General features: G+C 39.6%; 1 protein-coding gene across 7 annotated transcripts; it reads right to left on the bottom strand.

The window, feature by feature from the left end:
• Positions 1–44138: 44138 nt before the first annotated feature.
• Positions 44139–102812, bottom strand: HACE1 (HECT domain and ankyrin repeat containing E3 ubiquitin protein ligase 1). 7 transcript variants are annotated; one of them, XM_087774858.1, is made up of 24 exons: positions 102614–102812; positions 98030–98084; positions 96736–96825; positions 94805–94909; positions 93351–93426; positions 92929–93060; positions 91669–91751; positions 89146–89242; positions 86558–86659; positions 83978–84084; positions 79936–80182; positions 73537–73874; positions 70507–70575; positions 69747–69834; positions 67737–67848; positions 67545–67642; positions 67262–67349; positions 66019–66168; positions 60979–61175; positions 51798–51929; positions 50989–51087; positions 50625–50695; positions 45466–45579; positions 44140–45019 (listed from the first exon to the last, which is right to left on the bottom strand). In XM_087774858.1, the coding sequence occupies exons 1-24, from the start codon at positions 102687–102689 to the stop codon at positions 44917–44919; spliced, it is 2829 nt and encodes a 942-aa protein (XP_087630984.1). In that variant the 5' UTR covers positions 102690–102812; the 3' UTR covers positions 44140–44916. The 7 variants fall into 7 exon arrangements, with proteins under 7 accessions (XP_087630988.1, XP_087630992.1, XP_087630984.1 ...); XM_087774860.1 differs by having other exon boundaries at positions 80032–80182; XM_087774861.1 differs by lacking the exon at positions 102614–102812 and adding an exon at positions 102003–102215.
• Positions 102813–144179: the final 41367 nt, after the last annotated feature.

The following is a 144179-nucleotide window of genomic DNA, read 5'->3' as shown; positions in this document are numbered from 1 at the left end:
AAAACAGACCAGAGGTACCTAAAATAGTTTCATAGACCTCAAATCTCCCTGACATAAATTAAAATATTCCATGGATTAAGTTCAATGAAGTTTTCAAAGTTCATTAGCACCAAGAATTGGATTTAATTCTGTATATCTAGAATAAAAGAAGTTCCGGTAACAAAAGCAATTGAAATTTTTTACATTCTGACTTAAATTGTCAAGAAACATGACCTGCTTCACCAAATTGTAATTGAGGCAATAGATGGAAAATTGTCAAACACTATGATATGGTATAGATTTAGAGGGTCTTCTTACATAAAGGTTGATGTGTATCTGAAAGTTAATTACTAGTATTTTGTGCAAACTGTCATGTAATTTTCACAGCCAGGACCAGTCATGAATATATTGCTGATATTTAATTGCAGAACTGAGAGAAGAGGAAATGTGTCAACACAACCAAATGACAGTTACAAATCCTGAAGTTGGTAATTTATGGGTTTTTTCTACACTTGATATCACTTTTTAGTGGACTTTATGCTTTCTGTAAGAATGTTTTTCTGTTTAACTTGTTTTTTCCAAACACTTGTTTACCCTTGTTATAGTGATTTGATGCAGAAAGGATGAACCTTTTCTTTTGGAAATCTTAGCTGCAGAAATAGCATGGATATTTTGGGGCTGCATTACTGGAGTAGAAGAAATAATGCACACTTTCCTCTCTTCATCCCGCTCTACTTGAGAAGACCTCAGGATGAATCCATCAGTCTTCAAAGGCCTCTCTCCCATCCTGCTCATAAAACATGATGAAATTACCTCTTTTCAACTCCTTCCTCTATTCTGCCCTGTTGACAAACCTGCTGGGAAGCAAGAATTTTAAATACCAGCCTTTCGCAGCATCAGAGAATGTCTAGTGGGTCTCCAACCGGGACACCAGATGAGGACAAGGCAGAAGGGCCCAAGCCTTGCCAGCAGCCAAGGAGAGCAGGCACAGGTCTAGGGCAGCAGCACAAGCATGTCTGGAGGATGAAAAAAGGATGTGGGATAACCCTGGTACAAAAGGTTTTCTGCTATGGCTCAGACTAGATGTTAAGGAGAAAAGTGCAAAAAATGAAATGCTAGCCTTCCCCAGAAGCCTTTCCCAAAGACTTGACAGTTAATTTATATCTTCATGAAGACCTGTATGTGTGTAGACACATTCATCAATAGCTTAAGGCAACCATGAATACACAACTATAACTGGAATAATAATGAAGTAAACAGAATTATAACATTAAGAAGGTTGTGAACATCTTCAGTAAAAGAATAAAAGGACTGTGCAAAATGTTAAATAAACTAAATACACTCACAGACACTGAAATGTTGTACAATAGATTAACCTCCATGACAAATTACATGTAGTGGAATAGCTTAATAAGCAGGTTTAGTACAATGGAGGAAAAAAAAAAAAAAAAACGAAACACAAAAAGAAAAGGTGTTGGCAAAAAAAATTCATAAGAATTACCATTAACATTATAATTATATAGGAATTTTTCTTTTTCATTATGCCAATAATTCTTATTATCCAGACTGCATTAAGTGAAAAAATGAAAGCAGACTTGGTTAGCCTAGTCTTCCAACCCAAACAAATTAGTAAAGATTTGTTTGATACCAGAATTAAGGGGTGACATCTTTTTTTTCCAAGCCCAATTCCCTGAAATGTTAGCAAATCATTTAACAGCTGTTTAAGTCCTAAACAGTTAACAGATGGTCTTCTTAATGCACCACAAGTCATAGAACACTGCTAACAAACAACTCATACCACAAAAAAAGAAGAGGGGGAGGGGAAAAAAAAACGTAAGCCATAAACCACAAGGTACGAAAGCAAGCAAAGAGTGCAGGCATCACCAGTTTTTTAGGTCCCCATAATAGCAGGATATTCATTAAGAGGTAAAAACCTATTCACCCTGGAAAATAAGCAAACAACAAGGAAGTGTTCACACTGGAAGAGAAAGTTCAAAAGAACTGATGTTAGGAAACTATTTACGTATAACATTACAGTAGCTTTTTTAATTCTTTTAGTTGACAGAGTTTAAATTTGGTCTCTATGACTCACTGACAGTATGCTTTAACATACATAAACATATACTTGTTCCTTGCCTATCCGGAGATAAAGGTTCAAAAGAGCTGATATTAAAGAAACAATTCACAGTTTGAGAAAGCAGCTTTCAAAATGTTTGCAATGGAAATTACAGCACTGTTTCCAGAATTTGTATCTAATTGCTCTTCCAAAACCAAAACTCTTATACTTTCCACATCTATCTTCTGGACAGACTATAATTTTCTTTTACAATTAAAAACAAAGGGGGAAAGACTATGAGAGTTTTAATTTCTTGGAGGGGGGGAGCGGCCATACCTTCTGTGTGAGCCACAAGAAACAGATGTTATAGCTAACAGCAAAGAAAATAGTATTTTATGGTTTCCTGTGTTTTCAGAGCTTTGTATGGGGACATCAGGGACAGTAGGCTGCTTCATTTGTTTTTAAGTTTCCACAGACTGCAGAATATTTTTGTACTTTCCCACCACTATAACACTCTGCCTTAAATAGTTACCGTGGGAAAATACCTTCAAGCTTTAAAATATTGAAGAAACTTGAAGAACAAATTGAGATTGCTCAATGCTATGTCCTTGAGACTGCTGTAGCCTTGTAGTGCCAACAGAAATGATCTTTTGACTTTTCTGGACTTTTGATCAGACCGCAAAAGTATAGTTTCAGTTCTGACTAATTGGCTCAGATAAAAGAAAATAATGATAACTGTTACCTGAAGTAGTGGACCCATATGCACTTCCATGAGGTCTAGATATTATTTCAGAAACCCTGTACCCCCTGTGGCTCTGGCCTCTGACACCACTTTTTAGGAAGACTCTCACTTTCAACAGCACTGGCAAGCTCTAAACAATAAGGGATTTCTGATGGGAATGACGAGGAGAGAGACTGAAGTTATGGCTACAGGCAAGTGCTATTTTATTACTCAATAAATACCTGAATTTTGGAGCCTCAATCTGGAGCCAATCCCCTCACAGAGAGTCTGTCCTTACTTGTCCTTCACAGCTTGTAGGTGACTGCTGCTGTATTTACACTGATGTGCACTGCAGCCCTACCATGTCCCACGACCATCCTGGGACCTGCAGCTTCTTAGTTCTGCTCTATTTGGGAACAACACATCTGCTAAAATGTGAGAAAAGGCCAACAATGACAAAAAAAGAGAAGTTCTGCTAATAAGCATTATAGTCTCCATTTCACACAAGGGGAAACTAGGGCAGAGAGATCTGTTTGCCTGAAATCACGGAAGAAGTCTGTGCCAGAACCAAAAACTGGAACCAGGGTCTGTGCTTTGACTGTAACCAACCTGTCCTTGGGTAGATATTACCCACATCCTGCAGGGTGCCTTCAGTCACTAACCAAATTACCTCTGATACCAGAGAAAACATAAGGAGCAGTGATGGCATCACGTGAAAATCCTCAATCCAGCACTGTCAGGGTGGTTTTCACCTTCTCCAGAATCATAGAATCATAGAATTGTTAAGGTTGGAAAAGACCCTTAGCATCATCAAGTCCAACCGTTAATCTAGCACTGCCAAGTCCACCACTAAACCATGTCCTCAAGCACCGTGTCTACCCGTCTTTTAATACCTCCAGGGATGGAGACTCAACCACTTCCCTGGGCAGCCTGTTCCAGGGCCTGACTGCCCTTTCAGTGAAGAAGTTTTTCCTAATATCCAACCTAAACCTCCCCTGGTGCAGCTTGAGGCTGTTTCCTCTTGTCCTATCACTTGTTACTTGGGAGAAGATACATATCGCCCTGCGGCAGTGTTGGAGTGTGGACGCTAAGACAGCACGCTCATCCCAGCATGGGGGGACCTGCACGGAACAACAAGGCGGGTGCTTTCAGGGAGATGAGCAAGTGTGTCAGTAGGAACAAGAGGCAGCCCTGCCCTGCCAAGGGTCCCCCTGGAGAGCCACGTCCTCCAGACAGGGAGGAAAGGAGGAGTGAGAGGCGGGAACCAGCTAGAGCTACAAGGAGATTCATGGAAGAAGTGCAATTGGAAAAGGAAACCTCTCAGCTAGAAAGAATTTGGTAGTTGGGAACTGGGAACGGATCCACACTCAACAGTTTATGCAAAGAATTTTGACCACCTTTTGGAACAAACATTTCGAGTTTGCATTTAAAGTTAAATTGGGAGAGACAGCAAATAATAAGAAACAACGCAGACAGATAAAGAAGGTCTTAGAGTAGATAGTTTAAATACCAACACAGCTAATAAATGCAAATGAAGTTCAGTGCAGATAAGCACAGAATTATGAGACTGAAAGCAAAGAATAAAAAGGAGGAACTATCTGCTTAGTGGCAATCAGCTGCACTGTAATGACCAAGAATGAGATCTGGGAAATTATTGGGAAAGAAATCCCTAAAGCTTTCAGCCCAGTGAGGAAATGATTGAAATAAACAAGACGATAGGCTTTATTAAACCACTAGAGTATAATGTTCAGCTTCCACACCCTGCAAAGGGTAGGAGTGAAATGCACCAAAGCAAAAGGATTAAAATCAAAAAACCAGCACTAACCTCATAGAGTAAGATGGATTTTTGCCCTTGGCTTTTGTCTGGAGTCTGAATCTTCTCGATTGCTCTGCTCCTTTGTTACTATAATGTCCTCTTTTATTATTTCTCTTCCTTTTATTATTTTTTAATCTGTCATATAAAACTTTATGAGAACTTAGCCAAGAAAGGACAACATCTCCTTCACAATCACAGTTATCTATTGTTCAGGTCAGGCAGATTTTTAAAACATAAATCCAAGTTCTACATTGGACGCCTGCCTGGATCACCAGATGACCTCAGAATTATGTGCAGGAACAAAATTAAAGGCAGTATTACTGCAGTATAGCAACGTTCAGAGGGGTTGTCAGCAGAGCCTAGGATGTGGCAAGGAGGAAGCAGGTTGGACAGAAGGAGACAAGGACTTGCACTGACGAAGGTCTGGTGTGGAGACAGATAATACAAAAGCTATATGCAGAGGAAACCTATCACTCCAGCAAGCTAGTTTGCACAGCCATCTCTCACCACAGGCCCTCCAGTACTGACTGGGCAGCTCCTGGCAGCCATTGACATCTTCTGGTACAATCTGATGCCCTTCATCCCCCTCCCTTATCCTCACTGCTGACTCTAAGAACATGGCAGAACAGAAGAATGGACATCGTGTGGCAGCCTGAAAGTTCATTTAGCTCAGACCTGCTAAAGGGTTAAGCACAGAGCAAACATGCAGCAATATTTTCCCAAGACTTTTGCAAGCCCCTAAATAAAATGCTGTTGTTCAAACAGGACACTTTGTTTCCATTTAGTTTGTCAGGTTATCTTTTAAACTTGTGTAAACTTTTAGCACCCACACAATCTCATGGCAAGAAATTTCATGGGTCCACCCAAAATAAGACCCTTATTCTAGCTGAGGCCTTTCTAGTGATGAGCAGAACAGAGGATAAAGTTTTCTTTCTTTCTGCTTTTTTTTTATGGTTCCATATCCTGCCTCAAGAACATTCAGCGTGTGTTCCACAAGAGCCTTAGATTTTTTTCCACAGAATTGGTTCCCAGCCAGTTGTTCTTAATCCTGGTTTTGGCAGTAGTAACCAACTGCACGGAGCGTAGAGTCCTGTCTCTGTCATAATTTTTTTTTCTCTTTAGACTGTTTCTGCATGTTGCCAACACCATTTAACCTGTCCTTCACATGGTTGCTCTCCCCTCCTCATTTTGTTTCAACTTTAAATTTAATAGGATATTTCCTGTGCCTCAAGTAGGACATTAAAGACAGCATTGACTTGTACCTGAACAAGAACAGACCCCTGCAGATACACTTCCATTCTGTCAGTGAAATATTGTCTGAGTACTTTTCTAATGTGTTTTGCATCTACCTTGCAGTAATTTCATCCAGTCGATAATTCTCAGTGTGCTCCCAAGAATGCTGTAAAGACAGACTCAGAAGACTCACAAACTTCAAGAGGTTTCTTTATTTTGTTTTGGTTTTTTTTCCAGTAGGTACTTGTATGTAGTTCATCTACTCCTGTATATTCCCACAGTTGAATTCAAGTTGACTGGCCTTCAGCAGCTCTTCCACCTATTTTATCCTTCATGAAAAGAGACACTACCTGACCTTCTCCCAGAATCTCACCCATACTACCTGAGCTTTCAGAGATAACTTCCTATGGCTCCAGGATCATTTCAGGCTCTAAATATCCTAGTGCTAAACTTCTTACTGCCCAGCAGAAGCAGCGAATTCAAAAGTTGAACTTCAGATAACTATTCTCCACCTTCCCAAACTTAATTAGGATATACCTGAACCTGCAATGAAAATGAAAAAGAAAAAGGCTTTAGGCACTCTGTTTCAATGACATTTTTGGTCTACAGCTTTCCTGCTCTGTTGAGCAACAAACCAACCCTTTCCTTGGGCATCATCTCCTTCAGCAAGTATGGCTGAAGAATGATTTCTTGCTGCTCCTTATGTTTCCTGCTAGACAAGTTGATTATTTTCATACAGAAGAGTAACGAGCAACTAAAATGACAGTGACACGGCGCTGATGTGATCAGGGTTCAAACTGCTGAGCTACAGGTGCAGCTCCCCCCTTGCCTGGTGATGTATTAAAATTGCCTCCTCTGGTCTATCCCTGCAGACAGCTGTTTTCAGATGGATTCCTGCATAACTGCACTTTCCACAGCATATTGCTTCTCATTCTGTTCTAATCCTTCTATTTCGGTCAGGCCAGTGTACAAAAGCGTAAATCGAACGTTTTCAGGCTGTCACAAAGGTTAAAAAACCTATTTACCACAAAATTAGACTCTCACTTGCAGGAGATGCCAAGCTCCTCCAGACTCAGCAGGGCTCCAGTCTTTATTAGGACCTCTGAAAACAGCCATGCTCCTAATCAGGCGCTCTCAAGGCTGGGTCTTTTTGTCTCAGCAAGGCTACTTTGTGCTCCTCGGCTGGCACAATGGAGCCCAAACCCTGGGGTAAGTGCTGCCTGGGCATTTCTAGAGGGCACAAAGCCTCCATAAACAACTCTAGCACTTTGGCGAGATGTTCCCAACACAGTAGTACTGAGCTGCTTTCTTTATCCTTTTGAGTCCTTGTGTGTTTCGAGGGAGCTCCTAAAGGGCAGAGAAATGCCACAGTAAATTTTGCATCACCACCAAACCACCCAAATATCTGCAAAATGTGCCTGGCTCAGGATCAGCTCTGGCTCAGCAGCCCCAAGGGGAGCTGGCACATGTCAGCGCAAACCCAGAGGTGGGGGCTGGCAGGATGAGTGTTGGAGGGGGCTAATATCCCATCTTTAGCACCTCTCAAGCACAGCTCTGCCTTTGGATCATTGACTTTCTGACTTTCTTCACACTGAAAAAAAAAAATGAAAGAAGGACATGGTGAAACATAAGCATTTGAAAAGTACACCTTTAATAGCCTCTCCTGGGCAGAATCAGCTGAACTCAGATGCAAAACTGCTTTTTGCCAAGCTGCGTCAAAACATCATAAGATCTCATTTTTATCTCTGTTCTCTACATTTATCGTAGTGGTACCCTCTCATACTTCCACTCCAAAAAGCATTCCCATTATAAACCTCCTCCCTTTTTCAAAGATTTTAACTCATTTCCGTATGTGCATGATGCTGTAGTTTGGCATACAAAGTCCTTAGTCTATATGTGATAGTTTTTTTAAAGAGGCTAAAATGAGTTCTGCAGTTTTTGATTTACAGACACATAAAAACTATAAGATTTACACTTTAAAGAGCCAGGAAGGATATCTGAAAACAGAAATGATTGAAGCCAGGGAAAAAATGAACTATCCCTGATTTTAATCCTGGAATCATCTATTTGAAGGGCAAAATATCTTTTTCTCAGACCTCATCTTCTGGACATCTAACCTTTTTAAATATAGCAAAGGCTAAACTGATTCCACCTGCAATAAAGGTGCTGGGGGGTAATATAGTAGGAACAGAGAATTTTGCCTGCGACACATGATATGAGGAAACAATTTTGGTATTTGTAGTTATGACTCAAGGAGTTACAAGGCATGACCAAAGGAACCAATATCATGTCACCAGACACAGATGACAATAAAATGGGATGCTGGAAAAGCTGGCACTACATACAAAAGGTAACAACTTCTGAGAAATAAAGAACATGGTGGCTGATCCCTCAGAAATACAGCTGCTAACAAGCTGTCCACAGACCCACATAGGGCAGTTTTCTGTGGGTGGTCTGAGCCCAGTGTAGTGTTCCAGGTCACCCCAATAAAGCCAACTCTATTTTGTTGAGAAATAAAATCTGCTACGCACCAGTACTCAAGACACTCCAAAGGGGGCTGTAGGTGCCACAAAGCAAAGAAGGGTTCACTTCTGCTTTCCTGCATTATTGCCTGAGTCCACCCCTAACTGTTTAAGCAAACAGGCATAAAAGTCTTAAAGAGTTAGTTTACAGCAAAACGGCACAAGACACAGCTCGTAAAGGACCTACAAAGCAGTGTTCCTACATTAGCTGTTGAAAATATCTTGCATAATTTTATAAACCACATGATGCTTTACGTATTCAGCAAATGAAACCACCAGTGGCAGCATCTTTTGTACCATCCTGCTGATAAGTTAGAGTGGATGGGTAACACAGGAGACCTGCTGATCAGAGGTTCATGACCAGAACAGGTCACTGGTCTCATTTACCATCTCCCTCTTAAACAGCTAAGCATACAATGCTGCACTCTGTATCTCATGCCTCAGCTTGGCAGAAGCTAGCAGAGCCTAAACTCTCCAGTGGACTGAGTACGTATTTTGTTTGCTAGCCAGTGCCATCGCACCTCTGCTGCTGCAATCCAGTCTTGCTGCTGCTCTCCCTGCTCAATAACCCATGTACTCCTTGGTCCAAGCAGACATGCTGTTAGGAGACTGAGACAAGAGTTCAAAAAGTTACATTGGGTCCTTGGCAGATACATCACTGGTCTTTCCAAGTAGGAAACTTAATCAACTAGGTTTTCTGATGCCTCACAACGGAGAGAGCCCCTTTGCATGTATTTAGCCTCCATGTACTTTGAAAGACATCCCAAGCGCTGAGATACAAGGGGAAACAGAGGCTGGCTCACACCCAGTGTCACATCCTCTGAATCCCCTTGACTTTGCTCTTTTCCTCTCTCTTTCACCATAACACATGCATTGAAACCGTCTTTCAGCTATTTCAAGAACCATGCCAAAATTTCGGTATTTCACTAAAGCTATGTGCTGTAATATTACTACCATAGACTTTGCCTCATGCTTGGAAGTGATCCAAAGAAGAGAAAGTAGGAACTTCACACTTAAATTAGACAAGTTCAAAGTCAGATCACTGAAGGTATATTTCAGCAGCAAACCAAACTGGGTCCAGACACTGTTTCTGGCCTTATTAATTGTTTCTTGTAAATTGAGTAATAGAAGAGATAAAATAATGACTGCTTCATTGTGTTCCTTTTGGATACATTGCCTGAAAGACCTGACATATTTTAAAAGGACATTGTAATTGAACATTTTAGATTTCCCCTGGCATTATTTTACTATATATTCTAGAAAATATTTAGCTTATTGAGACATAAAAGAAGTGCACAAGGAGCTGGAAAAATGGAAGTGACCTCACAATTTTCTTTTTAAGGTGGTTCATAAACCAACAGCTTGGTAACTGCTGACTGAGATATTTCCGTAGGAACTTCAGAGTATTCAGTAGGAAACTTCCCCAATCTCTTCTGCAATGAGCAGGATATTAACAAAGGTGCAGCTTCCTGATAAACCATGAAACCAATAACTTCCACTGCATTTAAAAAATGAACTGCATTTGTTCTTATGTTCTGGTTACATTTTCTCTTTAAAATTACATGGAAGTGCCTTTTAGGTGCGGTATTCTCACTACCTATCTCCTGCAGCTGTGAAGGTTTTGTTTTTCTCACTTGATAGTGAGTAAAATGATCCCCCAATATATGCCTCACTGGTAGGACATGAGATTTAAGTGGGTTATGTCTAAGACAATTCTAGAAAAGAAAGTGTCATGATATTGCAGTTCAAAACAGGAGCCTTTATTTTGCAGCTTCACTTTTCCAAAAATAAAAATCAAACCACCTGAAAACAGAATCATTTAAAACTAAGCTAGGGAGCTCAGTATTTTCTGCTGTGCTTGTTCCACTGAGCAAGCTCAGTTGTGAGCAGGGGCATTTCCTCCAGAGCAATGAATCGTACAATAACATACAAGTGTAGAGCATTTATTTTCCCTCATAAATTGTCATACTTGAAAACATCCAAAAAAGTGTTTCTATATTCTCTTAATCAAAACCAGTTCTATAAAAGCAGAATACAGGTTTAAAGAAGGCTTCAAATAATACATTACCATGACACTATAAAGCACAGTGTATAAGGTATGCTACACTGACATTGCTACTGAGCTGGAGAGACCTGCAATGCAGTAAATGTTTGATAGGAAATGAAAGGCTAGGAAGGTTTTCATTTCCCTTACATGTACTCAAAGCATTTCATATTTCAACATACTTATATAAACATGCCCTTGTTTCAGGCTTTTAGAAAAAAAAACAAGTGCAGTTTACTACTAAATGACTACTATCTGCAAGTGGCAATTCCAGCTAGCAGCCTGTAATTTGTCAGGGACAGATAACAGAATGCTGTTATACTGCATCTGGTTAATCCTAGCCCAGTTTATCTTGCGTGTATGTCTGCACAGCCCAGAGGTGTAAGCAGTAACAAATCTCATGGCATATACGCACATGCCGTTGCCTTGTTCATCAGATTTTATTGTATTTTTTTAAGCCCCATATAAAATGTTCTTCCAGGGTTTGCTAACTATAGAATGTACCTTTGAACTCTGGGACAACTGAAACTTAATAGGAACCTCAACTCTTATTCAGCTGTTTTGAGAGGGTAATGAGAGAAGGAGAGAGATTTTTCTAAACAAATGAGTTTTCATATTGGAAATAGTCTACTTTATGTTTTAATGCGTCATGGCGGAACATTAAAGTGTGCTGTGCAGGCTTTTAAAAGAGAGAATATTACCGTTTGTGGTTAGTCACCATCCACAGCCCATTATTTGAAGGAAAATATTATCCACTAATGGCAGCACGCAGGAAATTGCTCCCTTGATAGAAATGGTTTACAGCAAGTAGGAAACAACTTTGGAATGGAGATTTGCTAATAGCTTTACCTTGTCTTTGCAACTTTTTATACTCTTCTTTGCCTCTACTGCAAAGTTGGCTCCTTAATAGGATAGAGCCTTTATCGGAGAATATTAGTTATTCATGTAGCTTCTGTGAGCAACAGAAATAAATCATTGCCAGTTGAAAATGTTTCTCAAAGACCATAAAAAGCAACCCTTTTAAATTGCTCCATTAGGTACAATTATTTTATTTATTTCCAGCTTTATATTTCTCAGTTAGTATCTTGTTCACTTGTCCTAGGGACAAGTTGCAATTTGTCTTATCAAAATCACCCAGCCCAGTCTAAGGTTAATTTTAATTGGAAAAGCAACTGCTAATGATATAGTTCATCTTTAGTAAATATAAGTGCAGTGTGCCCCGACTTTTACATTAGCAGCCAAATACTACACAGAATAGCATGGATCCAACATTAAATCTGGATGCTGCAGCTTCCTTTCCACCAGCAGACATTGCAAAACATAGAGGTTTCAGTAAAGCTGAAAAGAGTAAGATTTAACTGTGTAACCTCTTACACACTACAGAACGTGCATTAATACTTTTTTTCCATGTTGTCTTTCATCTGACAACCTCAAGTGGCTTTTGAGGTGTTAAGGTATTAACCAAAAACATGCTACCAAACGAGATTTCTTTCTCTACTCTTGATCCATTTCAGTTTCTGTTCCCTGTATGGCCAGAATCCAAAAGTGGCGCTTTTTTCCAAGCCAGCCATAGAAGTCTGTTCAAAAGGGTGTTCCCCCAACTCATTTTGAACTGCTAACACACATAATGACCTTCATGATATGTTGATATTTGCAGAGAGTGAAGCCCTTTCTGATTTCCACCCCTAATCCTTTTCCTCAGGATTTTGGAGGGGCTGGAGAACAACTCATAGGCAAAAGTACCTGGTAGTTGGTGATATTGCGAGCCTCTGTCTTCTGTCTGTCAGAGAGCAAGTAGTCAACATAGGAAGTGGAAGTCAAGGGAGATGCTTGCTTACCCATAAAATTCACGGGAGCTGATGTGGGAATCTGAGCAAGTAGCAAGCTTTTTGTCTCTCTGGATGCCCCAAGAAAAACAGAAATCTTGCTTTTCACCCAGTAAGATTAACAATATGCTTAATTCACACTCAGTTCATGATCATTTAGATCAGAACATCCAATAGTTTGGGCAGATACCTATTGTCCTCAAGAGCCTGAGTTGCCGGTTTACATTCCAGCTGAGTACCCTCCTGAGTATTCAGAAGAAACATTTGCAGGTTCAAGCCTTACAAATATCAGACCATGACAGTTTTCATGCTTATATAAATTGACACATATTCTGCCAACTCTCTGTACAGCTACTTTGTATGTTAGCCAACAGCACAAACAATAGCAGAGCTTGTCTCTTTTAGCTTGTGATAATGAAAAAACAAGCTAACTCACTTGAGCATCCCTCCTGCTCAGGAGCACATGCAGGCACAACCCTCCTCTCGCATCGCAAGCCCATTTCTCCAGAATGCGGTAGTTATAGTCAGCTCAAGGCTGAACCCAAACGGATCAGCTCCACAGGGGGAGGAACAAGCTAATAACCCACCAGTGACAGGAGGAGCAAGATACGGAGCCCTTTCAATAAATTCTCCCCACCTAGTAGGAACAGGCTGTTAGCTGTCTGCATAAGTTATCCCCACAGTCAGTAAAATAAGGGGATTCTACCTGCCCAGCCTTCCCTACCTGAATATATTGTAACAGTAGGACATAACTCAGCTGCTGCAGATTAAAACTGTAATTCAGATGCCCAAGTACTTTATAGGTGAATTAAACCTGTGTTTGAATTTTGTCTATTAAGCATTTCAGCTGAAAGGGAATGAGAAAGTTGCATAATTTATTATTTGATGTTTTCAATAGACCTCACTATCATACTCAAAAGCAAATAGTTTGTGTGAGATGCGTATGTAGACAGGAGCTATAAAAAGGCTATGCCAAAAGGTTTTATAGTGATGCAGATGCAATAAGAAGATTGCTATATAAACGTGCTTTCTCTGCAATAGCTCATTTAAAGACTGGAGAATTCTTTGTTCATTATCACAAATGCATACAAGACAAGTTCAGGTTTTTTTAATGACTGTGGAGAGCATGCCTCACTCAGGCTTCCAGATTTTGGTCCTACTCTTTCCTCACCTCTCCTCACAATCTGACATTTGCCTATTTCCTAAGTAAAGGTTAATTTCTTTAACATCCCTCACAAAAGATGAACCACAACAACACAGTCTTTTATGCTTTTCTTTGGAACACCATCATTGCAAGTTACCTGTCCCATCAGTTCTCATCTTCTATTAGCCCCTCCCACCAGGGGCTGTGCCACATAATAAAACCTCCTCAGTTTTACTTTTGAGATGATGTTTCAAAATACTAAAATCACGGGACCCAGCTACTGTCACTACCCAAAACATGAGCAACCAAGTCAACCATTAAATGTCAGGTATTAAACTCCAGTGTTGCAACCCGGTAGCATTTCCACCTACTTTTTGCAGTGGCACAGGCATCATTCCCTGCTCAAGATGTGATTACTGTCTCTCATACTGCCAAGCCCTTTAAAGAGACAGAACCATTAAAGATGCCAGCTCAATGCACCGTGCTAACAGAAAATCAAGCACACATTTGGCTTCACAATGCCATGCAACCATAAAAGCAATTTTTTCTGTTATTTGACCCAGACATTCTTAAGTACAAAACACTCCAATCTGTAACCCAAGACCCTGAGAAGGTCTCCTGTTTCAGGGACAAAAGGCAGAAGCTGATATCATCACAGCTGAATTAGTGCGTTGCTTCAACACTTTCTCTGTCATCAGGCACGTGAATTTACACATCAGATGTTGCCAGCAGGCTTGTAGGAGGCCAGCTTGCTCAATGTCTAGAGACAACAGCAATGACGTACCAGCTGTTTGAGAGAGAAAGTAAACCAACAATCCTAACCTCAAGGGCCCAGTTCTGTATAAGGGCATTGGATGACTGGGGAATCACAGGGAACCAGACACAAAATTCTGGAGACTCATGTTCAGTCAAGGGACCCTGTGGGGTACCAGCGGTTTGCGACAGAAGTGATTCTCAGATGGGATGGGGAAAATGCACAGATAATTGATTGAAGCAACAGTTATGCCCAGCTAACCCTCCAATTCTCAACTAATACTTATAGGAGATGTCAAAGGAGTAATAGAACTACCAATAACGATTATATCACTTTTCATCCCATAAGATCTTTGGATGCTTGTCAGACTGCAGGATTGCTCATCCACTGCCAAATTACAGCTGGCTACAACAGCCATTTTGCAGCACTATACAATAGCTATTGTGAAGGAAATGAAGAATAAACTTCTTCTATTGATCCAGCAATGGGAATCTTCAATAGACAGAAAGTAATTGCCTGAGCAAGGTTGCAAAATGGCAGTAACTATGAGTATTAACAAAGCACAAACAGTTAGCAAAGTTAGCTTTGAAATAGCCAAGAAATCTCTGAAAAGTTACAGAGGACACAGGGGCAATCAACAGCAAGCTTTAACATCACATTAGGGAGCAAGGAAAAAGGGAATCTCAGCTCTGCCCAACTATCCCACCCTCCTTCCTCTACAAATATATCATCCTTTCCAGCCAGCCAAAACCACTGCTTCCTATGGTCTTGTCACAGGAGTAAACAGTGACTATATATGTAAATATAATTAAATTGGTCTGAAAAAACAGAGTGAGAAAGGAAGATAAGGAAGGCATCTTTCCAAAACAGTCTCCCTCACACTGCCTGTGGGGAATTACACTACTTACGGCCTTTTTGGGTGGCAGTCCTCCCTTGTTCTCTGGCTCCAACAGAAGCCCTGGCTTTGCTTGCAGAACAGCAGTGCATCCTGGGAACACTCAGGACTGGCATTGCACAGTGTGTGCTTTGTTCCAAAACAAAGGATCCAAAAGTAGCTCCTAGAGACTCTCACTCTACAGCTTGAGGGCCCACAAAAGAACAAGTGTGATACACTGGTATTTTTGGCTCACATTCTGCAGTACACCTTTGTTGCCTCTAGTTATTACTCCTGAAGAGAACAGTTGTTTTTTTCTGGAACAAGATTTTCATGTTTTCCCACAAAACATGGCTGCTTTACAGCCTTAAGGAAAAGGGAATCAGCAAATCTCACCATCCACAAAAACAACATCTTTTTCTGAATTTGCATGTTACCATGCAAAACTACTCTTTTCTGTGTCAAAGACTGACTGAAACAGCAGAAGAGAGGAGCAAGGGTGGATCTAAAATCTGCCTATAAAATTAGTGAGCTCAAGACTGTCTTTTTTTTTTTTTCCCTAGATCACCTCAGGTCTTCCTGTCCTCACTGATGTCTTCAAATTATCCTTAGGATTGTTTTTCCAGAAATGTGTTGAATTTTTGCATTAATTCAGAACTTAAACACAAAGGATGTGGGACTTGAAGGAGTTGATTGGTTTTGTTTTCATTTACTTTTAAGATTATCCAAAACATCTTTAGTTTCATACGAGTAAGGAATATACCTTTTTACCCAACAGTCATATATCTGCAGGAGAAACTAAGGCCACACAATACCACCTCCTGGTAGTTAAGACCACACTTTGATTTGAGCCTTAGACGTCTGAAGGCAGCTTATTCATTTGAATTGCAAAGTCTTGAGAAATGTGCAAAGAAATATAAAAAGTCATTACAAATGACAAAACTCAGAAAAGGCATAAAAATCACTCCTTGACAAGGTGCAACAATTTACTGACCATTCAGAAATGGACAATAGTATGAATAGGAAGGTGTAGACCATCTTCCACTAGTATGGAGGAGAGGGGGATGTTAGTCACTAGAGTCCTTTACAGCTTCCATCTATCATTTATCTAACAAAATCCATCAACCTTCAAAGAAAAAAAATTCATATAGTAAAGTCCATTTTGAAGAGACTTGTTGGACTGCCTGCTGTAATGAATATTACTGCTTGGAAGTTGGCATTTTCTACAGCTTGCAGCAAGTCAGATCAGCAGAGTCAATCTGGAAAAAAAACAAAACAAAACAAAACAAAACAAAACAAAACTTTCATCTCCTGTTTGTCAGGAAACTGGCTGTGTCTCCGGTACATTTAATCCATATTTTATAGACTTTGTAATATTCTGCAAACATTCCGCTAAACGTTAGTTGTCGTGCTGCAGCATGATGCATTTAAACAACCTGATGACTTCGTTGATTTAAATGGTCTTTGGATAAGACCCAGGCTTGCATCCTTGACTAGTCTTATATTTGCCAAAACCCAATTTAAAAGCCATTAAATCCTGTGAGGAGGGGATTATCATTAAGATATTATTTTATTTCAATCCCATTTAAACTTAAAGTAATAGCTAATAACAGCAGTCAATGTTTAAAAGAATGTTTATAGTACTTTGAAAATAGAAAGTGTTCTTTAGTATTTATACTGAAAAAGAGAGCTGATTTTGAGCAAACAGTATCTCTTTTTAGGGGATGGAGAAGGAATAAAGCAAATACTATGTGTCAGTCTGTAAATAAATAGCTTTTGTGCTACTGGAAAAGGCTCAGACAGCTAATAAGATTGACATCTGAACCAGAAGATTTCAAGTGTTTTGGTGCTATTAGGTACTAATCTATTTCTTTAAATGCTTTCATAAAAATGGCCATCTTCATCAGACAAGTAAAATGGTAAAAATCAGGTCTCATCAAGACAGCTTTTCAAGAGCTTGCCAAATTACAAAAAAGGACACACAATTAATTATGCCTTTGATTTAATTAACTTGGGTAAGCTACAAACTAGCTGTTCTAGTTTCATTTTTTCCTCATGATTACACTCAGAGTTACTCTGCTTCAGTGATCAGAGGTGGATGAATCTCAGAGGTGAACAGTTCTCCCATGCAACAGTTAAAGTCGTAAATGTGTTGATTCATTTCCACCCTAGAGACTGGAGGTTGCTGGGAGCTCAGAAGGCTAGAGGCAAACCAGCCTGAGTTATATCACCAGTGTGAAGCTGCAGCACCTAAAATAAATGTTATTCCAGCACATTTTAACAAGGGTTTAATTTGTAAGATAGGAAGTAGGTTTTTCAAGAAAGCTGAGACCGCTGCATTAATGAAGCAAATGTCCAGGACCCTTATTTCAGTGCTCTGCCTTCAACACTGAGAGCAAGATTGAGCAGCAAGCAGTTCTACTGTGGACCTGTTACCTTTGTGTGGTCTCTAATTGAGTGTCAAATCTGTGATCAGCCCCAGTTTGACCTACGGTTGTCAAGTGTCATTGCAAAGTCATCTTCTCTGAGGCCCTTCTTTTGACGTTGTTATGTGGCAACGAATGCAGAGCTGCCTCCCTGTCCGGGTGACAGGGCAAGGATGACTCTTGACTCAGTGTGTGAAATGCTCCACGGCAGCTCATATCCTGAGTTGTTCTTTAGCACCACTACTATGTTAAAAAACACAGACCGAAGTTAGTTCTAGTTAACCTCAAATAGTTATCTTCTTCCAGGCTCAGCTATGCCAGAAAAAAGGGCAACCATCATAGCTGCTGATCACCCTTCTCCCTTGTTGGAGGCTGCTGTCCCTGCCAGTCTGTGAGTGGAGAAATCTGTCCAAGCACTCTCATCTTATTTCAAGCCAAGCCATGTGAATTAGCTCACAAAACACCACAGGTGTTTTTTTCCTGAAGGAAATAAGAGCAAAAGCTTGCAGAAAAGCCTCCATAGTCTGACCAAGATGGGAAGTAACCTCTTCTACCAGCTCAGCTAAAAGGTATCTATTCAGAGCCTACACTGCTGGTTTCTTACATTACCAACTTCTTGTTTCAATGGACAGATCCTCCAGGTCTCAACCACATGATGCAGTTTGTACAAATAAGTTACCTGTCTCCAGATAACCTGGCCAGTTCTCTTCAAGATTCACTGTGTTTCAGGAGTGCAGTAGAAAGGGTCAGCTAAAGAAGTGGAAAAAGAGTAGCATCAACAAGATGACACCTCTCTGTCAGAGTCTTCCTGAAGCCAGCATGAATAGGCCAAGACAGAGGGACCTCAGGACATCAACAAATAGCCTCAGAAGTCAGATGTTGTTACAAAGCTCTCAGTTCTACTGAGAAGCGTCTCTTGGGAGAAGTGTTTTCTTCTTGGGACGCAAAGAAAGGAAGAAGGTCCCCTTCGGGAACTGGGAAGGAAGGAGATCCCGTGGTTTGGGCACTATCATGGATCACGTGAATCTGCTACAGATTCTGCTCTTCACTCCATGGGCCCCTGGCTGCCTATGCTAAATGCTGTCTGAAGGCACGTTTGCTTTCAGGTGTGTGTTTGTTCAGGGTGACTTTCAGCAGATAAGTGCTATGAAAAATCCTCTTACATGTGCTAATAGCAAATGCCTTTCTGGATCATGAAATGAAATCAGGATGAGTAAAATGACATTGAAATTGCACAGAAAATGATAGTAATGAATCAGCAGGAAGACAAACAGTACTTCTGCAATTACATGTGCTACACAGAAAGCTCTCTGTCAACAACAACTGACCTCTTCAAGTTGTCATGCATAATACTGATTGTACGGTTCACCATCTATAGCACTGAAAGAAGAGAGTTGTCAAGCATCATTTCTTTATTATCATCATTTTCCATAGATTCAAATGCTCTTTGAAGTGATCAGAGATTAATAAATAGAAACAATTGGTCTGTTCCATCACTCTGCAAAAAGATTAACACAATCATGTCCTTGGCAAAACCTTGCCATACAAAGCTAACCTAACATGAATGCGGCAGTAAGGAAGATGCTCAAAGGACTCTTCCAGACCTTGGAGCAATCTACAGCTGCATCCTCTGGGTGTCAAAACAGGAGTATAAGATGAGGCCTTGTCCCATAAAAGTTGAGTCTGGTTTAATATATCTCAGGAAAGGATATGAAATCAACTGAAATTGGCAATGTATTTAACAAAAATTGAAAGAAAAAAAAAAAAAAAACAACAGTAGAACAGGCTCTGATTTTTCTTTTGATACCTTCTTCTTGCTGTTATCACTGATCACCTACCTCATAGGCCATACCCACAACACTTCTATGAGCTGGAAAGTAAGGCTAAATAACATGCCCAAGCTTCTTTAGGAAGTCTGCTGAAGAGAAAAACAAAATTTTTTTTAAAAAGTCAACTTGACCATCCAAATCCCAGGCACTAGCCTCCCAAGGACTGGAGCATCTTTCCTCTGCCAAGTATTTATCAGACCCCTTCACGATTCATTGCCTTTCCAAATAGCTTTTCACTGAAGAACAGGGAGTTGCAAAAGGCTTTGTAGATTGAGCTAGAAAGGTCTTCAGAAGGTGAGCCAGCAATGATTTCAGATACAGAAAGCAAAATGCTGTCTTGAAAGAGGTCAGAGAAACAGGACTACATCACTTCAGTGATGCTGCAAAACTGATATGCTGAACATTTAGCCTCAAACATGAACTGAGGAGCCTCCATCCCCCCCTCTCTGCCCCTGCAGCCTATTCCTTAAGTGCCATTTGAGAATTTTTCAGCTCTTTCATCTCTTACAACAGCTTCTCAGAGCTCCTCTACAACCCCAGGGCAGACTGTTATAAAAATAGAAGTATGCCTGTTATGGATGTGACTTTTGATAAATTATCAGCATAACCCTTTATGTAGACACCAACTGCATCATGATAGTATCATTTATGAACATTATTTCTCTTCCTCCCTATCCAATTAGACAACCAGCCTTACTGACCCTGTGAGCAGCATACAAAGCTCCTATAAAAAGAGCCATGTCAGAAAGCTAAGGGGAAAGGAGGGGGCAGGTGACAAGAAAGGCTAGGGCATAACAGCTGCTCTGACCCTAGGGCTCCATTGCAGGATGGTATTCGGCAAGATATCTGGCCGGATCCAAGGGTGCCCCAGCAACATTCAGCCAAACATCATCTAGTGACAGGATCCTGTAGTGACATGCTGCATGTGGCTCAGGAGTCACAGGCTGGCCGTGTGGGAGTCATTGGTACCACTTCATAGTGCTATTCATGGGTCTGTTCTGGATGAGAGGAGGGAAGTTTGTGCCCCTACCATTATCCTGACACAGTTAGAGCAGAACAACTTTCACACTCAGGCAAGATTTCATTTCACTTATCTGACAAAAAAAAAAAAAAAAACAAACACTCCAGAGCAAAACCTTCTTAAGTGGATTTTGACAAAAAAAACTACTTGCAGCTCAGCCACTAAGGACAACCGTGCTCTTTCTGTCTGAAACTCTCAGCGGTCCCCTGCTTGGCAGAACATCAACTCCAGCGCCACGGGGTTTGGGGGCTGCAGGGAGGAAGAAGGTAGATTTTAAACAAGTCCCATCAATAATGTCTTACTGGGTAAAGTGCAGGAGGTTATTAGACCTGGGACGTTTCAACAAGACTTTCAGTTTTCTTCATCTGAAATCCTGCAAACTGAGTTTTCAGATTCACTGAATATTTTCCTCAGTCTGATCATATAAAATATGACTGAGGGATAAACAGGCCTGGACATTTCACCTGAATACCTGTTTTCAAACAGCATATCCAGTGGTGTTCAGAAGGCAATGCCACATGAAGTGTTCCTTCATATTTTGCTTCAAGCTCTCTATAGCCTACCAGCATTTTTCAAAAACAAAACAGCACGTCTGTAAAAAAACAGGAACTAAAAAGAGCTGCCAGTTTAGGGTCTTGAAGTCTAGTTACTGCTGTGCTAGAGGAAGAAGACTGCAAGCAAGGGGTCTAGTACCTGAAGAAAAAAAGGAGGAATGGTGTTTTTTTCATCCAGTGATGAAAAAGTGCTTTTTTCATCCAGTGTGCTCACCTCAACTTGCTTTGGGGAGGGAGGGAAGGTGCCTGGCACAGGAGATGAACAATTGTTTGGTTATTCTGAAAAGAAACTGCACAGAAATAAAGTTTGAAGTTCTCCTAGTTTTGGAGAACTGTTACTGACCTCTTTCACTGAGTTGATAAGGGTTTGGGGTATGGGTTGTTTCTTTTTCTTTTAAACTCTGAGATGTCACTTCTCAGACTAAACTCAAGTCTCTGCCAGAAATCAGCTGCTGCTTCTTTCTTGACTCATTGTCATCATTAGAAGCAGTTTGATTTTAAAAAACAATTGAGAGAAAACTGCTTTTATTTACAATTCCAAAATATTTTAATCTAGCTGTTTCTTTAAGGTGATCAGTTTTGAGCTCTTAAAAACGAGGGAATGAAACTTAATATAATGAAGCATTTGGTTTCTAACTACTGTCAGCACAACACTTACCTCAATTGTGGTTTGGTTTTTTGAGATAGCTTAACTATCTTGAAAGCACACGAGGGTTAGAGAGGCATCAGACATACCCTGTGACTGTTGTGGAATTGGCTGAGAGGTGAAACCAGTGGAAACTGGGCTGCCAGCAAACTGGGGGGGTGTCATTGTCACCCCCAGAAACAGGTCCTCTGCCGTATCCCCCCCCACCGGCACACACATGTTGAGAGCAGAGCTTCAGCTTTCTCCCAAGGGCATGGGTTGATTTTACACAACTGACAGAAAAACATATAAGCATCTGTGAAAATAACAAGTGTAGAGAAGATTTTTACTGTGAGTATGCCTGGATATCAAATATTGAAATGTTATATGCTGTTATAAAATATTAAAAAACCAAACCAAAACAAACAAAAACAAAAAAAACAGAGAGATAAAAGACATCAACTTCTAAGTAGAACGCCTCTTAAAACAATCTATTAGCAGCTGGGGAGGTATTCATAGTTCATTTCTTGATAAGAATATCTATCTGGAAACTCTCAGCCACTATTAAGAGACATCACAGTTTGATGCTGTTTTCTTCTAAGCAGTGTTTTTAGAGAGAGTTTTAGAGTTTGTGAATTTACTTGCACCCTAATCCAGAGATCTTCCTCATATTTCTTCGCTTCTCTATCTCATGATTGGTTTTAGCAATTTATTCTGACAAAAAACAAATACATTCATGTTAAGAGATTAAATACACGTGCACTCTCCCAAGGAATTTCAATCTTGTTTATCACAAATACATCTTTCATTTCTGCTTTTTTCTATTCCACAGCAGTAACCAGATGAGCTTTTGCTTGTTCATTTGCATCCAATCCCATCTCGCTTTCAAAAAGCTCAAAAATATACTGCCAGCTAGGTGCACTGTATTTAATTATTACCTGACAGTTCATACAGGTCCCTTTCACATTTGGGGCTACACGGATAACGCTTTTGCTTTACACCATTAGCAAGCAGTAAGGTTGGCCAGCTCTTTCTTCTGACACCTGCCCACCTATTCCATCTGGGTATCTAAGCACTTCCATAGCACAAGGTATCATTATTTGCAATAATCATCTGCAATTTATATGCATAGACAGTACATCTTAATGCACAGCCTCAAAGCAGCATTGCATTTCGTTGAGATCAGCAGTGCATTAAGTTCAGTGTCAAAAGACAGTGGAAGATTTCCCATATAAAGCATTAAGGTGGTGTGTGTTAAACCAAAATGAAGAGTGGGGGGAAAAAAAAAAAAACCACAAGCCTACTGCAGTTTTTCCATTCAGTTGCATGGTCTGTTTTGTCATACATATGCCTTTCAGTTTGTAAAAATGATGTCAAATTTGGAGTTAAACTCTAAAAACTGTAAAGAGGAGTCCCACGTGATGCCAAGCAGGCATTTGTCCATGCATTTGCTCTGCCTAAAACTAGGGTCTAGGAAAAAGCTCTGTGGACAGGAAGGCATTTCAGTTAAAATAAAAAAGCCAGGAGAGCTGCATTTCCAAATTAAGCATTTTTTACTTTCCTCTGTTCAAAATGGATATATATCTCATGTCATTACCCCAACTTGTAAGAAAAGCAATTGCTGAAAGCAATCCCAAGCATCCCAAGCTCCTTCTCGTCAGACAGAAGGGTTAGACTTTTCCTGGAGCACTTCCATACATTTTAAGACTTTGCTGGATGTCTTATTAAACCCTCCATATGTTAGAACTGCATAAGGAATGTACCAGCTTCTGCAGGCCCATTCAATAATGGCATGGTCTGCTGGCCTATTGACAACAACCTTCCAATAAGGTCTTGCCATGGCAGAGCTGATAGCTAGGGTTGGCTTGTTTAACAGCATCTTAACATTAAAAAATATCTCTTTGAATCTTACAGAAACACTACAACAGCCTGCCACAAGCTCAGTGAACTGTGACACTGTCTGAGTTTCCTTGAATTGCTCTGAGAAAAAATAAGCTTTATTAAATATGATTTCAGAACAGAATTAAAAACAAAATTAAGTAGCTTTAGGCAGGAAGCTGCTATATGTTCTTTATCAGAAACCACCTGTGATTAGCAGTCCACTGGGCAAATGTTAAAATCAGGGTGCCCAGGAAGAACTGAAAGTGTGTCACTTTCATTTCCAGTCCATGAAGTATATTTTAACCTGTATTTTCCCCTTTATTCTAGAATTTGTTTAATCACAAATTACAACATGTTAAAACATGTTTTCTAATTTGCTGAGTTGTAGGGGGTCATTCCTAGAGGTCCGTTTTTGCATCTAAAGTGCCATAAATAACGTGCTTCATTTACAGCCTTAGTAACTCTCAATTTTGCTGGGTGCCCCTGTGTCTGAGTTGGAGTAACAATACTCACAAGTACTGAACCACATTTATTAGAGAAACATTCCCTGCCTTATTGACTTATATTCTAACATTGTTCTCCTCTACATTTTCCTTGCAAATTTTAGAACTAATCATTTTACAGGTGGTTTCAAAACAGAGCAGTATAGCTTCTCACATACTTTTCTTTCATCTTGGAAACATGCACATGCATTAGTGAGTTACACTGATGTTTTACTACTCATAGATTGAATTACATCTATCACTCTGCAAGCAGAAACATCATGACTGCCCTTCTACATGTGAAACATGCAATTCATCGATTTCTGGAGCTGTAACCACAGCTTTGCATTTATCATATGTCAGTTCTGGTTTACTGCAGTCCCCTGTGCGGGACAATGTAGTTTAAAACATTGCTATTAAAGAGAAAAAAAAAAGAAACATTTCACATACAATGGTAACATTCATCAACTGTTTGTTGCAGAGCAATGTAGCACTATTTATCAGCTACCAGTTTCCAATCTCTCTAGCAATAACTTTCTTACTCTTATAGATGGCTCAGAGATCTAAGTACAAAATGACAAAAAGAATAGTTCAAACATGACCCATATAAACCTGCTACTTGTGCTGAACTACAGCCCTTTTTTACAATAGGAAGAAGCAATTTTTGATCCCTGAACTTTTTGTCTGAAGGTTCAGATCAGTTTCGTGGTCCTTAAGGAAATTACTTTGCCCCCAAAATTAAGAGCTTCACTCACAGTTTTGAATACCCCCATTTGAGTGAACAGCTCCATATTGGTGCATCCTGTTTCAGAAACCTCTGAATCCTTCAAGCACTCAGCTTCATGTAGGCAGCCCCTGTTCAAGGGGACAGCCTGCTGACCTCATGGATGTATTACAAACCCAAACCAACCTTGGGTCCTGTCATTTTGTTTTCAGATTAAATAAAAGTGAGGGTAAGTGACAAAAACCTCATCTCTATCTCAGCTGTTTAAGTTAATATTTGAAAATATGTAACACCTCTAGCTAGTTCTGAAGCTCTTCCATTCACTTGTCCATTTTTTTAATTTGTGGCTGCAATCAGCACGAAGGCTCTGACAACTGGTTGGGTGTGCAGGGCCAGTGTCTCTGGTTCCTGGTCAAGCAAGTCTATTCTGTTGTCGAGGAAGTCAGGACAAGGTTTTCTTCCCTTCTCTTCTGGAGGTGTTGCATGTCCCTTCCAAATCCCAGGCGGACAGTTGGAGAAAGGCTGCAGAAACACACATAGGATCATCTGCAAAATATTCGGCAAGCAAAATTTCAACAACCTGGAGCTTGTCACATCTCTCTAGACTTTAAGGAACAAGGTGTATTTCAGCAGGAGGAACAACAATGTGATGGTTTTGCCTGCTGGCAGACCTGGAGGCACAGCAGCTGCCTGCCTGATACTGTGACAGCAATGCAGTCACCCACTCACTCCTGCTCAAGGATCTTCTCTTAGTCCTTTGCACAAGAAAAGACAGCTCTTGCCAAAAGAATAGCTTGTCTTGAGGTAGGAAGAACATGGTGGGAAGAGAGTGGCAACCATTACGGCACCTTGTTCCTCCAACTGAAATACATTTTCAGCTGGCTGAGGGGAAAAGCAGAATTTGTTCTGTCAGATGACCACAGGGACACATCAGCACGACTGCAGGAAACAGCAGATTTAGATCTCTTATTGAAAATATATTCTCTGAGGCAAATGAAAACAGAATGGCTTAAACAAAATTATGTCTTCTTATGACACTTAACCTTGAAGATTTTTTCTTTCTATCAGAGCTACTTTCATGCAGTTTACGACATGAATAGCAAAATCATAGACTCCTTAATCACAAAGCAAGTCCTATTTGTTTGCTGTTCTCTGTGTGTGAAAATTGCTTTCAAAGATGTCTGAAATGAAAGGCTATAAAAGAAAATCTACCAAAAAAGCATTGGCTTCCACTATTGTGCAAAAGTATGTTAGCAAAGTATAAATTATATAAAGATTTTATCTGTTTTTATCTGTTTTATCTATTCAGGAGTAAATTATTTTTAGATTAAACAGGGCATAGGAAAAGATAACCCCTAAAAACTCATATTTCTGCCTCCTGCAAAACTTGCTAGTATGAAAACAAAGCAAGGTCTTTCCAATGTTTCCTATTAAGAAAATGTCACCATTTCCACCCATCAATTAGGACAGTCACTTGAAAAGTGGGAGATCCACACTTGAGTTCTTACTGTCAGTTAGGTAAAGCAGAGACTTCAGTTCGTGCTTCTCAAATCCCAGGTCTGGAAAGGACTTCAAAAGGTCAAGTGATCTGACCTCCTTTTCAAAGCAGATCCACTAGATCAGGTTGCTTATGGTCATGTCCAGTCTAGTTCTGAATGCCTCCAAGAACAGAGACACCACAACCTCTCTGGATAGCCTGTTACAGTGTTTGACCAGCCTCATAGTGGAAAGAAATTCCTAAATTGGAATTCCTACTTGGAATTCCTAAATTGGAATTCCTACTTGGAATTTCCCTTGTTGCAGCTAGTCTCTGTTGCCTTTCATTCTTTCCCTGTGCACCTCGGAAAACTTCATTAAAGTGTAAACATCACCCACTGCCCTCCCTTCATTTGCTCACCACAGAAGGTGGTCAGGCTGATCAGGCACAATCTGCCCATGGTACATCCATGCTGGCTGTTCCCAGTCACCTTCCTGTCCTTCATGTGCTTGGACATGGCTTCCAGGAAGAGAGGCTCCATTCTCTTCTTGGGGACAGAGGTTAGGCCAATAGGTCCCTGGATCCTCCTCCTTGCCCTTCATTAAAATGGCCAAGACATTGGCCTTTTTTCACTCCCCTGACTGCCATGACCTTACCAAGATGATAGAGAGGGGTCTTGCAGTTGCATCAGCCAACTCTCAGCACCCTTGGATGCAGCCCAGGTCGTTCCACAGTCTTGTTCGTGTTTGCCCTGCTGACTTAAGTGCTCACTAACACAGTCTGCCTTTCCTGTAAGTCAAGTATCACCCTCCCAGTCTCTACCACCAGACTCAGAGACCTGGGAGGCCTCAGGACAAACCTTACCAGTAAAAACTGAAGCAAAAAGGGTACTGAGTATCTCAGCCTTTTCCATGTCCTTTGTCCTTCGGTCCCGTGCCCTGCTGACCCACGGCCTCATGGTTTCCCTGGTCTTCCTTTTGTTGCCAGTGTATTTGTAGAAGCCCTTCTTATTGCCCTTCACTAGATCCAGGTCCACTCCAGTCATACAAGCTACCCCAGCACATTTCTGTAATCCCAATGATATCGTAAGTCTGCAACTGCACACAGACTTCAAATTCCTTCTGTTTGTTTCCCATGCCGCATACGTACCTGCACAAATGATTGATCACCTGCCTTTATAGAAAATAAGCAAGCAAGCTCTCCTCCTTTAATACTTCGCATAAGAAGTTCTGTTTATCTGTATACATATCAATGTTATCACAGTTCTTGGATAGCTAAAAACTGGAATAGTAAGTTAAAAGCTCTCTTTTTGCCTATGTATGGGTCTCATAAGGTCAATAGTCAAACACTAGCTATAACTCCCATGTCCATAGTCTGAAAATAAAACACACAAAAAAGCAGATAAACTGGGAGAGTGAAATGGGGTCTGACGGGAGTGTTAGAGGACAAACGGGAAGAGAGAAGGGATGTACAATTGGGTATTCTTGGGTGTTGATACTATTCCCCAGTAGTGACGAGTATTTCCCAATACTGAGCACAGAGTTCAGATTATTTCAAAGTCTCAAGAATTAATTAGAGGCAAGAAAGATTTTGGCTCTGGTGTCCAAGTGCCACGGACATGGAAAGCACACCTTACAGAAGGAATATTTAATTTAATGGAAAAGAAAAATCCAAGCTCCAATAGAAGTTGAAGCCAATTAAATTTGAGTTATACATAAGTTTTTAAAATAGCATGGCAGTTGACTACTACAACACATTTGTAAAGAAAAAGGTGGAGTCTCCAGCTCTTCAATTCTCTTTGCTGGCAGTCTTTCTGGAAAATATATTTTAACAGAACAGATATAACTGGCTCCTGAAAAAACATATCTTGTGGCCTCTTATACAAAAGATCAGATGCGAATGTACCAATAGACCTGAATGTTCATAGACTGAAACCAGCATAAAGCAAGCAGTTTCTTGCTTCTGCCTACGCAGCAAACAAAATACTCAGCAAGCACCATAGCAAGTCAGAGGTGTCCCCAACTGCACCACATTCAGTGTAGCTGCTAAGGTACTTTCTGCTGGAAAAGATTAATTTTCCTTTTACTTTTACTTGCATTAATAAATTCAAACAAAGTTTTAGGCATACTGATGTGAATACCCCAGTAATGCAGTAGGGCAACAGCCTGTTTATATTTCTGTAGAATGACATTTATAGCAATGGTGAACTTTACAAACACTTTGGACCAGATGGCAACTGGTCTCCTTGATGGCACATGGGGGAAGGAGAGCCCCTAAGAACCGAGCGCAAAGGAAATCTCAGCAGTTCACAAGGTAACACCTCCACTGACAGTAGCTTTCCCAAAGCAACAGGGTTTTCTCTGTTTGCCCTTTACATGGGTCAAAGCCTGGCTAGGTATGAGCTCACCAAGAGGAACAGATGTGGCAACCTTGTCAAGATGGACAGAGCTGTCACCTGCTCCTCACAGTCTTCAGAGACTGGGACCTTCTTCAAGTGAACTTTTGAAGGTAGTTCAAGTCTATGTTGAAGTGTATCAATGTTTGGAGAAATCCTAAAGCGAGAACAAACAAGGACAATGTTTTGGCAGGTAACTGTCCATTTTTGTCCAGGTCTCTGATCATTTGCTCACATTCAGCGATCCTTTTTTAGCTTTCTTTTTTTGCTGCCTGAGTCAGCTCCTTTTAAACAGCTTGCTGTCCTGACCCCCAAAGCTGCAGATTTTGATATTGGTCTGGTACCCCACTGCAATGAGCAGAACTTCATGCCCACGCTGCAGGCATGGAGCAAAGCCCAGCCGCTCCAGCCAAAGCGGCCTGGAAGCAGAGAGATCTTTCCCCTTCCCTCTTCCCTAAGATGAGTGCCATGTCTTGTTTGACTCTCACAAACAGGCTTCAAATAGGCTTTAAAGTGTTTGCAGGTAAATCTTCTGTCTGCAGACGCACACTTCTGTCTGCACACTGCAGATACACTCTTTCAGTTTTATGAAATGTAATTATTCACATCAGCAAAATCTACATGTCTTACCAGGCTCTTTACCGTTAACTCTCATCTGTACCAAAACCACAGGATGCTCTTTGAGATACCTGATGAAGGTACTCTTTAAGCACTTTTCTTTGCATGCATAGTGCTTACAGAACGCCACTGTTTGTGTATACCTCTGCAGTGCAGCATTTGAGAATGTACCTTTAGCTATTACCATATTGCAGGCAACAAATACAAGCTTAGTGTAGCAACATATCATTTTCACAATCATCCAATATATATGTTAGAAGGTCAACTCTGGAGACTCATCTACATAGACAACATAGCAAAAATGTTTAAAAGAAAGAGATTTAGAAATAAAACTCTGGATGCTACAATTCTGGGAGAAGTAAAAACTAAAAGCTACAAAATCATGCAGACTTCATTTTGGACTGGTTGAACTTACAAATACAGACGCCTCAGACATTTTCGCAAGAGAATTGAAAGCCACTGGAGGAAAAAGCATTTGTGTGCACGTATACATATCTTGTGCATACACACAGACACATACATTATATTTATGCATGCACATGGTGCAATTTCTCCTTTACACTGAATAAAGTATACAGGATCCTAAGAACTACCAGTTAATTTGGTGGCTGTATCTTCAGATATAGAGCACATCTGCCAAATGACAGAGAAACGGATTGATCGCCACAGATATTTTTTTTCTTATTTGATGCTAATGTAATTTATATCAGAAGCAGAGCTGGAATGCCAGCCTGGACCAGCGGCCAGCTGCAGCCCCAACGCGTTAGCTCCCGGACTCCTCTGTTCATTGCGTACATCTGTAGATCTATCAACCTGTCAGGCCCAACTTCTGAACTGCTTTAATGTGCTCCAAAGATAAACACTCCTGTATTTAGGAAAGGAAATGAGAGACTTCTTTTGCTGATAAAAATATGATTTACAACAGGTGTTGGGACAGAACCTTTCCAATTGAAAACACCACTTAAGCCTTTTTTTGTCTTCACTGAAATCAGAACATCAGTGTAATTCTGTTTGTTAATTTTAGATTGATTTACTAGGAATAATCCCCTGAGCCACCAGCTGACTTCCAAAGCATTCCAGCTTCCTGTGGGATAACAAGGAATAACAAGAAACGTGCTACTGTAAAATAAGCAAGGCTGGTGTGAAGTTCCTGTGTTGCTAGATAGACAAACCTATAGCAAGTACTCCGCAATGATCAAATAAATGTCCAGAGACTTTTTCCTAACAGACAACTCAGCAACTTCAAACAGACTTCTTGAGCTAATTCACTTGTGGTATGGGCCGATAAAGCAATATTAATCTTCTGCTTTAAATCAAGTTTCTGTCATAAGGTTCCATTTATCTCTCCCATGTTATCAAGTGTCTTAGTGATAGGAAATTATATCTCTCTAAACTGAATTTTGCTCTCTTTCAGTGTAGCAAGAAATATTTTCCAAACTTCTAATAGTAATTATAAAACCTATGATGCCGACAATACATTTGAATAAATAAAAGCTATAAATTAAAGCAACTTTCTTCCAAGCCCCAAAGTTAGAGCAAAATAACAAAAATTGGTTACCTAGAAAGAAGAAATTAAATACAAGATTTTAAATGAAACTGAGGCAACAGATGGTTAACTTTTTTATTTACCTTTTTATAGCAATTGGATTTTTAAAAAAAAAAACTTTATAGTCAAATAATCTCCAGGCACCAATAAAACACTTATTGATTCTTAGTGTATATACTTACTCTACAAGATGTCCTAACCTGCAGCCTATACTATTTTTAATGGAAACAGATACTCTCTACACAAGTTTGCGAAGTTAGTGCGCCTTTGTTTCATGGGAGACAAATTTACAGTAAGTAAATGTCTCTGCATTAAATTTACTATGGTAAAGTTAAAAAGAATAACCACAGGCGACAAAACAACTTAATTTTATGGCCAGCAATAGAGCTGCAGGGAGGATAGGGGTATGAGGCAGCAAAATCTACTGCAGCACTGACAGATTTTACAGCCTCTGCTTTTCAAGAACAATACCGCAATCTCCGTAACGTTTAGATAGACTTGTCCCACAGACTTCTGTGAATCGTATCTACTGCTGAGCATCACCATCTCACTGAGTGCAATAAACAGCAGTGGTCAGGGGCTTAGATCAGAAATACCACCTGCACAGTCGCACAGCAGTAAATACAGAGAACTCTTATATATCAATATATATCTATTTGCATTAGGCAGAGCATTCAAAGCCACATGCCTGGGCACCACCACTCAATCCACAACAGCTTCGCAGCCAAACCCAAATTCAGGTCATACAAAAGGAAGGAATCCTCTTAATTTATCAGGCTTTGGATAAGTTAGATGGATTCAATTTCACTCAGATGCAATTTACATCATTAAAAAAAAAAAGACAACCTGTGTAGCTATAGATTTATTCCCTCTCTGTAGTAATTAGACTTTTCTCACAAAGTGAAAGGCAGAACCCTTGCAACAAAACCTTTACTTTGGGGAGGGGTGGGGGTGGTGTTAACTTTTAAGTTCAGCTGGGAAACATGATGTAATGACTGAATACAATCAAGAGCACAGCAAGAACTGACTTGCCTTAAATATTCCTGTTTTCACTCCTATGACAATGATCTCAGAGAGTCCCCTCTGGCATCACCATGATCTTCATTGCTGCATTTTCTAATATGTCCCAGCCTTTAAAGTATCTGTCTTCATAATTAGAGCTGATCATGAAAACATGAAATAGTTGTGAAAGTTTTGTCCATAAGGAAAATGTATTATAAACATTTCCCAAGGCTAATATGGGCACGTGCATGATGTATTTGCAAGTCTCCTACACACACAAAACCACTAACAGCAGTGAGCCGAGGAGGCTACAGTGAAGGCTGTCTCTCAGACTACTGGCTACTTTTGGTGGCAGGAACTAAATAAGATCTGATGCAGAGCAAAAATATAACTTTTCCACAAAACAGAGCTCTTCATTTTTGGCCAGCTTTCTTTGTGACAAAGGGAAGGATCATTCTGCCATTCAATAAAAAAAACAAGGGAGAAAAGAGAGAAGGGGGGAGAGAGGGAAAGGGAAAAGCAACAGAGAAAGAGAGAAGGGCGGCCGCAGCCACTGAGGCTGGGGAGAGAGGGGGAATTCATCCAAGAGCTGGCAAGCCTCAGGTTAACATTGCAGCAGCTGTACTGCAGTTTCTGCAAATAGTTAGTAATGAAAGGAGCCTGTTCCTGTTGATGCATCCGAAGGGGCCTCAACATTTTTTATAGTCCCTCTGTTTGCCCAGTGGGCTACGGCCTCACGACATTAATTTTATCCTCTTTCAAGTTAAGCTGTTTTACTGCACACACTTGAGAGGTGTTTGCAGTCCCAGCTCCAAAGCGTACTGCCGCATTCAGCAGCCTGTGCACACCACATCTCTGCAGAAACTTCTTCTGCAGTTTGCCCTAGGTATCTCTCTGATCAGTAGCAGAAGAAATGTCTCCCCAAAATACTGATGTTTTCCCTGGAGACTGCTGGTCAGAGTCTTTTCTTACCACAACCAAGATCCAGCAATAAAGAGGAAATATGGTCTTAGGAAAACATAAGCAGAACCACATGCTCCTCTAAAATTCAGGATTTTAAGAACTCCTCAAGAGTACATGTAAAAGTATGTAGTGTAGGGCAGATGTTAACTTTCATATTTCAAGGTGCTCTCCTACATGGAGAAAGAGAATCTAAAGAGAGTAAAAGACTCCTTTAATATTTGTGTTATTTGAATTCAGGAAAAATTTAGATAAGTCTCTGCTCAGAACATAAATATAGAAGTTGGCAATAAAAAGAAAGGACAGTAATCAAAATTGGAAAGAAATGACAAAGCAAGTTATTCAAAGGTCAAACCCACATGTCCCATAAACAACAGTCTGTTAAAAAAGGGCTAACAAAAACACTAAATTCATTACAGGAAAGAGGAATTCGACTAATTATCATATAATACTGCCTATTAGAGGAATATTGTATGATCCTCCCATTCCAGCAATTTCTTGCACCAATTTACAAGCAAGAGACCATTTTCTTAAATAAGCTGTTGATACAAATGATGCCTTTTCCTGAAAGTTAAAAGCCAAGCACCTTTGAAAGTTCAGCAAAGATTTCCGAATAGAGACTTCCCTTTACCCACCAAGTTACACGAGTCTGAGGTACAGGATGGCCAACACTCAGTTTGGCCTTTGACAGGTTTAAGGCCTGGCATCCTGCAAAGATGGAAATCAGAGCATTCTACCACTGGCAAGGGAGACTTAGCAGCAAATAATTCAAGATAATTACACTTAAATGTGTTCCCATTGCTTGATGATACTGATTCATTCTTTGCGTGAAGCGTGCAGCAAAACTAAACCAGATGTTTACCTTCTGATTTTACTTTATATGCCACAAAAGCAGCTTAAAGCCCTGAAGTAACAATGTCTTATAATATTTAATGGAACGGCTAGCAAGATGATCTCACTTTTAAAGGTGGGTGCCACCAATATCTCAACTCTCCTGCAGTCAAAAAGAAAACACAAGTATCAGCAAAAGTGGGTGTTCTGCAAGTAGCCCTGTACACTTTGAGATCTGGTGCTCTGGGACCGTAATCTGAATTTCATGTGCTATAATCAGAGATAGACAGGTTATGCCATCTACATACACAGCTCATATCTTTGATTATAAAATATTTTTAGTGTGTGATTTCTTGCTTCTGATGATGTCGATCTTTGTATTATACGCAGGGCAATACAGATGTCATAAAAATCACAAATAATTAAGTTCCCTTGCTTAAGCAGGTTCAGACATACTGAACTAGCACAGCTTTATGCTCCAGGATCAGGGTAGATAGTTATCCTAAGGCAGAAAAAGCAATGGAAACATTTTAGATAGATTTATGTTTGCCAGTCCTTCTTTTAGGGCTGGTAGGAGCTGATGTTTGGCATATATCACCACCTGGCTATATATCACCTTCAGAATTAAAGACCTTCAGACCTTGCGGATTCTTTGCTGGTTTACTGCTTTCTATCCTTGCCTTCATCACGACATGCTCAGAAGCATTCCTGATGCTGTGAAGTTTCATTTGTCTGAAGGGGAGGATGGCATGAAATTTAGAGATGCCATATTCCACAGTCACATAAAAATAAGGAACTTTTTTTTTTAAAAAAAAAAACAGCATTTCTGTAGAGCTGCAGGGTAGCACCCTGGATGAGGAGACTGGCAAATTTCTGGAAAACCAAGGAACTCCCCACCCTTGCTCCCCAATTTTTTTTTTTCTTTAAGTGCTGCCTGCTTCAAATATAGCCTTAAATTTTTTTCATGTATGTAAGTGTTCATCTTACAAAGATACAAAGGGCAAAGCAGAACAGACCAAACAACACTTACTTTACACTGCCCAGAAACTGCTTTCCACTTTGTAGGAAGCACCTACACCCACCTCACTTTTCCCCACCATGAAAATTTTGAAAGAAGCAAGAGGTATGCACCTACACCAGTCACGCTAACAGTAGGCTTTAAAGCATGATGCCAATGCAATACTGGGGAAAAAAAACTCAGGAGTTTGAGTTAGACAAAACCTGCTAAAATACAGGCATTGGGCTTGATTTTATTAAACTAAAAAAAAATTAGTTATTTGTAGAAAATATATATTGAAGGCACATATAAGATTTATTGTCAGAGTCTCTACATAACCGAGAAAAAAAATGCAGACTTTCCTAAGTATAGCTTGTATTAGTGAAAACTTGTACATATAGAAAAAAGGTAGGATCGACACAAGATGGACTGTGGGTTCAACTTTAGGTGGTTAGTCTTGGTACAGAAGTTATCAGGTGATGTTGAATGAATACAGAAAAAGACCCAAACAAGAGGAGCATGACACTGACATCAAGGCCTCTGAAAATGAATTTCATTTCTGCTGCAAGAAGAAAGTAAGGTTTCCCATAAGATAACCCCTACTGCTTAAAAGCAACTTTCCAACTTTGTCAGAAGTTGGAAAGCAACAACTGTAAACTTACCTATCTGAAAGTTAAGGAATCAGCGTTAAACCATGGGCATTTCCCACCTTTATCAAATGTACCTCTCCATTCAGGCCATCAGTTTCTGGACATAAAAGCCTCCAGCAACAAAGCAATGAAGGCTCTTGAGAAGACGATGCCTCTAGGTCAAGTTAAAGCACCTGAGTCACACTCTTATGGAGCATCCCCACCAGTTCACTACTTCTTGAACATAATTGCTTTCCAGATAGATCACAGGAATGAACCTATTGCCCCACACTTCAGAAAGCATATAGTCAAAGTGACAGGGGAAGACAAGACACTGAAGCAGTAGCAAGCCTTGGAGAACGTTTGGCTGATCCTGAGTCCTGTATAATTTTATTACCATTTTCAAAATTTGTGACTAGTGAGCACTGAACAGCATTTTCAAGATACAGAGGTTTCCTAACTGCATGTTTATGACAGCCATCCACTCTGGCTTGCTCCAGCTGCCAGAAGAGCTCAGCAGGATGGTGAGACAGAAGAAGAGCAAGTAGACTCCGGAGGCCCCACTCAAGGGCTGTCTCCAAGGAACCAGAATTAAACCCTGGGTAAAAGTACAGACACTACATCTAGGTACTTCCAGATGTCGCTACCAAACTCGTCTGTTCTGTGAGGCGTTACACAGATACACAAAGGGTGTCTCCTTTTCTCAGAAGTTTACAGTCTAACTATAATAGCATGGGCCTACGTACAGAGACACAAAGTGATTTACTAAGGTTACAAAGGAGGTCAGTGGCAGAGGTAGACATCAAACGTGAGCCTCAGCAGTCTCTGTGTAATCTGTCTGCCCATTGAACTTTGCTGGCTGTTAAGCACAAAGATACACGACAGAGCAAAAGCCCTGGTGAACTCACATCAAACCAGTCAAGACTGAGTAACAGAAAAACTTGGTACTGGAGACGAGACAGACAGAAGCAGAAACAAAACCTGTAGTCCAGCAGTGCAAGACATGGCCAAAGGTGGGTTTTTTTCTGTGAAAGACAATAAGGAAAATATTTTCTTCATGTTTTTACATACACACACAAATACACATAGCTATGAGATGTAGTTAACCCACAGCTGGTCTCTTGAAAAGTTTTAATCAAAGTAATAATACAACATACAGAAAACATAGCTTTACATTAAAGGTTATCACAGTTACTCACTCATATGTTTCCATTATTTCAGTCCATTTCTCTGGTAATGCTATTAGTGAAGACACAGGAAATCGTCACCAAATACACAGAAACTGTAATGAATAGCAAAGACTAAGTATGTTCATCTGGTCTTTCTAAGGCAGTTCTTAAATTGCCACAATCCAGTCAAGACTGGAAACTGAGATTCTAAATACGCTAAAATAAAATCACTTCCACAAGAACGCCAAACCTAAATAAAGCAAGCAACATCTACTTGAATTTTGCCCAAGTGGATTTTGTGGATTACTTTGTGTGTGAATTACTTCCGAGTAAAGTCACAAGAATGGCTCTTTGCTGGCAAGGAAGGCAATATTAATGTTCAGAACTTTTTTTTTTTTAAAGTACACACAGGGACACGCACCGACTATTTCCAAGACAAACAGGCATCATAAATAAGGTGCTTTTCAAAAAGATGTCAACGAGCTAAGGACCAAAAGCACAGATACGATAATTAACCCCCATGTGTCCTGCCCAAGGAGTTTACATTTGGAGTTTTCTTAAATTAGAGACACATTTTAGCAGTTATGCATGCTGTTGTGCTTAATGGGGAGCATCTTGTCTGTACAGAGGGGAGCCCCTTCTCATATACAATCTGAAACAGTGCCCTTTCAGCAGAAGCTTAACTTGCTTTAGCAAATACTGCCAAGAAAATCTACCTTAAGGCACGGGGTGGGAAGGATATAAAAATGACAAGTCAGCAGAAGACTCATTCTGAGCTAGCATCAAATGTGAAAGAGGAAAATTCACCATTTCCACCAACCCTTCTCTAGACCTGCCTAGCCCAACCAGTCTTCCCAGTTTCTGTGGCAACAGACTGTGGCCTTTGGACCAGGTGGGGAAGAAAAAAGGATCACATCTGGAGGAGGCCTGGGCACTTTTCCCACCCACCAACTGAATGACATATCTGTTGTCAAAAACACCCCTGTTATTCCACGTTTACACTCAGGACACTACTCACGTCTTCCCTGAAGACAGTCTTCACTTTCAGAAGTGTGCTTCTACCATTTCTTTTCTCTTCTCTCTTGCTTACATCTAATACCTAGAGCATCACTAATATGTGCCACAAATCAGGGGTAAAGAGCAATAGTTGTCTCCAGGCCAGCTCACCAGGCTTAATCTATTACGGAATTTAGATTCCCTATAGTACAATCCCTTCCTTTAGGTGACACAGACCTAAAAGCCATACTGCCATAACATCCACAGGCATCCAAATACTAATCAATAGCTGCCTCACTTTATTTCCACAAAGACAACAATTAGAAGAATTAATCTAAAATAATGCTTATACATAGACTCATCTAAATACATCAGAATAAACTCATTAGCACAGACAAGTTGTGTATTAGATACCTGTGAAATCTTTCCCCATGTGCATGTAAACTAGTATCACTCTTCAAGTATTCAGTTTTCTTTCCAATCCACATAATTTGTAGACCAAGGTGTTTTTATATACTGGACAGCACTAGGGTTCAGTTTCCTTTTACCAGAGGTTATAAATTTGACTAGACAGCAACAATTGCTTTTTAATCTAAGCAAACTGATCTGTCAGAGGCAATCAGTACCGTGAAGCTATCCCAGGAGAATCCTAATAATCCCGATGAATCACTCGGTGCTGTATGAAACTCAGTAGTTGAACTCTTGGCACAGAATGTCAGAAGCACTTAATGCAGCAAGTATATACAGCTGCAAACAGCGGGCTCGGGGACACATGCCTTCACAGTGTTTGCACTTGTGCTGAAATTCTACACCTTTTGGTATTAATCAGTTTCTAATCATTTTAGCCTAACTTTTTTTTTAACAATTTCTTATGGAAAAAAAATTAACATGCATTTAAGGATATTATTTGCTATTCCTATCAATGGGTGCATGTTATATTCAGAGAAAATGGTCCAGAAAAATCTGGGTGAGAAACTGGAAGGGTTCTGTTGTAAGAGAAAATTTAACAAAGACAGTAGTCAATGACAGGAGGAAACCAAAATGGATGAAAGACACTGATTTCAGAGGAAATATTTTGATGGACCATTGCAGCCCTTCTCATGGGTGTTTTGAGCCTGTAACATTTCAAACATACTAGGTAAGCATTTTAAAAATAATGTGCTCCAACTAAATTATATGCCATGTATGGAAAGACATGCAATAATGTCATTTTTAAACCCAAACTAAAGGTGCATAGGAAACCCATTCTCTTTTAATTCAAATTTTATTGATTTATTCTATTAGTTTGAATTACATGCAGATTTTTATAACTGCAACTAGAAATATTGCTTTATACACATAACTAGAAATGTTTCAATCTACCTAACTGTACAGAGCTATTTTCAAATGAAACTAAGTATAAGAGTAAGCCAGTAACCTTATACTAGGTGTCCTTATGTGGTTTGATTCCTACTGCCTCTAAGCTACAGCTAGTCCCACAGAAGTGTATTAACTCTGTTGTTGCCCTGAGAGAGTAAAAAAATTGTTGAATTGACAAGTGTGTCTATAAAACATACATCACAGTCTCTAGCCTATCCACTGTATGATTATCTATAGTAAGTCTAGGTATAAACAGATGTTCTGACTTGAAAAGCACTTCTCTTTACAACTCAAGAATCCCTAAGGAAGTTTAATCTAGTTGATTTAAAACTTTGGTTCTTAGCATCAGTTTAGTAGTTGGCCAACTTTACTTCTTAACTAGAAAAATACTCTTCTATGGACATGCTAAGAATTCTTAGTAACAACAAACCACTGATTTGCCCATAATTTCAACAGCCTAATTGAAAACCCACCCACTATTTCAAAATGATGAAGGTAAGGAAAACACAAACATACATGCAAAATCCCCCACTACAAGGCTAAAATTGAAAGCCTGCTTCATTTAACCTACACAAAAATCATCCAGTTATTAGCCTTAATAGAGGAAGACAAAATTTCCTAAAATTCTGATATGTAGCATTTTACTATAGTAAAACTAATAATATTGTGTATATATATATTAAAAATATCATATATGATTAAAATGCTTTCTGTTTATATAATGTATATATTTAATATATATTGTTGCTTCATACTTATTTAAATATTTATTGTTATATATTACATATAATATAGCATGGAAACTGTAGAGAAAAAGAAACTAGCCTTCAAAACCTGAAAAGCTGTCTTGGGAAAACATCTTCTTGTTCTCCACTCTTCAACATCTGCATCACATTCCAAAAACTTTTGCTGGAGATAAAAGGTACTAAACACAGATCACTATGCCTGCCTGGTAAGAATTAAGACAGGGTCATCCATTTCCTCTTACCACAGTTCGTATGTATCAGATAGTTTTCTTCAAGCATTCTTTCAGACATGCAAGAAAAATTCCCATAGAGATAGTGCCATCTTTGTTTTCCGATTTCTGCAAAGGGAACTGATTACCTACTACCTGGAACAGAGGATACCAGAACGGCAGTCAATAAAGCAGTATGTTCAATTTAACACTGCAGCTATTTGGCTTCCTAAAGCACCCACTCTAGAAAGACTTTCTGTAGAAAGAGTGGCTCCTAGAAAATAATCTTGCGTCAGAAGTAGGGATTAAATAGTGTAAAGGTTCCCAGGCAAACAGCTATTCCTGTGCATTATCTACTGACACCAGCTCAGATTTCTTCTGGAAGCTATCCTGTCTTCTTTTCCTCCTCACATTCTCTGTTGATTACTCAAGAGACTTGAGGTTGACCTGAATCACAAACCAACTTCTGTTTTAACATGCATAAAAAGAGAAGTATGTAAGATGGGGAAAAAAGAGAGAAAAACCCTGAAGAAGTCCTGCTTTCCACTCTGGTCTGCCAGCATTAGTCAGCTATCAGACCTGATGGAAGAAGCCTTCCTTCTTAAACTACCAGCATTACTGTATTTGATCTCGACTTTCTCCTCTGCTTCCCCCATTGCTAAGCCAGGAAGCACTACTCCTCTCTTGCCTTTTCTCCACAGATGAAAACCATTCCTCAAAAGCTACAGTACAGAAGCAAAAGGGCAACTCGGGGGAAGGGAGAAAAAAAAAAAAAAAAAAAGAGAATCACAGCAGGACACCCCTATCTTTACAGATTATAAACCCTTTAAGGTGAATATTGTCTCCACTCTGGAGACTGCGGTGGTGTTACAAGAGGAACAAGGTATTAAGATAAGGCATTCCTTAACTCACTAGCTGTCTTCCTTCTTCATTAAGGTGCCTAAAAAAAAAAAAATTCCCTTGTGAATTCACTGGACTTTTTGAAATTATCAACACAAAAGTTGTATTAGAAAGTGGGATATGCTAGAGTACCTTTTCAATATCCTTCAGTATTTTCATGATTGCTTGAAACATTTCTTTAATAGAATATTTTATAATAAGTAGTTATTTAGAAGATCTTTAAAATGGTGACTGGGTGCTCTTAGCAAGACTTTTGATTATGATGGGCCTTTTTTTTTTAATTCTAGAAGAAACATGAAAAATTTATCAATTGATAAATTTGCCTTTTGTCAAGATTTGCTGACACACAATCAGCAGTAGTACACTGCAATGAATTCAAGGTTACTCTAGATAACAACCAAGCATAACCAAAGCCAGGGTCTTTACTGAACCACGAATCCAGAACTCAGAAACTGTATTTAAATAACACCAAGAAGAACTCGCACAAAGAACTAAAATAGCATTCTTACAAAAATAGTTAATCCTGTTGGCAGCATTCAGCAGCTGCATTCTTTAGATTCAATCACTTAAAAAAAAATTAAGTCTTGATCATTGAAGGAACTCTGGATTTTGCTTTTCAGCCACAGATGCCTGTCTGGGAGAGGGCACTGGGAGGAATGGAAGCAAGCAGTGCCAGCAAGAGAATTTCACTGCCTGAACAGCAAAGGACCTCTTGTGTCCAGGGAGCAGAACTGCAAAGACTGCTTCAGAGTGAAAGATCAACCAACTACGTGTACAAAAGGAATGACAATTGCTTGGTTCAGTTTCTACACCCAATTCCTGTGCAACGCCATAGAAGTATTACTGGAAAATTACCTACACGTTAAGACTTGGAGGAACACCTATGGAGTAGTGCTTGTCTGTATATTGTGAGGGACAAAAAAGGTTTTTTATTTATTTATTCAAAAGGTTTAGAAAAGCAATCTGAGCAATCTTCTTCACCCTTCCTTGCTCTATGCATTGTAAATCCAGGTTGGACATCACTGAAGAGAGCTTACACTCCTGCTCAGGTCTGGAAGGGGAAGAGCAAGGCTTTTTTGAGGTACTATTGAGCTGTAGTTGCAGAGCTGAATAAGCTCAGACTTCAAGAACAGTCCAACTAAACTAAAACTACAATTTTGAGTTTATACTCTTAAACAGAGAGTTCACACAGTTCCAAAGCATAGGTAGTCCTAATATTTTTCTACTGTACATGTGGAAGTCTCCAAGTCTCTGGAAAATTCAGGCCAAGCACCTTCTCGCGCTCATTCCATTTTCAATCTTATTGACTATGGAACATACAGTAGAAGTCATTAAGCTATATTTCACAGTTTATGGTTTTAATGGTTTTGCAACATTAGATGCACAACACATTTTCAAGCATCAAAACCTAGGCTTTGCTATCTAACATTTCATAAAGATAATAAAAGTTAATGAGCGCTCATGATCTATGATCTGACAAGACATCTGTTCTGTTCTTTCCGAGAGAAAACACTCACCCTGCCTTGTTCTGGCACAGTGGGAGAGAACAAATATAAACTAATTAATCATTCTAAACTATAAGCTATATTAAGTTATAGTTCCTCAACAGGCTTTTCATACCCCATTGCTAATAGGGCACAGGTGTCCTAAAAACAGTCTTTCAATGCAATAATTAAATCCTGCTAACTTCACATGGTCAACTGTAGCAGACAGTACTGTTTAGCATTTCAGCAGGAAAAAAACCTGTTCAAAATGAGCACTAACAAGGTTGATACTGGACTCTTGGTATAACAGCAAGAGCTCTATTCCCATTCTCTCCGTATTTTCATCATGCTTTTTTTATTACAGGAGTATTTTAACAAAATTTCATTCTGACCTATCAAGGGAGTACTTGGTACAAACATTACAAGAAATACTACAAGATACTTCATATGGGACACAGCTAACATTAGTATGGGGGAGGAAGGAGTAATCTGCTTCTGAACCATTTGTGAGGCTGTAACAGGAGATCTGTCATAGGGAACCCTTGAGAACATTAAAATTCTGCACTCCGTTACATTTCAAAACCACTTGCCAAGCATTTTAGGAATACCATTTGAGACCAAATTCAGCTTCTTGATACTTATGTCACCTACAGTATAACACAAAAGTATAAGTGCAAAGAAAAGAAAAAAAATTGATTCATTTTCCCCCTTTACTCAGCCCTATGGTATGACATGTTTTGGACGCTACACAGCAGTATGCAAGGTTTCCGTTTCCTGCAAACCACTGTGTATTACTGTGAAACAGAACATGTGAAATGAAAAAAGAAAAAAAAAATCAGATTGCATAGTAGTTAATGAACAACAGTATTCACAGCAAAACCCTCGGATAAAGATAAAATCCCAGTTTACATGAAGAAAACAGAAATACATAATTCCCGAGAAATACGTTGTATTGCTCAAAACACTGTCCTGCAATCAATCTGCCTTGCAGAGGCTCACAAATAAGCTATGCAACCAGGGAACCAAGCACTGCCCAACTGTGCAGAAAAGCGAAGTATTTTTGCTAACTGAAGGATGCAAGATAACTGGGATTTAACGCTAAAACCCCCTACAGCCTCAAACATCTAACCTATCTAAATAGTCTAAGCTTCCTAGAGCATGCCAGAGAGGAACAGCATCTTTCCACTGACTGAACGAATAGTTTAACCAGCTTTCACCAGATTGCCCTGCTGGAAGAGTCTGCTCTTTCTGCTAACTAAAAGCGGTATTGTCCTATAAGTTGCAGTCACAAACACTGCATAAGAATTTAAACGAAAATTTATGCATACATGTGCACAAACAGAACTGGAAGGGAAATAAAGCTACTAAGTCTATGTATAAAGCTTAGCCCAAGGGAAAATTACTGTGGCACCACTAAATCAGATGGTCCACATATTTCCCTCTCACACCCCCAGAGAGGTTATGTGTGCTTTAGACTAAAATAAACAAACAGAACCTGAAAAAAACAGCACCAAGTAGGCAGCCTAGACAGATCAGCTGCTGAACTCAGGCTACACATGTATCAGCACTTCGTGTAGGAAAACGTCAATGGATTAGTAGCAAACAGTTTGTGCTGAGGATCTGAACCTTAAAATTTACATGTTTGGGGGGTTCACTATGCCTGAACTCATTTATTAACGCTTCAGATCACCTCTTCAGTTAGGTCTTGCAGACATAATTAGATGTTCATCCAGTAGCATTTGGCACATTTTTGGATCATGTTTTTCTGTTTAGTTTCACATGGAGAGAATCCAGTTTGCATTCTCTGAAGCAAAAGCATGACAAACAGGGATGACCAGATTAATTTAAAGAAAAAAAACAAACAAAAAACCACACACACCACCACTCCCAGCCTGAACCAAAACAATAATGTAGACCTACCCTAGGGTCCCCAAAAAGCAGTTATGCAAATGCATCATCTACCCCAACATGTGAAGCTACTTATCAAACACATGCTGATGAGCCATTGCTGTCTATTTTTACATATTATTTAAGTAATATATTCTAGTTCTATATAAATTTTGACATGATATTCTAATTGTTATAGTCTTGCCAGTTAACCTCAATAAGCTCAAGTTCCTTCCCTGTGCATTTGCCTATGTCCGTCCATACACTTTGACAATGCCCTCTCAAATGCTGCTTCCATGACAATTTAAATTATAGTAAGATGAATAACATGCTGGGGGAAAAAAAGAATAAACCACCCACAAAGACACACAAACTTGTCACATTGAGATTCTGGTAAAAATATTAAAATTTAATAATACCTTTTGAACATACAATTATGTCAAGGAAATAGTAAAGGCATTCAAACAAATGGATATATATCTTAAATAATATTTACAAATTCTAAACAGCAAGTTGACTATAAAGTCACAAATACTTTAAATATTTAGTAGAATATAGTGTAAATTCTAATATAAATTAGATATTAACTTCATCTGTTATTTTTTCCAGCGATAACAGTCTAATCTTTACATGCTATATACATTAGAATACTAAAAAGTTATAAAATTTTATTTCTGTTACTATGCAAAGAAATGGAAAATACTGTCTGTCTTACTGTACAATATCCAAATTGAACTTTCTATAGTGTTCTCTGCAAAAATAAATGGCACTTTCACATGCACAAGGCATAAAGTACAAGTCTGTCCATTAGCAGTATGCCATCTGACTGCAAGGTAAACTAAAACACAAATGTCATTCAACCATACAGCTGAAAAATCAAAGTAAAGCGTGGTAAGAGATTCTGACAAACTTTCTGATTCAGACTGAAGCAATAAGGAAAAGCATGTAAACTGATTTCCATTCAGATCTGTCATTTAAAAAAAAAAAAGAAAATACAGCATACTGTGAAGTTTGTTGCGATGGTATTAGTTATTTTGACAACGCATAATGGAAGTAAAGTTGATGATTCTGTATGAATTCTGAAGTCCAGCCCTGCCAGTGGGCTGCAGCTTCTAAGCTGCTTTTCTATTGACAGTTTCCAAAATTACTTGTGCCACTCTGAATTGCACATCAGTAGTCAGGTGAGTTTTCTAGACTTCGTTATGCCATTGTGTAACCATAACTTCCACAGTGCAATGCCACCAGAAGCCTGTCCTTAAGGATTTCTTTACTTGGGTATTCAGGTAACTTGAGCATGTTGATACTGGAAAGAAAAGGAAAAAAATGCCACACCACAGTTCAGCAAGAAACCCAACAGTAAAGTTTTCTGAATGAAAATGCTGAAGATGTCACATTTATGGAAGAAAACAAACCTGTGCTACACTACAGTACCACTGAGCATTCAAATATATTGCAGGAAATTAAGGTTTTTTTCACTTCAGTAAATTGTAATACAACAATTTAATATTCCCGTATTAACCCCACTGCCTTCAGTAAAGCAAAATAAAGTAGTGAACAATGAGCAAACACAATGTAACATAATCTGCATTAAAACCCATCACTTTCACGTTGGATAGTGAATGCTCCACAAACTGTTTAAAGTTTTTTTTGACCTTTTAATGAAAATAGTCATAAGAACTGTACTTTTGACTGGAACTGACATGAAAAAGCTCTCTTTTTAAGACACTTCAATTAGACTAGTTAACATACCATGTGCTTGATGTTGGTAAAAGATTTGCAGTATACGGCACAGCAGCAATTGTAAAATTTTGCAATCCGCTGCCACCCATTATATGGGCAAAGCCACCATGAGGCACCCTGGAACTGAGAAAATTCACAGAAATTAGACCATTACAAGAATGTTATAAGCCAAAAAATATAATCTCTACACTACAAACATCTTTACATTAGACAGTTACTAATACTTTTATCAAGGTTCCCCCTTTCTTACTCATATCAAAATTCTCACTGCCTAAATGCTTTTAATTACAATATTGAGTAACACACTTGTCCATTTACATTAGGCATCAAATTGTTTGAATGATATTTAAGAGAATTCTGTTTGGAAAGAGGACTCATTTCTACAACCAGCTTTTATACCAAAACATTATCTGAGTTTAGGGAAACATCTATGGTTACTTATATTTACAGTTTAAGAAACACTGCATCATAAAAAGGTTTATTCTCCAATTACTATCTGTGGGACAACTGACCAGAGTGCTCTTGACATGTCTTTTCATTTACTACTTCAGACCAAATATTTCAAGTAACTAATGAAACCATTACATCAGTCACACTATCACCCAGTAACAACCTATGGCAAAACCAGAACACGCTAAAAAAAAAAATAATCACTAGCATTGTCAGGAATGTGTTCTCACTTAATCATATTACTCATAATTTTTTTCCTTTTACCAATATATTATTCAAAGTTTATTCAAGGTGTAAACGGACAACAGCCCTAGAGTCTTCAGAGTCTCTCCCTATAATTTTAAACTAAGAGACAAATAGAATAAGGTTCAGATACTTTTATAACATCAACTGAAGTTGGTATGCATTACAAGGTAACGTTGTTAGCACAGCCCTCACATCAGAAAAAATTTTTTTCAAAAAACTATAATGAAAGCATAAGGACTAAAGAAGTTCAATGTGAGTCAGCAATGCATCCTTGCATCAAAGAAGGAAGGCCAGCAGCCTCCTGGGCTGCATCAGGAAGAACGTCACCAGCAGGCTGAGGGAGGTGACCCTTTCCCTGTACTCTGTAAGAAACATCTGGAGTCCAGCTCCAAGCTCCTCGCTACAGGAGGGACAGGGACATACTGCAGCAAGTCAAGCAAAGGGCCACAAAGATGGTAAGGGATTGGAGCACCTGACACAGGAGGAGACTGAGCTGGGACTATTCAGCCTGGAGAAGAGAAGGCTCAAGGGAATCAGATCAATGGATATAATTACCTGAAGGAAGGAATAAATAAGAAGGAGCACAAGTCTCAAGATGGAGCACCCAGTGGTGCCTAGTGACAGGACAGGAGGCAATGAGCACAAACTGAAATCCAGGAAATTCCATTTAAACATGAGAAAAAGTCTTTTTACTGTGAGGGCGTCAAACACTGGAACAAGTTGCCCAGAGAAGCTGAGGGGTCAGCACCCCTGGAGACAGTCAAAACCTGACTGGACAAGACCTTGAGCATCCAGCTCTAGCTGATCCTGCTCTGAGCATGGGGTTGGACTAGACAGTACCCAGAGGTCCCTTCCAACCTCAGCTATTCTGAGATTTTGTAGCAAGCAAAACAACCAGATAAAACAAAATAAACCTTCCATAAAATACATAACAGCTGTTAGAATTTTGGATTACAGGTACTTGTGTTAAAAACAATGCTCCCATATTCACAAAATCAAAGTGACTGTAAAAACCAGGAGCAAGAACGGAAAAGAAGAATGAAGTAATGTTTCCACTCATAGTAAAATCACCTGGCAGAAATGCAAAAGAGTAAGGGTTGCTACTGCCAAATGTTAAGGAGCTAGGACAGAGCTCACAGTAATACTTTTTAAACATACCTTTAAGAGCTAGCCATAATATCCAACATATAAATCTGTATCACCCAGCTTAATGACAGCAATGTTGGGCATATAGTTCTAGCACTAGTATATAAGGCAACCACTACGGAGGGAAGCACTGATTATTTGCAGCATACTATTTCTGACATACAAAGGGAATTGTGCTCACAGCCACAGTTCAGAACAGTTGTAAAGATTTTACAGCAGTACTCTTTTATACTATGGTTTTGGCTCGCATTTCTAATACAATGCTGCCTCCACTGCAGTGACTCGTTTTTTTTCCTCTGATAAACCAAGAGAATTCCTCATTCAAATCAGAAATAAGACACAGACCTAACTGTTGAAAATTTCTCATTCAGCCCACTATTAGCTAGAAGTTTTTACAATTTAACTTATTATTGTTTTTCATACAACAGGTCAAAATCGTATAGTATGATGAGGTCATTGAACATTTAAAAGTAACAGATGGCTGCCAACTTATGCCTCCAAGAATGAGTTTTCTTTCCAAGCAAAACACAGCCAATATAGTAAAGAAAGCCTTCCAAATATGTTGCAAATAAGATCACAAGATCTTACCTCTTACTGCATGTGCAAATAGCCTTCAGCAAGAGCGACAATATGATCTTACAGCTTTGGAAACTTCAACACTTAAAACATTTAAGTATACATCTGAATCCTAACTTTTCTACCTATTTTTTCACATATAGATTTTGCATAAATTTACTTGAAATGAAAACAGCGTAGAAGAGATACTTTAAGCCAGTTCCCTTATGTTTTGTTTTACTTTTAAAGTAGTCATATATATCACATTTATCAAATATGCTGAATTTCCCTTAAAACGGCATATAGCTTATTACTCAACAGAAACTACAGTCCCGTAAGAAGTTAAACGGCAATCCTGATACCTGCAGAATACCAATAAAGTAGAATTTATCATAAGCTGTCAACACTTCCCTCCAACTGTTAACTAAAAACCTGATCAAAAGTTGCCAACGGATAATTAACAATAATTTAGCCCCATACTATTATAAACACCAACCAGATCAAGAGGAGGGAAAAAAAAAGTAAAAGCACGTGGAACTGGCAATACCATCTCCAGCAGCTGCCAGCAGAGAAAAAGTAGGTGGTGCACATGTAAACTTTCAGATCCCCAACATGAGGCACAAGAATATTTAGGCTTTTTCTTCAGTGTGCCAAGACCTCCAAACACACAGAATCTGCTACTCAAACATTACTCACAATTACTTTACTGTTAAAAGATGTCTCAAAATTGGTATTAATGATGAATGCAATGGTATCTCCACTGAAACTACCAAAGCAAGACTTCATGACATTGAAGAGAAAATGGGGGAAAAAGACAAAAGGCAAAGTTTAAGAAATATTTAGAGATGTCAGAGAAACACTGAAGACAATCATAAATATAATTGTTTTATTTAATTCACTAAATTAATTTCATAGTATTTGACTGGAAAGAAAGAATAATGCCACTTCACATGCACAACAAAAAAAAAAATAGAAAAACCAAACCAAATAAGTGAATATGCAGAAGAGATTAAAGGGAAATGGAAAAAAAAAATGAAAATTTTGAATGCAGTCAGCCAACCACTACACACAGAAACAAATTCTTCAGGAAACGTGACGTCAGAAAAAGATCATAGTTTGAAATCAGGTGTACTTTTAGTGTACAATTTTACTTAAGATACTGGCCTGTACTACACTAACTGGTGTTTTAGCTCACAGACAACTCAGCATCTAAATCTTCCATGCCCAGATACTAGGACTGTCTGGGGATTTATGTACAAAAATGCCAGCTGCATACCACTATTGGAGGTAACTTTCAAAGGTTAAATTTTTATGGAAAAATATACCTATTACATTTCAATGACTGAAGAAAAAACCACAACAGGTTCCTAGTAGCTGATAGAGAAAAAAAACTAAGCAATTTGTTTTTAAATTCCCACCCAGAGTTCTTAAAAGACATACCAAAAATTTCTTTCCTACTAACAAGAAATGGGTAAGAACAAGCCAGTATGTGATTTGCGACCAAAATGAATGGTGCTCAAGCACGTATTAATCGGACAACATAATTGTTTACTTGATAGAAAGCATCCCTTAGAATCCAGTAGATTATCCCAAATGCCATGAAAATAGTGAATGCCACTTCAATACCATTTGGAATGTTTTAAGAAGCATTTGAAACATGACCTTACATCTTAAAGATCCTTATTTGCCATCTAGATTTAGAAATGGACTAGTCCACTAAAAATGAAAGACCAGCAGCTGGTGTGCAACAGATGTGCAGTTAGAACTGCAAGAATCATTTCTGCAGAGGACAAAAAGAAAAGATCGATGTGCACAAAACTAGCTTCTTAAATTGTCTGTGATCCCTAAAACCAACAAAATTCATAATAAATCGAGTGAAACTAATAGAATTTGAAGATCATGCCATTTGATGATACATCTGTGACTGCAAAATTCCTTGGTATAAAAGACAAGATTTGATTATCTTAATTTGCGTTTTACCATTACTTAATCACAAAACTTATAAACAAGGTCAACTACTCTATTAATCCTAGAACATGAAGGGAACATCAAATTAAGACTGTGCGATTTCCACTTGCCACCAGAAAAAGACATGGATTACACAGCTCAGGTGCCACATGTATATCTATGGATCCACTTTGCAAAATGTCTGTATACACAAACTCGGCAACTCACCCAGCTCACAGGGGCATTTATTGCTCAAAACCTTCCTTCACTGCCCCCAAACCATAAAGGAAATAAAAGTGGCTTTCCCTGAAGAACAACTAGAATTTAGGACAGAAATCCTATATAAAGCAGAGTCTTGCATAAGGTTACATCTTCACTTGATCTTGACACACTGCACTAATGTTAAATTCAACTCAGCTTTAGGAGAAGGATATTCTGTTTACACTGACTGAAGTGATACCTAGTTATCTCATATATTAAAGCCTATATCGATTACTGGAGAAGCTAAGAGCCCCATAAATATGCAACAGGAAGAAGAATATAAAGCACAGTTAAATTCACTACTGCCTTGCTAAAAATTGCCTGGGACAGCAGCAAAGGCCTCTTGCAAAGTAGTCAAGTATAATAAATAAGTAATCAATCATTTTGCTGGCAATACAGGCAGCAAAAGTATTAACACACACTTTGTCTACTTTGATCAACATATAGAACACTGAAGTATGCAAAATAGTTTCTAGTTAGGTGATCTTGTATGGTAATCTGAAGTCTCTTGACTTATTTCAGAGTATCCAGACAATATATTTGTTGTTACAGAAGGTTCTCACCTGCCAGTAACGAATTGTAATAGTAATACTCTCTCTTCCTGAGTTAGTTCTTCCACAACATCCCAGAACCACTAAATGAAAAATAAGTTAGTTTGTATTTTCCATGAAATACTTGTAGTACTCGAAAAGATAATGGTAAAACAATAAATGGAATATTAGTGTGTTTGTTACTTAAGGGATGGAAGTTTTCGTATGAAATACATATATAACTAAGTCACTTCATATAGCAATATAGTATAAAAAACCTCCACAAATTTCAGCCGAAATAAGCTTCCATAAACACACGCAGGAAATTACAGCAGCAGCACCACCACCTTTTTTTGGATTAAAATGCAATAGTCTACATTATTTAAAAAAATTTTACCTGAATAACTTGGTCTCCTCTCTCATAGCCACTGGTGTATTCTGTATTTTTTAACCAATCATTCACATCAATTTCTGGCATTCCAGACAACAACAGCTCCTTCAGAAGCATACAGATTGTAATTAGTCCTCCTGAGTGACCATTAATTTCAAGCGTTTATGCTATTTTTAAAAGTAATGCTTTAAGTAGTATAAAAATTGCAGTGCTTTTTCTGTTCAGTTGCAACCTTACAGAAACTATGATTTTTAATACAAGAAGATTCTTGAATTCAGGTAACTTCATATGATCTGTTTAATTTAAGTACACAGTATCAAGAGAGAGAAATTATTGCCAAAGAAGCTAAAAGAAAAAAAGCTCTGAGTTTTGGCATGACTTGAGACAAAACTTGAGATGTGCTGGTTACAGAAGATCAAACCACCACAAAAAACTTATTGGAATTTGATTCCATGACTCAGAAAAAGTAAAAGACAGCATCTCCTTACTTTTAAAGAATTTCTGTTCTCCGGAAAGAAAATATGAAAAGGCTTAAACGCCACAACATCCTGATTCTATTTTGGAATTACAGTTTAAGACATTTATCACTGGCACATGAAGTTATCACATTCCAGGAAGATGGTCATTCTAAGTAATTAGGATAAGCAGGAATACATATACTGAGATCCTCACTGATAGATGCCCAGGAAGCAAAACCAAAGTGAAAGATACAAAATGTTTATTTTGTGGGTACTGAGCTTTACTTCTACGTCATTACGCCACTGACGAAGTATGCTGAACAAAGGATTTTAAAAAGTATAGGCATTTCTGCTTACCAGTTCATATTCATCAAAAAGCTGTATCAAAGATGGCGGAATGAACATATGGAAGCCTTGTAAAAAGGCATTTATCTGAGGCTGAATGGCTCTTGTCATTCTAAGCTCTGTGACAAGCTGGACATACTCAGCCTGCAACATAGAAAATGACATTAAGACATACAATAGCAAAAATATATAGCAAAGTCACACACAAATGCAGTCTTCAATACATTACAGATCTCATCTACGGTAAGATGTTAAGAGTCCCTATACACTTTTCACACATGGAAGCGACTCAAAATAATTCAGAAAGCCCTTCAGAGTTCAGAGTCCCTTCTGCCTTTCCCCTTTCCTTCTTTCCAAAGACAATTCCTAAACAGAAATGTTTAAATCGTAACACTAACCAGGCAAAAAAACCCAGAGACTTGTACTAAGATAAAGGAAGTGAATAAAACTTAGTTTGTCATGCCTGCATCTAATACAACCACCGTTGTGATCATCTAAGGACATAAACAAGGCAATGTTTGTAAAGAAAAATATATATTAAGCAAACTGGCATAACTCAGGAAAAAGGGTAAACTTCCAAAGGAATATTTCTTGCTTTCCCCCTATCTCTGGAAGTCTAACAGAATATATTACTTATCCCTGCAAGCTTTGTTGTCTTAATAACAATTTCAATTTTTTTAATTAAGTCTTGAAAGTCTCCTCAGGTTTTAAAAAGGAAAAAAAGTCAGAAAAACATTTATACCATAACCACGTGAATACACAGTATCATAATTTGTATGCTTTAGAGATTTGGGGGCTCCCCTTTAAAAGATGCCAGTTAGAAAAGGAATCCACCAGAACTTTGCTTTTGTTGAAAACAAAAAAGCCTAGGAGGCAGTTAATGGAGGAAGGTTTTTAGAATGAGATAGACAAAAGTGCCTACATTAAAGCTGTATAAAAATGTCTCATCTACCCTGACAAAACTATGCAAGTCTGAAAGTTTCTTTACTCAAGAAAAGAGATTTCTACTTGAGAACAGAATTTATTCCTAGATTAAGGTACTCAATGCTTTGACTTCCTAATCATGATTTTTAATAATGAAATCATGAAACATACCTCCCAATTAAACCATCGCAACTATCACCTTCCTTCAAGACAATAATCTTACAAAAATACTACCTTGATTTTTAATTTTAAAAAGCATTAACCTAAACTTTTAGGTTCTGAACCTGCACAAAAGCAACCCAGCATGATTTCTTTCCTCCCTTTCTGAAAAGCAGAATGAAGTACGAAACATTTCAAAACGTAAGAATATTTTTCAAAGGCAATTCCTTACATTCACAGAAGTAGAGAGGGGTTGCCATTTGCTTTGCAGTTGGAAGACATTTTTAAATGCATTACCACCATTTTATTAGCGTGAGAAGACAATTAATTTGTGAAGTGCTCTGAAGAGGAGGAACATTACCTAAGCATATCTTCAACTGCAGAGCTGTTCCCAAAAAAAACCAGTTTCAATCTAGTAATCTCCCTAGGTTGCTTCTACTGTCAGTGGAACTGAAGACACCTCTCTTCTCTAAGGAATTAGAGGAGTAGCCAAAGGAGATTAACTGCCCTAGACAAAAGTCAGCCTCTGTGAATACATCTTATGAACTCTAGGAAGAAATCAGAAACTTTAGCAGTATCAGGATTAGCAGTAGTGTTAACACTCGTCTTCAGTGATCAAAAATACTTGTTTTACATCTCAAGTTCCTGTTACATAAATTAGGCTATTCAGAAAACAGGGTTGTAGAAAGAAAAATTCACAATCTTATTTTAAAAAAATCTATTAGAAAAAAATATGACAAACACTTATTTTCTGCATTGCAATAATATTTACATTGAACACTTTCATTACGCGAGAAAACAGTTCTTGTGCTTTAGATGTAACAAGAAATGTTTTAAATAGTCTGGAACAGCCAAGCATCCTGACTGTCAGCACTGGCACATGCTGAAAGACCTGTACCACAGAATTTACATAATATATGCCAGTATAAAAACTGGTCAATTTGTTTTTCCCTCTGTTCACTTCATTTACATTTTATTCCCTCTCAGAAGCCTTAGGAGCACTTTACAAAACAAATATCTACATAATTTCAGATCTACATATGCATTCCTACATAGTGCATAAAAGGTACAATCCAGCCTTCTTTTAAGAGGGGAGATTTCTTTGAACACATGAGACGGGCATCACAAATATGATGACAAAGCCTGGTTTGGGTGAGGTGTTGTTCTGTATTTTCCTTTGAGGTAAATTAAGCAGAGATCCTGCTTCTCCAATTTCACAACCCCATATACTGTGAGACGAGGATCAATGTTCTTTATGATGTTCAGAACATCAGATTCAGAGAGCAGCTCCATTCCAAAGCTGATTAAAAAAAAACAACCAAACAAAAAAAACCACAATTTTTTTTACTGCCAAACAGCACAGCCAGCTCACAGACAGACAAGTCCTGGGAGGACAGAGAAAGCCATAGAATTGTGGAGATTTGCACCATTTTTTTTAAAATAGCATATGGTCAAATTTTGTCTAGCTCTAGTTTTATTTTTTCCTATAAAGTAAGTAGAAAGCTACAAAAATATACACAGCAAAGAACAAAGAGAAATGCATAGCATGGACTCTGGAAAAAGCCTGACTTATCCCTTTGAAGTCTCCCTACTGACAACAGGCAGTTGAGCCACTACTATAACTGATACTTCAGTTGGAGCTACACAGACGCTCCAATTGCAAGACTGGAACATTAGCATCGTATGGTCCCACAGCCATTCACCTATGTCATGGTTTAACCCCAGACGGCAACTAAGCACCACATGGCTGCTCACTCACCTTCCTCCCCGCCCCCCGCCCCGTGGGATGGGGGAGAAAATAGGGGAAAAAAGTAAAATAAAATAATAATACAATAAATAAAACAAGTGATGCACAATGCAATTGCTCACCACCCACCGCTGACCAATGCCCAGCCCCATCCCCGAGCAGTGACCACTGCCCCCTGACCAACTCCCCCCAGTTTCTATACTGAGCATGATGTCATATGGTACGGAATAGCCCTTTGGCCACTTTGGATCACCTGTCTTCGCCGTGCCCCCTCCCAGCTTACTGACCACCTGGCAGAGCATGGGAAGCTGAAAAGTCCTTGACTTTGTGTAAGCACTCCTCAACAACAACTAAAACATCAGTGTGTTATCAACATTATTCTCATCCGAAATCCAAACCACAGCACTATACCAGCTACTAGGAAGAAAATTAACTCTATCTCAGCCGAAACCAGGACAGCATCCACCCCTTATTCCATACCATCAATGTCAAGCCCAGGTCATATCCTTTCCAATACATTCCAGTTAATCACTACCACTTTCCCTATCTTTTGATATATACACACAGATAGCATTCCCTTAGTCTATGGACCATCCCTCTAAAATGTCTGTTGAGTTCATTTGGTCCATGACTTTGGGCTCCATCTGTCACAACAGTCCTTCAGGGCAGGAGAGATGGTGTGTGGTGTTGGATTGTTGCATACTGAAGCCAATTTTCATTCCATCACCGCTGCACTTTGCTTGGTTTCATCGAAGGTCATTCTTCATTAATCTGAGCAATTCTTACTGTAATACCTATGGTTGCTATATGCCGTATCAACAAAGTGATGACATACAGTATTATATAGCAGTTAACATCATACTATTCAAATCATTGGCTATTTTCACCCAAAATCAAATCCCCTTGAGGTACACATCGGACTTCCCCATCCTCCTGTGTCACCCAGCAAGTGCACCCAGGTCCTTGAGCAAAAGCAATCCCACGAATGGGTCTGCCTTTCCCTGAGGCAGGAATAACCCAGACTGTCTTCCCCAACGTATTTTTAATGTGCACTACAGGGACTTTATCCCCCTCTACAGTATGTAGAGGTTTTGACTGGGCAGGGCCAGCTGGATTGGGAGATCCCCTAGTGTTGACTAACCAGGTGGCTTTTGCTAAATGTGTGTCCCAGTGTTTGAATGTCCCATTGCTCTCAGCAAAGTCTTTAACAGTCCATTGCATCATTCGATTTTCCCAGAGGCTGGTGCATGACAGGGGGTGTGCTATACCCACTCAATGCCATGCTCTTTGGCCCAGGTGTCCATGAGGTTGTTTCAGAAATGAGTCCCATTGTCTAACTCAGTCCTTTCTGGGGCACCATGTTGCCATAGGATTTGCTTTTCAAGGCCCACAACGGTGTTCCAGGGGGTGGCATGGGACACAGGATATGTTTCCAGCCATCCAGTCGTTGCTTCTACCATGGTGAGCACATGGTGATCGCCTTGGCGGGTTTGTGGGAGTGTGATACAATCAATCTGTGAGGCATCCCAATATTTATATTTCAGCCATCATCCTCCATACCAGAGAGTCTTTAACTGCTTGGCTTGCTTGATTGCAGCACGTTTCACATTCATGGATAACCTGTGCAATAGTGTCCATGGTCAAGTCCACCCCTCAGTCACAAGCCCACCTATATGTTGCATCTGTTCCTTGATGGCCTGAGGTGTCATGGGCCAACCGAGCTATAAATAATTCACCCTTATGTTGCCAGTCCAGATCCACCTGAGCCACTTCAATCTTAGCAGCCTGATGTTTTGATGTTCTTCAGTGGTCCAACTCTTGGGTACGTGAGCATCTACCTGATGCACGTTTACAACCAGGTTCTCTAAGCAGGCAGCAATATCTTGCCACAGTGCAGCAGCCCAGATGGGTTTGCCTCTGTGCTGCCAGTTGCTCTGCTTCCATTGCTGTAACCACCCCCACAGGGCATTTGCCGCCATCCATGAGTCTGTACAGAGATAAAGTAGTGGCCATTTTTCTCATTCAGCAATATCTAAAGCCAGCTGGATGCCTTTCACTTCTGCAAACTGACTCGATTCACCTTCTCCTTCACCAGTTTCTGCAACTTGTCATATAGGACTCTATACAGCAGCCTTCCACCTCCGACGCTTTCCCACAAGACGACAGGACCCATCAGTGAACAGGGCATATTGCTTCTCATTTTCTGGTAGTTTATTATACAGTGGGGCCCCTTCGGCACACGTCACCACCTCCTCTGGCGGTATTCCGAAATCTTTGCCTTCTGGCCAGCCCATGATCACTGCCAAGATTCCTGGGTGACAGGTTTCCTATTCAGCCCATTGTGTGATCAGTGCAACCCACTTACTCCACGTGGCATCGGTTGCATGATGTGTAGGGGGAACCCCTCCCTTTGAACATCCAGCTCAGCACCGGCAGTCAGGGTGCCAGGAGGAGCTATGCTTCAGTACTAACCACTTCCAAAGCAGTTCAAACCCCTTCATATGCTGCCAAGATCCCTTCTTCAGTTGGAGTATAGCAGGCCTCGAATCCTCCGTATCCCCAACTCTAAAACCCTAAGGGTGAACCTCAAGTCTCCCCTGGTACTTTCTGCCAGAGGCTCCAGGTAGGGCCATGCTCCCCAGCTGCGGTGTAGAGCACATTTTTTATATCTTGCCCTGCCCGGACTGGCCCAAGGGCTACTGCATGAACTATCTCCCATTTAAGTTGTTCAAAGGCTTGTCATTGCTCAGGGCCCCATTTGAAATAGTTCTTCTGGGTCACTTGATTGAGAGGGCTTACTATCAGACTGTAATTTGCAATATGCATTCTCCAAAACCCCACAACGCCTAAGAAAGCTCGTGTTTCCTTTTTGCTAGTTGGTGGGGACATAACTTATTTTGTTGATCACATCCATCCTCCTTGCTGGCAGGGCAGTATGCTTCTTCCTCCTGCTCCTTCTTCAGAGAAGCTTCTTCATCCCTTACTAAACGAGCTGACTTTCGCTTCCAAGATTTCTTCTTATCTATGGGGGTGACTGATACTGGCATGGGTTGGTTCTCTCGTTCAGCCACAGTGCCTGTTGCCAGGGCTGGTATGGCTGCAGTATTCTTAAATAGTTGTTTAACCCTAAGCAAGACCTGACACATATTCAGGAGACACAGCAATAAGAACATGCTGGTTTGAACATCCCAAGGATATTAAAAATTCTCAAGAGCTACTGTAATTAGCCTGGAGAAGAAGGGGAAGGTGGAGGAAGGTGTCTTCCCCACAGGTTTTAAGTGTAATTATTAATATTTTCTGATAGATGGCTCCCGAAGTACAAAGGTAACAGCAATTCTGAGTACAAATATGAGATTGATCTCAGGGCCAATAGTTTTGTCATACCATAAGCCATTGTTAAACAGTATAGGAAAGCAATAACCTTAATCCACCTCCCAGAGGTGATAAACAGCACATAAATACTGGTAAACAGTATATACGGCAAGTAAGGTGTTACATAACGCAACTCTGAGAACAAATACAACAACTTTAAGAGTAAATAAATCAACATTGTGACCAGCAACTACTAAACTAATATAATGAATGCTTATCACAAATTTGTTTTAACACACTCTGGTCAGATCTGTCATTATCTCAACCCTTCGTGCCCCACATTGGGTGCCAAAAAGGACTCTCGTGGTTTAACCCCAGTCAGCAACTAAGCACCACACAGCCGCTCGCTCACCCTCCCCCGACTGTCCAGTGCAATGGGGGAGAGAATCGGGGTGGGGGGAGGGAGTAAAACCCATGAGCTGAGATAAAGACAGTTTAATAGGACAGCAAAGGAAGAGAAAATAACAACAACAATAATAAAAGAATATACAAAACAAGTGATGCACAATGCAATTGCTCATCACCCACAGCTGACCAATGCCCAGCCCCATCCCCAAGCAGCAATCGCTGCCCCCAGCCAACTCCCCCCAGTTTATATACTGAGCATGATGTCATATGGTAAGGCATAGCCCTTTGGCCAGTCTGGGTCAGCCCCCCTGGCTGTGCCCCCTCCCAGCTTCTTGTGCACCAGGCAGAGCATGGGAAGCTGAACAGTCCTTGACTGGTGTAAGCACTGCTCAGCCACAACTAAAACATCAGTGTGTTATCAATATCATTCTCATCCTAAATCCAAAACACAGCACTATACCAGCTACTAGGAAGACAATTAACTCTATCCCAGCTGAAACCAGGACAACCTATTTCACAGTTGATGTAAAAAAAGGAAATTCCCTTGCTCAAAGAAAACAACTTTTTACAAGCAGCTATTAATACCTTCTCAATGGGACATTTAGTCTCTTTTATTTTGGTTTTTAATAAGAGGGAGATGGATTGTTTGGGTGATTGGCGGGGGGGGTTGGTTTTGGCATGGTTTTTTTTTTTGTTGGTTTGGTTGTGGGGTTTTTTTAAGGAATAAAGATTCACTCAATTTCATTTAAAAAAATGCTATCCTTTATACAGGTAATCTGCTAGTGTGCATACACAGCAAATTCCTGTAGAAGCTGAATTTTCTTCTCCCAGAGGTATAGCAAATACAATGATTTTTAAACAGTGATCTTTTATTCCTCAGGTAAAGGCAGAAAAAAAGAAAGATATCCTCTTCATGAAAAAAGATGTTTTATAAAGTAGACACTTTCCTGTTTAACCTGTTAGAACTGCTAAGCTAAAACATACTGCAAAACCACATCACATTAAAGAAATTGGGAAAAATCCCCAAACGCCACTAAAACATAGATCTACAATTTTCAACAACTTGGTTTGCCACTGTTAAAATCAGTGAACAAGATACAGTGCCATCTTACAAATGTTTGTTTTCTTCACATTTTGCAGATTAAAATGAAAAAACAACAACAACAAAAAAATCGATTAATATTAACAGTTTCAGAGCTACCAAAACAGTCATCTGTTCCTCATCACCTTTCAAATAAAAGCTACACAAACTCCTGTCCCCTCCTGCCACAGCTGAGGAAAGCTTATGAGCTAGAATGGATGCACCTGTTCTACACATGTTCAATCACCCTCCTGTTCTACACATGTTCAATCACCCTTTTTAGTCTGTGCCCCAAGTCAGAAATTAATAGAGCAATGTCAGCTACTAATGCCTGAGGGTATCCTCGCGTGGGAAAACTTCTAATTTCATACTAACTGATAACAGTTTTTAAATAGTTGTGATGAAATCACAACTTATGTCAAGTACATGTATTTTATATATTGAGAAGCTAAGACAAGAATCAACATCCTTGCTTTCTCTGACAGGTAGTAAAGAAATTAATCATCCACTGCCTTCACAATTAGACTTGTTTTACCATCTGTATTCTTTCATGAATTACTATATTGCAGGAAACAGTGCAGAATCAGGCTAATAATATGTATTCCTGTTACTGGAATGACGCTCTGCCTTAATGAAAATGAGGATTAAGCATACAAGAATCCAGTGCCCATTGCTCCAACACAAACTAAAATTTTGTTAGAACAAATGCTGACACCAAGTGGCCATTTACCAATACAGCAGCTGTCTACGCCACTGGTAGCACTGAATGAATACTGTGTACAAAAAGCAAGTTAGGCTAGCTCAACACAAATGAAAATCAAAACACAAAGCAGACATAAGGATCAAGAGTCAATGATATAAAAAATTGCAGGTCTACCATGACACTCCTGCAGTTACTCAAAACTATCTACTTGGTAACTGCAGAATTCAATTAGACTGATGTCTATCTTAATTTCTAGATGATTTTCAAAATCTGGTTGCTTTTTTCCATATTCATTTTTGAACTAATGCTGCAGAGAACTCAGGGACTTGCCAAGCTGTTATTATTAAAGTAAATTTAAAAGGTACATTATTTCCGTACACACCAAGTGACTTGCAAATGGCTGAAAAAGCATCCCACAGCCTTTTACTGTATCAATTATCTGTATGTTACTGTAGAGCAACGCAGCACCACAGACTGTCCTAGCAGCCAGCACACTTTGCAACATTAGCAATTGCTAAAAGTAAAATTGTAGGTACTGTTTCACCTTCCTGGTATATATACCCACCACTTAACTTTAGGAATATTTGCAACTTTTAAAATAAACCCTTCATTTAAAGTTGATCCTATTTTCCTTCCAAAAGTTCTGCCAGAAAGAACAACCTCAAACCTGAACACTTAGAGATTCTAAATAGCACTATTTCTATAACATGCTAAGCTAGAAAAAAGGGGGAAGAGTATCCGTTTTTGTTTTCTGTATTTCCTTCCAAATGAGTATACCGTTTATGCTTCCAATTATTCAGAAAGTCAGTCCAATTGCTTTTCTTGTACTATCAACTTCTGAATAAACCTGTATACTCACCTTGTTTTCCTGTGTAACAAGTATACTCGCACCCCCTGGCTTCAATGGCACTTCTTCCATTGCTCCAAACACATCAGTCTCAACAGAGAAAGTCAGCTCTAAACCCAGATCACTGATATCATTATCTAAAATCCACTGCAAGTTCTTTGCATACTCTGGATCAATAGATGCTACATCCTGATAATTTACAGGTATACCTAGAAAAAACAAAGAGACAAAACTCCTCAAATAAACAGGATAAAGCAAAAAGGGTTCTAACTTAATATATGATAGAAGATTGCCCTCTAGAGAGAAACCAGAATAATGCAGTAATAGGAAAAGGGAAAAAAGGATTCACCATTACTAAACACAGCAGAACTGTACTTACTACACTTTAAAAGTATTAATCAAGTTTCCTCTCTATGTTTTTCTTCCCAGTGAAGCAAATGGCGTATCATTTGAGCAACAACAATTTGCTCAATTTTAGCTCACTAATGGATTTCAGTAAAAGCATCTAACCATACAGAACACACAATGTTAAATGAGTTTCCTAAAAAAATCTTCAAGTTTTCTACATAACTTTTAGAAACCCAAATATCATGTTTCTCTATACAATAATATCTTTTTCCCCAGAAAATTATTTAGAACTGTGGGGGGGAGACAACCTTTCTGTACTTAGAAAACTCTTCTGCTCTTCAGTTTTCTTCTTTTTAATTATGTTTGCTATGATACCTACTATACAGTTGAAAAAAAGTTACAGGAATTTTACATTTTCAAACTAAACTTGCAAGTCATTTAGAATCATTAAGAGGAGAGTTGCTAGAAGTTTGACTTTTATCCAAGTGTAAAAACTGCCTATTTACAGCCCCTTCGCAGACATGGCACTCAAACAAATTTGAGCAAAGGTGTCCAGAACAACATGACCCTGAGTTTGTGCAAGAGAACTACCCTCTTCACTACACAAGAAAGCAAACCCCAATTACTTTAACTCTCATGACAGACACCTTACCAGGACAGATAAATACCTGGGAAAAGGGGCAGGGGGTGAGGGTGGTAGTAGGTTTAGAGAAAAGCAGGTTATCGGGAAGTACTCTTTGCTTCACCATCTTCTGTGCATTGTCAAGTGTCACAAGGGTGCCCATTAGTAGAAGTCAGCACACTAATGGACTGCAGAAGCAGTACCCCAGAGAGTAACACAAAATTCAAAGGTTAGCAGCCGGTGCAAACATGTAAGTGCAAAAACTGTTACAGTATTTGCCTGGAAGAACTGACTAGTGCTGAAATGGTGCACATACAAGCTATAAGGCATCGTTTTTCCAATAAAATCAAGCAACAATCCAGTTTAAGAGAAGGATAGGTAATTTACTAACGAATTTTCACTGTCATCTCTCTCAAAAAAAAAAAAAAAAAATCTAACAACTGTCTAGTAGTTTCTAGAGGACTTTCACTTTGGCCAGCCATGTGTGCATTTCACATATGAAATGGGGAAATAATGATGTCTCTGAGGGGTATAAGCAAAGCATATGGGAAAAGAAGCAGACTGACAAGTAGGAATCAGAGACTCCTTTAGAGAAGAAACTGAACATTATGATGAAACTACACTCATAGTCAGCATGTCATGAGACCAAAGCATTAAGCTCACTCATTTGCTTGACAAACGTTTTACCAATCAATAGACTCAAGCCAGGCAGTTATAAAGAAACTCCGTCAGATTTATCAGGACAAAATTTGAATCCCATGAAAGAGTATGTATCTTTCTCTTGCTATGCCCTTAAGGAACCTGTATTTTGAAAAGGAAGAGAAATCTATCTTGGCATAATTGTGATAAACAAGTATTTCTGTGCAACACAGAACTTCAAAAAGACACTACAGGTAAGCTCTGCGACAAGTTCAGTAACTATTCAAGGATTTAACGCCTCCAGCTCAATATACACTGACCCAGAAATTAATTTTCACTTTTGTTTATGCCATTTCAAGAAGTATTTTCTGTTACACTGTAAAAGAGAGGACTTGAGTCTAACAGCAGATAGCACAGTTAGGAATTTATCTGCTATGTATCTTTGTGGGTTGGAGGTAGAAGTTTCCTTTTCCAAACAGAAAAGTAATAGGCTTCTTAGAAAAAATACAAAGTAATGGACAATAGCACTAGCGAAACTATCTTCTCCTCCCCTCTTTAAGCAGAAGACAGACAGATAGGCAGTTTGAGAAAAACAAACCTAAGAGGCCTTATTAATTTCTGACTATATTTCTGCCTCAGTTCTATATCCATAACAGCGTGCAGCCCTAAAAACATGAAGACCTATGGAATAATGTTTGATTTCACAGCACAGAAAAAAATAATGCAAGCTACATATCTAACATCCTACAAAGCACATTAGCTGTGTGTTAGCTGGGTCATCACTTAAGTTGGTGATCTTTCCTTGCCTATCAGATATTGCTGCAGAAAGTTCTCAGTTCATCACAGTGAAAAAAAGCGATGCACCCGAGTCTCAAAAAAGTAGCCACATTTGTTCATACAGGTTTCAGCTTCTAATTAAGGCACTTCCATGTCAAGTGTGTTTACTAAAGAGAAGAGTTCCTTTGAAAGAGGTTCACACTGTTCCTCAGATACAGAAGGTCTTATCACACAACTGGTGGATTCAGTGCCATCAATAGGAAAGGCTACAGAAAACAAGGATCTCTGTGCAAGATGACAAACCAAAGGGCTGGGAACAGTCTCAGGCTTCGAATGATTTCATACTCCATTACTTAAGGCCTGACAAGTAGCTGAAGGGAATCTCTATGTCTCTAACCTGGTAACTCGTATTTGGCATGAACAACAGTTAGCATAACCCATAGCTGAACCTGAAACAAAAATAAAACAAAAACCCCTAGGAGCATCTGCTGCTGTGCAACTCAGGTTCCTTAAGCAAGAAGAGAGGAGATGCACAAAGCTGAGAGAAAAGGCTTTGGAAAGGTTTAAATAAGCCACTCTGATTAAGGCAGACAAAGTAACTGCTTTGGGAAGTGGAGGTGTACTTTTTCCAGTTCTCTCTGTCTGGTAAGTAACAAGAAGTGATAAAAAAACCTGTGAACCTTTTGAACTTAACAAGTTCAATGTGCACAAACCTCTGGAGAGTTCCAGGATGCCTGTTCAACAGAATGACAAGACCTTACTAAGAGGGACTGGTGAGATCTTATTAAAGACTACTCACCGCTGTTTGGTTTGCAACAGTTACTCTAGCAAAATGAAAAAAAAAGAAAAAAAGAGTAAACAATAGGTCATCTTGTCAATTCAGAAACCAACAAATCCAGTATATAATCACGATTCAAACTAGAAAAGAACCCAAATTCACTAGTAGTCATTTCCAAAAGAGGTGACAAGAGCAACACGTGACTATTCTCAAGGTGTAAGTGAACAGCAGAAAAATATGTTTTTTCTCATTTGTGAATACATCACATGGAGATCAGCTTGTGAGCGTCATTCTTCTGCTCACTCAGAGGTATCCTTTGATGTCAGAGGCCAGCCCTTAAATCAGTGCCAAATTGTGCCACACAAAGATCTGTCTACTTTAGAACCGCTTTCCTGTGTGAAGATCAATGACTAGGGAAGCCTGAAGAGGCATTGCCAATGTGGTGCTGCTTCAGACTGGCTGCTCTCCACTGCCTCTTGCCCAGTACAGAGTCACTCTCCTGCAGCAGAAAGCGGTAATGAGGGACAGAAGTAAAATGCATCCATTTGTTCAGAAGATCTTGACAAAGATGACTGAGCCTGTACCATCAACAAAGTGCAACAGTGTTCCCTGAACACGTTCAGGGAAGAGAAACAGTAAATCTGAAGTTGATCTGTCCTGGACTCAGCAAACATCACAGGAAGACTGTAGGTAGACAGAATGATTACAGAAAAACAGAATGAGATGCAAACAATCCCTTGAAAACCTTGCTAGGTCTTAAAGTAAGGAGTGGTTCTTGAGGAAAAGTAAAACTTCCAACATCAAGCTAGCTTATATTTCCAAAGAAGATTAAAGAATAGCGCTTAAACACGAAGGAAATTCTGCATGCAGCGGCAAAGGAATTTATGTACTTACAGGAATAACAGGAATTCAAAGGGAATTTACCCTTCCATCACATCTTCATGCAAGAGGAAAAGTTTTTCATGACAATGCGGAACAGGGTCATCATGTTTGACAACCAAGAGGCACAAATGTTCTCAAAGAAAAGCAGAGAAGAGCCCTAGATCACAGATACCACCAGCGAACAGTGGTCCTTCTCTATTAAAAAGTTACATTTCTATGAAGACTTCTGACCAATCCTCTTGAATGCTACAGTAAGTGTATGGATTAATTTTCCTCAGGAATGAGACAGGATGAACCTGCACTAGTTCTGAAACACTGCTTCAGGAAATAAGTAGTATTTGTTGGAGTGGGTAGACAGGGAGGTTCGCAACAGTATGGTTTCACCTTGTTTTACACAACTGAAGAACTGCAGGCATAATAAAGAATGGCTGATACATTTTTGCCAGAGTTCATAAACATATAAACTTTTTAAGCCTGTCCTTTGTTAACTATGGAACAATTATGTTCATTTCTCAAGAATGACATTACATGACAGGACAGTTGAGCTTCACAACTGTGATGCAAAGAATTATATACACCACAAAAACAATTGGCTGGACTAGTCTGCCTTTCAGGCATTCCTAGTCAGCAGCCTTAAAGACAAATAAATTATATGATCATGCTTTACACAGATTAACGATGCCTTCCTTGTTTTTAATTTAAGATTCATATTCAAATATAAATTAAAAGATTAGCTATTTTATTAAAAGTTGCTAACTCTATAAAATTGCCACATAGTTTTTCTAACGTATTTCTGTATTTTGCAATTGTAACCGTTCCTAAGAGAGGCTCAGGCTGGAACAGCAATTACTGCCATATTATGTTGTGACTCTGATGTACATAAAAGATCAGCACGACATTAATTTCTAAGACTTTTTCACTTTTAACACACACAAGCAAAAAAGGAAAAGGTTTACTGCTCAGACAACTGTTACAGCTAATAAACAGGATTTTAATAAAACCATACCAAGAATATGTTTGTAGAATGACCTTGTGAAGTAAATGTTCACCAACTGCCTGTGATTCAGAGCTAGCCCCAGGATCTGGCCTGCGAAACGGAAGTAGTTCAAATGATCTGGATTTACAGAGGAGTTGCTGTTGGGCTGGAAAGTTGTTCCTATAAAATAAAAAGATTATCACATTTCATGACTTTTTTTTTAAGTGACATTCGTATTTATCAAATACACTAAGCATCTGAAACAACTGAAAGAGTTTTCTTTCGGGGTTCTGGAAGATTGTTTGGGGTTTTTTGTTTACATCACAGAGACATCAGAAAGAAATGCATTAGAATGTCATGACATCCTATTATTACAATGATACTGCTTAGCCACTCTCCAAGGCATCACTCTGAAATAATTATCATCAACATAAGGGCAATCATCGTCTGCTAAATTTGGTCCTCCATCTTACCATATTGCCACGTGCATTTTTTGCTCACTCTAACGGGCCATGCTTCTATCAACTTGTGAACATGCCCAAAGGAAGGATCAGAATGCATCCACTTCCTTTCATCTGGCTCCAGCCAGATACAGACAGGAGACAGTCCAGTCCCACTCTCCTTGGAAAAAAACATCTCAAACAGACATCCCTGAACTTCTCCTTTGAACTTTCAGGAATTAATCTATGCCTCTACTGTTGACTGAATTCTTTGCCACTTTCCAAGACTTTGTAAGGTAGAAAGCAAAACATTTATCACTGATGATGATGTGAAATCTTTTATTGATAAAGATTTGCTTCATATGAAGCACCCAAAAGACAAAAAGTCAAATACAAGGTAGACCTGTGGAGATCAACAACTGGTTTTACCACTAAAATTAGCTGATTGAATTTGTGTATTTCTGAAAGGAAATAAAGGAATACCTACACAGTTCCCCTGCAGATGCAGAAAAAATACTGCTCTCAAAGTGTTATGTCCTACTATTACCAGGCAGAAATACCATGGACTCATTAAAACCAACAACCATCCTCTTATAAAAAGGGAGAAGAAAATTAAGGAAACTTCAAATTAAGAAAAATATCTCATCTGTAGTTATAAAAATGTACAATAGATCACTTCTCTCTATACATGAGATCAATTCTGTCAGTGTTGCTTTTAAGAAGTAACAATCTTATATTCTGAAACCAATTAAGTAACCTTTTCCTTAGATTATAAAAATGCTTTTATAAAAGAAGACACCCTAAATTAGAGAAAAAAAAAGGCAGAGACATACCATCAGCTGACTGGGTAAATAAGGCGTAATCTGGGTTAACTATTTCACTAGATAAGATATCAAACCACTCACGCACCACACCCTGTCCCTGCATGTCAAAAGAATAAAAACATATTAGTACATAGAACTTTCACCACACAAACAGTTACGCTGGGTAACCACATATTTCTTAATAAAGTATAAAAGTTATTTTAAATTACGATTTAGTTCAAAACAATATTGTGAAAGAATTAGTATTCCCATACATAAATACCATTAAGGAAAACCATGCAATTTTACCCACCATGCCTTCTTCTCCATGAAATCTCACAGCAATCCCCTGCTTTAGTTTTGCACAATTTGCTTTAGACACAACTTCACAGCTACTCCTAAAAATAGAATCTAAATAAAAAAACATTAATTTTTTTTTTTAATCTTAATTCACTATATTTAAATGTATTTCAAAGATAAACTAATTCTGTTTATAACACAATACCTCTGTGAACCAAAAGGATGTCATTTTCATTGACAGGCCTGTGCACCATATCTGAATCTGGCTGCCCAGCATGCAGATGTTCATAGAACCATTCACAGCGATCTTTAAATGGCTACAAAACAAGAGGTAAACCACATCATATAGATGCATTCAACTGAATAATTCCTCTCTCATAAGCATGACTGGAAAATGGTTATGCATACTTCTCAACTAATTTTTGAGATGTGCAGAGTTACTCAGTGCTACCTCAATATGCTATACCATATTTTGTGAAGAGAAAAGGACTAGACATGCCCTTGAGTGCTTGCTTAAGTCTGGTATGCAGAAAAACTGGACCACCATTTATCTATAAATAGCTATCGGAGTTCACCACACAGGAGAAAAACAGCATAAAACTTCTTCCAGGGCAGAGGGGGGAGGAATCTAGATAAATAGTAAGTCACTGGCTTCTGTAACGTTACTGATTATCAAACACAGCTGAGCACAGAAGCACAAGTGATATAAACAAGTCATATTTGTAGTAAAGTACATTGGCAATAAAAAACAGCCCAAAGGAACCAGAAACCTTCCAAAGTAATTCCTAAGTGAGAAGGTCATAGCTTGTTTGACTCAGTATTTAGACTGACATTTTGCAGTTCTTCTGAGACAGATAAGACACAAGTAGGGCCTCTCTCATCTATCACGTTCACAGCATGTACTTTTAGTTGACCTGACAAACAGGGTATCAGTTCTCAGGGTCTCTTCCTTATTCATAGGTAATGAATTTCAAAAACACACATTTCAACCAAAGAATGAGTAAACAATACACCTACACCATGTCCTAAAAATGAAACTGGATTACCAAAAACAATGTATAACTAAAAATAAAGTCACAGCACCGTTCACAACTAGAGAAATACAGCTTTTGGAACAGACCCTCCACAATTATGGGGGGGGGGGGGGTGGGGGTGGTTCTGATTGGTTAGAGGAATTTTACCATTGTTTTCAGAAAATTCTGTCTTTGACCAAAATATTTTAATGTAAGGAACCTTTCTAACAGAGAACAAAGCAAAAGTATACCAGTGTGTGCTAAATGAAGGAGTTCCAAATAGTTCATTATCGCCCAAAGACCATCTCATCCCTAGATGTGGTGCTTGAGGACATGGTTTAGTGGTGGACTTGGCAGTGCTAGGTTAACAGTTGGACTCGATGATCTTAAGAGTCTTTTCCAACCTTAATGATTCTATGATTCTATGATTCACTTGTAATAGAACAAATACACAGCTCTGTCTCTGAGCTACATGTAGACAATCATAATCTTTTAAAAGTAAGTGATGAAAACATGGCAAATGCTTAACACCACAGCGTTACATAAAGCAGCAGACTTCCACATGGGCCTTTGGTCGCTAATTTTTCCACTTAACTACACTAGTGTCCCTAGAGCAACTCTTCAGTCTTGAATCTGTGTCCCATGTTAAACTGAGAGTGAGTTTAAGTTATGCAAGACATCAGGAATTCACTCAAAAAACAAAACAAAAACAACCAAACAAAAGGAAATGGTAGGAAACAGAGCAAAGGGTAACAAGACAACATGTTTCACTGAAGGAGCTGGCACTCATTAACTATGGCCAAATCAACTAATAGTGGTGTATTTATCCTCTGGTTTGTCTCAAAATATATGTCAATTAAGGAAAAACCACAGCATTTTAAAGCTCAATCTATTAGATGTGCACAATAGATTTAATAATAGAAAGTTAACTCTGTTTAATTGAAAGTCGGACTGGTAAGACATTTAACATTGGTCATCTCCAGTAGACTTGCACATGAATTTTAAAAACTTAGAAGTACAGAGATCTGGCTGCCATGTCTGTTTAATCTGATCTTTCAACATCCCAGATTCAGAAGCCCTGGAGGCCACACTTAGTTCTTCCACCCTCCCCAAATGAATTTTTTTTTAAATATTATTATTTTTAAACAAAACACCCTCTTTATATTCATAGAAGCTGTAACTAAGCATCTCCTGACATTTACCTGAGCTTTTATGATGTGCATAAATCTGGACATTAGTTCAGGACACTCAAGAAGAAAATGAAAGTGATCAAAAATTATTTTGGGATTTCTGAAAGAAAAATAGGTTAGAAGCCTGTTAGTCAGAGATCTAATAATAATGCTTCATGATACACAAAGTCTACATAAAGAGACACTGCAATTAGTCATATAGAAAAGTTCCAACAGACTCTTATTTCATAACGTGTTCCTAACTCTTGTTTCCAAATGACTTACACTACCTCATCCTTTGAACACGGAGGATACAAGCAGCTTTCCAGACAGAAGTAAGGTTATAAACTGGGCAGTCCCAGAAAAACTCTGGAAACAGGCAAGTGTACAAAAATGGTTTAGACTCCTTTAAGAAGTCATTAAGTGTAATACATTTGAGAAAGAATGAAAGTTTTCGTCTGCCTCAAAAGGGAAGGCTTTATTTGGAACAAAGATGAGGAAAGAATCCGTTAAGGAAATTATTCTGTTGCTCTGTGGAAAAGATTTTCTTCACAAAATCTCACAGAACCTTACAAAAGGATCGCTTACATATGCAGAAGAGTTCATTTAAGCCTGAGCTCTGAATCATTAATATCCACTCCCTTGAATTTGGCAGGACCATTGAAGTGCATATGGTACATATGACACAACAAAAACCTAAAAATACAACTCAGTAAGAAGAAAAATATAAGTCTGAATTATTTTGGGAGAAAAAAACAAAGAAATTACAAATTCCATATTTCTTGAAGCTTACCGGTTAACAAAACACTTAAGGACATCATCGTGTTTACAGACAAATTCTATAAAACGAGGCGATGTCATCCTGTTCAAAGAAAATCATAAGATGCTTTTGGTTAATGAAATTGAAAAGAATTTTAATTATATAAATTGTTGGGTTTTTTTAATAAAATACTATGCAAATAGAAACTGATGCTGTTTAACTAGTCAATCATGAAACGAAATATTCAGCAGCATTAAGATTTCTTAATAAACTAACAGAAAAAGCAAACATGCCAATAACCAAGAAGATCAAGCAACCTGACCACTAACTGTTATTAACTGTACGAACAAAAAAAGCTCAAACTAATAGGGACACACATTTTTCTGTTGAATCCTTCCAGCTTTCAATACAACAATGGAAGTACGTACATGGAAGGACTGATATTATATGCACAATATACATGCACATTGTTCTATATTCTTGTTCATTGCACAAAACTCCTACCACACACCTTGTAAATTGTAGTAAGTGAGGAAAAGAGCCAGGAAGACACAACATTACAAACTTAGCAAACTTAATAATGGGGGGCTAGGTAGTATTTAATGGCTTCGTGAAATAACAAAACTACTTGCCAGGCAAGCATCTCAAACACCAGTATGGAATGTTATCTTTTCTCCTATATATATCTGAAGAATAAGGGAAGTATTAACACGGGTGCAAATTTTACTCCATTTATTTACATCTATGTTCTGCATTTTTTAAAAGGATAAATTCTTAACTGGATCCTTTAGCTTTAGCAAAAGCTAACGAATACTTGCAAACAAGAATAAAAACCCTCTCATCAAGTGCCTTGTAAGGTTGTGAAAAATAGTACTTTAAGAAGTCCAGGATAACAAGCCAAGAACTGCTGCTGTTCCCTGCACCAATTTAGACAAGAGCTGCTCCTTTTATATAAAACTGAGCTATTTTCCTTCTTTCCCTTACTCTGTTTTGAAGAAACAAGTCTCACCATATCCTCCCCCTCATCTGCACAAAAAAAAAAATAAGAAAATAAAATCTTCCACAGACCAAATATAAACATTTTAAACACACTTCTGGTCTGAGAGGTGATCTGAAAGTATTAAACAACTAAAGAGTCTTCCCTGAAAGAAAATTAACTCTCTCTACCTGTAAACTGCCACACAAGCTGTAAGATGCAATATACAGAGAAGAGAAAAAAAAAAAAAAAAAAAACAAACAACAAAAACACCAACTTCGCATACACTTGTCAGTTTTGATGTTGAAAACTTAGAACATTGTATTTCAGTATATTAACAAAGAATGCCTAGATTCAATATCAGCATTTGCAGAAGAAAAGCAATTGTGGCAAGTAAAAGAAAATAACCTCAATATTTCAAATGTTCACCAGCTAATTTTCCATTTAAGCATGAAATGCCATCTTTATTGTATGAGTATTAGGAATAATGGAAACCTATGAGCTCTGTTTACACTCCTCCATTAAACATAAAGACACTCAAATCTAAAATTAGAGCCTTTTTAAATTATTTTGTCTGAAAATGTCATTTGTTATGATTTCAAATGCTATCTGAAGATGGCAGCAGTACTGAGTTACACCATTGTGCCATTTACTCCTACTAATATGAAAACTTCAGGAAAACAGAGTAAGTCTCAGATCTTTGTACTTCTCTACGCAGTTCTGAAAAGCCCTAAAGCAACACAGAATTCAGGTGTGCTCTGCCTTACTTTCCTGCATCCCAGGGCATGCTCCCAGTTGTCACTGAAACAATTCTTACATGCCTGGCTTCTGTGATAACTGTCAATTAAACTCAGGTAGTATCCACAGGAGTTCTCCCTAACCTGAAGCGTAAATTACACATAGGGACAGACCCTTTGGGCAAGGCCCATCAGCGAGTCACCTGGACACAGGGAGACAGTCACCTCTCTGATTGAACTTTGGTATAAAGAGATAAATAGGTAGGGGGAAATGTACTTAATCACTTCTATAAACATTTCTGCTTTTCATTTAGCTGTTGTAAATAATACTTTACTAGCATTTTATATTAGCAAGGTTTGATGGAGATTTCAAGGGAAATGGTTAACCAGCAGTTCCTTTTTCAAGGTGGAGTAAAATTAGAAGTACTGAGGTGCTTGTGGAACATGCTGATCCCCAGATTATCTTCCAGAGTGTCCACAGAGGAGCGTGCACCAGACAAACAGTACCGGCCGACTTGAAAGCTTTTATTCCACTAGGTTTGGCAGAGAAAGAAAAATCCCTTCCAGTGGCTGGGAATAACCAAGATATGTCATATAGTGGGAACCTCACTTCCCAATTCCTCAGGGAGCTCATAATACCATTATACTTGCCTAATCCTCCACCCAAGAGGGTCAAACGATCCTTTCCTTGCAAATTCACAAATATAATCCATAACAATCTTGGACAGACTAAGACCTCAGTTACAGTGGACACACTTTTTTCTTTTTAAACCAGACGCTGATGATATTAAATTTACCTAAGTTGTAGTGCCTGTTCCACACAAAACTATGTTTGCCAACCCAGGACAGGATTCCAAGTGAGTGTTACTTTGAGACTGAACTCTCCTCGTTATAAACTTCTACAATATAGCCAAACAAGTTTTGTCCCAGCTATCATTTTCATACACAAAGATAATTCACATTTTTTTCTGAGCTTATAGCTCAAATTTAGGGATAATTTCACGTTAAGAACCAACAGCAGAAACAGCTAAGTTTCAAGAGACCAAAATTACATTTCCTGCAAGTATCCCACATGATTAAAAAGAGCCATTAGACATTCAATACGAAATCTGTCCCAATGCAGTTATGTTCACAGGTAGCAGCACTATGGAAAATTTGAAGTTTGCTGCGCTGTCTGGTGCCATTAAAGCTGGAAAAAAAGCATTAAAATATTTGAACTAGCAAAAGCATTAAAAAGCATACCCTTGACTGTCACTAATATCATCTGGTCAGCACCAACATTCTTCCAAGAAAGCATATACGATTTTTAAATGGTAACAGTTTCGGTAACAAACAGGATCGCCTCCTTACCCCTGAGGCATCTGACAGGAGCAGCACATATAAAAGGCTTGAATGACAGCACTTAGCCTGTTTGCTGTCATGGAGATAACATCCTGGCAGTCAGCACAAGCTTCCTGCTTCTCAGCAACCTCGTATGCTTTTGACTCGCCAGCATTAGTGGATAGCTCTTTTCTACCCTCGGTTCCTGCAGCGGCAAAGGCAGGCGTAGGAGTAGCATCCTGGTGATCTGGTCCTTTTTGCTTCAGTAAAATAGAAGTAATGTTGGCAGAGTCCCTTTTGTTTTTCATCAGCTCCGTGGCTATAAGAACGAGCCATTCATCTAGAGAATGCCAGAGCAGTTCCAGCGGCTGCAATAAACACACGCAAAAACAGACAAAAAAGGAATATGTTGACATTAGATAATATTAATTATGTGATAATCCTCTTAAGGCAAACAAATATCATGCACATTTAAGAGCTTTAAATGATCCTTTAGAAGTCACATTAGAGATAAGAGTTAAATACTCAAAAAAAAAAAAAAAATTCTGTACTTGTAGCCATAGAGCACAAAGAGAAAATTTCATCTCGAAGAAAAACAATCAAGTGGCAGATGGAATAAAGATAAAATAATTTAGAAAGGGTGAAACACTGAACTATTTAACAGTTTGGCCTCACGGTTGTTCCACAGCACACTACTGCCTGACTGCTGCAGTCAAACAGAGATGGTAATACACACGTTGCGTTTCCAGAATAAGCACGTCAGCTCTTTTTTAAGACCGTGGTCAAAGAAGCTCCTTCTACCAGGCAGATGAAGCAAACCCCAGAAATGCCACTGAGATTCAGACTCATGCACATATCTAGTAAGATGTGCCTTACGCATAGTGTGAACTCATACAGATCATTTTGGTAGTATCTCAGATGTCTGAGAGTAAGGGTCACTAATCCCTAGCTTTATGAAACAGCAACAAGTATCAGTAGAATCATGTATCAATTTTTAAAGCTATAAAATTTTATTTTAACAAAGTCCCTCTTTATTCACTACCGCCAGCTTAAAACCAATATAACTGAACCCTGGTACAATTCCATCATTACACATTTGGTTTGAGGTACAGGCCTACTACAGAGGAGAGAAAGGGCTGAGAGACCTGTGGCTTTCCCAAAAGCATTTAAAAAAAAAAAAAACAAAAACATGAGGGCTGACTGTGCTGTCCCTTCATGCTGTTTAAGAGGATGTTTCACAGTATAGTGAGCAGAGGGGTGTGTATCCTACAGGCAGGCAATTCTGACTCAAGTCTTTCATAGCGTTCCAAAAGTAAGAGTGAACTTGTAAATGAACTCCTTTTTCCATATATTACTGTTGCATCTACACTTTTCACCAATTAAAGCATTCAAAGACTTAGATACTAAAAATTATGTTCTCATCCTCTAAAGTTGCCTTTAAAGATTAAGAGCTATTTGCAGCACACTGTACCAGAAGTGTACACTATCTGGAGGACTGTCAGTACACCTAATAGTGACATGCTCTCAATACACAAGAAATTACTTCTCATAAAAGCTGTGTATAAAAAAATCTGTTGAAATTTACCATGAAAAAAATTACCATTATGCTTCCATTTTTTCCCAATAAGAAGTTTGGGGAAAGCCAGCCTGACCTCTAAGACTGGTAGGCTTTGCTCAACATACTGTATGGTACTCACTTAATCCTTGTACTCCTAGTGACCACGCATTTCTCTAGACGGTGATCTGAATACCTCCAGTGTAGGTACCATTTTCTACATAAATGTCTGCATACAGGATCAAGTTAGCTTCTTTCCAAGACCTACCTGGCAGTCCCTCACCACAAAACATAATGCAGAAAAACTTTCTAATGGAAAAATAGGATTCATTGAATATATGGAAGAATTAAAATGCAGCTGTGTTCTTAACATGTAACTCATGAGAAACTAGGCAGTTATTTACTAGAATACTAAAATGTCATTTTCTTCTCCCAAACTTTTCAACGCTTAGCTTGCCAGACACCATTTTTCCACTGATATCTTGTGTTTTATCTTTTATTTCCCACAGACTTAGCATGCCTTTCAGAGCTCCTGCAACTGATTTGTTTTTCCAAAGCTAGTTTTTCACAGATTCTGATCACAAACTCATTCAAAAGTGTAGTCAAGCATAGCAAATTCAACATTTCATTTTCGCCTTTTCTCGTCTAACTTCAGGATGTAAAGCACTCCTCTAAATATTGCCTACCACCACCATATCCATGGGTGTCAGCATTTCATGTTAGCATCCATGATCAGACCTTTTCAAGTGTAACATGGACATATTCAATCAAACCATTAGCAACATCTTTTCAAAACTACAAGTCAGCATTCTTCAGTCGATTCTTACCATGAACCGCATATTAAACACACACCTCCACTCAACCTTCCGTTTTCATATCTCCCATTTCAGAAAAGTTTCTTTGGAATTATACATCTGAGTCTGATCAAGTACCAAGCTTTTACAGCTACACACCTCATCTCTCAAATGCAGGGATTTAGCTACGCAATGCCTTCCTCTTTAGCCATCTAGAAAGCGAGACACTAGAAATTAAACCCATATTCAAACTGTGACAGTAGAGCAAAATCTTTTGCCAGGTGACAGATAATTAGTCTTTTAAGACACAGGGAGCAGGAGATCACTAATCCATGAAGTGACTGCATCACAGCAGAGAAGTCCATTCAATTCTAGAAAAGAATAGTATCCGAAATGAGGGAAAATGTTATGGGCTTCCCAGCTTTGATCAACTAGACAGGGAGATTTTGCAGCAAGTTTCCCTAATATGCGATCATACTGAACAGCAATTGGAAGAGCAATACCTGAAAAAGTAATGAATGTAAACCTGGTCAAAATTACTATTCATAACGTTTCTCACTGGTATGATCTCATTTGAGTTAGCAATAGCTTGTTTCAAGATTGGGTGTTGAAATTCAATGACTATTTTGTTTCTTGCAAGATCAATACAAGAGTGTGTCTTAATTAGCTAGTGTTTCCACTTTAAAGCATTTGGATAGGCCTGAATTGACCAGGCCTGTAATGAATTACATACAGGGAACTTCAGTAAAGCAAAGATGGCCCTGTGATTTTCTTGTCCTTGTGAAGCAATACCATTCCTCAGTAGCCTCAGATCAAGATACACTTACATTTTCAATTCCCTCCAAGCTAGATTACAGTGACAACTCTTCAAAATATGTTCAATCAGTATACTACTACAGAAAACCTTAACACAGCATTAAGAAAGTCATAAGAAAGTTTTTCTTCATTTCTTATACTGGATAAAATATGGTTTTGCACCAGCTTTTTAAAAGGAGTTATGAAGTGCATCTTTAAACGTCATGGGGTACAGATCTATTTGGACCTAACAAGAGTGCATTCAGAAGGAAAGGAAACAATCCCTTATACCATGCAATAAGGCCTGATAATGTTCCTCTGCATATCCCACAAGGGTAACACAAGACAGAACTCCTGCCACTCCTACCCTCAGTCCTCCCCAGATAAAAGTTTATAGGTCCCTTCTTGAAAGAAGACAGTATTGAACAACAGATAAGCTTCCTGTATAGTAAAGAAAGACAATATCTAGAGGTCTTCACTCACTCAAATAAGCAGCATTCAGAGAAGTGGGTGGTGACCTGTATCACCTTCTTGTGCTCTGAAAAGTACTCAAGACCTTACATGGGACACGAACCAGCAGACTGAGATACTTGCTTTTCCCCATGAAACCTATGTCAAAATTCAAATTATCTACAACATTTATCCCCACAACTGAATCTTAAGATCGGCAGCAAATTACCAATTAAAGCTATTTTCCTCTAAAATTTTCAATACGGATCTCAAATTTAAAATCTTTAAGTTCCATATTGACTTTTTAAATACAGATTTTACTCCCATTTTGGAGCAGCAACCTCTGATTTCCTTAACTGTCTGTACTAAACAGTTACAGGGCATATATTCAAGAAAACTCAGATAAAACAGAAAGCAGAAAAGGAGTTCTTTGTCACTGACCTGCATGTCCCACATGCAAGTACTGGTACCAATGAAGACAGAGAACTGCCAGGTCTTCAAGTAGCCTCCATACCATTGTAATAATCTAGAGATATAGTGGGCTTTTTTCCCTTCTCCCAAAAGGTGAAAGGGATCATCACAACTACATTTTCAAGGAAAGGACAAAAAAGAAAAAGGAAAGGCAAGGCAGGAATAAGAGAACGGGAAGTCACCCTATTTACCCAGCACTAAGTCTAATGTCCCACTACCCAGTTACTGTAAATTCAGGGAAGAACAGGCTAATCTAACCACAACCAAAGATTAATTTAGTGTTGCCAGACTTGTGTGCCCCATTCCCAAATGAGAATAAGTTCTCATCAGCTGTTTTGTATTTTTGAGTTTGAAATTTAAATCAACCTTAAAAATATCACGGAGACAACAGTGGCCCTAATCGAGGGCTGCCTCAGTTTTAACACTTCTAAAATAAATAATTTAAAATAATAGCAATAATAATTTTAAAGTCATCCTGGATTTTTTGTTTTGTCAGCTAACGCAACAGTAGTATATATTTTGCTCATTCATTAAAAAACAAATGTTTTTACACAATTAAGAATTACTGACATTTTCTGAGACAACCGTGCCAGTTTTGTAATCTAAGTCTACTGTACAAGACTTAATTCCATACTAAATTGAGAAAACAATTCTTTCATCATACAAAGTAGTTTGGGCACACAGATAAACGATTCTGTTGAAAAACAATTTCCTTCACAAATTGCAATTGAATGTTTTTGTTTGTTTTATAGTGAGTTCTGAAATGATCTGGAGTTGAAAAACATGAAACCTTCATTATTTTTTTTCCTTTTTTTCCTTTTTTCCTATGAGCAAACACCAAATGCAAGGAGACGAGGTCAGCTATTCCTAAAACCTTGAAGAAAAACAGTAGCAGAATATCTACACAGAAAGGTAACAGAATATCTCACTGCAGACAGTTCCTGTACTAAGCATGTTTTACACCTGCCTGTTATTTAATCTGGTATATTTAAACCAATTTTCATTAAAACTGTTAGAAAACAGTCTTTAATAAAATTATTCTTGTGGATAGGGCTCTGTTTTTTGAAAATGGAAATCTGGTTAAACTCACAATAGGCCAATCTAGCTCAATATATTTTAGTGAACAACTCTAAAGGACAATTATTACATTGCATACTGTACAATGCATTACATTTTGCACGTGGTATTTTTCATACTCAAGCACTAGTTTTATATTCATTATACAAATCAATTTGTTATTAAAACTATTTTGCTATCAGAAAAACAAACACTTGTGCTTGTTTTTCAAATAGTCTAATGTTTTCCTTCTTTCCAAGAGAAGAAATTTAAACAAAAACTGAGCTACTTAACTAAATATAGCTGAAATTAAGAGTATCATCTTTCATTACTTTATCAATATAGCTCTGTCTTAAAAGTCATTAGAAGTAACACGATGAACACATATCATCAAATAAATGCAGTAATTTCAAAATATCATTTTCACAACACTGGAAGAAATGCGAAGGTTAAGGAAAATCCTCATGTAATCATTGGCATCTAAATTTGGCGATATGAACTATGCCATGTAAGAGTATGGAGGAAGACGGGGGTGAAAAAAGAGACTACCTTTCAGTTCTTATTCATTAGGTGCTCTGAATAGTGTGTCAGTTATATACCCAATGCAGATTGAGTGGCATGCAGGAAACCAAGACTGCTTTACAGAAAGGTGAGCTATGATTTTCTGCAGAGGGATTCCTCAACCAACAAGTATTAAAAAAAAAACAACAACAACAACAAAAAAACAAACACAAAACAACCTTTCAGCAATTAAACGTCTAAATGGCAGGCACCTAAAGCAAGTGTTTGAAAACAGCTATAAATCAATAACCTTGCGAGGGTAGTTTGTATGTTTCAAAGCATGTAATAATAAAATTCAAGAACAACTTGGGAAAAACTTCATGGTCACAGTGAAAATAATGAACAGATTAAGAATTCAATTATTTCCATTTATCTTGTGAAGCTGGATAAAACTGAATGATCAGAACTCCCAAAGAATCAGAATCCCAAAGAATCTCCAAATATCATTTTGAAATTACACTAATTAATGTATTAATTAATTAATTAATCTATTATATTGATATTACCACATTTTGAGATTACTACAGTCTTAAATAACATAACAGAAATAAAAACAAAAGTTTCCCAAAATCAGCTGGGTAACTAAACCTTCAACATCTAATAAACAATATATTAAATAAGAAATAAACAGAAATCATGAGATGTACATCAGTGGTTAAATGAATCCAGTGGGAAAAAAAAATAATTAAGGAGAAGGAAAGAGGTAGGCTTAACTTAAGAAGGGATAGGGACATCAACCAAACTTACTTCCTGTTCATGAGATGTCTGATTAATGAATGCATGCTTTGTGAAATTCATCTCTTTAACGTCTATCTTCCTAACAACATCATATACTTTTCTGACCTTGAACACCTGACTTCTTGGAGTTTTATTTCCATTGTAGCCCATGTCATTTCCATTACTTGGAGAGGATGGGCCAATGCGAAAGACATGGCAAAATATCCTCACGATCCTTAAGAGACTCTTCATTTGAGCTTCATAATTACTTGACAAGCTGGGGGAAAAAATGGAATATTTAAGTTTCTTTCCCTAGATGAAACAATTTAGTATATTAAGGAGTAAAGCAATGTAATGGTAGGGTCTGACACACATGCTGAAAAAAACCCTAGGCTTTAAACCCTAGTGAATTTTAACTTTCACTTCCTCCACCAGCCCCAAAAGTCAAATATAAGCACTATAATTTTACTAACATGTACTCATAATTTTAACTAGAAGACAAATAAGAACTGCAAATTCCAGATCTTGCAAAATATTTCATTTGTTTTCACGCACATGTACACTTCTTATGAACCGCTGGTAAGAAATTCAACGTACTACAGTAAGGATCTCAAAGTATGAAACAAATTGGGATATCCAGATGAAAATGTTTTTCAATCCAGAAAAGATAGCATCCAATGGTAAAAGCATACTGTCTAATCAGATACGCTGCTACAGCCCATCCTCACCTAGCTATTATCTTAAATGCCCATTAACTACCTCAATGAGACAAGGGGTCAGGACAGTAAAGATGCCACTATTTCTCCTCAAGAGAAACATCATCTAACAGATACTACACAAAAGCACCACTATGTTATTCATTTATCTAATAAATATATTAAAAGTTTTATGCCTTCTTAACTGTACTGGCCAACACTGAACTCTGTACCAATACAGTATAGAATGAGATATTCATGAGTTCATGCACAAGCAGAACATTCTCCACCAAATTCAGCTTGGTTTTCTTTCCTTAAACCCCAAGTAGTAAGAATATTTCTGTCTTGAACACATAACAAAAACTGCAAGAAATTAAAACTTCTACTGAACTCTAGTCACTTACATAAGTGAGGACATATCCAATTCTATCCTTAAAGTACTTGCAACTTAAAAGCATGCTATGTAACTATAAGATCAGTATACACCAGAAAACTGACATCGTAGAGGATGCTCTAAACCTCTGATGCAATTAATAATCTGTTAATTCAAAAATCTGAAACATAGCTAGTTATAGCATCACAGTACCTTTATCATGACCTCACTCTCCCTATGGCATGGGTAAAAGCAAAAGACCTATTTGTTTTCAGCACTACATGTTAATGACTGCCAGTGAGGTGTTAACTTTAAAAAGCCACATACTAGGAATTTTACTGAACTGATACACAAAGTAGGACTTTCTTGTCACAATCTAGACTTTAACCAGAGAAGTTTTCAGTAAATTGAGATAAGAAAGGAACACAAAGAGTAAACAGTCAACAGGAGGAATGTTAAGTTTTTAACCAGGTAAAGAAAATCCGCTGACTAGCAGTCTGTAAGTATATTACCAGAAGGTCTGGTTACAGCCACAAATTAGCATTTGTAAAATCTTTGCTTATATACCAAAAGAATCTATGTATACAAGAAGCTAACTCAAGAAGCTAACTTAAGTATTAAAAAAAAATTGTTTAAATTGAGTTTTATCATCCCTGAGCAGCAGTGTTTTCCTGGTGAAATTTCAGTTTAAATCTCCTGGTCTCCAGCAAGAGGACCACATATACAAGAAAATTTTAAAGTGCTTTTAATAGTTTACTGAAGCTTTTACTAGCATGTTTGTAAAGATTCAGCTAGGCCCAATTTGCACCAGCAAGACCACATCATGTCACGCTACAGTTATTTCTTGGAAAAAGGGAATACGTGATGGAGGTAATGCTAACTGAACTGGCTCCTTGCTGGTATTCAAGGCAGAAGTCCTCAGGCAGAAGCTTGGTGGCACTCCTGGCTACCTGCTAGAAGCATTACAAAAAACAACTTTAGACACCTTTGAACTAAACAACAAACAAACCCAACAGCAATGGGCTGGGAGTTAGCACCCAGGACACTAACAGTGATGATACTAGTTCAGCCATGCAAGAGTATCATTATTGGAGGTTTTCATGTACTGAGTGCATTTTACATAGTATTTGTTGGAAGGAGGAAGAGAGGAAAGAGGCCCAAGCTCATAGGGTCTATATTCATCAAGTACTACTTTAATCCTTGTTATGTAAATAATAAAGCAACTGATATAAATACTTAGCTGAAGTAGAGATTGAAGCCTCTGACAGGGAACAGAATTGGAGAGAAGAGAGACACGGTTTTTGTGAAACTATCTTGCAATAGAAGAAGAAAATAATTCCATTTCCCTTGTGACACATTACAAAGTACCAAAGAGAAGTGGGCCCGTAAGGGTCCACAGGACACCCCAAGTACAGGCATCTCTGGAAATGCCTACGTGTCCAACACAATGCAAAGTTTCCAACTTGTCTTCAGTCTCTGTTGGTCAACCCACATGCAGCAGTACAGGAGTACATACTGGTTCAAATTCAGAGACAGTAGAGGCACATAGATACTGTTTCTACAGCCATACTGAGGGAGCATTGCTCAGTACAGAGGAGCAATAACAGTAATAGATCAAATCTAAACACAAAATCAGTTTATCTCTGAAGATACTGAAATACTGCCTCATATGATCTAATCCAGCTACGATGACTTTTGATAATGTCCCCATACCAAGTAAGTTTGAAACACTTTCCTGCAGAATGGTTTTACACTTTTCACAGTTTATTTGTGGAAGATCTATGGGCTCTGATGAAGTCTAGAGACAAAAGGAATATGTTACAAGTTAAGCTGATTACGCACTGAAGCCCAGCAACAGCTAAAGTTCTTCAAAAACAAAATGTCATTAATATGCCTATGCACTTTAACCCCAAACATTTGAGGGGTTTAAGTCTGTTATGCTCATTCATCGAGGCAAACACCCATCAGAACAAGACTGTGATTAATGGTGCCATGAATTTCCTAGCATCGTCTAGTTCTGACCTGCTATCTACAAGCTCCATCTAAATTTAACATGACTGATGGAGAAAAAAAAAAAAAGCACCTAGGACTAAGAATATATTATTTAGTCTCCATCTAACTGATGGGCTTCTCACACTCTGGCCCCAGTTGAAAAGAAGCATTCAAATTCTTATTCCTCTACAACCTGTGCTGATAGGCCTCTCTAGTTACAGAACACTCAAACCTCTCTTCCAAAAAGCCATCCAGAACATGTTAGTAAGGAACTTCCACTGATGGTTTCAGGCTCTTGACCTCTTTCATTAAAGATTTTCTTAGTTTCAAGTAAAGAAAAAAGGTTAGAGCAAATTCTGCTAGCTTTTCAAAACAGTAAAATGTTACTGGTGTTCCAACAGATTACAGATGAGGCGTTTTGCACAAACTCCCTCAAGCAGATGCCACAAAAACTAGGAAAGCATACTAGGAAAATATGCTTGCCTATTTTATGTTTCCCCAAGTAACTGCTTCTTGCGCTGCTGAGACAGCACACTCTTAGATGAAGTTTTTGGTCTCATATATATTAGTAGCCATGGAAGGCAATCAGAGCCAGCAAACATGAGACAAGTGTCTGAAGTAACAAAGCTCTCCTCAAACATAGTAAGAAAGCATGCAGAAAAGTAAAGATGTGGAAGAGAGGAAAAAAGGAGAGAAGAAAAAAGGGAACGATTGATAGCTGGCTAAAAAGCTTCCCTTTCTAGAGCTGACACAGCCAAACTAACCAAACAAAAAATACAGTTCTCTGCAACTCGAGCTTCTAGGCGCCAGCAGCTATACAAGGACACCAACTTCCTCTCCTGAAGTCCTCGTGAAGACAGTGATCTGAACAGGCACTGTCATACCAAATCAGATTTGAGATCCATCTACTCCAGCATGTGCCCAGCATCAGATAGTTTAGATTATTAAAACTACTAAGTGGCACTAACTACCAGGTAGCTTATTAACCTACTTATGATCCTCTCACACTTACCTAAGCAGTTTGTGACCATTTGTTGTAGCAACTTCAGCAAGACTTGTTAGGATTTTAAGATACTGGCTTTCGCCCTGCTGAGACAAGTGTTCCAGAACTTGCCGCAACTGATACATTAAAACAAAAAGAAATTGCATAGTGTCATGGAGCATCAGATCAACATTTAATTTAGAACATTATCACCCAAGCATTAATAATGCAATATTAATGTGCATCTATATTGCCCAGCATCTAATCTAACCTTGGTTAACGTTTCATTATAATTTACAAAGATTACTGAAAAGGTATACGTTCTAGTGTCAACGTATGTACTACGGGATATATAATATTATAGAATGCTATGAACGCTGAATGCTTAAGCATGTATTATTAATTCATAAGAACAATTTATTTTCATCTGAAAAATTAGTGGGATACACTTTCAACTTCTGAAAGCTAAGAGCATATTTTGAGTTTCATAATTCATAATCTACCTGTCTCCCCAGTTCACTACTCAGTTTATGATACAGTGTAAACGAACCTTGGATCCTAGAGTTTGCTCTCACTATCTTCATTTTTGCTCAAGATACTGAATGTCCTTCCTTGGATAAGAAGTCATACCCTGCTAATCAATAATTGTTATGATTACCCTCGTCTCGAAATTGTCCTTTTTCTTGCTAATACCATCACTTGGCTCACAAAGACTAGATGTTGCAAATGCTCAGACACTGCCCTGTCTTCAACTCCTTTGTTCTACACCTTTCTCTAGCCTAGACTTTTTTTGCAGATAAACTAACTCTTCAGTGGCACTGCTCTTCATGCATTCCTATTGTATCCTCATTTACTCCCTTCTCTCTCACTTTCAGAAAGTTCAGTAATCCTTCTCACCTTCTCCTGTAGAAAGGGGGAATGAAAAGGAATCTCATAAAGGTCATCTAGTCCAACACTGCCCCAAGGCAGGAGCACTTGTATCTGCGATCCAAACTGGTTTGCCCAATTTGCCTGCCTGGTTTTCAGATGTCTTCTACTCTGGAAGCCCTGCAGCTTCACTAACTGATCTCTTCTAATACTTCACTGTCCTTGACTACGTGAAAGCTTTTCTCAAGGTTCAGTTGAATCTCTAGCTACAAATGGCTAAGGCAGTATCTTTCTCCCTGCAGTTGGTAATTTTTCCAGTTTGTCAAGAACATTTAAAACGTGAGTCCTGACTTCTAACATACATCCAGTCTCTTCATGTCGTCACTTTCAAATAATATGAACTGGTCATTATCCAAGACTTTGGGCAGAACAGCTCAGACTTGGCCATAGAAAACCACACTTAAAATATGCTTCCATTTTGGCAATGAAGCATAACTATACCACATATTATCTAATATATTTTGCATACCTTCTCATTCAGACCTTGTTTTTGCACACACTTCCACCATTACTCAGACAGACGAAACATTCATTTTTCTCACTTACTGTCTTCACTTCTATAACAGACAATAATATGCCTTACCATTTACCTTTCTGTAGAAAGTCTTTTTTGTTCCATGGTTTTAGTTCTTTAACTTTCTCTTTTATCTGAAATCATCTACACCATCTCCCCATGTTTCTAACATACACTTTGAGAATTCTCACCTCTCTGTCATTTTACTTTGTAAAACTCAACCCTGTCTCAGAAATTTACACACTATTTCTACATAGACTAATAAATCCTCAGTCTTGTAGTAAGGGGATTACAGAGAACAATAAAAACTTCAAAAATCTATCAAACCAAGTTCAGTGAAGTGGCAGCCAATACCTTACTAAATCTATCCTTTTTTTTTTTTTTTTTTTTTTTTTTTTTTTTTACATTTACAGTCTGTGAAATTGTTTGCAGTTTTTTTCCAATATATTAAAAACCCACAACTAGCTAGATTTGGAAGGAGAAAAAAAAATCACTTCATGCTTTCTTCCCCCTACACAATCAAGAAACAAATTCTTTCCCTTGCTTTTTCTTTGCTTTAGATTGCACTACCCTACAATAATAAAAGAAACAAGGTATAGAAGAACCACTGAAAAAGGAATAGAGTAGTTTCATCTACAGCAATAATAACCAAATGAAATTGCGGCTGCAATCTTTTACACTCTAATTGTACAAGGCAACTTCATAGAGATGAGTGCTCATACTCCAAATGTTCAAGTTCATTCTAGATGATTCAAGCCTCGAGACACATCCTAGAATTGATATCTTCAGATAGCCACTAAATAAAGGAAAAAAGGCCCCATTACACAAAGTAATTGTATGTATAGAATGCTCTACCAGCACCTTTGTATTGAAGCTTGCAACAAGCCTGCTCTTTCACTTCTTACACTGTCTAGATCACTTTACCAAATACACAAAGTTAGAACACCAAATTAAAATAGATCCTACATTTAATCCCAAATTCTTGTGTTTAAAACTATGTGAAGACTGTACATTCTCCGTGGGGGAAAGAAAAGTACATAGTGGTCAACTACTGTGACACTGACAGTCAATTGCTTCTAGTGTCTTCTAATCAGGACACTCATATTAAGCAATCAGACCTCCACAACACAGAGAGACTGGTAATTATAAAACATGTAATACTGTATTACCATGTTTTCCCGTAGATCTTCATTCTGCGTCATTTGAATTATTGTCTGGAAAAGTCGAGGATGGTATTGTATTAAGACTTCACAAGTCTCTCCATAACCACCCTGGAAAGCAATAGTTCAAAAACCATTTTAATTAAAAGAAACATTAGAATTGGTGTTTATACTATTACAGGCATTAAAACCTACTGAGGATCACAAATTTATTTTTTTTTTTAAATGCAGAATGCAGAAATCTAATCCTAAAATAAACTGAAATTCAATAACATACCAAAGTTAGATATCACAAAACTTTCGGGAGAAGACGGAATCAAATTGTTTCAGTATATCAGCTCACATATATCTGCTCCCTTTCTTCTGTTTTTTGAAACACTTTCCTACTTAGAAAGCCAAAGTTGCATTTGAACAACACTTCACCTAACAATTTACCAGAGATTAAAAACAGTGCAATATTCAGCTTCTCTTCCCATTGCTGATGGATGACACATGTCCAATTACATCCGGAATCTAATCCTTCAAAACAAATATTTTCCTAAAGGTTCATAAGGCACAAATCTGACTTGCTAAAGGAAGAAATAGGATAAACCCATGAAAGGGTTATTTAACTTTAAAATCAATACACAAGTATGATTCCACTTGTGCCTTAGATCAACAGCTCAGACTAACTTCACAACCTTTCAAGAAAAATGTTTTTTGGGAAGAACAGAACTAGAATTTGTCATTTATTTCTATCAACTCTTATTTTACACTGTTGCATTTTTAAGCAGGCACCTAACACCTGAATACACATCAAATTCTACACTGGAAAGATGACTACGTAGTGTATTAAATGCTGCAACTCCAGAGGCTCCTTCACTTTGCATAACAGTTTATAACTCGCTTCAGTGATAACAGATTCATTAAATTGTTCCTGGTGCCAAGAAATTAAGTATTAAAATTAAGACCACCCAGAATCCGCAAGCATTAATGGAAGTCAGCTCTTCAAAATCAAGGTAATGCCATGCTGGCAACAAGTATATGAATCTATAATTTCAGTCTTCTACAAACATGTATCTACTCTGAAAAAGCAAACCTGTAAGCAACAAATAAAACCCTTGATGTAAAAGGAAAGAAAATATTTTGTTTTCTCCTTTTTTATTTGGTATCATGAACTTGTAAACTAGATGATCTCGAACACAATAAGATCATCACTACAAAACAGCAAACACTAGGTGTCACTACTCACACCTAAAAAAAGTTGACAGAATTTTGATGTATAAAGTGCTGCCCTAGGGATTGTAAAACTGGTGACTGAAGCAGACATTCGAAACACTAATGATAAAAACTAAGAACAGTGCCATTAAGTACACACTGGTATACTGTCTTACAGGTCTGTGGCTGCAGAAAGCCTCAAAACTGATTAGACTTCATGTGGTTTTATGGTAATTGTAAGTCATTTTGCCATAATAAAGAAAAAAAAGAAATCCAATTCTGACCTTCACAGTTGAGTCAGTAGTGAGACAGTGTAGTGATCTGGCACTTCTGAGCAACCAGAGCTGAGGACATATTAGGATTTCTTATATGCAAAAAGAAATGCTGTAAGTAACCTAACTTGATCAAGACCTTCCACAGATTGTCTATGAAATAAATTTTTCAGAGTTAAACATTCTAAAAATATCCCATGGGTACTGGAGACAGCAGTCTCTACCACATACACACAGCTACTGCAACTGCAGGTCTTAGGCACATGAGGAATCTTCAGAAATTAAATAACTTGAGATTAAAATTATCTGCTAGTACAGCAAAAGATTTGAACATTTTAACTTTATCCTGCTAAACTAATGACATGCAGCAAGGTAAGGTGATGTCCATTAAGTGCAGTGATTTTTTTTTTAGCCTCCAGTTCGGAGTTTTCTAGTCTGCTGATTACTACCAAAGGTTAAAAAGCTTCCATTCATTCATTATGTGTTATTTACACACTGACCTTAAACTGATCCTACAGAAAAATATGTAAGTGTTCACAAATCAAGAAAAGACACCCTAGCAAGCAGTACAAACAATATTTGGTATCCAACAAGAAAGAGTGCATTTTGCACAGTAGTTGCAAATGCTTAAGACTTTCATTCCTCATTCAGATATAGTATTTGCAATACCTTTGAAAAGTAACAGAGTCAGCACCATATAAGTTTTGTTTGTTTTTATTAGCAATCTCTTCAAGAGAAAAGAAAATCTATTAGTTAAGATAAAAAAAATCACTCCTTTCTGCATGCCTTTACCTCTTACTTGTTAACAGTCAAGCACCTAAACAGAGTCTATTACCATTATACCAAGTTTTCCCAAATTTTCTAGTCAAATGGAGTTCTGCAAATTCTTCGTTTCTCATGAGCTCCAATCTTGCAAAGTCTTTAAATATGTTAAAGACTTTTGCAAAAAGTACAAATTGGAACTTGCATGTGGGATCATTTTAATTGCAAAAAAATTATTTTTGCATTTCTGTTTGGCCAAAGGACTAGCATCTTTCATAGGCCTTAAAAATAAAAGATAACACTGATCAAGTGGCACTGTAATAAGTGATAGAAGTTCACAGAAAAAAAGCATTGCTAACTCAATACCTGTACACAGAGATCCAGCGGAGTAATACCATTTTTGTCTGGTAAATATTTGGCTCCTCTCATCAAAAGAATTTGTGCAGTGTCTCTCTGACCATGGCTACTCAAAAGAAGAGAAGAAAGAGAGTTAATACAGCATTTATGCTCTGAGTGATAAATCTGACTTTATTGCATCTAACAAACAAAACCAATGTAAGCTAGGAGAAAACAATTAGTTATGACATGAAACTAAGCAGAAACACATGATGGAAGATAATGCCACCTATATTCTTCTACTACCTTTCAAGGCCACTGCAGAAGCACAGTGCAAAGTTAGGTATGGGCCATTTATCAAGCCAGAGTCACCCTCATCATTCAGAAATGATTCATCTTAGCCTGGCCTCATAAATATAAGCTGCATTTCTGGGGGGGGGAACGGGACGGGACGGGAAAGCTCCTTCTCAATTCACACCCTAATTCACTTCACAAAGTTTTCTTCACTGAGTTCTTTGCTTACTCCTACCAGATTTGGAGAAAAAAAATAATTTAATTGTGCTTTAACCATCAGTAAAACATTAATAAGTTTTTTTAATTGATAAAACATCCTTTTTCGCACAAGAGTTCAATACATCACTCTTGGCTCTAATTTCTTTTAGTCAATACACGTGAATGTTTTGCCTAGCCTTTAAATGCAAAGAGTTTTACTTTTCCATTCAGAGTCTATTTCACAGTCTCACTCATCTATTTATAGGTTCTATAGGACACTTATGCTTCCTTGAGTCGAGAATTTCACAAACAACTATTCCAACAGGCCATCACTGCCTAGAAAAAATAAGACCAAAGATTATTTATATCCCTCAACACCTAGAGTATAGACTTTCCAAAACCCCTTCTCTGAAGAAAATGAGAAATTGGGTACCAGTGATTAAATATTGACTTCATTAAAAACACACTGAAAGACTAGTTGACTGTTGCCTTCACCGATATTTAGTGCATATACTGACAAATGTAATACAGAAGTATCTAAAGGGTGAAATGAAAGACTGATGCAAAAAACACAGCAATTAAGGTTACAGATACAAGTTTTTCAACGAAGTTTTAGCTCGCAAGCTAGTTTGCGGTGAGCCCTTTACACAAACATTTATGAGTATTTGCTGTCCTGGAACACACCAAGGCTGCCTGCACTAACAGTTCAGGAAAGGTAGAGGAAAAGTGACAATCAACAGCTGAAGGGCAAGAGGTAGCTTCGCTGGTCTCTCAATAGTTCCCAGCTGAGTTCTCCTTATTCATGTCCTTCCAGCCCAGGAAACCAATAGGTTAACTAACATGCTGGACTTCGCCCCAATGCAAAGAGAGTCAGCTACCAGATCTCAGGAAGGAGCTAAGCCTACTTGAAGCACCTCCTTACTGTAATTCTCTAGACTAAGTGCACAACCAAACACCTTGAAAAAACAGGGGTTTCAGTCAGCCTTTGAGCACCAATACCCTTTCTCCAGCCATCACCAGCCACTGCTACCACATCCTGCTCTCCCTGTCATCGGGGACCTATAACCTTTCTTCCCGGGTGGCAGAACCACCAACTGGCACTTCTAACAAGGAGACATTGACTTCTGCTAGGCACCTGGTTCATTCTACTCTGCCAGCTGCTCCAATTGTTAATTTCTAAAAGAACATCACCACTGCACCTGCAACACATTCCCTTCTCATGGAAAACCTCCAAGCTGAAGGAAGTTGCTTACTTCTTCTAAAGCAGATGCCAAAACCAGTCCCTAAATCAAGGACCAAGGCATTCAATTAGCTAGCAGCTATTTATTCTCCACTTCCCTTCTTCTCAACTACCAAGAAGTCAGCATACACTAGCTCCAGAGACCAGGGCTCCCACAAGATAACTCTTGGCAGGCCACCAGGTCAGTCCATTTCTCCTTTTGTTTATATTAACATTTAATCATAGGTGAACTATTTAACCTGTAACCAAAACATAGGGATTATAAAATTGTAAACTTTCTACCAAATAGCAGAAATGCTCCAATTAAAACAAAAGATTATTTATCATATGTGATTAGTTTTGAAATAAAACTAAACTGTGAAGAAAGCAGAACTGATCAAAGCAACAATATAATTTCAATTCAACATTGTAACTTTAAGACATACATGCACATTTCATGTACACTGTAATACCATAATGTACATTAAAGAATAGTCAAACTTGCCTTATAGAAGGTTGCATTTTTACTTTATTCAAAATAATCTAAGGTGGCAGATCTCATTTTTTTCAGAAAAAAGTTTAGCAGTCATTGATTTATGACTCAGGCTAGAACATGCACGGCTATGTGTTTAACATGGCTGTTAGAAAGAGGTATATAAGCCTGCAGTACTAAGATAAGTATTTAGATGAGTCACCAAACTACATTCAAACATGGAGCAAGATTAAATACCAGTCAGCTTTTATGTTTCCTAAATTTTGTGCTTTCTAATCATTGTTATTGCAGAAGGAGGGAGAAATAAATTTAACTTTTGAATGCTGGGCTAAAAGTGAAGAATACACACCTGCAAGCAAAATAGAGTGGAGTTGCCCCTGACACATTTGGCCTATTTATATCTGCACCACTGTCTAGCAAACACTGCACCGTCTAGAACAGAAGAAAATAACAGCATTAGAAAAAGAGCAACAGAAAAGTCTATTGGCTTGCAACTATTTAGTAGGATTACACTGAAGGATTTAATTTTCAATAATGAATCTCAAAACCGAAAGTCCTAAACACTATATGAAAAATCATGGCTGTCAGAGCTCATAAAGCTTCCTTTGAACTTTCCATTTTAATAACAATGCCTTTTATTGAACTTCAGCTAATCCCAAAGACCCTTGGAACTACAAGCCATTGAAAAAGGAAAATTACACTTTTTAGAGAAGTAAACCTCAAGTTAGTGACAGCCATAAACAGCCTTATCACAAACTGAAATTTTAAACACACACTAGAATAGAAGAAATAAGTAAGCAAATTCTAAAATATGAAAACACTGAGCAGATTCTCAAACAACTTTTGCTATATTCCAGTCACATAAAGCAGATAAATCTATAGGTAACAGTTTCTCAGGATTTGGTCTTCCAAAGTTGAGCTCTGACAACGACAACAGAAAGGATCTGGGTAGAAAGATAACTTTTTTTGAACAGTAAATAGTCCTGGAGACAATCTGTAGAATTCAAGATCACTACTCTATGTGGCTGTAATGCAGTTCAAGTAAAGCATCCAGACCTGTACTCTGAGAGTAAGTAGTCAGCCCTAATGTAAGGCCAGGTCTAAAAAACATTCACACAGATCAATAAAAGAAGAGTCTATGTGAACTTGTTTACTTCTAATGTTAAACATCTAACTGACCCAATTCCGTGTTTGTTTTTTATTCACAGTAAATTAAGATCATTTCAGATTTCAAAAGCACGTAATAGCTGGTACAATTATGAATCAAATAAATTCTAAAAAGTAAGGAAGAACATTTGAAAATGTTTAACTTTACATCAAAACCTGCAATCAACAAGGCGATAGTAGTACTACAGAACAGCTAAATAGTATACAGTAAGTCACTTAAACTCCCATAAACACTGAGATCAATCATCTCCACAAGAATAAATCAGTTGTTCCCATGGAAGTGTATGCAGTCAAGACAAACAGTAGAGTTCTTCACATTTCTAACCATTATCATGTGCATGTCTAGCCTGAAGTTTATAGAAAAAACCCGCAAACACAAGAACACTAAGGCTTTACCCAATTCTTCACGAATCCAATGTGTTAAGAAAATTTAGAAACTTACTGTCTTGTGTCCATTTTGACAAGCTACATGAAGGGCTGTCTGTCCCATTGCATCTTCAACATCTACATTACTGACGTGCTGAACAAGATCATGAAGCAATTCTGTTCGTCCATTAACAGCCAACCAATGAATCTAAGTACAAAATGATGACACACGTTTCCTTTAGCAATAATATTTATTTCATAAATATGACTTTAAATCTGACTGTACTATTGTCAACATTTTTGCAAAGAGAACCTTTGAACAATACTATCATATGCTTAAGTACTTTGATCACATCTTTTGATTCTTAAGGGCACTGGACACGGAGCAGTTTTGTTTATTTACATGTAAGACAGCAGAAGCTTAAGAAATGACAATCTTCAATTTCTTCTTTTTTTTTTTTTTTTTTTAAGAGCACCATGAGAATAAATAGCACTTACTGCAGTCAAGCCTTCATTATTACAAATGTTGACATCTGCACTATATTCCAGCAGCTTGCTCATACATTTCTTCTGGCTATAAACAAAAGAATACATTAAAATGCAGCCAGGGAAAATAATTTACAAAGACCAAGTATCTTCTAAGAGCTCCACTCACTCTAATTCATCATTGCACAAACCATAGCAGGTAGTTTTAGTTTCTAAGGATTATGGCAGTGAGCATGTGAAAAAGAGAAGTGATCATCAGTAGCACCAGAGACTCATACAGTGCAAGTGTAGCGTATGACAGCACAGGGCTAAAAACATACTTGTGTAGCTGCATGTTTTTGTGGAAAGTGTAGAAGTACTTCACCACCACCCTAACAGCTTTAGCTCAGCATGAACTATGCTCTCAAGACAAGAAGCTAGAGTTCAGCTAATGGAAATTCATGGAGCTCATCATAGTCCGTACACTTCAGTGAACACATTTACAGTACACCACTAAATCATTATTTAATGAGACACCCATGGTAACACTATGTAAATCTTTGGCAAGTACAATAACTGCCTTAATGAAAGTAGGGGTGTTTTTCCTACTTCATGTTTTGTTTAGTCTTTTAACACTCTCTAACGCTCTAAGTGCTTTACCCTTAAGAGTTTATTCTTACTTTTCCTTTTTATTTGGTACCTCTCACACCTTTCTCATGCTTCCTTTCCACATAACTGTCTCCTGTCTGTATTTCTGCATTTCATCATGTACCACTTGGCTGCTTCTGTCTCCCTTCTCCTACAAATACTCCTCCCACATACCTAAAAGCCACTAAACACTACCTCCTCCTCATTTGAAGTATGAGCTGTGATACAATTCAGTTACTGTAACACATACATGCTCTAAAAAGAAAAAGACAACATTACCATTATCAGCTGTGTGTTTCCACATAGTACAATTCAAGAAAAAAGATGATCTTAAAAGATCTTAAAAAGGTGCTTGCTCACTGTTTTGGTTCCCCCCACCCCGCCCCCAATACTGTGCAAGCAAACTTTGTATTCCTTTCCTTGCAGTAAAAATTTCCTTGGAGACACTATCTGAGAAAAATCTGAAATATCTGAACCCTTCCAAACCCTCCAGTGTCCTCTTCGAAATCTTTTCTTACTCAGCTACCTGGAAGGTGAATGCATCCCTTGTTCAATCACTGTTTTAATAATCATTAAGCTCCTGCTTAACAGAAAACACTAAAAATGACTGGCACTGAAACTGGCACTTCAGACTTAACTTCCTATTTATATAAAATTATTTTCTGAATATTCAAAGTACAGATCTTAACCTCCACGTTCTCTATAAGTGTGCCACCCCTATTTTCAAAAGTGAAAACCAAAGTATTTTGTTTGAACTATGAAAAGATATTACAGAACATGTCAGTTCAAGTGCATTATGCACAAAATCTTTTTAAGAGTTTTAAAAACTTTTTTCTTACCCATTCCTTGCTGCTAAATGGAGAGGTGTGCATCCTGAAATGTCCTGATAGTTTGGATTTGCTCCTTTTTTTAATAACAGAACAAGGCATTCAACTGATCCACAGCTAAGAACAAAGTAAGGAAGGGAAAAACTGTAACGAGGATATTTACAAACCAAATCTATACTGACATAAAGACAACAGCAATACTATGTATGTATACAGATTACATTCAGTAGAAAAATCTTAACACAAAACCATTTTTGCACCCTCATAGTTCAAGTTACACATAGCTAAAGGAAAGACACTTAAATGCAGTGTGAACTGACTGATCATAACTTGTACTAATAATTAGGTGCTAGCCTTCTATGTGATTTTACTGACTTTAAAACCCAACAGTGAATCTTTAAGACTCCCAATTGTTTAAAATATAAAATGTAAAATGTTTTGTTTACTATTTCCTCTCACCTGCCTCATCTTTAATGTATTCACAGGACTGAATTTTCCCTTAAATAACAATTCCAATATCATTTTTTTTGTTACGCTTCAGTGTCTGGAAATTATGTTTAAAAGTTTAAATATCAGAAAAATTCTAAAACTCATACAAATATTTTTGATATTTGTTTTGAATCTGTAACTCCCTTTTACTTTTCATAATATAGCAGCTCTTCGGGATAATCAATGTCACCAAGAACACAAACTTTGCATTATATGTTTATCTTACTCCTCAACTCTTCAAGAGGAAGAGCTGATTGGGAGGATAAAGACATAGCACTTTTCTATCTGTCACGACCAGCTTATCCATTTTTACTAGTCTCCCCAATGACAGAACTGCTACACAACAACCCAAAGAAACTGAAGACCAGCGGTACAGTAAGTTGCAAAAACAGCATCTCAACAACCTCTTAATGACACAACAACTAGCCAAGATAAAAGAGAATCCAGAAATTAAGCGTAACACAATCTCTTGGGTTTTATGATCAATAAATATATCTTTTCAAAGATACTTTTAAGATGCGTGCTAAAAAATTTGCTTGCATTTTTTCTTTAAGTACTTTCTTATGTAAATTTTATATAAGCAGCATGTAATTCTGAGACGGAATGTTTGGGAAACAGATATTTCTAAAACAGTCTGCTTAGAAAGCTGGAACGTCTACCTTTATTGTGCCCAAACACTTGTTAGTTATATGCAATACTACTATTTCTTTTATTTTTACTTTTTTTTAACAGTTTAAATGTAAAAACTTTCAAGATATTTAAAATGGGACCCAAATATAGAACATCCATTCATTAGTTTAAAGTTTAGTTTCCTGAAAGGCCGTTTCAAAAACTACCTGGTTCATTTCTATCAAGGTTATGTTAATCTGGCTGTTTCTTGCAATATAGATTTAGCCCCACTGATGAGCTACATAAATAATAAATAATCTAGGTCATGGATTTGAAATTTGCACTTAAGTCCTTTACCCGGGATACAAAAATTTATTAGAAGTGAGCGGTCAAGTTATATCCCCTTCAGTTATGGTCACATGAAGTACTTTGGAACAGCTGCTTCCCAATGAACATCCAAGTGCTTCCCACTGTTTTAGAATACTTCAAAAAACAAGCAGCACCTGCAGACCATGTTTCTCTAAATCTATAAAAGCAAGAGTAACTCAGTTATACAGGATACACATAATGGCTACATTTCTTCACAGACTGAGATTTCACAGAAAGGAAAAAAGTATCCACCAAGACTTCCTTCACTAGAATTGGAAAAGTCATTTGATACCATGTGTAAAACCTGTCCTCTCAATGAGGCAGGCACATTGCTAAAAGAACAAACAAAATACAAAAAAGTAATGTAAAAACAAAATGTTACTGATACTACAGAGTTTTCCAGCTTACATTGGTGCCTTAGATTTGTGGTAATACTTTCATTGTTAACTTCTGGACCGGACTCAAGTAAGTCTTACTTTGCTGCAATATGAAGCAAACTTCTCTTCACACGTCCAAATGCATAATTCACATCAAATTTTGAATTTGATAGCAGCTCTGAGACAGACCTTCAAACAGAAATATAATTTTAATTAAAAAATAGCTCACAATATCCAAGCAAAGTATATACTGTAACTTGTGTACTCTAGTTCTTACTTGATCACTATTTCTTTTCCCTCCAACTAATTTCAGAACAAGAGATCCACCAGCTTTCAAGCATCTGCATATTAACAGTACTTTGACTCTTTCACTTCCTACTTGTACATAAAAAATGAACTGTGACACTGCGCAAGTGTTTCAAATGTAAACTAGTAAGAATTACACCAGATGGCCAAATTACTTCTTTACAAATATGGAAAACAAGCATATTAATAGCTTTGGTTTGTAAACCAATAAATTCCCCTTTTCCTCCTTATCTCAATACAGATGCCCTAACCAGATATCCAGCAGCTTTCCCAAACATAGGCAAAGTTCAGAAGGAAGACTGGTATGTGAAATCCTCATGATGAAACAGAAGAACACAATATGCCAAAAGGATAAGAAATTTAAATAAGACCCTTCAAGCCCTAATGAATTAGTAAAGACAAAATATTAGTTAAGATGCAATATTTCAAAATAGGCAAAACTACAATTGACCTGGTGATTGCAAACTCCAGGAACAAGCTGATCACAAAATTTAAAACACTTGCACACAATATCAACAAGATATTAGGTAGCAGAACAAATGTTTATCCTGATTAGATAAACAGTTCACAGCTTCAGTAAGAGTTACTACCTGCTTGCCTAGAAAACTCAGCAGAAGGTAGCAGCACTTAGCTGGCACTATACAGCCCCAGGTCCCAACCACTTCGAGGACAACTGGGTAAGAGAAACAACTGCTCATCTGAGGAATCCCAGAAGTATCAATCTCATCATCCAACTCTTATTCCATGTCTTTCTGTTTAATGAGACTAAGACCTTCTATGTCATCAATAAATACATACTCAGAGCTACAACCCAGTTACAAAACAATGCTTTTATTCTTATCCTAGGACAAATTTCTCTATGTGCATCAACAGAACAAATCCCAGCTCCAGTCTATGACATATAACAGGTCTCTCAGATAAGAATATGCTGGGATGCACACAGTCAGTGACTAACTTCAGCGACAGAAGCTATCTCAGCAATTCAGCAGCAGAATACCTGAGAGTGCTCTAGCAGCTACACCTCTAGCAAACATGCTGTTTTTTCAGAGCTTAAAAAAAAAAAAAGTAAATTTAAAGAAGCTCTCACCTGTGCTGGTCAGCCATAACCATTGGCATTAGTGTATAGACAGCAGTTTCATTGTCTGTGAAAAAAATTAAATCACACCATTATCATAAAGAAATTTTTTTATGCAAAATAAATTCATCTCACAACACTTATTTACCTTTTAAAGTGTCCATTGTTCAACAGATCATTCTTTTTACACAGGTTATACATACCCAAAGTTTCATGATAAAGAAAAAGCCACCATACTTAGATAGAAGAGGTAATTAACAGGATTGCAATACATGAAATTGCAATGTGGCATTTTTTCTTTTACAAAGCAATAATTACAGAATTTTCAATGGAGCATTAATTTCTTTAAATTGACAATCCTGTTAATTAAGTCAAAATATTTAAGGAATGTGCATTAACAAAAAAAGTAAATAGCTTATTTTAAAAAGAAGGAAATTTCCTGTGATCCAAGGTGACTTCCATAGTCCTGATACCCATGAGTTTCTAAAAGTGATTTCTTTAAACTAAGTCACTCTATAACTATTCATTTTTGTCTCTAAACTTGGATACCTGAATGCAATAAATTTCATTTTAATTTCTAATCAGTTTCGTATTCCACATTTGAAGGCAATGAAAAAAGGCCAGAACACAAAGATGCAAGTCAATAGTGGGAACAGAGTGATATTCAGCTATACAGTCTCTGTCAGTACTACTGTTGCACATACCAGCACACCGTATGGGTATGATGCGCCTGCTTGGTCAGCTATAGACTTTCTGGAGTAAAATATTATTTTTAAAGGATGAATTTGACAAAACTTTAAAGGCTTTAATGTATAACAATTATGAATAATATTAATGTACAAAAATTATTATCAATTATTATTGATGTATAATGATTATATTTTCTAGCTTGAAGCAAACTACCCATTGTTGGGAGTACAGTCGCTACAGACTCTTCACGCAGATGCCAGCTTATGACAGGAGGGACTACACTTTCTGAGAACCCAGGTATATGGTTCCAGGATATGGAAATATAGGATTGTTCTCATAAAACTTCTATTTTGAACTTTCTCCTCATCATCCTAATTGATCCAAATACCAAAGTTACAAAGCAATCAGAACGGGAAGAATTAAACCAGACCCAAACAAGTGTAGCTTCTCATATCTTTTACATACCATGCTTCTATACATTCGTTACTTCCACTAGATAGGCAAACTGACATTTAGCTAATATTAAACAAGAATTCTTCAGAGTTACCAGGTGGAGTCAGAGGAACCCTTGTCATGCTGCAGCTATGCTATTCATGATTATTCTTCTACAGTGCTCCAAGATTAGTGCCGCTACCCACTATTTGAAGTAGTCTGTAGCTAACAAAAGAAGGAAGCAATACTAATCTATTATTACCTTTGAACACTGAAGGGAGATAAGTCATATTCAATTTCAAATCGCATTAATTCTGCTATTTATAAAAATTAAAAAAAAAAAAAATCAATGTTGCTTACAGCGAATGCATGGTAGAAGAGACATAAGCCTCTCAAAACACCAAATGACATTTCAAAGTCACAAAGAGTAATTCTAACCATCACCGAGTTCAAGAGTTTGAACTGTCTATATATTGTTCCTTAAGGCAGAGATCTCTGAGCATCAGATAACTCCATCCCCAACATGCACCACTAGAATTTGACTGCTGGGGGTGGGAGCAGGCTGGGAGGGAGGGGACACATGCGGAGGGAGAGTCCTGGAAATAAAATTAAATAGATGCTAGATAAAGATATCAGTTGTGGAAAAAATGGATCACTTTTTAAAAATGTATCCATGATTAGCTCCCATATACAGAAATGAGAAAAAATTTCTTCCTTGAGATCTGTTCCACAGATCTCTTGGCAGGAAAATAAAGCTCTCCAACTGAAACAAAAAACAGAACTTGAGAAGGCCAACTAAATCTCAGCATGACACCCTTACATATTCTCACAATCATGCCCTGTTAAAGAGAAGAGACAAAAAAAACCAAACAAATAAGCTTTAAATATACCAGCACACTTAACTGAAATGCTTAATACTGCTCCTAATTAAACTTAACTATATTGCAAGTATAGTGATCTAGAAAAAGGCCATAGTTAAATATGAGTGTAGTTAGGCCATAAAAGGTGTTTATGGTATAGTTACAAAACTAAGCCTTTTGCTATTCTATTAACAGAATCTACACTATGGAGCATATGCAGATTTTCCCAGAGTTTTTCTGTACAGAAATAATTAAAAGGGTGTGGGACTAAGGAGCTTCTGTGCCTATTTTTGGTAAATATTATCCCTATTCATAAACAAACTCCTATTGACTTAAAGTAAAAGTACATGACACCAGGGAGAGGAAAAGCATTACATGCCTCATGCACTTACAGAACTTATTGGTTATCTTACTTGCTTGCATTTCAAGTCATGAATACCTAAAGTCAAAAAAGCACCCAAAATGCAGAGACAGAGCCAACAAAGGGCCTAAAACCTACAACTTCAGGCTGCAAGGCCTGGTTTTCAGGCACTGAGCCTTAACAGTATAATCCAGAAATTTGTGTAAAGCTCCTAAGTGCCCAGAAAACACCTGCTGAAGGATACTTCAGAAGAGGGGTGAAAAAACAAACAATACTATTTCTTAATGGCAAGGTCAGCTCAGGATATTCACTGGCACTGGACTCAGGAGTTAATGTTTGCTTTAAAAAAAAAAAAAAATCACTTAAAATTCATGATCTAGAATCCTGCCCTGACAAGATATACTTAATATTTTATTTCATAAGAGATATTAGCTTGAATTTGGCAGAGATCACAATCTTAAAGAAGTGTCAGCACCATCCATACAACACCCTAATAGCTACGGCACATGCAAAGGAAGTTAAATACCTGGATTTAGTGCCTTCTTCAGCATAAGGAAGTTCAAATATACACCTCCATTTCCTAAGAGAGTACTATGACTCTTAGTTTAAGAATGTAGAGGTTAACTATATATCTTTCAAATTAAAGCTATTCAGATGTATGGGGGGTGGGGAAATAATAATTCAAGAGGCCAGACACAGCACACAAGAAGCCACCAAACTGCATGCCATACTAGACTAGCGGTGGTATTTTCTAAGCTGATCCTGTCAGTACATGTTTGGAGCAAAACACTGCAACCCAAACCTGCTTCTCAAGAAGAGCTTGGGCAGGCCTGGACAAACCTAGGGAACACCAAGGTCAAAAAAGAAGACATGTAACAAGCTGAGATGTACCCAAAGTTAGATGGCCATTGAATGGAGGTTTTGTTGGAATGTAATTTGAGACTTCAGTGCCTCTAGTCCATTTATGTCCTTATTTCAGTCCAGCTGTGGTTTGTGTCATGTAATTCTTAGAGAATACATAGGATTGACATTCCTTCTGCACTACAGGGCAAGAGAAGTAATTGTTCTGGAGCTCACAGGGCTTGCATTTGCACTACCACAGACATAATTACCTCTGAATCGTAAGATAATAATGCCCAAGATAGGAAGAAAAGAGCTGAACTCAAATTCAGAATGAATTTGCCTACACTAGTACGGGAGCAAATTTAAAGCAGCTCCAACTGGCATAGGTTGTGCTAAGCATTATTCATATTACCATCATCAATTAGTTAAACTAGTACTACTACATTATTTCTGTAAGTCTGAGCTTACATTAACAGCATTACATCATTTTTCACTGCTGCCATTCATGAAGCAGCAAAATCCATCTGAAACTTGTCTGTCATTCTGTAAAATTTATGAGCAACTGCACTGGCAGACACTGAAACTGTTGATGGGTGACAACAAGGAAAGGGTGTAGCAGCTCAGCGTAGGCGGAAGTCCATATGCAGCAGCCAGGAAGTCCGAACAGGGAACACATAGAGAAAACAGAACATTACTCATTTTCCTCCAACACTGGAAATGAAAGCTGGCAGACATACAGCCAAAGACTCCTCCGTAAAAATAAACCCTGAAGAAAGTACAATGACAGCACATGACTCACAGGAACAGAAACTTTTGCATATCCAAAAGCTTTTGCAGGAGTAGTCTTCCCAAAGGCTGGACCTGGCTGGAACACTTAACTACTTGCCGTAAGAGCCTGAAGCTGTATTTTCAACTTCATCCCGATATGGACTAGCACCCATGAGCAGCAGCTTAGAGCCAAAAAAATTAGGCTGTGACAGTGACACCTTTTCAAATAAAAGTCAGCACTATATAAAAAAAAAAAAAACCCAAAGGTTTGCCACTACTAGTGTGTCACAGACGAAGCACCGAACGAAGGATGTAAAACTGGATTTAAAAGAGGGTCCAGCGCCCCAGACCACCCGCTGGCCCGGGCCCCGGGGCACCCCGCGCCCTCTGACAGCCACCGCCGGCCTCCGGCGGCGAGGCACCGGGGAAAGGCAGCGAGGGGGAAGTCGTTGCTCTTGTTGCTAACACCACGACAAAAAAGCCCCTCGGAGGCGGTGGGAGGGAGCCGCTTTCCATTCTCCCGAGTCGCCTCGCCGGGCGGGGCTACGCAACGGCCCCCGGCTCAGCGCACCCCCGCCGGGCCGGGGAGGCCGCCGCGGCCCCGGGGCAGACCGCCGCCCCGCCCCGCCTCCCCTCTCCTACCGTCCGGCAGCTCCACGGTGCGGGCGCGGCGCAGGGACCTCGTCAGCCGATTGAGCTGCTCCATGGCTCTCTCCATCCTCGGGGCGCCCAGCCCGGAGCCGCTGCCACCCCCCGCAGCCGCCGCCCGGCCCCTCAGCCCATGGCGCCGCGGAGGCTGCCCAGGCCGCCGCCGGCCCCCGGCCCTCTGCTCATGCTCAGGGGCCGCACGGCTGCGCGCATGCGCGGGGGGCGGAGCCGCGGGGCGGCTCGTAGGCAGCCCCTGCAGGGGGCGGCGGGCTCCCCTCAGTTTGCTTCTTTGCTAGGGGACAAAATAAAAGGGATGGGGGGGATAAATTTTCAAAGCCTGGACAATATGGATATTTAAACAACAGCTTGTTACAGTTTTAAAAAAAAAAAAAATACTGCCTCTTGAAATGGCCTCTCCTGAGCGATCCTGCCAGTGCGGCCTCGGGGCCTTCCTTTCCCCAGAGCTGCAGGAGGTAATGGCGCCTGGCAAACGCACCCGAGCAGGATGGGCAGCTTGGCTGCAATCCCTGCCGTGAAATTGCAGCCAGGCTCATCAGAGAAGTCCCAGGGCAGGGCGGAGTGGGTTTTCACCAGACAGACTCTCAGAGATTTAAACCTGGGAAATTACTGAAAATGAAGAGGGGAGCGCATAGCAAGGATGAAATGTATGATTGACTTCTGTAGCACTTCAAATTAAGCGCAGGAAAAGGAAGACTTGGACCTGTAACCTAATAAAATAAAAGCAGCATGTAATAATAGCAATAATACATAGAGTAACACATGAGGAGCAAAGAACAAATGTTCATAAATTGTCAAGTCTTTTTGTGTTTGTTGTCACTCCCAACTATGATAAAGCACTTGAATCCAAGGAGAAATTGTTGTGCTCTGAGAATAGACTAAGGAAAGATCAGTTAGGTGCTCTCAAGTCAGCTGTGCCTCATGAACTCCCTCCTAAGACTTGTCAAGACCTAACTGAAATGGATTCATGGGGGACAGATGGAGTTTGAGAAGAGCAGACATAGTACCTGCCAGTGTGGGGGAGGAAAACCCGTGGATTTAGCAGCAAGTCCGTGTAACTTAAATTCCAGCAAAAGTGCCAGAACAAAAACCTTAGATGCCTAAAAGTCAACAAGGAAACAACTGCCAGAGTGAGCCTGTCAATTCATTTCTTCTTCTGGCAGGATAATACATGTTGTCAAGTGTGAAGAACCATTCAATGTCAGATATTTTGGCCTGAATGGTGCTTCAGGTGTTATTTAATGTGAACTTGGCAAGCCAGGGAAGTATGGATTACATGAAAGTGCTGTAAAGTGAGAAAGTAAAAATGGTGGGATAATCATACCCCAACAAGTTGCTATTAATAATCTACTCCCAAATGCAAGGAAGCGTGTAGGAATCCACAGGGATCTGTTGTGATCCAATTCTGTGTAATGGTTTCCTTGTTTCATTCTGTACAATGTTTCAGTGAGATAATGCTGTAACACGTTCTGATGACTCAGAGCTGGAAGGATAAACTGGATAAAAGAGATCTAAGAATTGGAAAAGGTTCAGAAAGGACAACAAAGACAATCAAGAGATGTGGATTGGCTTCCATGTAAGCGGGAACTGAGTTGGAACTCTGCTACCTGGAAAAACTCTGAAGAGGACATAGTAGAAGTGGAAAAATGATGAGTGGCATGGAGAGAGGAGATGGGGATCTGTTGTTCACGCTCTGCAATCAGGCAAGGGGACACTGAACGAAGCTGGTAACAATTAGTTTCAGAAGCAAACAAAAAGAGTACAACTGCAGTTCTTGACAAATGATGTGATGATTACTGAAAACTGACATAGTAACACTGGAGAAGTTCATGGAACGAACATCCACAGAGACAACTAAATACATAAAAGTCATATCTGCCTCAGGAAGCCCCTAACTGTATTCAAATTATTTGGAGCTTAGATTTGGCTTTGATACTAGAAAAATACTTCCTGATAGCCATAGCAGTAGTAGGATAGGTTGTCTGAGGAGACGCATGATTAGATAATTTGCAAGAGGAGCATATGAGAGGAGTGATGTAGATCCATTCATCTTGCTTTGGGATGAAGAGATGACTGGATGACCACCTTGGAGTCCCTTCCTAAAATTCTGTGGAAGATCCTACATATTTCTTACTTATAACACAGTAACACTGAACAGTCTTTGAACAAGAATCCCTAATCCCAATCACAAAAATAAGTAATTTACATATTATAAAAAATCCAAAATGCGAGGAGGGTAATTTTAACGGAATATACAGAATTATGAAGAAGGAATAAAATTATACAGTGAGTTTTAATGTTGTAGCAAAGGGTGATGTGAAAGGGTGCTGTGAAAATGTCAGAACAACTATTCTGTTTTTCAAAAATAAATGTTCCAAATACAGCACTGTAAAAAAGAACCCTGTAAGTTAATTTGTGAAGTGCAAATTTTCTGTTTTGAAAATGCTAATAAGCTTAACAACAAATGAAGTTTTACCATTAATGTATAAATTAGATACCAGCTAACAACTTTCTTTTCTCAGCAAAATTAATTATTTGAATGCAATTTTAATAACTGTTGGTTTGTTAGATGTATGTTTCTACTGGTCAGCATTACATGGAATGTTGTAGTAGACTAGAAATGATCTGGTATACCACTATACCTAATTCCATGTGACAAATTTAAATACCTAAATGCTTAAGGTTTACTTTTTTTGATCTGTCAAAAAAGAGGGAAAAGAAAAATTAGTGTCCTGCGTCAATAAGATCCTGCCTCAAACTAATACCTACTAGACACGTGGTGGCTAGACTCCAGTGTTCTCTAAGAAATTATCAGATGGCTTCCAGTCCTTTTATCAGATTTATTTTTCACGGTGTTTTTTAAAAGGTAATTGAGATGTTGATTATGCAGGCAACAATTGTGAATTTAACACACCCCGATGATGAATGAAAGGAGTTTGTGCTTCCTAGGGATCAGACTTAGTTTACAGATAGCAGATAAAAACAGAGTAGTTGTTTAAATTCTAAGACAGCCTTTAACAAGAGAAAAAAAGAACAGGAATCACATGGAGGTTCAGGGAGGAAAACAGGTTGCTAACCTGCCTTATCTTTAAAAAACCCAACATATAATAACACTGCCTGATCTTCAGATAGCTCCTAGGTACCTGGATGGCAGCCGGAACTCCCCTGGTAGATGATAGCAGCTGAGGTATTCCATCTAAAAGTTAATTACAATATCTGAAGAATGCTAAGAGGGCATAAACACTGGAAGACCTTCAGCGCTGAAATTCCTTGTCTTCATTGGTCTAATACTCAGAATGTCAACTTTCAAGAATGTTACAAAGCCCGTATGTTTTCTCAAGCCTTTGTTTTATTGGTGATTGAAGAGTACTTTTTAGTTTTAATTATGAATGACAGTATTTAAAGCTGTTGGTTTTATAGCTCTGTAACATGTAAAAGGAATTGAGAGCAGAAAAAAAATTACATATTTTGAATATTATGGGCACATGTCTGGTCAACCTGGCTCAGAGAAAAAGGTTTTATTACCTCCGAAAGTTACAAGAGAAGCAAGAAGAATGGTCAATGATGTGGAATGGCTTGTCTATGAGATAAAGCAAACAAGACTAGGACTCTTGCATGTGAAAAGGGTGGATTCAAGTGGACATGATAAAGATTTATAGAATCTTAAAATCGTATCAGTGTTGAGAAGGTGACTAAGAAATTAAGTTATCAGGCAACAACCTTAAAAATGTGTTGCGGAGGCCCTGTGTTCCAACGAAAATTAAACAGTTCATGGAGTGCTGGGTCACCAGCAGATCTTAAGCATGATGGGTATAGCTGCAATCTGACTCAGTCACTGAACTACAGACTTCCACAACCGGGTGCGGAAACCAGGTGAAGAATGACACTGTGCACACCTTGTTCCGTAAACTCTGTAAGTATGCAAGAGATGTAAGAGGACGTATTCATCACCCGTCATGGTCAGACACAAGAAGCCAGGCTGGCCTGATGTGGTATGACAGTTCTTACCCGGAACAGCATGTGCTCTGGTCAGGCATTTTTAAATCCATGCAGATGCCTTTGCCGATCTCTGCAGAAGAGCAAATGTGCCTATCCCTAGCTGTCTTGCCAAAACAATGCTTTCTCCTTCCCTTGTTCAGCGGGTTCTGCTACCTGGATCTTGCCACGCTTTCCTCCTTCCTTTGCAGACCTGCATGACATTGTTGCCAGGACGATACTCACCTGCAGCACTTGTACAGAACACTTTCTCTAAGTGTGGAGGCTTGGGTGTAAGATGAAAAATGGGTACTATACACTCTTTTTTAGAGCACAAAAATACATTTTAAAATATTATGTGAAAAATGTGATTTATTTTACTGCAAATACTTGATGGAGTAGAGGAGCCCTTTCAACAAGAATGTTAGCCCAACTTGAGTTTATCACGTGTTTCTTCTGGCAGATAATGGAAGAAGCAATGGAATATAAATGAGGTGTCATCATGTTACTCATGGTTTTGAAATCCGTCCTGTGTCACAGTCTACCTCTACTGGTCCAAAACACTCTATAGTTGTCTTTTTCTCTTTCTTATTTCATTGGTATTAAGAAACAAAAAGGACAAACTACAGAATGTCTCCATCCTTAAATGTTCCTTAGAAAAATTAGTATGTGAGTTCTATTTAAGTAAAATAAACAGTACAATGCAATTCTCCCCTCCTCGGTCTACTTCTGTAGGCGAGTCGGCACCACTTCACATTCAGCTTCGCCAAAGGCTGCTGATGCTGCTCACAGAAACAAACAGTATTAGCATGCTATTAAACAGAGACAATCTGTGAGCATCTCCAGAGCTTTATCCTTTTATTCCAAGTTTCGAAGAACTGAGGTTGTTCAGGGGCTAAGATCAGAGCTTACTCCAATTTCTAAATAGCCTTACTAGGGTAGAGGATGAATTAAGTGACCCCTTGAGGTCCCGTTCCTTTTGTGTGTGTATGATTCTGGATACACCTAATAGCAGAACCACAGCATGTGTGAACAACAACCATTGTTTGCCTTTGCTCATCATAGCAATCAAAGAGGAGAAAAGCAAGGAAACTTGAAAATATATGTCCTTTCTAAATGAATGTACTTTGAGACCCTCTGTGAGTGCAATGGTATTTCAAGGGTACACCACTGCCACAGGATGTATTTAGTGACATTTTTTAAGAGCATCAAAATAAAGGGTTGAAAGAAAACAAAATGCAATCAATTGCACAATGTTATAAATTCTTATGTATTGAGCTTCCAGTTCAATTGCACAATGTTATAAATTCTTATGTATTGAGCTTCCAGTTCAGTGCTAAACGCAAAATATATTCAGGGATGCATGTTCAAAAGTTAAAGGATTGTTACAGCAGTGATATAAAATCCTTAGTAAATTTTGTTTTAAATAGAGAATGTTTTACAGTCAAGCACTGGATGCACTGCGATCTGCAGTCAGCAGGGCAGAAATGCTACTGGAGAGCAGGTAGACAGAGAAGAGAGAACAACATAAGCTCTTGCTCTTACTTCAGCCAGAGTTGCTTGAGTTTATTGTGGTTTTAAGATTTTTCTTAGTTCTTCTTTAGACACAGAATGGATGGAATCAATGGTTATTACCTTCCATGTTGTCACAAACTGCTCAGGAAAGAAGGGAAGGAGGATACCCACTACCTGACTCCTTTCCCTAGCAATAAGCTACACAGTCACCTACCCCTAAATACAAGGTCTTCCTCAACCTAAATACAGGGTCTTCCACTACTGATTTCATGAGGTTTGCTATCCAGCTGAACAGCTTGGGCTTCGTCAGGGTAGGAAAAACAAGAGCCTTTTCCCTGACTCATCAGGGAAGATCGTCAGCCAAGCCCCTTGCCTAATTTTGCTCCTGCATTTTTTGACCCTATTTCAGGTTTTCTTGCACAAACTCATTCTACTTGCCAAGACGTTCCCAAACAGATAGGACAGACTGATGGGCATTTGCAGCTTTGAAGCCTTATTCTTTCTGCTGTAGCAGGAAGAAGTCTACAAGGAAAAGCATCTCCTGAAGTCTTAACAACTCCTTTGGTTGATGACTGTATAAAAATTGAAGGAAGGAAAATCCAGTGGAGGCCCAAAAGCAAACCAGGTAGCGGTAACGTGATCTCAGTGGTCAGTGTCAGTGGTCACAAATTTCAGTATCGCTTTCAGAGGCTGGCTTAAACTCCAGACCCACTCAGCTGCTTTGAGAACTACATAAATGGCTAAGGGTCTTTCTTTTTAGTAGACTACTTTATAGTAGACTTTGTCAGCCAGAAACCCCTCAACTCAACCCTATGAGCTGTTAGTATGTCCTGGGAAATTCCTACTTGAACAGTGTGCTTTTCCAATGGTTTTGCTACTGTCCATGCCTATATTGACTGCCATGGAGAATTAGGCACTTCCAGGTGGTAATTAATTCCATCTAGTCTAGAAATTGGTATTACACAGGGATGAAACACCTTCTGAAGTGTTTGTAAGACACATGTAGTAAGACTAGATCTCAAACTGAAAATGTTTACATGACTAAAATTAGCTGAAAGTAGTAAAATTAGGTAAAACTAGTAACACGATGACAGGTATCATCAATAATACTTCTAAATTTTATTAACTTCCTTGGCATCAAGGAAAAAAATGTCATCCCAAGGAAAGACTAAGGTTCCCAACTCACCACTTAGAGCTTTTAAGTCGTTTGCTGATTGAATGCAGTCAGCAGAGTTCTCTTCAATACTGAGATAAGCAGACACTAATATATCTATCCATTGCACTCGCATATCTCAAGATGTCATGTTCAACTGCCTAAGAGCAGTTGGTCAAATTTGTCTTTCGCAGCAAATGAAATCAAATCAATCATCAGTCCTATGAGAGGAACGCTGTCCCTGGATTTTACAGGAAGTCCATTGCCATGAGCATTCTCAGGGGAGACCAGAGATAGACAGACTGTGTTTCTTTTCAAAAAGATAATACCATCAAAACAATTAAAACTGTGGAGCTCATGGTGTTTATTTTGCTACGAGCAAAATCTTCTTCAGAGATAAAATTTGGTTTATTTTCAGGATTTGGAGGAATGCAGATTGTTGTCAGAAAGGAAATGCAGTACTAAGTAAAACTTAAAAACCTTCAGCTCTTTCACTCTGTTTTTCCTCTGTACATTCTTCATGCAGACATACAAAATTATAAGAACTTTAAGCTAGATAGCCTACAGCATAGAAGAAAGAGAGAAATTGATGCAGATTTTTCTGGTTTTAAATCCCCAGAGAAATTTGCGGCATAAAGACCTCAGTGAACTTTGGATCTCATTTTTTGTTGCATCTTGTCTATCATTAGATTGCTAGGCCTTCACAAAGAGTCTTCTCTGGACAATGCTGAGCCTGACCATCCAGTCCTAAACTGGACTTTTTTGGCATCACTGAATACCAAAATATAGGAATGAATCCAATGTGTGGGAAAGCGCATTTTGACAGTGTTCTGTTATCTCCTTTTACCAAAAAAAGAGATTCTGCTAAAGTTCAGATTCACTTCAGCAGGCCCTATTCAGTTACCGGCAAACTATGAGACAGGACTACTTGAAAAGATCAAATCTCTTCAGAAAGGCAAAATATCATTAAATATTTACAAATAGGTAAAAGAGTGTCTTTTTTTTTTTTTTGTCTGCCACTCATACCGAAGGAGCAGATAGCGTGGTACCTCATGTTTCATCAAGGAATGAACTAAAAATCTAAGAGAGTATGATATTTTTATGGGATACTCCAGATAGGTAGGCATGATCCGATGTGCTTCCCCCTGCAATTCCATTAGCCTTGATTCCCTTCCCTAGCAGTGGGCTCACGAGTGCAATTTAAGTTCTTCCTGGAAGCTGCTTTGCCAGCAGAGGTTTTCTTCTCCACTGCATTGCAGTGTTAGGAGTCAGCACATCTTCGGAGTGTGGCTTGGAGCCATTTTTCCCAACAGCTACGTGCTCCTTGTGGGCTGTGCCAGCTTCTGGACACGCCAGCAGACTGAGGTTGGAAACTGCCGGCATCTTCTGTGCAGGAACTTGGCTGTGCTGAAGATGAGGCTACATAACAGAGGACCTTTGCAGAATTATGGCAGAGATCAACTTAATTCACAAAGGCCTACTTCAGCTACATTCTTCTTTCCTGGGTTACCATCAAAGAACATAAGGCATTCACAGAAAACAAGTCCATGCTTTCCCTCTGCTCTTGAGAGGACTGCTCCTACTGCTGGATAGATGCTCTTAGGGACTGAGGAAATCAGATCAAGCCACTCCAGACAGAGAACCATGCATAATCCCAGTGAAAACAATGCTGAAGGATCTATACGTGTCTCTGTGAATTCCGCTACTAACAGAGCTGATGTCTGCGCTACACACGAATTCATACAGCTGTATTTTAGTACATCCGACCATATAAAATGCTGCTGCAGTTAGATTTACAGTAACCTTTTCAGGATATATTAGCTGTGTATCATTGGATAGATAGGCTTTATACATATATACATGAATCCTTGTTTTTCCAGATGCTTTTTGGATTCCAAAATCTATCTTTAGCCTGGTTGTCAATAGTATTGAGTGTAAGAAAATGTAGCATTAAGCTGTTTCACTTCTTTCTGTCATGCAGACTGGAAATCAATTGTTTCATTTGCATATCCATCTTAAAAACAATCAATGCAACTTTACTTTGTTGTCAATGGGATTTATGAGACAATAATAATAATAATATGGATTATGTCTACATTTTTTTCTACTGCCAAATGAAATGTGAACTTGGCTGTATTGAGATTTGAGTTATAAGCCTCATTATTTGTGCTGCAGGTGACAAAGCAATACTAATAGAGAATATCTCACAAAATAAGATACATTATTTCTATATCTTGTCTTATTTTTGAGGAGTATTATCCTATGTAAATAATGCTGATTTTATAACCACTTAAACCCATTTTAATATCCCAAATAATACTGAAGGCCGTGTCCTAGAAAGTACAAATCATGTATACTTTGGCTGGGTTTCTTTTCACTGTACTATGGAGAGATTTCATCAAGGGGGGAAATTCAGTCAGAGGAGGCTCTGAAAGCGCTGCAGTTGCTTTGATTCTGCCAGTGGGCAGGTGAGTAGCTGTGGGTCAGGACATCAGAGAAACTCCTCATCACTGTTTCTGGTTTTCTTTTATCTGCATTGTTGAACTATTGAATTCTTTCCATCTGTTTCTTTCCTGCTTTGCTATATGAACTGCACTAAAGCCTGGTTTCTCTTTCTGAGATTTATGACAATGCTGCAAAAGAGGTACAGATCTTTTTTTAATTTGTTTTAATTCTAATTAGAACCTAACAAGGTTAAAAATGTTATTGTCTATTTTCATGAAACACGTGATTTACAATGACTCTCAACAACATTTCTAAACTAAAGTACCATCAATTACAGTTTGTGCAGCATCCATTTCTATTCTCTGTAGAGCAGTTAGTGCTGCTTGACGCCTACCTACATTTCCTTAAAGCTGAGTTGCTGAAATTTCTCAGTAATAAAGCGTCCAGGCTTGGAGATATATTTTTAACTCTCTCTTTGTCTAACACATCAGTGCCCCTTGTCTGAAGCAACTCTGTCAGTTCTGTTATATTTCTTCCTATTAATTTCTGAAAAGGAAGTTTTACTGTGCCTTGAAACAAATCCACAGTGCTCAAGGATTAGAGTGAAGATACTTTGAACTATTTCCATAATGTCATAGCCCTTAACTTTGCAAGGTCTTCACTGGAGTTTGAAAAGCTTACAACTATGTCTTATTAAAAAAAAAAAAAAACAAACAAAAAAAACCCAGCATCACTCTTCTTTTAGTAAACCCATCTTCTGCACAAAGCATTTTTGAGCAGAAAATACTGAGAGGTGAGTAAGACATAGACACAAGCCTTTGTTTTACTAATCATTATGCTTCTCTCTGTATATCAGCCCAGGTGGAATCAGAGTAGAGCCGACTATTTAAACATCTGCTTGGGCAATAAGAAGTCAATAATTATTCTGTCCTTGTGTCTCTAGCTTTAGTGATGCTGTTCATGTAACAGTCTTGCTGGCTGTCATGTTTTCCCTACCACTTCTTTGGTTAGTTGTGTTACAACTTCATTCTGTGCAGCTGCAGTTCTCTACAGATGTGAGGGGTTTTTTTCTTCCAGAAAATTATGGCAATTTCTTTATATTCTGTCATGTTTCTAGAACATGCATATTTAGAGTTCTGCAATGGTAATCATGACTTAAGGTCCTGTAGTTTATTATCTCTGTACTCATCAAAGATCACAATAAGGAGACCTGAAAGGTGAGCAATGCTGAAATACTATATTACATCCTGAACAACAAGCTAGACATATTAAATGAACAGTGGAACTAATTATTTTGTTGAATTTGTTGCAAATGTAGAGTTTATGATATACTGAGATTTTCATTATCTATCCCTAGCTCAGGTCCTCGTTAACTCTGTACAAATTGCATTCAGGCTGACAATATTTGCTGTTATTCTAGAATTGATTCTATTTTGAAGGACAAGCAAAATCTGTTCATTTGTTCCTGATCAACTAATTTCCATCTTGGAAGTGTATTAACACTGGGCTAATTTTAGTTGTTGGGAGATGAGGGAGCATTCTGTCAATCAGAAAAGTTCAAAGGAAGGCAATCTCTTTTCTCAAGCAAATAAATAAATGAATTAATTATATACACATCAGAAAATACTGGGTTGTTCCATCCTTACTTAACACAATAATAACTGGAGATAATTGATCTGCTGTTTCTCTGCTGCTTGCTGCTGATGCTATGCAGGTGTACTCCCCTTGGTATCCCCAGCCTCCTGTAAGGTATTGCTGCAGAAGTTGTTGAGGCCTGTGAACAAGCTAATAAAGTGCCAACAGAAGATCAGAAAGTTTCAGATAAACGTCCAAATGACTTTCCAGCTTTGTATCAACATATTGCAAGTTGCAAATTGCCATCTAAGAAAGAAACCTCTACCTTAAATTCAGAAGAACATGAAGACATAAACTCATATTATTATGCCATCCCTGAGATTTAATAAATAACGCAGCAATTGCTGTACTGTGTGGACTGGCAATAATAGTATTTCACGCTCTGCAATGGATCCTGTTTTGCAGACGTTGGCAGTGTGTCTTTTACGCTTGCACCACAATAAAAGACATGCTGAAACCGTGGGAAGCACGGCGGTGCTCCCAGTAACTCTCTTGACTAAATATATGCAAAAGGCGGGCCTCACTACACATGTTCTGTGGCTCCAGCTGGACGCTGGTAGCTTTTAACTCACAAAAGACAGACCATCATCAGAGAGATTTTCAAACTAAAGTATGCTCCCTTGTTACTTTAGCCAATGCCTTTAAGTTTGGTTAGTGTTCCAGGGTAGGATTACTAACAGTTTTAAAAATACTGAGGCTGATAAATATCAGCATGTAAATGGCAACTTGTTAAAGAGGGCTGTGATTACAGTGGTAAGAACGCTGTCATACATTAGCAATTCAAAACCATAAAGCTCTGGAAAAAAAATGGAAGTAAATTTTGATACCAGCATTACTTCTTTTCTCAGCTCCCTGTTGAGGTTACTGAATAATTTTCAGAATCATGTAGCTAATACGCAATCAGTGACACAGAGAAGATGTACAATAGCTGTTTAAGCCAAGGGAGAAATTCAGTCTTTTCTAAGAAACTCGAGCAGAAGGCAGCATACAAAAACCAACCACAAGATGTCAGCCTTAATGAATTACAGTAGATTATTCTGATTGGCTCCTTCCTGATAAGTAACTAGATAAGGAAAAGCTATTTATCATGTTGAAAATTTTGTGGAGAAAGTAATCTAAGAATAATATTCCTAGTCATAAACATATTCAGAAAAATAATGATCCGCTCCAAATATAGTCCCTATGCACATTTGTTTCTACTAGAAAAAAAAAGCTGAAGATTTAACCCTTCTGCTTGAGGCTGACAGGAAGGACATAGCAGGGATTTGTGGCTCCCCACTTGCCCTTTTTTTACATTCTTTCTCTGAGCATCTGCTGTCAGAGCTGGGGTATCAGACTAGATGGACTTTTGGCTTTTTCCTGTACAGCTGTTTCTATTTTCCTGATATTCTTGACGGTGTTTTCATCCTACAGTTCTGAATGCTTGTAAGATAATGACAAAGTCCAATTTCCATTTCCAGTCCAGGTTTGGAGACGTCCGAGTGACAGATATTGATCGTTGTTCCTGGAATACTTTGCAATCTATTCCCCTACAGTTCGCCATTTGAAAGCTGACAAAGGGGTTGTGCTCTCAATTGCTTTTTTTGAGGGAGGCTCTATTTGCCTCTAGCTGCTCTCACTAGCAATGGTCCTGTGTTTGGTACCAGTTGCTCACAGTAGCCAGGTTTACTGTTAGCTACTGCCATCAGTCACAACCTCCCGCTGTTTCTGCTGGTTGTTCACGCTGTGCTGCTCTGCTCTGCTCTGTTCTGCAGCAAAGCTGCTGACTGCTTCTGTGTCTCTGCTCGACCCTATCTTTCTGCAGTCCATACAGTCTTTCAGTTGCACTTAAAAAGTTGAAGTGATACCTAGGATCTGCACAGAGACCTTGCCACAACGGGCAGATTTCCCAGCAGGATCTTACCCTTGCTCTGAAAAAACAGACAAAACACCAAAAGATGCTTTGACCCAGATTTGCTTTTGGTTCCTTCGTTGTGAGATGCAGTGACAAGCTGCAGCGACAAGCTGCAGCATTTGCTTCCTCAGCAGTGACAGATGACAGGTTGCCCAGAACATAATTAAAACCCCTATGTATCAACTTGTAGCTGAAATACCCCAAGGCACCACAACACTTACCAGGAAATTAAGCCCTGAACCTTTAGTTCCTTCGCTGGCTCTCAGCTGCCTGCAGGCAGGCAGGCTCTAGGCTCGCATCTTACAGGGTTCTCACACAGGCTGTCATCCTCTCCTGCACCTCACACCTCCAGCCTTATATACCACCTAACTGAAGCTGACCAACTCTTGTCATTCAGCTATTATGTGAAAGCACTTTTACTAAAGTTATTTTGGTCTTAAAATTTAATTCACCTGCTGTGTCTTCAGGTTTCGTAATGCACTGTTTGATGGTTGCCGGTCTCCCTTGGGGCATTTGCTTCTGCTTTCTGAAGAGAACAGGAATCTTAATATGCAGATTAAAGGTGCTGTAGGGCTCAGCAGTGGTAAGAAGCCAACAGAGAGCAGAGACACCACCCCTAATACTACCCCCAAAGCGGGGACAGCCAAAATGCATTCATCCAGGGCAAGGAGGGAGGTGCGCTGGTGTGAAGCCTCCAGAAGTCTGAATCTGCATCCCGTCGCTGAAAGTCGCCTGCCATCTGGGACAAGCGTGTCTGCAAACGTAGGTTATTTGTGTGCCTGACTGAAAGATGACTCGTGTTCTGCTGAGATCTGTTCTGTGCTTTGTAAAATGAGCGTCTTATGGTAGGATGTTTCAAAATTTAGGAGAGAAAATATTTTGGGATGTTAAATTTTCTTCCTGATACATCACTTCTTATAACAGTATCCTTTACTTGCAGTAATCCTTTGCAAATATTGAAAGTAAAAAGCTAAAGGATGAAAAGCTGTTGTTTCCTGTTTCTCTCAATTTCTATCTCGTAATTTGTCTGGAGTCTGTCTGGGTTTTGGTACAGCGTTTGGGTCCTGCATGCTTTCTTCTCTGAAAAGCAGCTAGACATATTGACCACTACCACAGTCACAACGGATATAGAATCATAGACTCAGGAGTTAACATACATTGATTTAGTACTCATCGATTATTTTGTAATGAGTACCACTGGAGAAATACAAAATGTCAGCACGACAATGAAATACCAGAACTTATCTAAAAATATATCTGACATAGATAGTTTCTGCAGAAAGTCTAATGCTTCCAACATACAAAAATAAAATTTTCAGACCAGTCATTTTTATTTATATTTTTTGAAATTTCTTAACACAGTCCATTAGAATTTGCCACTTAAAAGAGCTTGTTCATGTCGCAAAATTGATTAGTATAGCTCCCCAGCTCTTACTCCAGAAGCTCCTAGAGCCCTTGGTTTCATGGGTAACTTTACATTAGTCAGTACAACCCGAGCTCAAGTTTCCTTGAAGACAGCTAATAGAGTTACTGTATTCCATTAAAGAGAGTTTTCTTTCCTTGCCTGATGCTTAATCAGCTTCTTAAATGTTACTCACTTGTTCACCTGTTCTCAGTATGTGATTTTCTAGTCTTAACATTTTAAGACAAAGTTACAGATCGATGTTTCTTGGAACATCAGTTTTAGCCATTGACAGTGATGATGATAAACGATGTATACCTTGCCCCCATGGCAAGATGCTAATTCGCAGTCCCTTTCCTGCCCTGCATTCCTAAGCTTACCCGTCACATTCCTTATCTTCCTGTTCTGCCACTTTGTTTTGATTTTAAAAACTTGCCCACCCACAACCACTGCCCTCATCCTTCTCCTCTGCATCAGCTTCCAGTATCACTTCGGGCCTTCAGAAACACGCACGTACAGGCAGAAAGCAAACCAACCCAAGCCCAACGAGACAATGCAGTTACCCGTTTTCTGTTGCAGTTTCGTTTTCCCCCTTGCACCGGAGTGTTTCCCAGAGGGCAGGATGTGGTTTCATAGTGTGCCTAAAGAGCTAGCCAGACAAATAGGGATGATGTGTACGTTAAGATAAGGTTTCTTTTTAACAGCTCATGGCAAGGCCATGGAAGGATAGGATTCTTGGTGTTATCCTGGTTTCAGCTTTAAAAAAACCCATAAAAAGCTGTTTTTCCAGATTTCTTTTTTGTGTCCTGTACTACATGAAACCCATATTTGGATTTTGAAATTTTCAGACCTCTCGACATCTTCGTCACCCACTTTTTTCTCCCCAAATTTGGACACGTGGCAAAGTTCCTGTGGCTCGCTCCCTCCTTGAAGCACTGGGTCATACAACAAGGGGCCTGCTGAGGGGAAAAACTGTAGCTGGGGAGTCTGGTTTTGAGCATGTACTGCTGGTTGCTCTTCAACCTTGTGGCCTCCCTCGTCCTCCTTGCCATTGGCCTTTCAGCTGCACGGGGCCTATGGGACCCTGGAGCCAGAAAACAGATGCAGGTTAGCTTGGGGATACATCCTGGGGGTAGCTGACTGTTTGGTACCATGGCTTGGGAACACGAGACAGGGGGAGGTTAAGCGAGCATCAATTTTAAAGGATGATTTGACATATCTAGACTTGAGAGGAAAGGTCATTCCTTCTCTCTTAGTCTCTAAACACCTGACAAACCTTGAGCACCAGAACAAGTAATAATGATAATAAATGGTAACTTTATTATTATTTCTTTTCATAGTATTTTTTCTTTCTTATAATATCTATTGTTATTCAGAGAGGTTTGTCATTGGATTCTGTCTGTTGCCAAAGAATTCAACTTTATGAGTGAAAGCAACTTTGTAAATGAAGAGTTAATCATCTAAACCATATGGTTGGGAAAAATAGCTGTAACTTCCTCGGAGCAAGAGGGGAGTGTGGATCCTGGGAAGAGAGGAAGGGGTGTGCAGGACAAGAAGCAGAATGTTTTACATCACTCTGAGCTATTATTTTAGGCTGTTACTCATTTCCCGCTTTGGGCTCTGTGGGGCCACTTATAAGAAATCAGTGAGATGAATGGTCTGCTTCATACACTTTGGAAAAACCCTCCCTATTTGTAGGTCAGTTCTTCTGAAGACAATGTATGTGTAAAAAGATTAACCCATGGAAAATGAAGCTATGATAAAAGCAGTTATGGTAAAGTGCTAGAAGATGTAGCCGTAGCCAAAAAGTGGCACACAGCCACAGACCATTTGGCAAGGTTTTCTCATACATTGGTTATTTGTAACTTGAGTTACAGAAGCAAGGAAAAGCGACACTCCCCAGCGAGCTGCTGCCTGTAATATGCATGGGGTGGCAGAGAGGGCATCTGACAGAAACGAGCACGGGCAGGGTACGCCCATGGTGGTAGTGGCCACATGGGACGAGACAACAGGAATGCACAGGGAAGAGCAGCAGCAGAAGGCTACAGGGAGATAAGTACTACAGAGGAGTTTAATTTATTGCCTACCACTGTCTTCCAGGGACTGGAATGAGTTTCCCATGAACAAAACACTACCCGCAGCCCCGTGCTCAGGCCACACGTCCTGGCTAGATTGCAAAGCTGCATGGAGCTGCAGTACCGTGCTCTGCAGAGCTCACCCTGAGGGACAGAGCAGAAACCTTCAGTTTTGAAACCTGCATGTGCATAAGCAAGGAGGTTTAGGGCGTGAGGTCAAGAGCCTTCTGAGGTGTCGCATAAAAATTGCTAAGGCAGCCTAGCACCCACAGACTGTGCTTGGCTTCCACTTCCCTTGGCAAGTTTCACAGCTGACACAACTTAAATTAGGCTGCGCTAGAATAAGACATGCCAGATCTCACATTAACAATACACTATGTTACCTACACATAAAAATATAGAATATGACAGACCTGTGACAGACCACTGGGATGTTTTCAGTTCTTGCAATGACCTAGTTTCTGACTATTCATAAAAGCAGACAATAGCTATTTTAATCTGAAAATTTGATTTTCATATCATACCTAAACAATTAATCAAGCAACAAAAATTATCATCCAAACATATTCATCTACAAAGGTACATGCACCCATACATATACAAGAGAAATATTTTTTGTCTCTGTCCTTAAAAAAATCCCCTCAATAAAACTGGAACAGAAGTTGAATAATATTTTTTGTCAGTTTTCTATTGATAGCAGGGGCATCGGATAATAAGCAGAATATTCTTCTTTGTGAGTAAGGGAATCAGAATCCAGCCATAAAGGAATTAACATCTTTCTATTTACATATAAATTATGCCCTTACATAAATATCTCAGTAGAGCATTAGGGAGATACCTATGTCCATGCAAGGCCAGATTTGTATATGGGTACGTATGTTAAAAATTCTTTAATGTGTTATTAAGCAAAATCTGATTTCTGGATATGCTAACTCTGCAGAACCTGTGTACTCCAACAGTTTAATGTCTGTATCTAATCCTTAAATGAGAGGAAATCCTCCCCTCCCCTCTGCAATCACCTGATCTTGATTCCTGGATTACCTTATAAATACTTAATTGCTTATTAACATGAATCATCTCTTTCTTTAAATATATATTCTATATAAATAGGGCATATCTTTCATTTTCTCAATCCTAAGCATTGCTCTCTTAAGCTATTAAGTCTCCTAGGTCTTCTAGGTATACTGTAGAAGAAAACAGCTGGATTCATCTAATTTCTGAACATTTTTCTCCTGTTCCAAATACAGAGCAAATACAACGTCACAGATTTGGGAGGACCTGCACCCACTCAGCATGCATACCGCTGTGCCGATATTACCCACCCTCTCCCAAGCAATTTCCAGTCACAGCTCAGGAACTGGCCAAGACCAGGGACCATTTTCAACAGGGCATGCGTATGGCCACCCTCATTTAGAAACAAGGGCCAACACATCCTGTTTTTGTCAGCCCCGGAGAACTACTAGTTTCTTTAATTAATTGACTAGTGAGCCCATTCCTTCATGGATGAAATGTGAGTTCATTCTATTTTGAAGACTGATGATGGCTTCTAAAAAAGTCCCACGGCAGGTGTGGCAGAAGGAATCCCAAGCCTCCCACAAGGCATGATCTCTACACAAGCACCATCTCTTCCAATGGCAGGCAGCAATGATGCCCCATGGTATTTGCATGGGAGAACGATCCATTTTTCTGGGTAAATCATCAGAGAAGAAAGAACAAATAGAAAACATCATTGCACCACTGAACACTGTGGGCACTTCTGCCCCCTCACCCAGCTCAGAATGGATATAAAAGGATGTCAAGGATGGTTGAAGTTATGAAACTGTTCCCATTTGACGAGTTTCTAAATACTCAAAGACAAAGCTGGGGGTGAGGAGGAAGTTATAATAGAGCTCTGTAAAGTCAGGAATAGCGCAGAAATGGTGCACACAAAGTGACTATGGAACATCAAGTGAAGTTTCCAGGCAGCAAGCTGATTATGAACAAAAGGAAGGATTATTTCGTACAGCATGTAGGAAACTGGAACTAATTGCCACAGGACATTGTGGTAGCCCAAAGTATAGATGAGTTCAAAAAGCAGCTAGAGAAGTTCCTAGAAAAAAGTTCATCAAAGGCTGTTAAACACAACTCTGGCTCTAAAATGTCAGTGGACAAGACCAGGAGAATATCCTGATCAGGAGAACATCACTATATGCTTTAACATGCTTTAATGAATCATCCTGCTCATTGCTGGAGATTAGAATATTGGGCTTTACATTTAAATTAGTAAAATCGTTCTTATTTTCTATTGCCCAGCAGAGTTAGTTACTTAGCTAATTACAGAGTTAATTACTGCCAGGCCATAATTTGCATTGCCTAATATATAATGACTTTCCACTGGCAGTTTCATACACTGTCGGTCTGTTTTAATGTGTGTTAATTAATGCAATTACAAATTATAGTGCAACACTATTTACATATTTGTCCCATGACTCAAGCATTTGCTCCTTAAACATGGTTAATCAAAAATGTATGTGTCCAGTCTATAATATATTTATCTTAGTCAATTAATGTTCATTAACTAGAGCTTAAACACAAACGAAAATTCAAGTTGGCCTTATCCAAAAAAAATCTTTGGTTTGGATCTTTGCCTTATTTAAACTACTAGATAACTTGGAGGAAGAATGATAGCACCCCATCAGATACTGGCCTGTCAGGTATCCAAGATGTGCAATTGAATACATGCTAGGAACAGTTTTAAAAGAACAGAGTAAAGCTTCCATGCCTGTTGCTAAAGGGATATATCATCATTACTGTAGGTCTGAGCTGGATTAACTTTGGATATACAAAAATAGCTTCAGTGGCTGTGTAAGGTGAGTTTTGACTTTGGAGGTTAGTGTTTCACAGGAAGAAAAGATATTCTAACAGTCTCTACTCACAGCCACATCTCAGGAATTAATAGTTCTGAAGTCAGGCCAACCAAGCTGATTAATCACTTCAGTAACAACACTGAAAAACCTTGACTTTATGTAGCTTTGGACGCTATTTCTGCTAAATTAGACCCTTAGTGAGTGAGTTACAGAAGAATGGGCATGAACATAGCAAGTTCTGGGCAGTCACACAAAGTTTATTTATTTAATATCCTGACAGACCTATAAGCTGAGCAGTGAGAACAAGTTTGCCCTATTTCTTTCCATCTGTTCATCATACATATATTTTTCTTTTTTTCATATTTTTCCTTCCTTCAAACCCTGGCAGAGCATATATGTTACTGACTCTGACAAGAAAAGCACTACACTATCTAAAACTATACAAGGCAAAAGAGGTTTTTTTTACTTTGTAACCACCTGAGAGCTTGGCCAATGAGCTTGTGCAGATCTGTACTTTTTAAGTATTTTCCCCTCTGTAGGATATAAGTTAAAAGTTTTTGAAGCTCTAAGTAATACTGCTGTCAGCACAGCCTTAGACTTTTAGTTAAAAGGTCTGCACCAGCCCTCAGTCAGCTAGGATCTACTGCCTCAACTTTCTTCTAAACAAATCTGTGCAATTACTGAATCCTCAGCCCGCGGTGGAATAGCCTGGGATGTATGCATAGAGTTGTTATAATGTGTATTAGTGGAAGATACCTTGATGGAAGAAGTAATCTTCTGGTTAAAGGGAAAAAGAGCATCTTAAATGTAGTCCTGTGAGATTTTGGATTCCAAATACGGTACTAAAAGACTTCGTAGAAGTGCTGTCCTAGAAATGAGTCCTGCAGTTTATTCCATTCTTGAGCTCATTTGTGTATTAGTATCTTAAATAATCATATTACAAAAAAATGTATGTGCCAAATTATGTGCCGACAGGTGCTGAGGACATTTACCATCATCATTTACCTTTTGCTGAGGGCAATTTACCATCAGTGAGGTCGAAATGCTGGCTAACTCAGAGATGGAGGGAAAACAGTGGAACTGGCAGAATTGCCTGAGAGGACAGCTAGCATAGAATTACAAGAGGGCAGCAAGACAAGCAGTGTCTTGCAAACATGTGCAGACCTCCAAGCGTATTGCCTTGACATCCTGAAGGCATTAAGCTTTCAATTCCCTTGCATCTCCCTAGAGCACATGCTGTTTTCTCCTCCCCTCATGTTCCATGGTGCGTAAATCAGCATCCGTCCCTAAGTGCTTGTGTGTACGTGAGTCTGTGCAGGTGGTGTGCTCAACAGCACAACTGAATCTTCTCCAATATGCGGTCGGGGAAGAGCTGCCTGTGAAAAAAATTGTATATCCTTTTTGTATCTCTAAGACCAAAGTAAGAAGCCTTCCAGGTGGCATCTTGTAGACATATGAGTTTCTTCGAGGGGACTGAGATGAGACACAGTTTAGCTAAGGAATAAAACTCATCCTATACTTGGTATTTAAGTTATATGTTTTTCAACACTTTCCCACATAAATCCAGATAATTGACAGGTGCAAGTGCAAACATAATACAGGTTGAAATATTTTTTGCTTTTCTGGCTGATTTTATGGGCTTACCTTTCAGCCAGGTCCATTAATGAAAGTTTTGCTGGCTAACTGCACAAGCATAGACACTGAAGAAGATGTAGATAGGAAACTTAGGAGTTTTGCTAATGTAAATTTGAAAGTGACTTTCCACATAAAATAAAAAAAGAAAAAGGGGAATTATCAGTAAATTTCACCAAACCTCCAACCTCCTCCTGTAAGTTCAAATAAATTTTGAGGAGGGGTTTTCTGTTTATTTTTTATGAAGGAGAGCTGATGACCAGCTTCAAGAGTATGCAAAAATCTGACACTATGGAAAGGGCAAGAAAGTAATTTCACAGTTATGAAACATATTACTGCTCACCAATTCCTTTTGTGTTGAAATTAACAATTTGGTAGTTGGAAAACCTAATTCCTGTAGCATTTTATTGATAGGTGAAACAGGTATCAGGCAACAGCAGAACAAAAAGTTCTTTAACGCTCCCTTTGAAGAAAAAAATAATTGAAGTTAGCATCAATCAGTGTCACAAACGATGGAAAGATGTCTTTAAAAGAGAAGGGGTGGTGGCGTTTCCTACTCCGGATCATCCTCTTCTCCGGAAGTTTGCTCTGTCTCTGTATCTCTTTGACAGAGAAAGTTTTGTCTCCAGCCCTTCCTTACTTCAACTAGAGCTTTGAATTGTCCAAGAGGAGCACAGCTGTGGTGATACTTCAAAGGTCAGGACATAATCTGTTAATGTAGGTCACATTTGATAGATGAATTGGTTCAGAAGTCAGCAGAACAATGGTACTTTACTCCATGAAAGTTTGCCTCTAAGTACTTTGGTGTCTTTCATACACATAGCAAATGGTTGCCCCAAGTTTTATTTACTTCGTGCTCATAAGTGGTTTTGTTTGAGGTTCCAAGAGGACAGGAGAGTCGGTCTGCCTGCTAGAGCCTTCCTGGTTAGGTAGAGTTTTCTGGACAAAAGTGACTTGATTAACAACCATTACGTAGTTTGCACATCGCTTGCATGATGGCCTGCTGGTTTTTCAAAGAACAGAATTATGTGGTGAGTACCGGTGAAAGTCAGTAGAAAGAGTGTCCAATTTCATTTAACACAAAATGTAAGTCGGAAAGGGATAAAGGATTATTTAGTTTCTTCAAAGTATATCGAAGAAAGGCTCTCCACTTGCCTTGCCGAGTCCTGGGGTAGGCATACTGGAAGGCTGAGACAATAGCAGCATTGTTTGATGGAGTCCCTGGAGGGAAGGGACAATTAGCTTTACACAAAATTTGGAGGATGTCAGGAGTGCCTTGGGGTGGGGGAGGCAGGGGGAATGAGAGAGCAGCTTCATTTCAAAGAGTTTGATTTGCTCCCAGTCTACTTTCTTCTGTGTCAGCAGGGATTCAGCAGGAGCATTCACGCAGGAGAGAGCAGGTGACAGGACTGCTGGCTCTGGGAGAGGGCAGTGCTGTCACATCTCCGACTGCCACTCCACGTACCGCTCCCCACTGAACTCAATTTGTGGTGATAAAGTCATTTGTTAGTAAGAAAGATGTCAGTTCCTGTCTCGGGTCAGGCTCTACTTTGCCTATTTGTTAAAATTAAAACAAACGAACAAACAAACAAACAAAAACCCCAAAACTTTGTGATTCCTCCTGTGCTGTTCCTCACACTTAGTAGGAGCTCTCTACTGCAAGGCCATTTCATGATCCTTTTTCAGATAGATTCCTTACACTTCTTTCATAATGCCTGCAGAAAATATGACAACAGTTAAGATTACTCGTGTGCCGTGATCACTGTTATCTCATTGTCTCCTGATACCTTCTTAACAATCTTCATTCTTATTTTGAATTGTAAACTCTTTACTGAAGATACTGTCTTTTTTTTCTCTGTTTGCATGAACCCTTACACAAATAGACTTGACACTTAGATATCAGGTAGGAAAAAAACAAACAAGAAAAAGAATTCACCCTGCATAATCTAATTCACCTATTCTCTGCCTGCTCCACTCACTTTTTAAGCTCTAGGTCCCCTTGAATAAACGAAAGGTGTAGAAGACTTGCATGGCTACAGTTCAGCTTTCATGAACAAAGCCTGAAGAATGAATCAGTGCAGGAGGATGCAGGCTCAGTTGAAAATCTCTTCTATTTTTAAGACTCCCTTTTTTTTCTGACCATAGAGATAATGAAGGGTTAAAGCCTTTATCTCCTCCTTTCCTTATTTTTGCCGTTTCCCCCCTCTTAGTTGCTGACTGGTTAGTTAAACAAAAGAAAAGAAAAAAAAAAATGAATCCTTTTTTCTTCAGACTTCCAGCTGCGTTAGCATATCTGTTATTTAGATGTTCCCAGGTCTGGCACAGCACAATAGGATGGCTCTGCAGAGCTGTATGAGACTTGTCGCCCCTTATTAAGTGTCAGTTTATGGTTGAATGGCAGAGGAATTTATAAGCGGAGTTAGATATCCAGACCTGGGAAGGGCTATAATGAAGGGTAGGAAGTGTTCTGTATCTATATCTACTAAGGAGTTACAGAAAACTCCTCGTTGTGGCTTGGTTTCCATTTAATTTTCCTCTGAGGGGTCCACTATTAGCTGTTGAGTAGCATACACACCATGTCGCCAAGCTGAAGTATATGAATCCCAGTATTTGTCACCTATACTAAGAAAACGGCATGCTGAGGGAGAGAGTTGTCTAGGCTTTCTTGACTCTTCCTCAGATTGGCAATTATTTTTTTAGAAAGGCAGTGGGAGTTGTGGCTAACAAACTTTGTGAAGCATTCTTTTCTCTAAAGTCTTTCATTAAGGGATTTCTTTATTCTCGTGCTATATAAAGGGAACAGTGAGGGAATCCAATTCCCATGGGAGAGAGAATTTTTAACAGGCAGAATGGATTCCCCAGATTCCATTTCATTCTACATTTAATATTGTCAGTGATTCACTGAGTGATACTGTACAATTTATTCTTTTATGTCTTAATTTCTGTATCCCTAGAGCGAGGCTAATGTCTTTGTAAGTACCAACAGTAACTCACTAGAAGGATGCTAAGTGACAAGTAGCACTGCTACGTAGCATAGCACATACAATTAGGAGAAAACTGATCTTATCTGAATATCATCTTAGAGCAGTAACCAACAAATAAAAAAGACCTTAAGCCATCAAAAAAATTCTTCAGTCATTCAAGGGCTCTTGAACTACTCTCATGAAGCACTCCAAATCCACACTTAACTGTGATGAACTTTGAGTAGTGAATTTACTTACTTTTAGTGTATCTATTACACTATCTATCTATAACTTTGGAATACTTTCTCTTTTTAATAATGACATTTTTCTTGAAACTGGTCAAATATTCACCCCAATTTTCTTGATGTAGGATATTTATGTCACATAATTACAGTGGTGTTCACTCCTGTTCATTTAAAGCATCTTGTGTTTGATATGTTTGTGTTTAGTGCACTGTAAATTTTACAGTTTTTAAAAATTTATATCATACTGTTGGGGGTTTTACCTCGAATCAGATCATAACCCGATGTTACAGTATCCCTACAGAGAACCCAAAAAACTGGCATATGATGACTTAGTAAATCAGTGATGTAGAAGTTATAACAAAATGTGTAAACATATGTACACATTTTTTTTTTAACTGAAAGGTGATGAAAGCTGCAGAAACTTGTGCTTATTTTATCAGGTCAGATCTGCGACTTCCCTTGGCTTAATGCAAAACTGAACACTTTCTTAAACATAAAATTCTATACGTGATGTGCTCAGATGTTCTCTCAGAGCAGCATTCAAAGCTGATGTTTTATTTATTCAGATCTCTGTGATCTGTAGTAAATCTTTAGATGTTCAGTTGTTTCAGCTTTGCTAATGACCTAATTAACCTCTAAATTTGTATAATCAAATGTAATTTGCTTAACATTTTAGGGTTTTACTTTATAACAAAAAATAGTCTAATGAATAGTCTGCTAGGCTAAAAATTAGTTCACTTTCCAACTCAGGCATATAGCCATCAGCAACAACAAGAAAATTTTTTTTTTTTTTTTAGTTTATATCTCCTATCTGTAAAATTAGAAAAATACTTCTTTTACTTTCATGGCTGTTGTAAGAAATAAAATCCATTAATGTCTATGAGGCATTCAGATGCTGTGATGAGGAACATCTGGCTACACGTAGAGTAGTAAACTAAACAGTGCCAGAAGATGGGTCTGAACACAGGAACTTACTCATCTACGCAAACACTGAGCCAATTAGCTCTTTCCTCAGCACTTCTGGGGCACAGCCCAGGAGTTAGCAGGGAGGAGAGGGACACCATTTCCAATTACGAGGTTGTATCTGGCCACTGTTTGAAATCTAGAGAGTTTAATAATACAGACCCTTGGCTTGGCTACCGAAGCCAGCTGGCCAAGAGGCAGAGAAGGGTCTTCATCCATGAGAAGACATGGAGCCTGTTAGTCCTGAGATACGCTGTTTTCTCTGTTCCTATAGGACTTAAATGATGAATATATTTCCTGGTGACAAAATTAGATCTACAGTCCACAACATATGGTATGTCACTGTTTTATGTGATCAGATTTGAGGAAACAGTTTCCCAATCCATGACAATCAATTTTTTGAAAGCTCTCTGCTCTGCACTGTGCAGAAAACAAAGGACTTACCAATTTTCCTTTATTTTTTTTTAATTGAAAGACAGAGAACAAGATGGCCACGCTGGTTGCCTCTGCTCCCAAAAATATGTTTGAGAGACTGGTTTAAAACCATGGTCTGAATTCAGCAGACAATTTCTTACTTACTTGATCAGCTCCAATTTGCACAATGCACTTTAATTGCACTAAGTCTATATTCCACCATTCCACCATTCGAAACTCTACTCAGACGGCATGGAGTTACCCAAGTGACTTGGCCAGATGAGTTGTTAACCTAAGTTAAGAAAAACTTAGTTTTTCTCACTTTTCTTAATTTTGACACAGCCTTACCTGAGCACTGATCTTGCAAGCTCTTCCACCCAGATGAGCCCATCCAGCTAGATACAGCTCCAGCTGAGCTGCAGACATCTATATTTATGTTTCATTTATATATTTATATTTATGTTTCATATTTTATATTTATGTTTCATTTTTAATGTTGAGTGATTTATACCATTTATGCTGGCTCTGATTAGGTTTGTGCTAAGCTCTGTTTTCTAGGTTGCAATTCACTTTTTGCTTATGTATTATTTCCAGGGCTAAAACCAGTCTGTAATAGAGCTTCCTTCAGCAAAATGTTCTGTTTCTGCATCAAGCCTCTCCCCTCCCAGCTGTGTGCTTATGCTTGGGTTTTGTTTCTGTGAAAGTGCCTGGAGACCTATGGAGGACAGGCACCATCTGATTTTTTGTTACTATTTCATTATTATTAAACTCTTACCTTGCATTGATGATTATGGATTTCTGGGTTTGTAACATACATTCTTCTGCTGTCCATCCTCTGCAGAACCCCTTCATTTAGTGTTTATTACATCCCATGTTTATTACAGAACACTCTCGTTTCTACTACCTTGCCTCGCTAGTTGTTTCCACCTTGATACATTTCCCTCTTTCCCTCCATTTGCTAACATTTTCCTTTCTCTTTAATGTTAAATTAATCCATGAATCTTTTCAGAGTCAAACGAATTTCTTTCAATATCCTGTCTTTCACTTAGGTTAGCATTTTTACCATAACTACTGGGATATCTTGTACACAGCTTGCCTCATTTCACAGATTACAGAATCACAGAATCGCTGAGGTGGGGAGGGACCTCTGGAGATCATCTAGTCCAACTCCTCTGCTCAAAACAAGGTCACCTACAGCAGGGAGTAAAACAAGGTTACCTGCAGCAGGGTGTTCAGGGCTGGGTCCAGTCAAAGTCTGATGATCTCTAAGGATGGAGACTCCACAACCTCTCTGGCCAACCTGTGCCAGCGTTTGATCATCTTCAAAGCGTGTTTAAATGGAATTTCCAGTATTTCTGCTTGTGCCTCTTGTCCTTTCACTGAGCACCGCTGAGAAAAGCCTGGCTCTGTCTTCTCTCCTTCTCCCCATCAGGTATTTATACTCATTGATCAGATCTCCTTGAGCCTTCTCTTCTGCAGGCTGAACAGTCACAGCTCTCTCAGCCTCTCCTCATATGGCAGATGCTCCAAGCCCTTAATCATCTTCATGGCCCTTTGCTGGACTCACTCCAGCATGTCTCTCTTGTACTGGGAAGCCCAGAACTGGACCCAGCACTCCAGATGCTCTTCCTAACACAGCCCAGGATACTGTTGCCCCTCTTTGCCACAAGGGCACATTGCTGACTCATTTTCAAAACAGTGTCCACCAGGTCCCCAGCTCATTTTCTGCCAAGCTGCTTTCCAGCTAGTCAGCCCCCAGCACGTGCTGGTGCATGGGGTTGTTCCTTCCCAGGTGCAGGACTTGTCACTTCTCTTTGTGGAACTCAGAGGATGCCTCTCAGCCCATTTCTCCAGCCCATCCAGGTCCCTCAGAATGGCAGTGTAACTATATCTGATCTATCAGCCACTCCTCCCAGTTTTGCCCTAAGAGCAAAGAAAAAGCTCTTATAACACTCTTATATCTGACATTCATCTTTATGAAGCCTCTCATTTCTCTCTAAGACACTTTTTAGTCTTTGTGCGGGCTTTTTCTGGGGTTTGTCTCATGGAAAAAATATAGCAGCCCCGGTGCCTCCCTGTGAAAACCCATATAAAGGTAGCATGACTTTTAGGGAGAAAAGGGATAGACATTTTTGTTGTTTTTTCTTTATGTCTGTCCTTTTTTGTAGAATGCATCTCAAGTTTGCAACTCATATCAATCCTGGGATACACTCCTAGAATGACCTGTTCTTCAAACAAGATTGTTGCAAGCTATAAATCTGCCTTAAAGGGTCTTTCATTGCACAGAGGAGATAACTGATGCCAGGAAATAAAGTCTTTTCTCTTAGTAACTCTCCTTTCAAAAGTAAAACTGGATCTTTGATAAAACCCTGCAGGTTCAAAGGAACTTGGTACAGACCAAGATCTTGGAAGAGATATTTGCAGTGTTTTTTAGGTTTTCCTAGGAAATGTCAGTGTTTGAAGAGAAGCTGGAAAAGGCAATACCCTACTTAACTTCTATATATGGCAGGTTCTGAAGCAGTGAAGGTTATCAGTACGTTTGAAAGGGTAAGAAGGGCACTGCAAGCCGCTAAACGATGTCACATATTTGAAGTATGCACTTAGACCAGGTGATTGTCACCTGGCAAAGGCATATGTTTCTAAAAAGTACTTGTCAGCTGTGACTATTCACTGTGATGTTATAGTCCTGTATATCTATATAATAAGTTGAGCAGGTCCAGCGAAGGGTCACTAAGATGATTAAGGGATTGCAGCACCTATCATACAGGGAGAGGCTGAGAGCTGGGGTTGTTTAGCTTGGAGAAGGCTCTTCTCAGTGGTATCCAGTGACAAGACAAGAAGCAATGAGCACAGATTGAAATACAGCAGATTACATTTAAACATAAAAAGCATTTTTACTGCAAGGGTGGTTGAATGCTGGCGCAGGTTGCCTGATGAGGTTGCAGAGGTTCTGACCTTGGAGATATCAAAACCTGACTGGACACGGCCCTGAGCACCTTGCTGTAGGTGACCCCACTTTGAGTGGAGGAGCTCAAAGGCGATTTCCCGAGGTCCCTTCCAAACTCAACAATTCTGTGATCCTGTTTGGGGACTGTTCTGTTGAATGAGCACTGAAGCACAGTTTTAAAGTATCCTAAAGACCTCTTCTCTTTAAGCCACAGAGTTACAGTGTCTTACTTTAAAGGGAAACTGAGTAGCAGCTGCATCATGACAGAATGAAGTAAGAAAGAGATCTGCAACCCTCTCAACCCCAGTCTTTGTCTCATCATGCCATCATCACAGCTCAGAGCCTGCTATGTCCACAGCAGCCTTCGATAGCTCTGTTCCTGCCTTACGAACACGGCAAGTCAGGGACTAAATCAGACATGACAGGTGGGATTGTTTTTCCCCTCTTCCCACCCAACTCACTCTCGCTCACTTGCACAGTGAACCATGACCATGGGATTTATCTAGCTGAAAAAATCACCTCTCTGTAAAAAGTATCTAGCTGAAAAAAAATTTACGTCAGCCATGCCCATTCCCCAGGCCAGTTCCCAGTGAGGGAAGGCACCATTTGTGCCAGAATCAGCTTGAGGCAGAATACTTTTTTCAGTGGCCTTTCCAGCTTAGTGAATGGCTCAAATTATGAGCATGAGAAGGTATCCCTATGAAGAGATCAGGCCTGGAAAAAGAACAAAGACCACAAAGACCAGCTTCTGAGACAGGTATTGTGTCATCTAGGCTACACTCTCTTCCAAATTATACTCTTCTTTGTGAAAACAGACCCTCTAGGTCAGGACCAAAAGATGTTGGTGTCTTGCAAGAACCCAGCTACTTCCCATGTTGCAACTACTGTATATCAGATTATCTTTCAGAGGATTATCAGTTTGTAATCTTTCATTGGTGTTGCACTTGATTATGCAAGGAAAAAAACAAAGCAAGTACAAACGGTATGTATATCAGCGAATATCTTCTGCTTTTTCCAAGAACGTCTTACCCACTACTTGCTTTGAATCTCTTCACTGTTCCAGGCTGAAGAGAGTTCAGTTTTCAGCTTTCTCATGAATACGTTATCTCTTTACTACTTTCCAGGCTTGTTTGTTAGCTTTTCCCCTTTCTTCAGAAGAAAGCAAGCTTGATAGGTTTTTAATAATGACCAAATCATCTCCTCTACACTAACAATAATGCACGTGCAATTAACGATGGAAGCAAAAGGTTGAGTAAACCAAAGGTCATGGCAATTGAGGCTGATTTCATTAGACAGTGTCGGTATGTTATTGTTCCCAGTACAGAAGTCTAGCCTTAAAGGAAGATAATGCGTTCGTGAAACTGGGCCACAGGAAATGATCATTCTTCCATTACTTTGGGGTCACCTGCAACTATTACTTTAATTAGGGTCATGAGCAGCCACTGCTAATAAATAACCTGAAAATGATATATGAATAGAGCTATGAATGTGCTTTCATCAAAATAATTCACAAAGAATTAGATTCTTCCACGCTTACTTATTGGGTAAAATTTCCCAGTATGAATAATCAATGGTATGTGTAAGGGTGGAAAAGTCACTCCACATATTTGTGTCACCTCCATTTTCATCTCTTGGTAATAAGAGAGGAATGGGACACTCGGGTCCATGTGTTTTGATAAATTAAAATAGAGCTAGGATTAGGGAGGGATACTTTATCACATGAAAACTGAAGCGTGGTACTTAAAGAAACACACAAAAAGAGCAGCTTTCAGCTCCTTAGATGAAGGATGTGTTGCTGAAGTACAGACAAACTGCTTGGGGAAAAGGACAGGGTTTAAAGCTAGAAGTTACACGCTTGGCTACTTAAACATGCATCAGTCTATATAATTTGCAGTACTGGTGGTCTGGAATAATTTCTTTGATACTTCCATTGCCTGCAGTGGAGTCTTTCTAGCAAGGGATTTAGCTCTGCGCTTTAGTAGCCTATGTTACTAAGCCTAATAACTTCAGAGTATCGATCAAATGATGCCAGCGCTCTGTTCCTGAGAGAGAAAAATGCCAGACACCTGGATGTTTTTTATATGTTCACAGTCCATCACCCAGCTTTCCAGCTGCTGAGTGTCAGCCCTGCCTTCATTTTTCCCTCATGTCCACCTGGTTCTGGCACAGAGTCTTCTCTTCAGCGGCTTCATTAACCAGCCAAATATTGCCAATACTCACACTACTCGGTCCTTCAGTGATTGCCAGGTTTTTGACGCTCCGGTTTCTCTGCCCTCCTCTTCATCGTCAGTAATTCTTCCCTGATTGCACGGAGAATCTTTGCCTCCATCGCCATTCGGTAGCTAACTGATCTGTTTGCTTTATTTTGAGCCTCAGACATCCCTTTGTTATTTATACTCCAGAATCTGTTGGAAAAAGTCCCGAGATCTTTCTGTTCCCACAGCAAGCTGATCCTCCGCTTCCTAGCTCAGCTTTTACTTTGGCCAAGGAGCACCTCTTTTTCTCTTTTCATGCCATGTTTTTTATCTCTGGCTGCTATCTGACACTTTTTTGGGAATATCTAAAAGATTCAATAAGTAGGATTTGCTAAGATCTCCGTTCCATGCTTCCTTCCCCACTCACATTTTAACTTGGACCTGGTCTGCCTAATTGTTTTCCAAATTAGTTCTGGTAGCAAGTACAATGGGACTTAAACTATACTGACTTTTAAAGAAAGTCAGAAAATAACTCAAAATCTATTAAAACACCGTGCTACTATTTCCATTGGGTTTTTTTAATTATTATTTATTTAAAAGGGTATGGGAAATGTGAAGGGAGGCTCTCCTGTACGAAAGCAGTCTCTGTTTGAATCCGCTCAGCTTCCAGTCAGTTCACCCTTTAGCAATGTGGTTTACTTCTGCAATTAATCTACGAGCGAATTCTGATTGACTCAAACTGAAGTGGCAGAGGTAAGCCAGGAGTAAAACAAAATCTTTTGAGACAATATTTTTGAGCACTTTAAGCCTTGCTTATCAGTTAAGGTTTCACTCTTGAAATTCGTGATTAACAATAAAAGTGACGCTGAAAATGAATGCTTGGAAATTATTATTCTAGTTGCATATTATTCTAGTCCAGTGGAGATGCAGAGAAGCTCCTTCTAAATCATGTTAACTTCTCTACCTGTTTTTTCAATATTCAATAGAATAGAGAAATGCTGACCTAAATGACTGTAATTAGTTCTTGTGATTGGAGTCATGGTAGATGAAGAAACAAAGTAAATGTATAAACCAACTGTGGCTTACCACCCACAGACGCATGAGGCAGGCACTTTCTCACTCTACGCCCCCAACTCCAAGTAATCATTTCCTTTCTTCACCACTGTATACTTTGAAAAATGTTCTGTAATTTTTTCCTACCAGCTAACAATTCAATTTTTTGAGGCTGCAGTTCCCCGAGGAAACTAGTTCAAACTCCTTAAATCAAGCTGCTATAAGGAGCCAGACAGTTTGAGCTGATGAAAACTGCATACAGTGTAATGCAATAAAACCCACAGACCAGTCTCGGTCATAACAAAATAAAATTTATTCCTAATGTTAAGCTAACATTTTCTTACAGTTGTTATTCTTAAAGGCTATACATATTGATTTTAAAAACATTAAAATGTTAATGGTTAACCAAGTGTATGTTGCTGAATTCCTAAAAAAGTATTTGAACATGACTGTGGTCCTTTTGAAATAATTGTTTAAGTCTGAAGATCTTGTGCACTAATTCAGCTTTACCATAAATCCCTCACCCTGCACCAGACTCTTTGCTGTTGCTTTTGATGAGCATTAGATGAAAAGCTACATATTATTTTTCCTTTTTAAAAAGTGCCACAACCACCTCTCTGATAATTGTTCTGTAGAGCAGCATGCTCAAACTTTTCTGTTTGAACTGGACCAAACAGGAGTCAGCATCCTGGGATCAAAAGTAGAACAAACATTTAAAAACCTGGCTGCAAACTACCACTTTGGATAGTCAGCTGGACACAAGGAGACCTGAGTTCTTATTCCCTCCCTCCTATCTTTTTTTTTTTCAGTGACGGTGTAATGTAAAATATAGAAGCAATTCAGACCAGCAACCACTCAGTTACTAGTCTCTTTTTGGAGCTGGCTTTTACAAAAGGGGTTCTCATAGTAGAGAACCCCCCCTTCCCCTCCTCCCACCAACCTCCTCGTGGTGTCAAGACCCAAAGGCCATGTCTATACTGGTAAATAAAACAGTGCAGGGCTCATTTTCTGACCCTGTGACCAACTAGCCTGGCACATCTCACAGCCATACAAGGGTTTAAACCCGTTATCCATGCAACCAGGCCAAAAGCAATCTGCATATTAGGGCTTGGCTTTGGCCCATGCTAGTTCCGCAGCCACAGCCTGGCACCAATTGTTTCAGCGAGGCCTGGTTGGCACAAAACCACTTCATGGACTGTGCACAACCACTGCTCTGGCATGTGCCCTGGCCCTGTTCATTTTGCTAATTCAGATGTGGCCAAAGAGTCTTCATATCCCTGAACGAGCAAATCGGCAGTGAGGACCCAGGCACAGGATTCTCTATCCATGAAACAAAACATGATGGGGGAAACAGACAGATCCGAGAGCTGTAGTCCAATATACTCTGTTTTGGCAGGAGCAAAATATTTGTCTTTTCTCTTGATGTAAAACCAATACCTGTGTGACACGCACATGGCACGCTCATTCACGTTAATAGGAAAGCCCAAGCCAGCAACACTTTTTCTGGAGTTGCACATGTGGCCTCGCTCTAGAACACAGAAAGCAGGACCTGTGCTGACTGAGGGGGTCCACAGCTTCCTCCTTGGTTTGGTCTTCCTGATCAACCCATCACCAGTTGATGCCGCGGCAAGTTTCTGGATGCACACAACTCACTCAGTTTCTGCACCAGCTTAAACGACGAGCGTAACCTTGGCTTTCATTCATATTAGCCTATTTGAGCCACTGAACAAGGACAGAAATGATCACGCACTTGAAGAAGGCAAAATAGCACTGGTTTGGAATTAAATGTAGTCTTGTAAAGGTGCTAAATATTGGTTTAGAAAAGGCGTGGAGAAGTCAACAGCTGAGGCCTGGCAGAGTGCTCTTAGCGTGCCTGTAATAAAGGCTTGACTGAAATGCTGTTGACTGGGCTGCAAGTAAATAAATGTCTAAAAAGGCATCTGTGATAAAATACTTTTCTCTGATTACCATATTGAATGTTCATGTGCTCAGGTATCTGTCTAGGTTTGCAAATGGAACGTTCTTGAGAATCTTATATTAAAATTTAAAGCTTCATAAAATGCTGCATGATTTTCACAAGGCCACAAAATAAAGCAGAACAGCGTATTTTGGCACAGCTTTTCCAAACTAACTTAAAAAAAATCACTTCCTTTCTTTGGCCCCACTGGCAAAAGCAAATAAAATAGGAGGAAGACAGCAGAAAAATAGGAAACTTCTCTGTTACTAACATTTTCATTGGGTCATTCAAAAATTAGAACAATCCCAAAGGGGGAAGAAGGAGACTAATGGCTAAAAGGACAAAAAATAAAGTTCTGTAACTGCATACAGCCATTGCCAGCTAAAAAAGAGAGCACAGTTTGGACCTTCATGAGGCAGAGCACAGTTTGGACCTTCATGAGCAGTTCTCGGGGAAAGAAAACAGGAGACAGAAAACAAGACCCTCACCAGGTTCTTTCTGTAGCACATTTTATATCAGTTTTGCTGCCAGCATGCAGGGAACACTTAGCTTTGCCACTGCAGTAATTTTTCTTTGACTGAGTTTTACAGTACACTTGATGTGTTTTTTAAAAAAATAAATGAAAAGGGGGTTAAATGGAATATATGGTAGTCATATGATTTATCACCAGGCTTGAGACCGTTAGGGTATATACTTGGTATACACCTCCCACAGCTGAAGGAGCAATCCTGTGCATTACTGCTCCTGAGACCACTGGTGGAACATGAAGCCATAGGAAAGGGTCCACAGCGAGTCCGCGGTGCTGGGGGCAGTGAGGGGAGGCTGTTCCGCAGGGGAAGGGGAGTCGGAGTTTCTGTCCTGCCTTCGCCTACCACAGTTCCTTATCAAACCTATTTCCATACTCTCGTCATCTCCATTTTGCACACAAGCACCTAAATAATTTTTTCTTTCTCCACTGCATTCCCAGACCCTTTTTCTCTTCCTTCTTTCAGTGTATCCTATTTGCCCACTAACTTCCCACGCTTCCCTCATGGTTTTGTAGTCAGCCTCCCCCACGCATACTCCCACTCCCTGCCCCTCACAACTAATAGAAGAGATGCTGCTATTTCCCACAGATACATGTGACAGGTCTTCCAGCCAACAGTAATCCTGTTGGTCTTCATTAACTCATACTTCACATATCATGGATTACACTGTGCTGGCAAATAAACACGCTGATATGAGGTGAACTGCTCTTGGGCAGTGAGTCCCTGCCTCCGCTCCCCAGTTTCTGTACTTAGCTTTTTGCCCCTTGAACAGTCCTGATCTCAAGAGACTCTTCCTCTTAATCTGTTTTTTTTCCCTCATCCTGGCCTGGCATTTGTCTTTTTTCCATTTGGCTCAGACAGCTTCTTCCTCCATGCTTCCAGGGTGTTAGCAGTAGGGTCACTAAAAGGACAAGAAAGAAAAATTCCTTGTTCTTAGTTCCCAAACAAGAACCTATTTGGGAAAAGGAGCAGCTAAAAGCATCCATGGAAAGTTTTCCCTGAGATTCTGTAGCCGGGACAAGGAGGGGGAGTATGTATGTGAACTGTACCCATCCGCTGTAGAAGACCCGGTGCACTGCTGGGCGTGCAGTGTTGGAAGTGACTTGGGTTTTTGTTGGACCCAAGGCTTTGTAGATTTTACCTGTTAAGAAAGTCTCTCAGTGTGTGCAAACTGCGGTCGGGCAAGGGGTTATAGCTCAGCCAGATCTGGACAGAGTACCTGCACAAACAACAAAAGGCATTTTCCTGTCATTACACCAGATTTGAAGTGCTTGCTCTAAATGTTGGGAGCACTAGATCATTTTGAAAAAAATAATATCTTAACATGGACCAAATTATATTTTTTTAATCTTCTTCTTGGAAATGAGTGGGGAAAAAAAATGTAAACAGACTATAACAGGAGGCATGAAAAATTTCATACCAAAGAGAGTTTGCCAAAGATACAAGCAACTGGAAAACTGTCTTATAATGCGAAATTTCTAGACAATTTTAGTAACAGCTGAGACAAACACACCCACTTATAACAAATAACAGTTCATAGAAATATTGCAGATAAACCTATACACAATCTCCAGAAGTGCCTACTCAGATGCTGATTAAGCTGGCATAAAGCAAGACTAATGAAGGGGCTGGCAATTGGGAGATGATACCGTCAGGAGAGAAAACATAGCATGATTGACACAGAACGCCAGGAGGATAAGTGTGGAAGGATGGGAAACCTGCGGCAGCTCAAAGCTGTGGGAGCAGAAGACTCTCTCTGTGGCATAAAATGAGTGAATGTACTCCGTGGTCTGAGTAGCAGTGGGGGTGGAATAGGAGCAACTGCTCTCAGTCTAAAACCTCTGGCTTTGCACTGGTTTCCAAAACCTGGGAATGTGCTGGAGAAAGTGTTACCTGGAACCTCAGAAATTCCCTCTCCACAATCAACGTCTCAGCTCCTTCTTTTCCAAGGTTCAATGACTATTTCCCACAGTTGGAGACACCATTACAGAATGGAAAACAGTGCTATTTACTGAATGTTTTTCTTTTTTTTTTTTTTTTACTGAAGTGAAAAAGCTTTAGTAGACTTCACTAGAAAAATATTCTATAGAATGATTTTATGACATATTTTCATGAACTATTCCAGAAATTATTTTTGATAGCAGCACAACACAAATAAATAGACTAAATGTTTGTTTTGCTTTGGGTGGACGATATAACACAAAAAATTAAAAGTGCTTTTTCAAGCACTATTTTTTTTTTTTTCAAAATATCTTCAGTGCTTTTTCTTTTTCACCAGGGATGGCAGGTCACTTTAACAGGTCACCTTAGGAAAAAATCTCATACCTCATGAAAATGCCTAGAACTGTTTAATCTGCATAGGAAGAAACCAATTTTTCACCAAGTTCTCAGGGGAAACCCTATGAACAAGTCCAGTGAAAAAAAGCCGAGAAATGGAAAGCAATAGAAAAGAATGTGCAGTGTTTTCACAGCCTTTCAAACTGTTTGCAGTTCAGTTATTTATTGAAAGAGTTCAATTCTGCTTATGTTCCATATATAATGGAAAAACTTGCTATAAAATTAGATTATGTCATATGCTGAGGGTACAAAAACAAAGCAGGTGGGTAGGTTTCTTTTTCTGCAAAAACATCTCAGCACAAATACCAGGGACCAGGAAGGAACTCTTCCTCATCTATTAGAAATAAATAAAAAACTAAGTGAGAAATCAAGTTCTGACCGTGGTTTGGTTTTGTTTGTTTGTTTTTCAGAAAGGATCACGCATTCTCAAACTATTAACAAAATATAGCTAGAGCTGTGTTAGGGTAATATAGCTCTATATTGGGCTAGATTTATATATATATACACACACACACACACACACAGAGTGCATGCTAAATTTTAGGTAATAGAGTCAAATATTAGAAGTACTAGCAAAATGTGGCTACTTAAATCTCATCTGGGAAACATGAATGAAGTAACTTTCTAGGGCTGCGCCTGTGTAAGTCTAAATGGAACAGTGTCATCTGATGACTCCCTGCACAAGACTCTCTCCTCAGCCTTGAAAATGTTTCTCTGTCCAGCGCAAAACCTTTCTCAGCTAAGGCACAGTATTTGAAGGCTCAAGAGGCTGCATACCTTCTTTAATCTTTAAACAGGCTAAGATCACATAGCAAAACTCTGTGTAAAGCATTTTTTGTGAAAAAGAAGTTAAAAAGCTATGTACGGTAAGCATTTTAGCACTGACTGGGCCCTTAATCACACTCAAAAAGTGCTGATAAATTCTTCAAAGTCTTACTGGAGCCTCAAAAATTAAATCCACAAAGAAAAGCCCAAGAATGGGAAGCTGGGATCAAGGCAGGCATACTAATGCCTAATGATAGAAACCTATGTGAACTGGGCTCACCACAGAGTAGGAAATGAGTGCTTCAAAAAAGCCATCCTTTCCACATGCCACATTTTTATCTTGGTCTCTTAAGAAAATGCAATTGCATTCACCATCCATCTCTTTGCTCCCAAATAACTTTTGAACCCTTTTTACAATTTCAGCCAAATTCAACATAAAGAACCCAAAAGTACTACGTGTCACGAAAATCAGCAGTCAGCTAAAAGAGACTGCTAATCGGTGTCCCAACCAGAGGAAAGATGGTGTGACTTCACCAGTTACCTACTGCTTGACTTACCAGTTGGCTAGTCCTCAGCACAAGCGCCTGGTGAGCCTGTCAGCGCACACGCTGCTGGGAATCATCTCCATGTTGCTAGTGCACGTGGGAAGCAGGGATTGCTGGAGCCTATGTAGAGGGGGTGGGTAGAAAAAGGATGTGGAACATTAATCCACAGGTAACCAAGCTTTGTTAACCCTGCTATTTCGAGAACAATATACTATATATACTAAGGTGAAGTGTGTTCATGACGGTATGTAAACTACCATTGGGGTATGCTGTGGATAAGTCAGAAAGAGCTAGAAAAATGAAACATTGGGATTAATAAAGTCTCACATGCCGGGAAAGGAACCCCATCGTGGTGCAAGACAACCGGGAACCAACAAGCTCCGGACAAGCCAGTTGTACAGCTAGAAGCCTGCCTGCTTTGGGGATGCAGACAGCACGTGGTGAGACCCACCAGGAGCAGCAGGTCACGGCTGCAGCTGGTTAAGGTCTTGCCGTGCAAGATCCTCCACCCAAGAGCGAAGCCCCACCTGCCAGCGGCAGATCTGGGGGTGGGCAGCAGCGCGAGCGGACTGGACGTGCTGCAGCCGGCGAGTCCGGTCCTCGGGGCGGCGAAGCCAGATGCCATCACAGGAGCCAAATGGCCTCCACGGTCCCCAGCCGTGAGACACGAAAGTGCCCCGAACGGCAGGGGAGGAGGTGGCTGGTGGGATGCGGTGAGCGGGGCCCTCCGGGCTGGCTCCCGGAGGAAGAGGCCCTCGACCTCTGCCAGCGGGAGGCCGCGGCGCTGCGAGGTGACCCGGGCCCACGCACCACCGGCACGGCGGTAGGGGGTCGGCGGGGACGGGAAGAGGCCTGCGGAAAGACAAAGCCCGGAGAGCTGAGCCCGGCGCCCGGGGGATAGCGGCCGGCGGAGGGCGGAGGGCGGGCGGCGGGCGGCACCGGCGGGGCGGCGCTGACAGGGCTGCGCGCGGGCGCGGCGGGCGGCTCCCGGGAGGCGCGGGCGGCACCGCCCCGCCCCGCCCGCCGGCTCGCGCTGCCCTCGAGCGCCCCCGCGCGCAGCCGCCGGGCGCCCGCCCGCGGGGAGGGCGGCGGGCAGGTGCGCGGCGGCTGCGGCGTGAGGCAGCGCTGGGGCCGCGTCTGCCCGCCACCGCCGCCCCTCCTCGCCGGCTGCCGCCGCCCTCCCGGCGTGAGCACCGGCTCCCTCCTGCCGCTGCGGCTCGCTTCCTCCTCCTCCGTTCCGTCCTCCCAGCGGCTCGGGAAGGCAAAGCCCCCGGGGGTGCCCGTCGGTGGGTGCCTGCCCCCAGCCCCTGCGCTCGCCTCCCCACCGCGGCAGCCGCCGGCGCAGCCCCGCTTAGCCCGGCCACCATGGCGCGCGGGAGGTAAGCGAGCTCCCTTCACCTCTGCTTCGCGGCGGGGCCGCCGCCGGCTCTCGCCCTCCCGCCGGCGCCGCACCTGCCGGGGCGGGCGCGGGTCCGCCTCCCGCCGCCGGCCGGCCGCGAGCGGCTGCGGGGAGGGGGCGGCAGGCGGGTTTATTCCCGTGCCGGAGGAAAAGTTGCGCTCGGCGGAGGCGAAGCGGCTCCGCATTGTTGTGCCGGGGCGCGGGTGTTTCCCTGCGGGCGGCGGCGTGGCGGGTGTACTTCCGGGTTCGCACCTTTTTTTCCTTCGCCGCCGCTCTGCGCCCCCTCCGCCGCCGGCTGCCGCTGCCCTCGGAGCGGAGCCGGAGCCGCCGCCGGCTCGGCCGTCAGCACCTGAGCCGCGGCTCCCCGCCCCCGGGACGGGGGGAAGGGGGCGCCGGGCCGCTCCGCACGTCAAACACGGAGGACAACAGCAGTCGTGGTAGAGGAAGGGTGCAGGGACGGAGCCTTCCCCCGCCGCCGAGCGGGGCGCGGGGCGCAGCGCCCCGCCGGCAGCCGCCAGCGCCGCGGCGGCGGCCGGGGCCGAGGTAACGGCCGGGCAGCGGCCGCGGGGACGGTGCGGCAGCCCGACGCCAGGGGGCGGCCCGCGCCCCGCCGCCGACATCGCCGCCGGATGGCGGTGACCGCCCGGCGAGCCGCCGCGGCCGGGGGAGCGGGCGGGGACCGGCGCGGAGCGCCCGCGGCCCGTCGGCCGGGGCGGAAGGGAAGGCCGGGGAGGAAGGCGGGCGGACGGACGGCGGCACGGGACCCGCCGGGCGGCGCGTCCGCCGTGAGGCGGCCGGGGAGCGGAGGATGGGGCGGCGGCGGCGCGCCCCGAAGGGCGCGGGGTTTGGCCGCCGTGTGGTAACTACCGCCGGGGCGGGCGGGGGCGAGGGGCCGGGGCGGGCGCCGCTGCCGGGTGTCAGGCGCAGCGCCGTGTGCGCGGTGCGGGGGGTTTAAACGTGAGTGGTGGCGGGGCCGCCATTTTGAATGGTTCCCTGCCGCGCCGCAGGGAGCGCGGGGTCGCAGCCGGCCGCTGCCCGCCCTCGGCGGCGGCCGCCCCGCGGGGCTGCGGGGAGAGGTGCGGGACGGTGCGGGGCGGCGGGCGGCGGGCGGGCGGGCTTTCCGGGTAACGGTCACATGTCGCCTCACGGCTGGCGCTGCGGCGCAGTCGCCGGTGCCGACGGGACGCAGTGCGAGGGAGAACAAATAAAGTGCAGAAGTGCCTCCGAAAGCGCCTGGTTTCTCCTTGTCTGGTTTGACGCCCGGGGGGAGAGGCGGCGGAGCGGGCTGCCGCCGCGGGGGGAGGTGGAAGGGCAGGCGCCCGGGCTGCCGTGGCCGGACCTCGGTGGGCGCTTGGGGCTGAGCGGCGGCAGCCTCCTTCGGCTGCGGTGGTTAGACCGTAGTAAACCGTACAGTGAAACGGATAAACGGCTAGTAAATTAATTTAAAAACAAGCAAACGTCTCAACAGCACGGCACGTAAATATTTCGTCCCAGCTATATACAAAATACGAAATTGGCACCTCTAAATGAATCTGACAACTCTAGGTTAATTTTAAATCTCTCTTTGCTTTAGCACGAGGGAATTATCCATTTTAATCTGGTAAACATATTACCTAAAGAGATTTGGTTCATTTACTTGCCGCTCTCTTACCAGTTGTTAGCTTGTTAGTGGTTGTGAGTAAATTATGTATGACGTTCTTGCAGTGATGGGACAAAATAGTAGTACACTACCAGTTTGTTTACAGACTTTATGCGTTTTCCTTATATAACCGATCTTGCTGTTGTTTTTAAATAGGCCATACACAGGGCTGGGGTTTTTTCCCCACCTAATAGCCTGATTTGGAATTTCACATCTTGCATGGAAGCACTATTAATAATTGCAAGTACAGAGGAATGTCCTATCACGAACAAGTCATCAGTTACTAAGAAGATAATTATAGTTAAATTTGGTTGTAGTTCATTTCAATATAGTTGTGTATAGTTTTAGTGGTATCTGGGTATTATCTTATGCTAGAATGCAATAGCGCCTGTTTACTCTTAAATTGATCCCTGTATGCTTTGCTTCATAAAACTACAAGTCATTTATTTTTTAAAACACACTAAAACCCCTTAAAACTTCAGAGGAGACACCACTGACAAGCTTGTTTGGAAAACTATTTATAAGATATGCAACTAAGCCATAGTTCTTTAAAGAATGATGTTGGGTTTTTCCCCTTGGTATAGAGTAGTAAGAATCAATATTGAATTAAATTATGGCCTTAATTATTAATACACCAGGAAGCCAAGTTTCCTTTGCTGTAGTGAAACGAATCATGTATGTAATGGCAAAAGTAGCGATTACGGCAGATGCTTGCCCTGCATAGTAGTGACAAAAATGCAGCTGTAGTAAAAACTGTGCCTGCGTGTGTATGACAAAAATAGCTGTCTTCTGCTCTGTTTTTAAAACACATTCTCCAAAGGGCATGTGCCGCCATCTCAGTTTTATCAGAGCTCCTTTGTTTTTAAATCTGAAAATGTATTAGGTGGCACGTGTTAGAAATCTCAGAAGAGGAAAACGGGTGATGAATAAACGAAGAAAGGAGCCCCAAGCCCTCTCCCTCCTAGGCCTGAAGGGCTGCTGCCGGAGCCACTGCTAGGGCGCAGCGGCAGGTCACGGGCAG

This window comes from Nipponia nippon, unplaced genomic scaffold (genome assembly GCF_047370975.1).
Source record: "Nipponia nippon isolate SJK-2023a ecotype South Korea unplaced genomic scaffold, ASM4737097v1 scaffold_4, whole genome shotgun sequence".
Taxonomy (NCBI): Eukaryota; Metazoa; Chordata; class Aves; order Pelecaniformes; family Threskiornithidae; genus Nipponia; species Nipponia nippon.
This window is presented reverse-complemented; position numbering and strand designations above follow the sequence as displayed.

Excerpts from the sequence above, each read along its gene's own strand:
- HACE1 (XM_087774858.1), bottom strand. The coding sequence starts at position 102,689 with ATGGAGAGAGCCATGGAGCAGCTCAATCGGCTGACGAGGTCCCTGCGC. Across the intron at positions 69,835-70,506 it reads CTTAAGTGTTTTGTTAACCG|AAATCCCAAAATAATTTTTG; the intron begins GTAAGCTTCAAG and ends TTTTTCTTTCAG. Across the intron at positions 67,643-67,736 it reads CATCCTTTTGGTTCACAGAG|ATTCTATTTTTAGGAGTAGC; the intron begins GTATTGTGTTAT and ends TTTTTTATTTAG.